General features: G+C 47.4%; 1 long non-coding RNA gene across 1 annotated transcript; it reads right to left on the bottom strand.

The window, feature by feature from the left end:
- Positions 1-27,296: 27,296 nt before the first annotated feature.
- LOC135055869 (uncharacterized) lies at positions 27,297-122,667 on the bottom strand. Its single transcript, XR_010243832.1, has 4 exons — positions 122,579-122,667; positions 121,865-122,030; positions 82,948-83,210; positions 27,297-28,251 (listed from the first exon to the last, which is right to left on the bottom strand). It is a non-coding gene; the product is annotated as an uncharacterized LOC135055869 (long non-coding RNA).
- Positions 122,668-144,179: the final 21,512 nt, after the last annotated feature.

Here is a 144,179-nt window from a genome sequence, read left to right as displayed (position 1 = left end):
GGAACTAAGGGCCATTTACAATGCCCTAAGTCAAGCAAGGCCTCTGCTTCAGGGTCAGCCGGTGTTGATCCAGTCGGACAACATCACGGCAGTCGCCCACGTAAACAGACAGGGCGGCACAAGAAGCAGGAGGGCAATGGCAGAAGTTGCAAGGATTCTTCGCTGGGCGGAAAATCATGTGATAGCACTGTCAGCAGTGTTCATTCCGGGAGTGGACAACTGGGAAGCAGACTTCCTCAGCAGACACGACCTCCAACCGGGGGAGTGGGGACTTCACCCAGAAGTCTTCCACATGATTGTGAACCGTTGGGAAAAACCAAAGGTGGACATGATGGCGTCCCGCCTCAACAAAAAACTAGACAGATATTGCGCCAGGTCAAGGGACCCTCAGGCAATAGCTGTGGACGCTCTGGTAACACCGTGGGTGTACCAGTCAGTGTATGTGTTCCCTCCTCTGCCTCTCATACCCAAAGTACTGAGAATCATAAGAAGGAGAGGAGTAAGGACTATACTCGTGGCTCCGGATTGGCCAAGAAGGACTTGGTACCCGGAACTTCAAAAGATGCTCACGGAGGACCCGTGGCCTCTACCTCTAAGAAAGGACCTGCTCCAGCAGGGACCCTGTCTGTTCCAAGACTTACCGCGGCTGCGTTTGACGGCATGGCGGTTGAACGCCGGATCCTGAAGGAAAAAGGCATTCCGGATGAAGTCATCCCTACCCTGATCAAAGCCAGGAAGGATGTAACCGTGCAACATTATCACCGTATTTGGCGTAAATATGTTGCGTGGTGTGAGGCCAGGAAGGCCCCTACAGAGGAATTTCAACTGGGTCGTTTCCTGCAAACAGGACTGTCTATGGGCCTAAAATTAGGGTCCATTAAGGTTCAAATTTCGGCCCTGTCGATTTTCTTCCAGAAAGAACTAGCTTCAGTTCCTGAAGTTCAGACGTTTGTCAAGGGGGTACTGCATATACAGCCTCCTTTTGTGCCTCCAGTGGCACCTTGGGATCTCAATGTAGTTTTGGGGTTCCTAAAATCACATTGGTTTGAACCACTCACCACTGTGGACTTAAAATATCTCACATGGAAAGTGGTAATGCTGTTAGCCCTGGCTTCAGCCAGGCGTGTCTCAGAATTGGCGGCTTTATCCTATAAAAGCCCTTACCTAATTTTTCATACGGACAGGGCAGAATTGAGGACTCGTCCTCAATTTCTCCCTAAGGTGATTTCAGCGTTTCACTTAAACCAGCCTATTGTGGTACCTGCGGCTACTAGGGACTTGGAGGACTCCAAGTTGCTGGACGTAGTCAGGGCCCTGAAAATATATATGTTTCCAGGACGGCTGGAGTCAGAAAATCTGACTTGCTGTTTATCCTGTATGCACCCAACAAGCTGGGTGCTCCTGCTTCTAAGCAGACTATTGCTCGTTGGATTTGTAGTACAATTCAGCTTGCACATTCTGTGGCAGGCCTGCCACAGCCAAAATCTGTAAAAGCCCATTCCACAAGGAAAGTGGGCTCATCTTGGGCGGCTGCCCGAGGGGTCTCGGCTTTACAACTTTGCCGAGCAGCTACTTGGTCAGGGGCAAACACGTTTGCTAAATTCTACAAATTTGATACCCTGGCTGAGGAGGACCTAGAGTTCTCTCATTCGGTGCTGCAGAGTCATCCGCACTCTCCCGCCCGTTTGGGAGCTTTGGTATAATCCCCATGGTCCTTTCGGAGTTCCCAGCATCCACTAGGACGTCAGAGAAAATAAGAATTTACTTACCGATAATTCTATTTCTCATAGTCCGTAGTGGATGCTGGGCGCCCATCCCAAGTGCGGATTGTCTGCAATACTTGTACATAGTTATTGTTACAAAAATCGGGTTATTATTGTTGTGAGCCATCTTTTCAGAGGCTCCTCTGTTATCATGCTGTTAACTGGGTTCAGATCACAAGTTGTACGGTGTGATTGGTGTGGCTGGTATGAGTCTTACCCGGGATTCAAAATCCTTCCTTATTGTGTACGCTCGTCCGGGCACAGTATCCTAACTGAGGCTTGGAGGAGGGTCATAGGGGGAGGAGCCAGTGCACACCAGGTAGTCCTAAAGCTTTTACTTTTGTGCCCAGTCTCCTGCGGAGCCGCTATTCCCCATGGTCCTTTCGGAGTTCCCAGCATCCACTACGGACTATGAGAAATAGAATTATCGGTAAGTAAATTCTTATTTCTCTGACGTCCTAGTGGATGCTGGGAACTCCGTAAGGACCATGGGGAATAGCGGCTCCGCAGGAGACTGGGCACAAAAAGTAAAAGCTTTAGACTAGCTGGTGTGCACTGGCTCCTCCCCCTATGACCCTCCTCCAAGCCTCAGTTAGATTTTTGTGCCCGAACGAGTAGGGTGCAAGCTAGGTGGCTCTCCTGAGCTGCTTAGAAGTAAAAGTTTAAATAGGTTTTTTATTTTCAGTGAGTCCTGCTGGCAACAGGCTCACTGCATCGTGGGACTAAGGGGAGAAGAAGCGAACTCACCTGACTGCAGAGTGGATTGGGCTTCTTGGCTACTGGACATTAGCTCCAGAGGGACGATCACAGGTTCAGCCTGGATGGGTCCCGGAGCCGCGCCGCCGGCCCCCTTACAGAGCCAGAAGAGCGAAGAGGTCCGGAGAAAGCGGCGGCAGAAGACGTTCCTGTCTTCAAATAAGGTAGCGCACAGCACTGCAGCTGTGCGCCATTGCTCTCAGCACACTTCACACTCTGGTCACTGAGGGTGCAGGGCGCTGGGGGGGAGCGCCCTGAGACGCAATAAAAACGATATAAAAACCTTATATGGCTAAAAAAAATGCATCAAATATAGCTCCTGGGCTATATGGATGCATTTATCCCCTGCCAGTTTCCTGAAAAAAGCGGGAGAAAAGGCCGCCGTGAAGGGGGCGGAGCCTTTCTTCTCAGCACACAAGCGCCATTTTCTTTCACAGCTCCGCTGGAAGGACGGCTCCCTGACTCTCCCCTGCAGTCCTGCACTACAGAAACAGGGTAAAAGCAATTGCCTGTGTTAGTGATGTCACCCCCTAGGGAGTCGACACCTGACTGGATGGTAGTAATTAAAGAATTACGTGACAATGTCAGCACTTTGCAAAAAACTGTTGACGACATGAGACAGCCGACAAATCAATTAGTGCCTGTTCAGGCGTCTCAGACACCGTCAGGGGCGCTAAAACGCCCGTTACCTCAGATGGTCGACACAGACCCTGACACGGATACTGAATCCAGTGTCGACGGTGACGAGACAAACGTAATGTCCAGTAGGGCCACACGTTACATGATCACGGCAATGAAGGAGGCATTGAACATTTCTGACACTACAAGTACCACAAAAAAGGGTATTATGTGGGGTGTGAAAAAACTACCAGTGGTTTTTCCTGAGTCAGATGAATTAAATGAGGTGTGTGATAAAGCGTGGGTTTCCCCCGATAAAAAACTGCTGATTTCTAATAAATTATTGGCACTATACCCTTTCCCGCCAGAGGTTAGGGCACGTTGGGAAACACCCCCTAGGGTAGATAAGGCGCTCACACGCTTATCAAAACAAGTGGCGTTACCGTCTCCTGATACGGCCGCTCTCAAGGAACCAGCTGATAGAAGGCTGGAAAATATCTTAAAAGGTATATACACACATACCGGTGTTATACTGCGACCAGCGATCGCCTCAGCCTGGATGTGCAGTGCTGGAGTGGCTTGGTCGGATTCCCTGACTGAAAATATTGATACCCTGGATAGGGACAGTATATTATTAACTATAGAGCATTTAAAGGATGCATTACTATATATGCGAGATGCACAGAGGGATATTTGCACCCTGGCATCTAGAGTAAGTGCGATGTCCATTTCTGCCAGAAGAACGTTATGGACGCGACAGTGGTCAGGTGATGCGGATTCCAAACGACATATGGAAGTATTGCCGTATAAAGGGGAGGAGTTATTTGGGGTCGGTCTATCGGACCTGGTGGCCACAGCAACGGCTGGAAAATCCACCTTTTTACCCCAGGTCACCTCTCAGCAGAAAAAGACACCGTCTTTTCAAACCCAGTCCTTTCGTCCCTATAAGGGCAAGAGGGAAAAAGGCCGCTCGTTCCTGCCCCGGGGCAGAGGAAGGGGAAAAAGACTGCACCATGCAGCCTCTTCCCAGGAGCAGAAGCCCTCCCCCGCTTCTGCCAAGTCCTCAGCATGACGCTGGGGCTCTGCAAGCAGACTCGGGCACGGTGGGGGGCCGTCTCAAGAATTTCAGCGCGCAGTGGGCTCACTCGCAAGTGGACCCCTGGATCCTGCAGGTAGTATCACAGGGGTACAAATTGGAATTCGAGACGTCTCCCCCTCGCCGGTTCCTGAAGTCTGCTCTACCAACGTCTCCGTCCGACAGGGAGGCAGTATTGGAAGCTATTCACAAGCTGTATTCCCAGCAGGTGATAATCAAGGTACCCCTCCTACAACAGGGAAAGGGGTATTATTCCACGCTGTTTGTGGTACCGAAGCCGGACGGCTCGGTGAGACCAATTTTAAATCTAAAATCTTTGAACACTTACATAAAAAGGTTCAAATTCAAGATGGAGTCACTCAGAGCAGTGATGGCGAACCTGGAAGAAGGGGACTATATGGTATCTCTAGACATCAAGGATGCTTATCTCCATGTCCCAATCTACCCTTCTCACCAAGGGTACCTCAGGTTTGTGATACAAAACTGTCATTATCAGTTTCAGACGCTGCCGTTTGGATTGTCCACGGCACCCCGGGTCTTTACCAAGGTAATGGCCGAAATGATGATTCTTCTTCGAAGAAAAGGCGTATTAATTATCCCTTACTTGGACGATCTCCTGATAAGGGCAAGGTCCAGGGAACAGTTAGAGGTCGGAGTAGCACTATCTCAGGTAGTGCTACGTCAGCACGGGTGGATTCTAAATATCCCAAAATCACAGCTGATTCCAACAACACGTCTACTGTTCCTAGGGATGATTCTGGACACAGTCCAGAAAAAGGTGTTTCTCCCGGAGGAGAAGGCCAGGGAGTTATCCGAGCTAGTCAAATGTATGTCGATTTCTGCTTGCTGATAAGTACACCTCTGCAATAACCCACAGACATCTCCATGCTATATTTTCAAATGTATGTCGATTTCTGCTTGCTGATAAGTACACCTCTGCAATAACCCACAGACATCTCCATGCTATATTTTCAAATGTATGTCGATTTCTGCTTGCTGATAAGTACACCTCTGCAATAACCCACAGACATCTCCATGCTATATTTTCAAATGTATGTCGATTTCTGCTTGCTGATCCCTGCAAACTATAACTTTGATCACTATTCACACCAATGTATATTTTAGCAGTGTATGTAACTGTATTTGTAGAATATTAGTACTTGCTTATAGCTGATATTATCTCTTGTATAGATGTGGGTCAGTGGAGTGGAGTTTATTAGCATACATGGCCTGGTGTTTACTTAACACAGGGTAATATAATTCCTTTGATTAGATGTCCAATTAGCTTCAGCTGAAGCCTTTGTAAATTAGAACTAGTATATGTTAGCATTCAGTTATGGGGCAGTTGTCTGCGGGGGCAGTTGTCAAAGTTTAGAAATATACAAAGTTAGGAAATTTTAAAAAGAACAGTTAAACCAACAGTTGAACAAACATTGAAAAACATTGCAAAGCAGGTAAATCTACCATTTGATTAACAATTTCCATAAGCATTTTCCTATCTATACTTTTCTCTTTATAAACACCATGCTCCACAGACTTTTTTTCCTCATAGCACTTCATGGTATCCTCTATAAAATGACATCGTCCTTCACTATTCCTGTTATTTATCGCTCTGTACACATTGCAGCCTCATTAATCCACTCCCCTCTTATTAACACTCATGAGCTTTTAACCTATCTATGTACACTAACTGTCACATCCTCTACCTGTCACCATAAGAAACTATCACACACCTCCCCTAACTATACCTATCTCTCTCTTCTTCTGCTTCTACTAGCTGGTGACATATCCCCAAATCCAGGTCCCATCCACATACCACGCTCACATTCAGCTGATTCACAACAGAATATAAAATCAACAAACCTTATCAACATCACTTGTCTCCCATCTACCTCCAAGTCACTAAAATGTGCTTTATGGAATGCACGCTCTGTTTGCAACAAATTAACAGCTATTCATGACCTTTTCATAGCAAACAAATTCAATATGCTGGCTATAACAGAAACCTGGCTCACACAATCAGACACTGCCTCCCCTGCAGCACTGTCACATGGTGGCCTCCACTTCACACACACCCCCAGGCCTGGTAACATCAAAGGAGGGGGTGTTGGAATATTACTATCCAAATGTTACACGCACATTGTTTTACCACCTGTTCCCTCACTCACATTTACATCCTTTGAAGTACACTCTATTAGGATTTTCACCCCTTTCTCTCTGCGTGTTGCAGCTATCTATCGCCCACCTGGGCAACCCAAAAAGTTTCTGGAAGATTTTTCTGCATGGCTCCCTCACTTTCTATCCTCTGACATCTCCACCATCATTATGGGTGATTTCAATCTCTCTATTGACAGTCCACAATCTCCCCATGCCTCTAAACTACTTTCTCTAACCTCCTCTCTTGGCCTCTCCCAATGGACTGACTCCCCTACTCATCAGGAGGGCCACTGCCTTGATCTTGTATTCACCAGACTATGCTCTGTTTCTGAACTCACTAACGCTCCTTTCCCTCTCTCAGATCACAACCTTATCACATGCATGCTCTCCTCCATTACTTCAAACTCCATGTCCCTAAAGTCTACAAGGACACCTCTTACCCGCAGAAATATTAACGCTATTAATTTTCAACAACTATCTACCTCTCTGCAACCACTGCTTTCACCAATTTCTACATTCACCTCTCCAGAGACTGCTGTGTCACACCTTAACCAAACTCTAGTAACAGAACTTGATGAAGTGGCTCCAGCTACCCATCACACTCCACGTAGACTTAGATGTCAACCGTGGCACTCTAAATACACTAGACACTTACAAAAACTCTCAAGAAAAGTTGAACGCCAGTGGCGTAAATCTCGTAGTTCAAGTGACTTTCTCACATATAAGACCACCTACCACTCTTATCTTACTGCTCTGGACACTGCCAAACAAACATATTTTCAATCTCTCATCTCTGCTCAAGCCTCTAACCCCAAGCGACTTTTTAATACATTTAAATCACTTCTTGTCCCTCCCTCACCTAACCCACCAGCCACTGTCAGTGCGCAAGATCTTGCTTCCTATTTCAAGGACAAGATTGACAAGATCCGAAATGAAATGGTATGCTCTTCCACAGCAAGTGACCTGCTCAATTCCCTGCCTGAACCCTCTAACACCTTCTCTTCCTTTGATCCTACAAATGAAGATGAAGTATCTGCACTCTTTTCATCTGCCTACTCTAATACCTCTCCCCTTGACTCTATACCCTCACAAATTAGTAAAGCTCTGTCTACTGTGCTCATCCCAACCTTAACGAAAATCTGTAATCTCTCCCTGTCTACTGGTATCTTTCCTTCTCTATACAAGCATGCAGTGATTACTCCCATTCTGAAAAAACAAAACTCTGACCCGAACTCTCTCTCTAACTACCGTCCCATCTCTCAGCTCCCATGCCCCTCCAAGCTACTGGAGAGACTTGCCTACACTCGCCTCACACACTTTCTTAACTCACACAGCCTACTGGACCCACTTCAGTCAGGATTTCGTGCCCAACACTCCACAGAGACAGCACTGACTAAGGTAGTGAATGATTTGTTCACTGCTAAATCTAAAGGACATTTCTCTCTCCTTATTCTCCTTGATCTCTCTGCTGCTTTTGACACTGTTGACCACTCTCTTCTCATACAAACACTACAATCCCTAGGTATTCAGGACACAGCCCTTTCTTGGTTCTCATCCTACCTATCTAATCGCTCCTTCAGTGTTCGTTTCTCTGATTCCACCTCTACTTCGCTACCTCTCTCAGTTGGAGTACCGCAAGGCTCAGTCCTAGGTCCTCTGCTTTTCTCTATCTATACCACATCTCTTGGCAAACTAATCAACTCTTTCGGATTTCAGTACCATCTGTATGCGGATGATACTCAAATCTACCTATCCTCCCCTGATTTGTCACCATCTGTATTGGGCCGTGTCACTGAATGCCTTTCTGCCATTTCATCTTGGATGACATCTCGCCACCTCAAACTTAATATTTCCAAAACAGAATTAATTATATTTCCACCGGCCAATAGTAGTTTCCAACCTGATATCTCTATCACTGTTGAGAACTCTGCAATCACCCCTACCCCACAAGCTCGCTGCCTAGGTGTCATTCTTGACTCTGAACTGTCCTTTGTTACCCACATTCAATCTGTCTCAAGATCATGTTACATACATCTAAGAAACATATCCAAAATACGCCCTTATCTTACACAAGACACAGCAAAAACTCTAATCCATGCTCTCATTATCTCCCGCATTGATTATTGTAATAGTCTCCTGACCGGTCTTCCCAAACATAGGCTCTCACCACTACAATCCATTTTGAATGCAGCTGCGAGGCTAATCTTCCTTGCCAGACGTTCATCGTCTGCAGATCCGCTCTGTCAGTCCCTCCATTGGTTACCGGTATTCTACCGTATTAAATATAAAATACTTTTACTCACATACAAGGCTATTAACCAAACTGCACCAACATACATCTCTTCACTCATCTCAAAATATCTCCCTACCCGACCTCTCCGCTCTGCACAAGATCTACGTCTCTCATCCACACGCATTACTTGTTCACACTCAAAATTACAGGACTTTATCCGGGCTTCACCCACTCTGTGGAATGCCCTCCCACGCACAGTAAGACTTGCCTCTAGTCTCCAAACCTTTAAATGTTCCCTGAAAACTCACCTCTTCAGACAAGCCTATCAAATTCCTGACCCACCCACATAACCTTCAGTGCTTCCCTATCTAATTACCTCCTCTGTAGAGTATTCATAACATCACATATCTTGTCTTTCTTTAGTCTCACACCCTCCTGACACTTGGATAACTTTGTGGGGTATCATCATACAACCCATTAAGAACCTAGCAATATGGTGGACCATTATGCAATAGGTAGCATCTATCCTTGTGTATCTATGCCTATTTCCCTATAGATTGTAAGCTTGCGAGCAGGGCCTTCCTACCTCTATGTCTGTCTGTTTTTACCCAGTTTTGTTCTATTACTGTTGTTCTAATTGTAAAGCGCAACGGAATATGCTGCGCTATATAAGAAACTGTTAATAATAATAATAATAATAATAATAATAACCTCCTAAAACCAGGACAAGTGTCAGTGCATCAGTGCACGAGAGTCCTGGGAAAAATGGTGGCTTCTTACGAAGCGATTCCATTCGGAAGATTCTATGCAAGAACTTTTCAGTGGGATCTGCTGGACAAATGGTCCGGATCGCATCTTCAGATGCATCAGCGGATAACCCTATCTCCAAGGACAAGGGTATCTCTCCTGTGGTGGTTACAGAAGGCTCATCTTCTAGAGGGCCGCAGATTCGGCATTCAGGATTGGATGCTGGTAACCACGGATGCCAGCCTGAGAGGCTGGGGAGCAGTCACACAGGGAAGAAATTTCCAGGGCTTGTGGTCAAGCATGGAAACGTCTCTTCACATAAATATCCTAGAGCTAAGGGCCATTTACAATGCCCTAAGTCAAGCAAGGCCTCTGCTTCAGGGTCAACCGAGACACGACCTCCACCTGGGGGAGTGGGGACTTCATCCAGAAGTCTTCCAAGTGATTGTAAACCGTTGGGAAAAACCAAAGGTGGACATGATGGCGTCCCGTCTCAACAAGAAACTGGACAGATATTGTGCCAGGTCAAGGGACCCTCAGGCAATAGCGGTGGACGCTCTGGTAACTCCGTGGGTGTTCCAGTCGGTATATATGTTCCCTCCTCTTCCTCTCATACCAAAAGTACTGAGAATCATAAGAAGGAGAGGAGTAAGAACGATACTCGTGGCTCCGGATTGGCCAAGAAGAACTTGGTACCCGGAACTGCAAGAGATGCTCACGGAGGACCCGTGGCCTCTACCTCTAAGGAAGGACCTGCTCCAGCAGGGACCTTGTCTGTTCCAAGACTTACCGCGGCTGCGTTTGACGACATGGCGGTTGAACGCCGGATCCTGAAGGAAAAAGGCATTCCAGATGAAGTCTTCCCTACCCTGATCAAGGCCAGGAAGGATGTAACTGCAAAACATTATCATCGCATTTGGCGATATGTTGCGTGGTGTGAGGCCAAGAAGGCCCCTACGGAGGAATTTCAACTGGGTCGTTTCCTACATTTCCTGCAAGCAGGATTGTCTATGGGCCTAAAATTAGGATCCATTAAGGTTCAAATTTCGGCCCTGTCGATCTTCTTCCAGAAAGAACTGGCTTCAGTGCCTGAAGTTCAGACGTTTGTCAAAGGGGTTCTGCATATACAGCCTCCTTTTGTGCCTCCAGTGGCACCTTGGGATCTCAATGTAGTTTTAGGGTTCCTAAAATCACATTGGTTTGAACCACTTGCCACAGTGGATTTGAAATATCTCACATGGAAAGTGGTAATGCTGTTGGCCCTGGCTTCAGCCAGGCGCGTATCAGAATTGGCGGCTTTATCCTATAAAAGCCCTTACCTGATATTTCATTCGGATAGGGCGGAATTGAGGACTCGTCCTCAATTTCTCCCTAAGGTGGTTTCAGCGTTTCACATGAATCAACCTATTGTGGTACCTGTGGCTACTAGGGACTTGGAGGACTCCAAGTTGCTGGACGTAGTCAGGGCCCTGAAAATATATGTTTCCAGGACGGCTGGAGTCAGAAAATCTGACTCGCTGTTTATACTGTATGCACCCAACAAGCTGGGTGCTCCTGCTTCTAAGCAGACGATTGCTCGTTGGATTTGTAGTACAATTCAACTTGCACATTCTGTGGCAGGCCTGCCACAGCCAAAATCTGTAAAAGCCCATTCCACAAGGAAGGTGGGCTCATCTTGGGCGGCTGCCCGAGGGGTCTCGGCTTTACAACTTTGCCGAGCAGCTACTTGGTCAGGGGCAAACACGTTTGCTAAATTCTACAAATTTGATACCCTGGCTGAGGAGGACCTGGAGTTCTCTCATTCGGTGCTGCAGAGTCATCCGCACTCTCCCGCCCGTTTGGGAGCTTTGGTATAATCCCCATGGTCCTTACGGAGTTCCCAGCATCCACTAGGACGTCAGAGAAAATAAGAATTTACTTACCGATAATTCTATTTCTCATAGTCCGTAGTGGATGCTGGGCGCCCATCCCAAGTGCGGATTGTCTGCAATACTTGTATATAGTTATTGTTACAAAAAAATCGGGTTGTTTATTGTTGGAAGCCATCTTTTCAGAGGCTCCTACGGTTATCATACTGTTAACTGGGTTCAGATCACGAGTTGTACGGTGTGATTGGTGTGGCTGGTATGAGTCTTACCCGGGATTCAAGATCCTTCCTTATTATGTACGCTCGTCCGGGCACAGTATCTTAACTGAGGCTTGGAGGAGGGTCATAGGGGGAGGAGCCAGTGCACACCAGCTAGTCTAAAGCTTTTACTTTTTGTGCCCAGTCTCCTGCGGAGCCGCTATTCCCCATGGTCCTTACGGAGTTCCCAGCATCCACTACGGACTATGAGAAATAGAATTATCGGTAAGTAAATTCTTATTTTTTCATTAGCCATGTCCCATGTGGCATTTTGCCACATCCATTTTTTTGGCACCCGCGCACACAGTACCTACTGTATAAGAAATTTTTTCTACTTGCACCACTGGCTGTAAAGTTTTCCTAAACATACCATATATACTCGAGTATAAGTCGACCCGAATATAAGCCGAGGCACCTAATTTTACCACAAAAACCTGGGAAAACTTATTGACTCGAGTATAAGCCTAGGGTGGGAAATGCAGTTCTAGCCGTACACAGCCCCCACAGTGCCAGATATGCCCTCACAGTACCAGATATGCCCTCACACTGCCAGATATGCCCCCTCAGTGCCAGATATGCCCTCATAGTGCCAGATATGCCCTCACTGCCAGATATGCCCCCACACTGCCAGATATGCCCCCTCAGTGCCAGATATGCCCCCTCATAGTGCCAGATATGCCCTCACACTGCCAGATATGCCCCCGCAGTGCCAGATATGCCCTCACACTGCCAGATATGCCCCTCAGTGCCAGATATGCCCCCTCAGTGCCAGATATGCCCCCTCAGTGCCAGATATGCCCCCTCAGTGCCAGATATGCCCTCAGTGCCAGATATGCCCCCTCAGTGCCAGATATGCCCCCTCATAGTGCCAGATATGCGCCCCCCCCAAGTGCCAAATGTGCTCCCCCAGTGCCAGTTACTTACCTTCCGCTGCTCCCGCACTGTCTTGTGAAGGAGGGACACGGAAGGCACAGCGCGCGCCTCTCCTGTGTCCCTCTGGCGGCCGCAGCGGGTCTATTAAATGAAGTGCCGGTTCATGAGCCAATCAGAGCTCACGAACGGGTACTTCCTTTAATAGACCCGCCGCTGCCGCCAGAGGTACACAGGAGAGGCGCGTGCTGTGCCTTCCGTGTCCCTCCTTCACACTGCACTGACTGCCGTCCGTGTCCCCACTCCTTCCCGTGTCCTGCACTCCACACACCTGCACTGACTCGAGTATAAGCCGAGGGGGCTTTTTCAGCCCAAAAAAAAGTGCTGAAGAAGTCGGCTTATACTCGAGTATATACGGTACTTCACCATTGTGCGCCCCCTTGTGGAAGAGTAAGAGAGATGCAGATACACACTCTAGCACTAAGAACACATTGTAAAAATAATTTAAATAAACCCTCACAATTAACATGGAGTATAATTGAAGTTCTTAGCACACATTTGCGCAAATATGCGGGTACATGTACTGCAGCCAGGTGACTTCATCACATGGGCTAGCTAATTAGCCCCGATAAGCCGCGGCATGTGCCGGCTTATCGGGGATTTTGTTTCATCTGCCTCCGGCAGGCGAAGCAGAATCCCCGGAAACAGCCCCGTTTTCGTCCGAAAACAGGGCTGTTTCACACGAAAACACACGTTTCACTGAACCTGTGTGTTTTCGGGAGAAGGTTTTTTTTTTTTTACAGGCGATCCATCTGGATAGTCTCTAAAAAAAAAATCGGTGAAACATCGGAAAAAAGTCCGAAAAACTGCCATTTTTCGTACCCGATGTATTACCGGGGATAATTGGATATCCCCCATAGTATTAGAAGCCTCAGCATGATAGCACCTCTTGATATCTTTAGTAATAGGATGTGCAGTCCAGGTCCCCCCCTTTTTCCCTTGTGGAAGAGCTAAGGAGAAGTGCATTATATTGTGAAGTGGTGCTAGACTTTTATATATAAACTGTGCAGAAGGCATTGGGTATGTGTGACCGGCGGGCAGGACACCGCCGGTCACAATACCGACGTCGGGATCCCGGCTATTGGCTGGAGAGGGGACGAGCATAACGAAGCCACTTGTGGGTTTGATGGCTCGCTGCACTTGCCACAGATTCTATTCCCACTCTATGGGTGTTGTGGACATCCACGAGTGGGAATAGTCCCTGTTGGTCAGCATGCCGACTAGAGATGAGCGGGTTCGGTTTCTCTGAATCCGAACCCGCACGAACTTCATGTTTTTTTTCACGGGTCCGAGCGACTCGGATCTTCCCGCCTTGCTCGGTTAACCCGAGCGCGCCCGAACGTCATCATGACGCTGTCGGATTCTCGCGAGACTCGGATTCTATATAAGGAGCCGCGCGTCGCCGCCATTTTCACACGTGCATTGAGATTGATAGGGAGAGGACGTGGCTGGCGTCCTCTCCATTTAGATTAGAAGAGAGAGAGAGAGAGAGATTGACCTGATTTACTGGAGCTTAGGAGTACTGTAGAAGTGTAGAGAGTGCAGAGTTTACTAGTGACTGACCACAGTGACCACCAGACAGTGCAGTTTTATTTAATATATCCGTTCTCTGCCTGAAAAAAACGATACACACAGTGACTCAGTCACATACCATATCTGTGTGCACTGCTCAGCCCAGTGTGCTGCATCATCTATGTATATATATCTGACTGTGCTCAGCTCACACAGCTTATAATTGTGGGGGAGACTGGGGAGCACTGCAGTGCCAGTTATAGGTTATAGCAGGAGCCAGGAGTACATATTATATTAAAATTAAACAGTGCACACTTTTGCTGCAGGAGTGCCACTGCCAGTGTGACTGACCAGTGACCTGACCACACTGACCACCAGTATAGTTAGTAGTATACTATATTGTGTGATTGCCTGAAAAAGTTAAACACTCGTCGTGTGACTTCACTTGTGTGGTGTTTTTTTTTTTATTCTATAAAAAACTCATTCTGCTGACAGACAGTGTCCAGCAGGTCCGTCATTATATAATATATATACCTGTCCGGCTGCAGTAGTGATATATATATATTTTTTATATCATTATTTATCATCCAGTCGCAGCAGACACAGTACGGTAGTTCACGGCTGTAGCTACCTCTGTGTCGGCACTCGGCAGTCCGTCCATAATTGTATACCACCTACCCGTGGTTTTTTTTTCTTTCTTCTTTATACATACATACTACTACATCTCTTTATCAACCAGTCTATATTAGCAGCAGACACAGTACAGTACGGTAGTTCACGGCTGTGGCTACCTCTGTGTCGGCACTCGGCAGTCCGTCCATAATTGTATACCACCTACCCGTGGTTTTTTTTTCTTTCTTCTTTATACATACTACATCTCATTATCATCCAGTCTATATTAGCAGCAGACACAGTACAGTACGGTAGTCCACGGCTGTAGCTACCTCTGTGTCGGCACTCGGCAGTCCATCCATAATTGTATACCACCTACCCGTGGTTTTTTTTTCTTTCTTCTTTATACATACTACATCTCATTATCATCCAGTCTATATTAGCAGCAGACACAGTACAGTACGGTAGTCCACGGCTGTAGCTACCTCTGTGTCGGCACTCGGCAGTCCATCCATAATTGTATACCACCTACCCGTGGTTTTTTTTTCTTTCTTCTTTATACATACTACATCTCATTATCATCCAGTCTATATTAGCAGCAGACACAGTACAGTACGGTAGTCCACGGCTGTAGCTACCTCTGTGTCGGCACTCGGCAGTCCATCCATAATTGTATACCACCTACCCGTGGTTTTTTTTTCTTTCTTCTTTATACATACTACATCTCATTATCATCCAGTCTATATTAGCAGCAGACACAGTACAGTACGGTAGTCCACGGCTGTAGCTACCTCTGTGTCGGCACTCGGCAGTCCATCCATAATTGTATACCACCTACCCGTGGTTTTTTTTTCTTTCTTCTTTATACATACTACATCTCATTATCATCCAGTCTATATTAGCAGCAGACACAGTACAGTACGGTAGTCCACGGCTGTAGCTACCTCTGTGTCGGCACTCGGCAGTCCATCCATAATTGTATACCACCTAACCGTGGTTTTTTTTTCTTTCTTCTTTATACATACTACATCTCATTATCATCCAGTCTATATTAGCAGCAGACACAGTACAGTACGGTAGTCCACGGCTGTAGCTACCTCTGTGTCGGCACTCGGCAGTCCATCCATAATTGTATACCACCTACCCGTGGTTTTTCTTTCTTCTTTATACATATTACATCTCATTATCATCCAGTCTATATTAGCAGCAGACACAGTACAGTACGGTAGTCCACGGCTGTAGCTACCTCTGTGTCGGCACTCGGCAGTCCATCCATAATTGTATACCACCTACCCGTGGTTTTTTTTTTCTTTCTTCTTTATACATACTACATCTCATTATCATCCAGTCTATATTAGCAGCAGACACAGTACAGTACGGTAGTCCACGGCTGTAGCTACCTCTGTGTCGGCACTCGGCAGTCCATCCATAATTGTATACTAGTATCCATCCATCTCCATTGTTTACCTGAGGTGCCTTTTAGTTGTGCCTATTAAAATATGGAGAACAAAAATGTTGAGGTTCCAAAATTAGGGAAAGATCAAGATCCACTTCCACCTCGTGCTGAAGCTGCTGCCACTAGTCATGGCCGAGACGATGAAATGCCAGCAACGTCGTCTGCCAAGGCCGATGCCCAATGTCATAGTACAGAGCATGTCAAATCCAAAACACCAAATATCAGTAAAAAAAGGACTCCAAAACCTAAAATAAAATTGTCGGAGGAGAAGCGTAAACTTGCCAATATGCCATTTACCACACGGAGTGGCAAGGAACGGCTGAGGCCCTGGCCTATGTTCATGGCTAGTGGTTCAGCTTCACATGAGGATGGAAGCACTCAGCCTCTCGCTAGAAAACTGAAAAGACTCAAGCTGGCAAAAGCACCGCAAAGAACTGTGCGTTCTTCGAAATCCCAAATCCACAAGGAGAGTCCAATTGTGTCGGTTGCGATGCCTGACCTTCCCAACACTGGACGTGAAGAGCATGCGCCTTCCACCATTTGCACGCCCCCTGCAAGTGCTGGAAGGAGCACCCGCAGTCCAGTTCCTGATAGTCAGATTGAAGATGTCAGTGTTGAAGTACACCAGGATGAGGAGGATATGGGTGTTGCTGGCGCTGGGGAGGAAATTGACCAGGAGGATTCTGATGGTGAGGTGGTTTGTTTAAGTCAGGCACCCGGGGAGACACCTGTTGTCCGTGGGAGGAATATGGCCGTTGACATGCCTGGTGAAAATACCAAAAAAATCAGCTCTTCGGTGTGGAGGTATTTCACCAGAAATGCGGACAACATTTGTCAAGCCGTGTGTTCCCTTTGTCAAGCTGTAATAAGTAGGGGTAAGGACGTTAACCACCTCGGAACATCCTCCCTTATACGTCACCTGCAGCGCATTCATAATAAGTCAGTGACAAGTTCAAAAACTTTGGGCGACAGCGGAAGCAGTCCACTGACCAGTAAATCCCTTCCTCTTGTAACCAAGCTCACGCAAACCACCCCACCAACTCCCTCAGTGTCAATTTCCTCCTTCCCCAGGAATGCCAATAGTCCTGCAGGCCATGTCACTGGCAATTCTGACGAGTCCTCTCCTGCCTGGGATTCCTCCGATGCATCCTTGCGTGTAACGCCTACTGCTGCTGGCGCTGCTGTTGTTGCTGCTGGGAGTCGATGGTCATCCCAGAGGGGAAGTCGTAAGCCCACTTGTACTACTTCCAGTAAGCAATTGACTGTCCAACAGTCCTTTGCGAGGAAGATGAAATATCACAGCAGTCATCCTGCTGCAAAGCGGATAACTGAGGCCTTGACAACTATGTTGGTGTTAGACGTGCGTCCGGTATCCGCCGTTAGTTCACAGGGAACTAGACAATTTATTGAGGCAGTGTGCCCCCGTTACCAAATACCATCTAGGTTCCACTTCTGTAGGCAGGCGATACCGAGAATGTACACGGACGTCAGAAAAAGACTCACCAGTGTCCTAAAAAATGCAGTTGTACCCAATGTCCACTTAACCACGGACATGTGGACAAGTGGAGCAGGGCAGGGTCAGGACTATATGACTGTGACAGCCCACTGGGTAGATGTATGGACTCCCGCCGCAAGAACAGCAGCGGCGGCACCAGTAGCAGCATCTCGCAAACGCCAACTCTTTCCTAGGCAGGCTACGCTTTGTATCACCGCTTTCCAGAATACGCACACAGCTAAAAACCTCTTACGGCAACTGAGGAAGATCATCGCAGAATGGCTTACCCCAATTGGACTCTCCTGTGGATTTGTGGCATCGGACAACGCCAGCAATATTGTGTGTGCATTAAATATGGGCAAATTCCAGCACGTCCCATGTTTTGCACATACCTTGAATTTGGTAATGCAGAATTTTTTAAAAAACGACAGGGGCGTGCAAGAGATGCTGTCGGTGGCCAGAAGAATTGCGGGACACTTTCGGCGTACAGGCACCACGTACAGAAGGCTGGAGCACCACCAAAAACTACTGAACCTGCCCTGCCATCATCTGAAGCAAGAAGTGGTAACGAGGTGGAATTCAACCCTCTATATGCTTCAGAGGTTGGAGGAGCAGCAAAAGGCCATTCAAGCCTATACAATTGAGCACGATATAGGAGGTGGAATGCACCTGTCTCAAGTGCAGTGGAGAATGATTTCAACGTTGTGCAAGGTTCTGATGCCCTTTGAACTTGCCACACGTGAAGTCAGTTCAGACACTGCCAGCCTGAGTCAGGTCATTCCCCTCATCAGGCTTTTGCAGAAGAAGCTGGAGACATTGAAGGAGGAGCTAACACGGAGCGATTCCGCTAGGCATGTGGGACTTGTGGATGGAGCCCTTAATTCGCTTAACAAGGATTCACGGGTGGTCAATCTGTTGAAATCAGAGCACTACATTTTGGCCACCGTGTTCGATCCTAGATTTAAAGCCTACCTTGGATCTCTCTTTCCGGCAGACACAAGTCTGCTGGGGTTGAAAGACCTGCTGGTGAGAAAATTGTCAAGTCAAGCGGAACGCGACCTGTCAACATCTCCTCCTTCACATTCTCCCGCAACTGGGGGTGCGAGGAAAAGGCTCAGAATTCCGAGCCCACCCGCTGGCGGTGATGCAGGGCAGTCTGGAGCGACTGCTGATGCTGACATCTGGTCCGGACTGAAGGACCTGACAACGATTACGGACATGTCGTCTACTGTCACTGCATATGATTCTCTCAACATTGAAAGAATGGTGGAGGATTATATGAGTGACCGCATCCAAGTAGGCACGTCACACAGTCCGTACTTATACTGGCAGGAAAAAGAGGCAATTTGGAGGCCCTTGCACAAACTGGCTTTATTCTACCTAAGTTGCCCTCCCACAAGTGTGTACTCCGAAAGAGTGTTTAGTGCCGCCGCTCACCTTGTCAGCAATCGGCGTACGAGGTTACATCCAGAAAATGTGGAGAAGATGATGTTCATTAAAATGAATTATAATCAATTCCTCCGCGGAGACATTGACCAGCAGCAATTGCCTCCACAAAGTACACAGGGAGCTGAGATGGTGGATTCCAGTGGGGACGAATTGATAATCTGTGAGGAGGGGGATGTACACGGTGATATATCGGAGGATGATGATGAGGTGGACATCTTGCCTCTGTAGAGCCAGTTTGTGCAAGGAGAGATTAATTGCTTCTTTTTTGGGGGGGGGGGTCCAAACCAACCCGTCATATCAGTCACAGTCGTGTGGCAGACCCTGTCACTGAAATGATGGGTTGGTTAAAGTGTGCATGTCCTGTTTATACAACATAAGGGTGGGTGGGAGGGCCCAAGGACAATTCCATCTTGCACCTCTTTTTTCTTTTATTTTTCTTTGCGTCATGTGCTGTTTGGGGAGGGTTTTTTGGAAGGGACATCCTGCGTGACACTGCAGTGCCACTCCTAGATGGGCCCGGTGTTTGTGTCGGCCACTAGGGTCGCTTATCTTGCTCACACAGTCAGCTACCTCATTGCGCCTCTTTTTTTCTTTGCGTCATGTGCTGTTTGGGGAGGGTTTTTTGGAAGGGACATCCTGCGTGACACTGCAGTGCCACTCCTAGATGGGCCCGGTGTTTGTGTCGGCCACTAGGGTCGCTTATCTTACTCACACAGTCAGCTACCTCATTGCGCCTCTTTTTTTCTTTGCGTCATGTGCTGTTTGGGGAGGGTTTTTTGGAAGGGACATCCTGCGTGACACTGCAGTGCCACTCCTAGATGGGCCCGGTGTTTGTGTCGGCCACTAGGGTCGCTTATCTTGCTCACACAGTCAGCTACCTCATTGCGCCTCTTTTTTTCTTTGCGTCATGTGCTGTTTGGGGAGGGTTTTTTGGAAGGGACATCCTGCGTGACACTGCAGTGCCACTCCTAGATGGGCCCGGTGTTTGTGTCGGCCACTAGGGTCGCTTATCTTACTCACACAGCGACCTCGGTGCAAATTTTAGGACTAAAAATAATATTGTGAGGTGTGAGGTATTCAGAATAGACTGAAAATGAGTGGAAATTATGGTTTTTGAGGTTAATAATACCTTGGGATCAAAATGACCCCCAAATTCTATGATTTAAGCTGTTTTTTAGGGTTTTTTGAAAAAAACACCCGAATCCAAAACACACCCGAATCCGACAAAAAAAATTCGGTGAGGTTTTGCCAAAACGCGGTCGAACCCAAAACACGGCCGCGGAACCGAACCCAAAACCAAAACACAAAAAATTTCCGGCGCTCATCTCTAATGCCGACCATCGGGATTTTCAGATGGCGGGATCCCGCTGGTCACATAAACGTAACCCGTGCAAAAGTACTTTTCTGTGTGTGTATATATATATATATATATATATATATAGAGAGAGAGAGATAGAGAGATATTTATTTAATAGATATAATACTCTTGGGTGTGCGTCGTGCTCTGATATATGCATGCCTTGGTGACAATTGAATGTGTTCAACGACCCAAGGCGTTTGTATATCAGCGTGACTGTACACCCAACCGTGGTACTGTTCAGAATAGGCGGTTTAATGTAACTTGTTTTTAATGAACAAACATGTAACTGGATAACAGTACATGTGAATAAAATAGTTGACATTTGTCTGTCAGAAATGTGTATGTCAGTGAGGCTGTGCTGCTGTACGCCATCTGCTGCAGTCAGTGAGGCAGGGAGTGCTGTAGTCAGGCAGGGATGTGCTGCAGTCAGTAAAGGTGTGTACACACAGTGAGATAAATCTGTAAGATTTTGACTATATAGTCAAAATCTTATGAAAAGTTAGTGCATATCTCAAGGTGTTAGGCAGCTTGCGATACAGATTCGATCCCGATGCACGCTCCCGTGGGGTCGGTATCATAAGGCTAGATAGGAATGTGCTGCTGTCAGAGATGTGTGGCAGTCAGTGAGGCAGGGATGTTGCTGTCAGTAATGTGCTGCTGTCAGTGAGGCAGAGATATGTTGCTGTCAGTTATATGCTGCTGTCAGTGAGGCAGAGATATGTTGCTGTCAGTTATATGCTGCTGCCAGTGAGGCAGAGATATGCTGCAGCCAGTGAGGCAGTGATGTGCTGCAATCAGCGAGGCAGGGATGTGCTGCTGTCATTGGAGCAGGGATGTGCTGCTGTCAGAGATGTGCTGCAGTCAGTGAGGCAGGGATATGCTGCAGTCAGTGAGGCAAGGATGTGCTGCTGCCAGTGAGGCAGTGATGTGCTGCTGTCATTGAGGCAGAGATATGCTGCAGTCAGTGAGGCAGGGATGTGCTGCTGTCATTGGGGCAGGGATGTGCTGCTGTCATTGGAGCAGGGATGTGCTGCTGTCAGAGATGTGCTGCAGTCAGTGAGGCAGGGATATGCTGCAGTCAGTGAGGCAAGGATGTGCTGCTGCCAGTGAGGCAGTGATGTGCTGCTGTCATTGAGGCAGAGATATGCTGCAGTCAGTGAGGCAGGGATGTGCTGCTGTCATTGGGGCAGGGATGTGCTGCTGTCATTGGAGCAGGGATGTGCTGCTGTCAGAGATGTGCTGCAGTCAGTGAGGCAGGGATATGCTGCAGTCAGTGAGGCAAGGATGTGCTGCTGCCAGTGAGGCAGTGATGTGCTGCTGTCATTGAGGCAGAGATATGCTGCAGTCAGTGAGGCAGGGATGTGCTGCTGTCATTGGGGCAGGGATGCGCTGCTGTCAGTGATGTGTTGCAGTCAGTGAGGCAGGGATGTGCTGCAGTCAGTGAGGCAGAGATTTGCTGCTGTCATTGGGGCAGGGATGTGCTGCTGCAGTCAGTGAGGCAGGAATATGTTGCAGTCCGTGAAGCAGGGATGTGCTGCTGTCAGTGAGGTGGTGATGTGCTGCTGTCAGTGAGGCTGCGATCTGCTGCTGTCAGCGAGACTGTGATGTGCTGTTGTCAGCGAGGCAGGTATATGATGCTATCAATGAGGCAGTGATGCGCTGATGTCAGTGAGAGATGCTGTTGTTTACAGTTGGGTTTGTTTACAGAAGGTCATGTGATAGTTGGAAATGTGTAGTTACGCGGGGAAGTGCAGTCGAAATAATGCACGGTTATGTGATCTAATGTGTCCAATCATGTTCCAGAGTTTTCTGTAATTATACCGTGTCATTTTATATGCAGTATATACACTCTGTGTAGCACATAATTGCCTCAGACCATTTCATTGCAGTCTATTGTGGCAAATCATACCACTTTCACATCAGAATTAGCGGATTGCACCCGAGACTTGTACATGGGTCCTTCCCGGGTGCGACCCGCTTGAGACCCCCTTCAGACTGATGGCACTACCCGGCATATTGCCGGGTTGGTAATGTGTGCAGAGGCGGTGCCTGGAGATCATATCATCTCCAAGCTCCACCTCTCCCTATAGAATGAACGGGTCCCTGGTCGTATCGACCGGCAACCCATTCACACTGCACTTCAGCCTGGGAATAGCCCTGCTTTATTCCCGGGTTGAAATACCGGGTCAGTCGCCCAGGGAAATTCTCACATACCCCTTTCACACAGTACCTTGACCTGCGTCGACTCGGCAGTACATTGTACCGGGTTATTTGTGCGATGTGAAAGGGCTATTAGTGTTACTGTGAAATATATAAAGTGTAATATGAAATGCTAACACAACAGTACTTGAAATAAACTTTTTAGACACTTTCTGAGCTGCTGATATGGAAAGATAATGAGATTTCCAACTTTGCATATTGCTGGGCCATTAACCAGACAGTTAATTAGAAATTTAATGGAAGATTAACCTCCTAGTGAGAGATAAAAACACAATCAAAGCTTGGATCTGTAATATAATACATGTGCTCCTCCCCATGTTTCACTGCTGGGATATTTCTCCCTAGCCCATTATTAATGTTAATTGATATTCAGACACCACCACAAACTCCCTCTCATTTTTATTCACAAAGAGTAAAACTTGGAATCTCTGCAATCTGGGTTGTGCTGCCGGAATGCTGCTATCGCCTGAAAAGTAAATATTTGAAAAGAAAAATATTTTGCTTATGTTAAATATGTTATAGGGTGTATTTTCCCATTAATACAACTGTATTAATATGTCCAAACAGCAATCCAAACAAATCTTTGCAAGCAAATAGACATTTTATTTCTTAACATTTATTTATGTAATGCCAGCGCTTTACAATTGGGGACAAATACAGTAGTAAAACAAGACACATAAAGATGAGCCTGCAACACACAAAAATATACCTTAGTTACACAGGCATGTCCAAACTGTGGCCCTCCAGCTGTTGTGAAACTACATATCCCAGCTTGCCCTGACACAGTTTTGCTGTCAGAGAATGCTAAAGCTGTGTCAGGGCATGCTGGGATGTGTAGTTTCTCAACAGCTGGAGGGCCGCAGTTTGGACATGCCTAGCTAAGTATATAAGGACCCCCCTCCCTCTTGCTCTTTCTTAGCACACTCCATGTCGCCGTGACATTGCTCCCTTGTCTCCTTTTCTCTTTTAAGCATTCTGGGGCTGATTTAGTGGTGACTGCAATTCACTCCGCAGCTGCAGCTTAAGCTGCTGTGCGAAAATATGCCAATGCTGCAGGAGGAGTCTTGTGGAAATAGATGCCTCCTGCAAGTAACTCTAATCGGTATACGTTCAAGATACCGGCTGTCGGGATCCCGGCAGCTAAAATCCCGACCCCAGAATCCTGACACCCGTCAGAACACAGATGTTGGAATCCAGAACAGGTCAGGATCCTGACATCCAGAATCCTGACAGCCGGAATCTCAAAGGTAAGTATAGACGTGAGGTTTAGGATTTGGCTGCAGGGGGGAGGGGCTTGGAGGTTAGGGTTAGGTCTAGGCACTAAGGGGGGAGGGTTAGGCTGCAGAAAGGGGGGTTAGGTTTATGCACTTAGGGGAGAGATTAGGGATAGCCTACGGAATGGGAGGGTTAAGGGTGGGGGAGAGTTTAAATACTTAAGTTAACTGTGTCGGGATCTTCACCATCGGGTTACCGGTGTCGGTATTGTGACCGCCGGCATCCCGTCAACTGTGATCGCATACCGATCCCCTCTAATCTGCGGCTGTAAATCGCTCACCGTTGCTGCCCCTGCCCCCAAGCAGCTGCGACTTAGGGCGCACTACAACCATTGATGCATCCACTGATCTGAAGAGGTGCACTGCTGATCCTTCCATGTGCAGATCAAAAACCATCAGAGATGTACACAAGCTATCAGGTTTTCGTACATCTCTGATTCAGACCCTCTGACTCCATCTGCTTTCAAAGTTTAACTCCAACCAAAAGTTACTAATATTTGAAGGACAAGTCTTTTATATCCGAATTCAACATCGGAACGTATTTTTTCAAATATATATCTGCATATTCCGATGTCCTTGATGTTAGTGAATCGATTCCCGATACGGTCGGGCGGCCTAGCGGCGGCCAATTATTATGGATCTTATGCAGATAATATATAGTGGCTAATCTAGGCGACTCATTCCACCAATAACTCATCCTTATTCAGCACATTATTGGCCTTATCGTCTTGTACTAAGAAGTGTAAATCATTTAAAAACTCCTTGGTTGGGTCATAATTCAATTTAACATATTTTTATCTGATAATTCTTCCTCATACTTATTTCTATCAAGGATAACTAAACCCCCTCCCCCTCCTTCCCCCACCCCTTATCTGCCTGCTTAATTACAATATTTTTATTTTCTATTACTTCTTTCAAAGCTAAATTTTTGGCAATAGAGAGGTGTTTTTTTTCTCTAGGTTTAGGTGCCTCACTCATCTTATCAATTTCTTTTTTCACCAATTGTGAGAACAAATATATGTGAACCATGGGATTCCACCGGGTAAAAAGCACTCCTTTTTTAAAACCAGATGACATACATGTTCTATCCATTTCCCAGTTCTTTAAAGGAGCCATAGCATACCTCCCAACATGACCCTCTCCAGGAGGCAGTGGCGTAACTACTGCCCCCGCAGCCCTCGCGGTGGCTTGGAGGCGCAGGGCTGCGGGGGGCGCCGCCACTGATTTAGCGCAGATTGACATGCGGACGAGCCGTCCGCATGTCAATCTGCTGTCTCCCTCCTTTCCTGGCTGCTGCTGTGAAGGAGGGACATGGAGGGCACAGCGCGCGCCTCTCCTGTGTCCCTCCTGCGTCTCCGGCGTGTGTATTAAATGAAGTGCCCGTTCGTGAGCTCTGATTGGCTCACGAACCGGCACTTCATTTAACAGACACGCCAGAGACGCAGGAGGGACACAGGAGAGGCGCGCGCTGTGCCCTCCGTGTCCCTCCTTCACAAAACAGAAGGGGAGCGCGGGGGAGCTGTACCTGGCACTGGGGGAGCATATTTGGCACTTGGTGGGGGCATATGTGGCACTGAGGGGTCATATGTGACACTGGGGGGTATATGTGTACCTGGCACTTGGGGGGGCATATTTGGCATTGGGGGCATGTGTGTACCTGGCACTGTGGGGGAATATCTGGCACTGGGGGCATATGTGGCACTGGGAACACAGCCCTAGCAACAAGCATTACCCCCTGGCAACGAGCATGACACCCAGGGCATGAAACCCCTGGCAACGAGCATGACACGCAGTGCATGAAACCCCTGGCAACGAACATGACACCCAGTGCATGAAACCCCTGGCAATGAGCATGACACCCTGAGCATGAAAACCCCTGGCACCATGCGTGCATGGAACCAAGAGCATGAAACCCCTGGCAACGAGCATGACACCCAGTGCATGAAACCCCTGGCAACAAGCATGACACCCTGAGCATGAAAACCCCAGGCACCGTGCATGGAACCAAGAGCATGAAACCCCTGGCAACGAGCAAGTAATTTAAAAGTAATTAGAAGCCTTACTGTAGGACTTAATGTGTAATGGGCATTGCGGTGTGTGGCATAATGTATCACGGACATTGCGGTGTGTGTCATAATGTGTCACAGGCATTACGGTGGTATAATGTCTCAGGGGTATTGCAGTGTGGCATAATGTATAACAGGCATTGCGGTGTGTGGCATAGGGTATAACGGGCATTGCGGTATGTGTCACAGGCATTACGGTGTGTGGTATACTATATCACGAGCATTGTGGTATGGGGTATAATGTCTCAGGGTCATTGCAGTGTGTGGCATAATGTATCACGGACATTGCGGTGTGTGTCATAATGTGTCAGGCATTACGGTGTGTGGTATACTATATCACGGGCATTGTGGTATGTGGTATAATGTCTCAGGGTCATTGCGGTGTGTGTCATAATGTGACACAGGCATTGTATGTGCTATAATGTATCAGGGGCATTGCAGTGTGTAGCATAATGTATAACAGGCATTGCGATTCCTGTCATAATGTGTCACAGGCATTACGGTGTGTGTGCATATTGTGTCATGTGCATTATTGTGTGTGGCATAATGTCTAAGGGCCATTGCAGTATGTGGCATAATGTATACTGGGCATTACTATAAGGAGGAAAAATTACAAATAATGTAAGGGGCATGAATCGGGATTATTTTTCATTCCTGCGGTGGCCAACGTCTGGGTGTGCAGGGTGCAAAACTGGGGTATAAGGTAGTCTTTTCCTGCAATACCACGCCCCTTTATGCGAAGCCACACCCATTTCAACAAAGCCATGCCCCCTTTTTGCGGTGCACGCGCAGGTTCATCCCTTTACTAGTGCCAATTATGGGGATGGGGGGGGCAGAGAATTTTTTGGCTTGGGGGAGAAAAATTTCTAGTTACGCCACTGCCAGGAGGGACACAATGCTCTGCTCCTGGACTTCTCTCTTAATGTATGATTGCCGGCACCTGTTTTGAACAGGGTAATGGCTAAGAAAGGTGTTTCACTACAGGTGATGGCAATCATAAATTTAGAGGGAAGTCCAGGAGCAGAGCATTCTGTCCCTCCTGGAGAGGGCCATGTTGGGAGGTATGCCATAGACTTATTATCACTTCTAATGAAATGTATTTTTAAAATTTCTGTGGCGTCTCACTAAAAACATTGGAGGATTCATTTTCTTTGTATGTATTAAGAACTTCATACCTATTGGTTTGTGATGAAGAGGAATACTGGGGCAGATGTATTAACCTGGAGAAGGCATAAGGAAGTGATAAACCAGTGATATGTGCAAGGTGAAAAAGGCACCAGCCAATCAGATCCTAACTATTAATTTACATATTGGAGCTGATTGGCTGGTGCCTTTATCACCTTGCACATATCACTGGTTTATCACTTCCTTATGCCTTCTCCATGTTAATACATCTACCCCACTGTTCTTTCCTAAACAGTCTCCTCCCCGCTTTATCTCTCTGGACTTTTTGTCATTTAAAACTTGACTTTTCACTTCTACTTCTAACCTCACCCAGATTATTCAGCCAGTTAGCTGACGGATTCCGCTTACCCCTTAAGGGGTTTTAGTCTTTAAAGGTACCTTCAGTTCTAATTTCTGTCTGGGCTTTAGGCCAATTCCTTACCTGCCCTTTTTCAGAATCTTCTTTCTCGCAGCAGCTGAATTGTTTTATTTTTAGTTCTAGAATTTCTTTTTCTACGTTAGACACTACCTCCTCCATATATTCAATAAATGTACTACTGCATTTGGTATTTTTAGATGTTTCTAATACTTTTTCTACCTTGCACATTTCTTTTTCTCTCTTTAAGCATTTTTTTTTTCAAAAACAATTAACCGCATTAGATCTAGAGAGCATTCGTCTAAAATCCTATTCCATTCTTTCTGAAATTTCTCATCAGAATTACCAAACGTGGGATTTTTTTTATTATCCTTAGTCCTCTTGGGACTCTGCTGCACTTTATATAATTTTCAAGTCCTTTAGTATCCCACCAGATTCTTGTTTCTTTAATAAAAAGACGTTCTGCCTTCACATAATTATCTTCAGTGGTTTATAATATACATAATCTGACCTTATCTCATTCTCTATCATCATTAAAAATTTTGAACAGTGCTGGGATCGCTTTGATCTTAAATCAGCAAACTTAGACATTGTGACAACTATAAAGCAGCAATAGAAAAATTGGATACACAATAAAATAAAAAAGAAAGTCTTTCTATGCGCTTCCATTAGTAACCATCCACAAGTCTCATAGCACTACAAGTCCCACATATATTTTATGGAGCAATCCAGTTCTCACATATGTTGAGTAATTACAGCTGGTCTCTTTGCAGTCTAGTCCTCGTTAGTCAGGTCGGCGTCTTCCCCTTATATATCCCGAATCCAATACGGGCGTATAAATCCTAAAACAAAACGAACAAGGAGGCATCCAGTAGTGCATTTTCCAAAACAACTTTTCTCCGGCAGTGTCCACAGGTTATCCACAGGATAACAATGGGGTATGATGGAGCGTCAGCGGATTGGCACCAATCGATCAAAGCTTTCTGGCCTCCCAGGATGCAACGGGCCCGTCCATATATCCCCGCCCACTGGCTCAGGCAAATCAGTTTTTTGTTTGGTGCGGCAGGAGCCGGTCCATGGTCAGAGGGCTGCTGTTTTTTAGCAGTCCTAAGCTTTCTTATTTTTATAGTCTTACTATTTTTTTTGAGTGATCTTTCTAAACAGCGTCTTATACGCATATTAGAAAGAGTCGCTCATACAACTCTCCACCGGGTCGCGACAACGCTTACCCACGAGTACAGTGCTGTTTCAGCGGGCGTCTGTGTCGGCTATACTATCAGGTCCATCAGATGTTACCAGGCTGTGGCCGGAGCACGGGGAGAAGGTAAGGCATCGGTTCCGCTTAGCTAGATGGAATACGGACACAACTGCACTGTTTGGGGGGATACTACCAAACAGTAGCTGACGCGCCGCCACCGCGGGTGCTCCAGCGCTAGGCCTTAGGGATCATAGGCTCCAGGAATAGCATGAGGCCACGATCCCTAGGGTTGATGTCAGCAGGGGGAGTCAGACGCTCTGCTGGTTGCCCCTCCCTCCGGTTCATGACCAGTTTCTGCCGAATCTCCCGCCATGAACTGTTTCCTAGCTTCTGTCTCAGACGCTACCACCACGAGGGGACCCAGTCGCAGCATAGGCGGCTGTGTGACCGGTGCGTCTGTGTTCATTGATTGCTACCACGAGGGCACTCGGTCGCAGCATAGGCGGCTGTGTGACCGGTGCGTCAGTGTTCACTGAGCGCTACCACGAGGGGATCCAGGCGCAGCATAGGCGGCTGTGTGACCGGAGCGTCTGTGTTCACTAGGTTCAGGTGGCGGCAGTGTACACTAGTAGCGTCTGGATCCACTCAGCGTTCGTTAACGTATGATCGATCTTGGAAGCGGGGTGAGTCTCTACTGAGTACGGGTAATACAGCACTAAATCTCTATCTACCTTTTGAGTACGAATAGTTAGATAAGTGCATATTGCATATGAGTCTGTATACCCAGGGGCGTAACTCCCAGAGGCAATGGAGACACCTGCCTCCGGGCTCCAAGCTCTGAAGGGTCACCTTCATGTACAGCAGCACCTGTGTGGTTCACAGCGGTATCCAAGTGTGACCACTGCTCTTCCAACGGAGCTCTGTGGCACACCTGCTGCAGAGTTAATTGTCTCTGTCCCAGGAGCTCTGCTAACACCTGCAATAGGGGACAGGACGGCTCCTGCCTGGTGCCGCTCAGCCTGTGCTGCAGCAAGTGACGGTGAACCTGCCTCTCCTGCTGAACAGTAAGATGGGACCCGCAGGTGAACACTGATTCTGCATGCTGCTGATGGCTGAATCACAGCATAGACCAGCTGAGAGTGCATGAGTTTATACGCATGCACACACTAAAACATGCACATACCATGTTTGTTTTCCTTTTTCTTTCTTTTTTTATTAAAGGGGGGGCGGGGCACCAAACTCCAACTTGTCTCCGGGCGACTGGGCTGAACTTACGCCCCTGTGTATACCATTACTGTGGTCTCTTTTGCATTGCGTCTGAATGTTAGATCTGTCTAAAACATGATTCAGTAAATGTGTTCTCCTACATATTTAAAATGTTATTTGTAGTTGATAATATACTCATATTGCTTATTATACTAATATATAAACATGTGACTGTCTGCTAGTATGATGCTGACTTTACTATATGTCTGTTAAGTTTGTCTTGCAGATCCTCAATGCTGATGCATGGGAGGGTCGGATGGATAGCATTTAAAAAAAATTAAAGTGATTACAGTCACAAAATTGTGTAGTATACTGTGGAAGTGCTGATTATTTATCATGTATAAGAGCGGCAAAGGTGAGGACACTCATGTTTATTTTACAAAGCTGTGTTATCCTCATGATCTGGTTCAGGATGGTTTGTGTGCATAATGTTTTTTTTCGCTTCAGCAAAAATACAAGCAGATTCAGGTACAAGTGTATCCACCTTGGGTTTTCTTTGCACAGACTTTATCCAATAAGCTGAATGGATAATTCCTCCAAAATCCTGTACCAGGTATAGTCTTTACATGCAGATCCACCTATGGTGTATCACTCCCAGCAGCAGCTTCTCAGAGCCGATGATAAGTAAAAGCTTCACATTCACAGGCTACACATTGTCGAATTCATCGGAAGATGAAAGTCCAATTTATTCTACTTCATCATACAAAAAAGAGGTAGGTTCAGCTCTGGAATATAGCTGAGTAATTAAAGCAATGAGGTAGCCTGTGTTAAAAACCAAGGCACCTGTGTTTAAACATCCTAAAACCTGAGTGTCCAGAGTCAGAGTATCTCGGGAAAAGAGTATGATTCCGCACCAGTCCAAGGGTTTAGACAATGCTGTATAGTACCAGCATTAACAGTATAGAGCAGTGATTTTCAACCTTTTTTTTACTTGCGGCACACCGAACAATATTTTAAAATTGCCAAGGCACACCATCAGTTTCCCACAGAAAAAAAACAAAAAACACACATTGGCCCTCACAGTAAAAACAATCACATTGCTCCCCACATAAATCATGTTGCTCCCGACATAAATCCTATTGATCCCCACATAAATCAATCACATTGTTCCCCACATAAATCCTATTGCTCCCCACATGAATTATTCACATTATTCCCCCAATAAATCCATAAATCCTTATTCTCCCCACATAAATCCTATTGTTCCCCCCAGGAGAAATAAAATAACAAATATTAGCCCCTACTGGACAGCTGTCCTCCTCCCTGTTCCTCAGTGGCGGGGGTTGTTCATAGCGGAGTTCTGCGAATACTGAGCAGCAGGTGGGCGGGCGGGCAAGTGTGGATGTAGGTGTGCAAGGAAAGCCTTGTATGCAGGCGGGAACTGGACGATGTGTATGCAGGCAGGTGGTCTGGCTGGGTGGTGAGACGCGGCGGCTGTGACCTATGATATCACACCACCGCGTCTTCAAGGCATACGTCGCAACTGGAGCACGACTGATCCACTAAGAAGAGCCCGGGCCAACAGTTCACTCTGAAGGTGCAGGATGCTGCTCTGGCTTCGCGGCACACCTTGCAAGTGGTCGCGGCACACTAGTGTGCCACGGCACACTGGTTGAAAAAGCCTGGTATAGAGGAATAGTTCCTATTGCTTGTCCCTGGTGGTGCACCCAGAGTCAGAGAAAAACTTGGAGAAAATTGGCTTGCAGAAGACTCTTGTGTGGGTGCACTAGTTTATTTGTTTATATGACTAAATATTAAAACTTAACATTTATTAACTGATCATTTTAAGAAAAAATCCACACTCTCATATTCCACCACGGTTAGTTAGTAAAGATATAATGATATCTATATATACTCCTACAAATAGTTCACCGTATATCTCTCTTGGGGTGAAGTATCAACTACAGTGAGGTTGAGTAAATATGAGCACCAAAGTTCCAGTAAATACAAAGGTGAAAATTAATAAGAAATTAATAAAAAAAATGTATAAAAAATGTGGAAATGTTCTGGTTAGTCTGTCCTAAGAGACTTGTAGGGGGATGTAGACACTGTGGTTCTACACCCAAATCCTATCCAATCAGCACAAGCAAGGCTTGTTTTAATGAGACCTCAATGGGTCATTGGACCAGATAAATATTAACAGGAGTATGGATCCTAAGAAAGATATGTGTGCATAGGGAGGTGCCCTCTATAATGCCTCGTGATTGTATGTAGTAGGTTTTATCAATTTGTCCCAAAATGACTAAAAAAGAGACAACAAGAAAAGAGAAAAGAAGTAAAGAAGAGAAGAGAAAAGTTTGAGAAAGAAATGTGGTCATCCTGCTGTTGGTGTATAGTCGAGATGGGTCACAAATTACAACACCAGGTATTCTCTGGTATTAAGTTAGAATTCCTGAGAAATGGAATGCTAATTATCTTCTTCCAGTTGGGGATGTGTAAAAAGAGGTGGCTCCTAAGGTAGTTATGCAAGTGATCTATCTTTGCTTTCCCTGTGTAGGGCAGTCATAGGGAAAGCCTTGGCTTCGGCTTAAATGGCAAGGGCAGTGGTTGCCTGGGCTGATGCTGCAATGATCCTGGAGAAGCAGCATTGGACATTATTTCCTTCAGGGCATCAGCCCCAATTATACCTGCTTGCAGAGCAGTTTTAGCTGGAACGTGGAAGCTGATTCAGAATCTAGGAAAGGTTTTTGAATCGTTGTCCTTTTCTGGAAATATTCTCTTTGGTAAAAAAGTGACAGATATTCTGGAGTCAGAATCAGACTCCAAAAGGTCAAGTTCCTTCCACATACAGTTTTAAACCTAAAGTTCTGCATTTCGGCCCCTTTTTTTGGTCTCTAGGAAGAGTGAAAGCAAAAAGCCAATACAACAGGTCTGGGAAGAATAGGAAGGCATTGGGTTGCCAGAAGTCTGGTTGGGATCTACAGCTACACTACACTAGATAGGCCCAATCTCATCTGAGTTGGGAAGCTAAGCAGTGTTGGGCCTGGTTAGTACTCGGATGGGAGACCATCTGGAAAATGCCAGGGGCTGTAGAAAAATAAACCATCAGTCGGATGGTGTGGGCCTCTGCCTGGGGACCCCAGGCTGGGGTGAGTGACTTCTTCAGGTCACACAGATCTGACACCGTATCTCTAGGTATGATTTCGCCTTTAGGACAGCCCATCTCGGGTAGAGACGAAGGACAAGGCTTTGCAAGAAGCAGTTTAGAAATTGCTTCAGTCAGGAATAGTCATTCCAGTTCCTCTTGCAAACAAGGACAACGTTTTTACTCCAACCTGGTTTAAATTCGGAGGCCAAATGGGTTATTTCGGCTTATGCTCAATCTTAAAATTCTGAACAAATGCATTTGGAATCGTCACGTTCTTTATGCTTGGCATAGAGCCAGGGGATTATATGCTATCCCTGGATATACAGGATGCTTACCTTCATGTACCTATACCACTGTCCATCAGTGTTATTTAAAGGTTTGCTATCCTCCAACAGCATTTTTAGTTCTAGGCCTTACCCTTTGGGTTAGCCACAGTCTCCGGAGCATTTACCAAGAATATGGGGGTGATAACATCTTATCTCCGCTAGCAGGGGTTAAGAATTTTCCCATACCTAGACGATCTTTTAATCCTGGCACACAGGGATTGCTCTTACGTCATCTGCAACAGACAATAACGTGTTTGCAGAGGCACAAGTGGCTCATTAATGGTCCAGAAGTGTCTCCAGTTCTGTCACACCGGATGATTCACTTGGGGGCTGTACTGGATCATGTCTGCAGAGAGAAATTTTTACCTCGCAACAAAATATCCAGGGTTTAGTCTATGATTCAAGACTTGTTACACAGTCAAACGGTATCCATTCACGCAGCAATTCGGGTGATGGGTTTGATGGTATCTACATCGACAGAGTGAAGTATCCACAATTCCACTCGCGGTCTCTGCAGCGTCTGATTCTTACCAAATAGAATCTACAGTCACACCACACTGAATATATCCAATCTCATTGGATCATGGAAGATAAGCAGTGTTGGCCTGGTTGGTACTTGGAGGAACCACCTGGGAATACAAGGTGCTGTAGGTATTAATGGATTGCATCACATAATGAAAATGGACTAGGGTACTTACGATAAAAGTAAGAAGGTCGTCAGCCTGGTGGCCACAGGCATCCCAGCTGGACAAAGGGAAATCCTGTCGATATCAGATTGGGAAATTTCTGACACCGAGGAGCAGTGTCAGGAAGGTTGTGTTCCCTAAGAAGAAATTTGTCTGCCGTTAAAGGTTGGAACCTCGGGCCATATACAGGACACCGGTGTAGGCACAGGATAGTCTTCGTTGAAAACCAGTCCAGTTCAGCGGACAATGCAACGATAGTAGCGTACCTTAACATCAGAGAGGAACTCGCAGCTGAAAAGCGATGAAGAAAGTAAAGCACATACTAAGATGGGCAGAACTTCATCATCCAACCTTGTCTGCTGTTTTCATTCCGGGAATCCTAAATGGGGAAGTGGACTATCTCAAGTTGACACACCATTCAGAGAAGTGAATGGGCTCTACACCCGGAGATTTTTCCGGATTCCAGTAAACTAGAGGTGCTTGCCAGACATATATCTCATGGAGTCTTGTCTGAACAACAAAGTGTTCACATACGGGTCAAGAACAAAGGCTCCCAGAGTGATCTTTGTGGATGCCTTATCAGTGAGATGAGACTTTCTTCTGGTTTATGTGTTTCTCCAATCACCCTATTACCCAGGGTGTTGAGAAAGTTAAACAAGAAAACCAGCAGAGAATGGCAACGGATGCTCCACTTCTGCTTCCCCAACGTCCAGACCTACTGACGATCTACTGTCCTTGACAGCGTGGCCTTTGAAACAATCATCCTGAGGGCAACAGGATAATTCAACAGGTGATTCAAACAGTGTTCAGAGCAAGGAAACCTTCCTTAGCTCGCCTTTATCACCAAATATGGCAAGCCTATGTTCAGGAGTGCAGTGAAAGCAGGTTGGACCCTAAATCTTTCAGAGTTCCGGGGTCTTAGCATTCTTTCGGGCACGAATGGATAAAGGTTTGAAGGTGGCTTCCTTGAAAAAGCAAAGGTTGGCATTGACTGTAAGGTTCCAAAAGTAAATGACCAACTTACAGGATGTGCGTACTTTTTTCCAGGGTATGCTGCGCATTCAGCCTCTGGTCATTCCTTCTACAATGCCTTGGAACTTGTGTTAGTCCTGAAAGCCCTTCTAGTTGCCCATTTAAACCATTTTATTAAAATGGATCATAAATGATTTTTCTACTGACTACGGTGTCAGCTAGAGGAATATCAGGTTTGGGGACATTGTCATGTTGTTCCCCATTTCTGATTATTTTATCCAGATAAACCAGTTCTCAGAACTAGATCTGGGTATCTTCCCAAGGTGTTGACTAAGTTCCACCTTAACAAAGAAATTGTTGTCCCGGCTTTCAGGTTCCGGGCCTTTCTGCGGGAGATGCATCGCTGGACGTGATCCATGCATTAGGGATCTACGTGGATTGTACCAGTGCCATCAGAAAAGCAGATTCTCTCTTCATTCTCTATGGATTTCACAAGAGAGGATGGCCGGCTGGTAAGCAGATGCTGGCAAAGATAGCTTCAGATGACGATTTCAGAAGCATATTCTCTAAGCTGATCTCCCTATTCTGGCTAATGTCTCTGTTCATTCTACTTATAAGGTAGGTCCTTTTTGGACAGCACAATGTGGTGCTTAAACAGAACAGGTATGTAAGGCAGCCATATGGTCTTCCGTTTACACATTCATTAGACATTATGCCTTTGATACCTTTGCCTCTCACAATGCTGAATTCGGGCGAAGGATTCTCCTGTGCATCAGGAGCGTCCCCACCACTGAACTGCTTTGGGAAATCCCATTGTTATTCTGTGGATAACCTGTGGACCCTGCTGGAGAAATATACTTTATGGTAAGAACTTTATTTCTCCTAAGTCCATAGGTTCCACAGGGATCCCACCCTGATGCACCTGATTTGAGGATCCTTTTACTCACTAACCTCTTCCTTCTTGTACGGAAGGGTGTGCATGTATGTTCTTCTCGCCTGATTAGGGCTCTACATGTTGCTCCTGCCTTCTGCTTTGGAATCCAACTGATTTGCCTAAGCCAGTGGGTGGGGATATATGGACGGACCCGTTGCATCCTGGGAGGCCAGAAAGCTTTGATCGATTGGTGCCAATCCGCTGACGCTCCATCATATCCCATTGTTATCCTGTGGAACCTGTGGACTTAGGAGAAATACCGTTATCAACGATAAGTTCTTACCATAACGTATATTTATTAATATTCTAAACACAAGGTCATGATTGCTTACCAAAGCTGGCGGTATCAAAAACCGCGAATGTAACAGCATATAAGGTTTTCATTTAGCATGTACAGCTTACGGCAGCAATAATTCCATGTCTGTCTCTTGCAACGCTAGGCCACTCCCTTATGTGTTTCGTCACTGGGACTTCATCTGCTGCACCCAGGGGGAGGCAAACACACAGTGGGCACAGCCAGTGAAGTGGTGCTGACAAGAGGGAGAGGTCCCCTCTGTCTTAAGTGCCCCAGGACCCCCAAAGGCTTAAACCGCCCCTGCTCCAGTACCTTTCGAGTTACAAAGCTCAATTAATTGCATACCCAAATATACATTAAGCGCATGAGTATTATGTAAAATATACAGTTACAACTAACTGAGGCTGGCTCATTGGGTATGGATCATTAGGTCGACAATCAATAGGTCACCCCCATATGCCGAGATGGAAAAGGTTGACTAAGTCATAAGGTTAACAGGATCATTTGGTCGAAAAAAGGTAGACACCTGAAAAGGTCGACAGATTCAAAATGTTGACACATGAAAATGTCAACATGAAAATATGGTCTACACAAAAAAAAAGGCCAACATAGCATTTTTAAGGTTTTTTGGTATTGTTTTTCTCATCAAAGCACATGGAGCCCCAATGGGTTTGTCCGCCATGCTTGAGGTTACTATTCCTAATTGTAGTCCATGTGAATGGTAATGTATGAAAAAGTTGAACAAATTAAAAAAAAACTTGTGTCGACCATATGTGCAAACCTTTTACATGTTGAGCTATTGACTATGTCGACATAATTAAGGTTGACCTATCATCTGGATACTGGATCATTTGCTAGGCTACATAGACTCTAGGGCTAAAGCAGTATCTTGCATAATGCCTCATGCACTCAGGGTCTGAATGAGGCCCATGGGCTGAGTAGCTTATAACTGAACCCATATATTTAACAAGTTATTTTTGTGCATTACGGAAGTCATGAAAAATCAATCATTACTATTTGTTTAATAGGCTACACATGCCAAAATTGAGCAATATACAAATGAACCATTCTTGTTGCAAAACTTGTAATATGTACAAGAATGTTAAGAATTCTGTTTTAGACAGTTGTTTAAATTCATTTCTTGCCAATTAATGTAACGTAATGTTAAGAATTTCAAAAATGAAACCCTCTATGTCATTTACAGGCATAAAAATATGTTAATTCAGCCAAGACGTTGGGCCTAATTCAGACCTAATAACAGCAACACATTTTTTCTCTAATGGGCAAAACCATGGGGGTCATTCCGAGTTGTTTGCTCGTTGCCGATTTTCGCTATACTGCGATTAGTCGCTTACTGCGCATGCGCAAAATTCGCATAGCGCATGCGCTTAGTTATTTTACACAAAAGTTAGGTATTTTACTCACGGCGTAACAAAGTTTTTTCATCGTTCTGCTGATCGGTGAGTGATTGACAGGAAGTGGGTGTTTCTGGGCGGAAACTGACCGTTTTCTGGGAGTGTGCGGAAAAACGCAGGCGTTTCAGGGAAAAACGCAGGAATGGCTGGAGAAACGGGGGAGTGTCTGGCCGAACGCTGGGTGTGTTTGTGACGTCAAACCAGGAACGAAACTGACTGAACTGATCGCAATGTAGGAGTAAGTCTCGAGCTACTCAGAAACTGCTAAGAATTTTCTAATCGCAATTCTGCTAATCTTTCGTTCGCAATTCTGCTATGCTAAGATTCACTCCCAGAGGGCGGCGGCTTAGCGTGTGCAATGCTGCTAAAAGCAGCTAGCGAGCGAACAACTCTGAATGAGGGCCATGTTGCACAGCAGGAGAGGCAGTTATAACATTTGCAGAGAGAGTTAGATTTGGGTGTGGTGTGTTCAAACTGAAATCTACATTGCAGTGTAAAAATAAAGCAGCCAGTATTTACTCTGCACATAAATAAACAATATAGGCTACCCAAATCTAACTCTCTCTGCACATGTTATATCTGCCCCACCTGCAGTGCACATGGTTTTGCCCCTTAGAGAAATAATTTGCTGCTGCGATCAGGTCTGAATTAGACCCATTGATCCAGTGGTTTCCAAACTTTTTTGAATCACGGCGCCCTAGAATATCAGAATTTTTTTTCACGGCACTCCTAGGCCAAAAATTTCTTATTGAGAAATTTAGAAAGAAATATTACATTAAGTAGATCGCGTTTACATGTCATCCTTAGGGTCAGTTGTGTGGTGAGGGACAAGATTTGCTTCTGTTTGTCCACGTATTTTATGACTGGCAGCCACCAGCACTGGTTTTACCTATTATATTGACCATGAATAATTTGAATAAGTCCTAGACCACCAACCCAGGGCACCCCTGCAAGTGTCCCGAGGCACCCCAGGGAGCCAGGGCACACAGTTTGGGAACCTCTGCATTGATCTATATTGTGAAGTGAAATACGTACCTTGGCCCTCATTCCGAGTTGTTCGCTCGCAAGCGGATTTTAGCAGATTTGCTCATGCTAAGCCGCCGCCTACTGGGAGTGAATCTTAGCATCTTAAAATTGCGAACGATGTATTCGCAATATTGCGATTACACACCTCGTAGCAGTTTCAGAGTAGCTCCAGACTTACTCGGCATCTGCGATCAGTTCAGTGCTTGGCGTCCCTGGTTTGACGTCACAAACACACCCAGCGTTCGGCCAGACACTCCTCCGTTTCTCCGGCCACTCCTGCGTTTTTTCCGGAAACGGTAGCGTTTTTTCCCACACGCCCATAAAACGGCCTGTTTCCGCCCAGTAACACCCATTTCCTGTCAATCACATTACGATCGCCAGAACGATGAAAAAGCCGTGAGTAAAATTCCTAACTGCATATCAAATTTACTTGGCGCAGTCGCAGTGCGGACATTGCGCATGCGCATTAAGCGGAAAATCGCTGCGATGCGAAGATTTTTACCGAGCGAACAACTCGGAATGAGGGCCCTTGTTTTCACCTGCTAGATGTGGCATCATGCAAGTAGTGAACATTGAACCTAGTATGAAGAGCAGGTCAGAATATTATTAAGGCAGTAAGAAATTATTAAGGCATATATTTTTTTTAAGTAAACTTGTTCTGTTTTGATTTACCTGTGAATCAAAATATGTAATTTTGTGTCCAGCTGCCTATTAAAAACCTGTTAATTAGAGATTAGGGGCCTAATTCAGAGTTGATCGAAGCAGCAAATTTGTTAGCAGTTGGGCAAAACCATGGGGGTCATTCCGAGTTGATCGCTAGCTGCTTTCGTTCGCTGCGCAGCGATCAGGCAAAAAAACGGCACTTATGCGTATGCGGCGCAATGTGCACTCGCGTCGTACTATTACAACGAACAATGTCCTTTCACATAAGGTCTAGCGAAGCTTTTCAGTCGCACTGCAGACCGCAGAGTGATTGACAGGAAGTGGGCGTTTCTGGGTGTCAACTGACCGTATTCAGGGAGTGTTCGAAAAAACGCAGGCGTGCCAGGAAAAACGCAGGCGTGGCTGGGCGAACGCAGGGCGTGTTCGTGACGTCAAAACAAGAACTGAACAGTCTGAAGTGATCGCAAGCGCTGAGTAGGTCTGAAGCTACTCTGAAACTGCACTAAATTATTGTGTAGCCGCTCTGCGATCCTTTCGTTCGCACTTCTGCTAAGCTAAAATACACTCCCAGTGGGAGGCAGCATAGCGTTTGCACGGCTGCTAAAAACTGCTAGCGAGCGAACAACTCGGAATAACCACCTATGTGCACTGCAGGTGTGGCAGATATAACGTGCAGAGAGAGTTAGATTTGGGTGTGGTGTGTTCAAACTGAAATCTAAATTGCAGTGTAAAAATAAAGCAGCCAGTATTTACCCTGCACAGAAACAAAATAACCCACCCAAATCTAACTCTCTCTGCACATGTTATATCTGCCACACCTGCAGTGCACATGGTTTTGCCCAACTGCTAACAAATTTGCTGCTGCGATCAACTCTGAATTACCCCCTAGGTTATACATTTTGAAACAGTAGAATTTTACTCATTATTAGAGATGAGCGGGTCCGGTGAGAACTGGACCCACCCAAACTTTGGGTTCCGAGTCCGGCTCTGGGTTTCCCGCCTTACTCGGATCCCAAATCGAGAAAAAACGCCATCATCCCGCTGTCGGATTCTCGCGGGCTTTGGATTCTATAAAGGTCCTCGGTGATCGGCGCCATTTGCACTCTATGGAGAGAGTACTGAACGGACGTGTCCATCCCAGTACTGTGCTGTCGGGCTGGTGTATCTAAAAGGGGTGCTCTGCCTGCTGTATCTGAAAGGTGTGCTCTGTCTGCTGTATCAGTCCAGGGGTGCTCTGTATGCTGTATCTAAACTGGGGTGCTCTGTCCATACATCCAGGGGGCTCTGCCTCAGTGTTAATTAAATGAACCCAGTATAACATACAGGAGCTGGTGTGTCCTATTATCAGTATCAGCCTTGGGGTGCTCTGTCTGCTCAGTGGCATCACAAGGGGGGTGCAGCCCCCACCCGGGTGTCACCCGCCCGACTCCTGACACTGTGTAGGAGCCGGCACTGCAGCCACGGCACTCCCCGGGGGGCAGCCCCATCTCCCGAACTCCCAGAGTGACAAAAAAAAATGGGGTTTGGGACTTATAGCCTCCCCCTTTTTCCCGGCGCCGCATCGGGTGTACTTATAGGAAGTGACGCCTCTGTGTCTGCTGTATCTGAAAGGGGTGCTCTGTCCATACATCCAGGGGGCTCTGCCCCAGTGCTAATTAAAGTAACTCAGTAACATCCAGGGGCTGGTGTGTCCTATTATCAGTTCAGGGGTGCTCTGTCTGCTGTATCTGAAAGGGGTGCTCTGTCCAAACATCCAGGGGACTCTGCACCAGTGTTAGTTAAATAAACTCTGTAACATCCAGGGGCTGGTGTGTCTTATTATCAGTTTTAGTCCAGGGGTGCTCTGTCTGCTGTATCTGAAAGGGGTGATCTGTCCAAACATCCAGGGGACTCTGCACCAGTGTTAGTTAAATAAACTCTGTAACATACAGGGGCTGGTGTGTCCTGTCAGTATCAGTCCAGGGGTGCTATATCTGCTGTATCTGAAAGGGGTGATCTGTCCGTCCATCCAGGGGCTCCAGCCTAGTGTAAAATTAAAATAATAAAAGCTAAAAACAAAAAGCGTAAAAATATAATTATAAAAATATATATATTTTGTTTGTGCTATACCCCAGTGTACTATACAATTGTATTTTATTTTCATGAGTACTGTGACACTGCCAGTCAGACCGCAGTATATTATTATTTTGTACTCATACACGTATTGTGACACTGTAGGTGTTACATTTTTTGTACAAATTGTAGTGTGTGCTGTACCCCACTTGGGTCGTGTTTGTTGATAGATATGGAGGATGAACAATTGAGAGGAGAGGCATAGACGGCTTAAGTCAGGGCATGTAAAATCAAAGGAAATTAAAATTCGGATTAGTAAAACTCAGATTAGTGCAATCATATAACCAATAAATATACGTTATGGTAAGAACTTACCGTTGATAACGGTATTTCTCCTATGTCCACAGGTTTCCACAGGATAACAATGGGATATGATGGAGCGACAGCGGATTGGCACCAAACGATCACAAGCTTTCAGTCCTCCCAGGATGCAACGGGCCCGTCCATATATCCCTGCCCACTGGCTCAGGCAAATCAGTTGGATTCCAAAGCATTTAGGCAGGAGCATTATGTAGAACCCTATTCAGGCGAGAAGAACACACATGCACACCCTTCCATGCAAGAGGGAAGAGTTTAGTGAGTATAAAGATCCTCAAATCAGGTGCGTCAGGGTGGGATCCCTGTGGAAACCTGTGGACATAGGAGAAATACCGTTATCAACGTTAAATTCTTACCATAACGTATATTTCTCCAGCAAGGTCCACAGGATAACAATGGGATTTCCCAAAGCAATTTTTAGTGGTGGGGACGCTCCTGATTAGACAGGAGAACCTTACGCCCGAATTCAGCGTCATGAGAGGCAAAAGTATCCAAGGCATAATGTCTAATGAATGTATTAATGGAAGACCATGTGGCTGCCTTACATATCTGTTCTGCTGAAGCACCATGTTGTGCTGCCAATGAAGGACCTACCTTACGCGTAGAGTGAGCAGAGACATTAGCCGGAACAGGGAAATCAGCTCGAGAATATGCTTCTGAAATCGTCATTCGAAGTCATCTTGCTAGCGTCTGTTTAGTAGCAGGCCATCCCCTCTTGTGAAATCCGTTGAGAATGAAGAGAGAATCTGTCTTTCTGATGGCACTGGTACGATCCACGTAGATTCTTAATGCACGGACTACGTCCAACGACGCTTCTCCCGCAGAAAGTCCCGATACCTGAAAAGCCGAGACTACAATTTCTTTGTTAAGGTAAAATTTAGATACCACCTTAGGAAGATAACCAGACCTAGTTCTGAGAACTGCTTTATCTGGATAAAAAAAATCAGAAAAGGAGATTTACATGACAGCGCTCCTATATCTGATACTCTTCTAGCTGATGCCATAGTCAGTAGAAAGAGAACTTTAGCTGTCAACCATTTAAGATCCACTTTATTAAGTGGTTCAGACGGAGCACCTTGAAGGGCTTTGAGAACCAGACTTAAATCCCAAGGTACTGCAGGAGGAACAAAAGGCGGTTGAATGCGCAGCATTCCCTGGAAAAAAGTACGTAAATCCTGCAAATTGGCAATTTTGTTATGAAACCATACAGTCAATGCTGATACTTGCACTCTCAAGGAAGCCACCTTCAAACCCTTATCCATTCCTAGGGAGGGGCCTTAGACTGCAAACCTATTGCTGCCAGTAATGTGAGGTGCTACCTACTGAGACTTGTAGTTCTACAGAAGAAAAGGGGGGGTGTTGTAGGTGCACTGTCTCTAGCATTACTGATATCATACAGCTTAGCATATAATAAATAGTGGAGTTTAGTTATGTATTGATCAATGCATGAAGCTGCAGCCCCGCGGCAAGGGACTCCACTCTGCTGCAGTACCTAACACTATAGGGGTTCAAACCTAGGGCACGGGACCCCCCAAAAAACCACAGCCAAGCAACCTTAGGGCATCGCAGGGAATTATTATGTGTAGTGAGAAGGATTAAGGGATAGGTGAGAAAAAAAGGGGTGTTATGGGGTGAATTAATATAAGTGAAAAAAGTGTGTAACATGTATAATAAACAAACGGTGAAAGTGCCAAATTAAATGTAATGCTGCGATGCCCTGTTGTCGCCCAGCCACGGCAGTCCAGGAGGCCCCGTACCCCAGGAGCCACCCCATTGCTGACCTATTGTTCAGAATAATTGGATTTACCTAGAATTGTGCCATATTCACAAGTGCAGTCATGCTAGGTACCCTAGTTAAAATAAATGAGGGTCAGGTGAGGGTGGGTGCAAGTCTAAGAATGAAGGTGTCTCACTCCTTCAGGTGTGTCTATACAAAACACTTTTAGTTTGCTAGGGAGGGGCCTTAGACTGCACACCTATAGCTGCCAGTAATGTGAGGTGCTACCTACTGAGATTTGTAGTTCTACAGAAGAAAAGGGGGGGTGTTGTAGGTGCACTGTCTCTAGCATTACTGATATCATACAGCTTAGCATATAATAAATAGTGGAGTTTAGTTATGTATTGATCAATGCATGAAGCTGCAGCCCCGCGGCAAGGGACTCCACTCTGCTGCAGTACCTAACACTATAGGGGTTCAAACCTAGGGCACGGGACCCCCCAAAAAACCACAGCCAAGCAACCCCAGGGCATCGCAGGGAATTATTATGTGTAGTGAGAAGGATTAAGGGATAGGTGAAAAAAAAAGCGGTGTTATGGGGTGAATTAATATAAGTGAAAAAAGTGTGTAACATGTATAATAAACAAACGGTGAAAGTGCCAAATGAAATGTAATGCTGCGATGCCCTACGCACAATTCTAGGTAAGTCCAATTATTCTGAACAATAGGTCAGCAATGGGGTGGCTCCTGGGATACGGGGACTCCTGGACTGCCGTGGCTGGGCGACAACAGGGCATCGCAGCATTACATTTAATTTGGCACTTTCACCGTTTGTTTATTATACATGTTACACACTTTTTTCACTTATATTAATTCACCCCATAACACCCCTTTTTTTCTCACCTATCCCTTAATCCTTCTCACTACACATAATAATTCCCTGCGATGCCCTGGGGTTGCTTGGCTGTGGTTTTTTGGGGGGTCCCGTGCCCTAGGTTTGAACCCCTATAGTGTTAGGTACTGCAGCAGAGTGGAGTCCCTTGCCGCAGGGCTGCAGCTTCATGCATTGATCAATACATAACTAAACTCCACTATTTATTATATGCTAAGCTGTATGATATCAGTAATGCTAGAGACAGTGCACCTACAACACCCCCCCTTTTCTTCTGTAGAACTACAAGTCTCAGTAGGTAGCACCTCACATTACTGGCAGCTATAGGTGTGCAGTCTAAGGCCCCTCCCTAGCAAACTAAAAGTGTTTTGTATAGACACATCTGAAGGAGTGAGACACCTTCATTCTTAGACTTGCACCCACCCGCACCTGACCCTCATTTATTTTAACTAGGGTACCTAGCATGACTGCACTTGTGAATATGGCACAATTCTAGGTAAGTCCAATTATTCTGAACAATACGTCAGCAATGGGGTGGCTCCTGGGATACGGGGCCTCCTGGACTGCCGTGGCTGGGCGACAACAGGGCATTGCAGCATTACATTTAATTTGGCACTTTCACCGTTTGTTTATTATACATGTTACACAATTTTTTCACTTATATTAATTCACCCCATAACACCCCTTTTTTTCTCACCTATCCCTTAATCCTTCTCACTACACATAATAATTCCCTGCGATGCTCTGGGGTTGCTTGGCTGTGGTTTTTTGGGGGGTTCCGTGCCCTAGGTTTGAACCCCTATAGTGTTAGGTACTGCAGCAGAGTGGAGTCCCTTGCCGTGGGGCTGCAGCTTCATGCGTTGATCAATACATAACTAAACTCCACTATTTATTATATGCTAAGCTGTATGATATCAGTAATGCTAGAGACAGTGCACCTACAACACCCCCCCTTATCCATTCCTGCCTGAAGGAAATCCAAGATCCTGGATACTCTGAAAGATTTTGGGTCCATACTTCTTTCACTGCACCAATGAATATAAGCTTGCCATATTCGGTGATAAATGCGAGCTGAGGAGGGTTTCCTTGCTCTGAGCATAGTTTGAATTACCTGTTGTGAGACTCCTCGACTTCAGGATAGAGATTTCAACAGCCACGCCGTCAAAGACAGTCGATCCAGATGCCTGTGATAACAAGGACCTGCATCAGTAGATCTGGACGTTAAGGGACCAGAATCGGAGCATCCATCGACATCCTCTGCAGATCTATGTACCAATGCCTTCTGGGCCAAGCCGGAGCTATTAGCATCACAGCACCCTTTGCTTGGTTTATTTTCCTCACCACCCTGGGTAACAGGTTAATCCAAGGAAACAGATAAGCCAGATAAAAGTCCCATTTCACCGACAAGGCATCCACAAAGATCGCTCCGGGATCCCTTGTTCTTGACCCGAATGCGGGCACTTTGTTGTTCAAACGGGATGCCATGAGATCTATCTCTGGCAACCCCCATTTGTCTACTAGAGTCTAAAAAACCTCCGGGTGTAGAGCCCATTCGCTTGCTTGAATGGTGTGTCGACTGAGAAAGTCCGCTACCCAGTTTAGGACTCCCGGAACAAACACTGCGGACAAGGCTGGAAGATGGAGTTCTGCCAACCTTAGTATGTGACTTACCTCCTTCATTGCTTTTTGGCTGCGAGTTCCTTCCTGATGGTTGAGGTACGCTACTGCCGTTGCACTGTCCGTGCGGATCTGGACTGGTTTTCCTTGCAGAGTGTCCTTTGCCTGAATCAGTGCCATGTATATGGCCCGAAGTTCCAACAGGTTTATTGGCAGGCAACCTTCTTCTGTGGTGCACTGTCCCTGGAACCATAATCTTCCGGACACTACTCCCCAGCCCTGAAAACTGGCATCCGTTGTCAGGATCTCCCAATCTGATATCCAAAAGGGTCTGACCTTGTCTAGATGGGATGTCTGCACCCACCAGGTTAATGACCTTTTTACCTTTACTGGAAGTACCATAGTCTGTTTCTTTATTGTCTGATGTACTCCATTCCATCTGGCCAGAATCAGACGCTGCAGAGGTCTTAAGTGGAATTGTGCATACTCCACCATGTCGAATGTTGACACCATCAAACCCATCACTCGCATTGCTGCGTGAATTGATATTGTTTGACTGTGTAACAACTCCTGAGTCATTAACTGCACCTTGGATATCTTGTTCCAAGGTAAAAATATTTTCTGCAGACTTTAATCCAATACAGCCCCCAAGTGATCCTCCGTTTTGACGGAATCAGAGATGACTTTGCCCAATTTATGAGCCATCCGTGCTTCTGTAGACAAGTTATTGTCTGTTGGAGATGGCCCAAGAGAAATTCCTGGGATTGTGCCAGGATTAAAAGGTTGTCGAGGTATAGAAAAATTCTTATCCCCTGCTTGCGGAGATAAGCTGCCATAACCACCATAATCTTGGTAAATACTCTGGGGGCTGTGGCTAACCCAAAGGGTAAGGCCTGGAACTGAAAATGTTGCTGGAGGATGGCGAACCTAAAGTAACACTGATGAGACAAAGCTATAGGAACATGCAGGTGAGCATCCTGTATATCCAGAGATACCATGTAATCCCCTGGTTCCATGCCAAAACTACGGAGCGTAACGTCTCCATGTGAAACCGAGGTACCCAAATGTATTTGTTCAGCATTTTGATATTGAGAATTGGCCGGAATGACCCATTTGGCTTCTGAACCAAAAACAGGTTGGAGTTAAACCCCTGTCCCCATTGTGCAGGGGGAACTGGAATGATTACTCCTGACTGAAGCAATTTCTGAACTGCTTCTTGCAAAGCCCTGGCCTTCGTCTCTATCCGCGATGGGCTGGTGCAGAAGAACCTTCGAGGAGGATGCTTCTTGAAGGGAAAAACATTACCCAGAGATACCGCTTCTTGCACCCAAGCATCTGTTGTCGACTGCTGCCATATGTGTGCAAACTGAAGAAGTCGGCCCCCTACCCTGGAGTCCCCCCGGTGGAGCCCTGCACCATCAGGCTGATGGCTTATATTCTGGTTTGGAAGCTGGCCCTCTGGTGCCCATTGCTTCTTTGCCTTACCAAACTTATTGTATTGGGGCTGCTTAGAACCACTTTTTCCTTTTGTTTTTCCTTGCGACCGAAATGGCCGAAAAACCGAACCCTTAGGTCTGGGGTTATAACTGGCAGGAAACCTGACCTTCTTGGATTCTGCTTCTGACTCCAGAATATCTGTCAATTCCTTACCAAACAGAATATTCCCAACAAAAGGCAAAGATTCCAGAACCTTCTTAGATTCTGAATCATCTTTCCATGTACGTAGCCAAATTGCTCTGCGAGCAGCTACCATTAAGGCTGACGCTTTGGAAGCAATAGTACCCATATCTATTGCCGCTTCTTCTAAGAATACCGCAGCCTGCTTCATGTGAGCTATATGGGATTCCTGCTCCCTAGTAGGTGCTGAAAGCCCGTCTTCCAGTACCTCAGCCCATTCAGCTACCGTCTTTGCCATTCAAGCTGAAGCCATAGCTGGCCTTATGACTGTCCCTGACAGAGAAAATATGGTTTTCAAAAACCCATCCACTCTTCTGTCTGTGACATCATTTAATGATGTTGACGGTAAAGGCAATATAGATTTTCGCACTAATCGAATGACATGCATATCTACCTTAGGAGGCACTTCTCTTTTTAAACAGTCCCCAGTTTGAAAAGGGTAATAGGAATCCCAATTTTTTTGAATTCTATATTTGTTATTGGGTGTAGCCCAAGCTTCCTCCGTGATTTCCGTCAGCTGATCTGACCCTGGAAACTCGACCCTAACTGTTTTGGGACGTTTAAACACAGGTGCCTTAGTTTTTAACACTGGCTCTGCTGAATCCTCTAAGGATAGAATAGCCTTCATTGCTCCAATTAATTCAGCTATATCCTTTGAGCTGATACCTTCTACCTGTTCTTCATATGCTGAAGCAGAGTATATAGAGCTGTCATCATCTGATGTATCATCCTGTGTAGCCTGTGAATTAGATGATATATTTACACTCGGTTTATCACCTTGTTTCCTTGGAGAAGCTGTTGGGGATATACCGTAAGAAGGGAGCTGCATGTATGGGTTAATAGTGTACCCTACTCCTGGTATTGAAGCTGTAGGGATTACCCGTTCAGCTATACTGGACAAGGTCTGTGCAAACATAGCCCAAGGTGGATCTACCTGCCTTTGAACAGGGATCTGCCGAGCAATCTGCTGAAACGCAAAGCAATTTGTACATAACCCATCATGTGCCAGATCCTGAAAGGGTAATCCCACTTTGCAGAACAAACATGTTATGAGTGTTGGTGTTACTGTTAATGTAACCTCGTCACTTTTGCAGCTCTTAGACATGATAATCAGCTTTTCACAGTGTACTACACAATTTGTGACTGTATTCACTTTACTATATTAAAGTGGTATCAATCTGACCCCATCCCATGCACCAGCATTGAGGCTCAGAAGAAACCACTGACAAACATATATAAAGTCAGCAATCACACTAACAGTCAGTCACATGTTATATATTAGTCATATGAGCATATTATCAACTTTAAACACATTTCAAAGTATGTAAGAGTACATTTTACTGAATTCTGTTTTATACAGATCTTTGACGTATTCAGACGCATTGCGAAGAAAACCACAGTAATGTACACAGACTCATATGCAATAGACACTAAACTTAACTATTTATACTGACAAAAAGTAGATAGAAATTTAGTGCTGTATAACCCGTACTCAGTAGAGTGGGATACAGGGAGACTCACCCCACTTCCAAGATTGATCAATACGTTAGCAAATGCTGAGTGGATCCAGAAGGCACTAGTGTACACTGCCGCTCCAGGAACTTTTAGTGAACGCAGACGCACCGGTCATACAGACGCCTGTACTGCGATGGGGTCTCCTCGTGGTAGCACTTAGTGTACACAGACGCAGCGGCTATGCTGCGACCGAGACCCCTCATGGTAGCATCTAAGACGGAAGTGAGGCAATCAGTTCATGACGGGAGACCGACGGAAACTGGTCATGAACTGGGGGGAGGGGCAACCAGGAAAGTGTCTGACTCCCCACCGCTGACATCAACCCTAGGGATCGCAGCCTCATACTAATCCTAGTGCCTTATTATCCCTAAGGCCTAGCGCTGGAGCACCCGTGGTGGCGGCGCACCAGCTACTGTTTGGTAGTCTCCTCCCAATACAGTGCGGCTGTGTCCGTTATTCCCCTTCTAAGTGGAACCGATGCCTTACCCTCTCCCCGTGCTCTGGCCACAGCCTGGTAACGTCCGCTGGACCTGCTAGTTATATACTCGGCCCAGACGCCCGTCGAGACAGCACTTATACAGTGGGTAAGCATTGTTGCGACCCGGTGGAAAGTTGTTGGAGCGACTCTTTCCAATATGCGTGTAAGACGCTGTTAGAAAACATAGTAAGACTATAAAAATAAAATAAGAAAGCTTAGGGCTGCCGAAACCAGCAGCCCTGTGACCATGGTCCAGCTCCTGCCGCACCAAACAAAAAACTGATTTGCCTGAGCCAGTGGGCGGGGATATATGGACGGGCCCGTTGCATCCTGGGAGGACTGAAAGCTTGTGATTGTTTGGTGCCAATCCGCTGTCTCTCCATCATATCCCATTGTTATCCTGTGGATAGCCTGTGGACCCTGCCGGAGAAAAAATGATGTCTATGCAATAAAGATAGTCACCAATTTTTTAATTTTTAAAATCAAACAAATTAAATGAAATTACTAATCAGTCCTTCCTTCCACTACATACATACTCAACCTCCCCTGAGTCCCTGATCTAGTTATTGATAAAGATCTGTGTCAGACCATTTTTTGCTGGTTTTGGTATCATAATTTTTTATTTTTTTTTAACTGAAACAGCTAAAATAACATGATTTGGCCTTTTTTTGTTCCTAGAGTATTATTAACCCCAATAACATTAATTTCCAGGCATATCCAGACAATTTTGACCACAGTACAAACAATGAAAAATACATATTGAGGTTAATAATACTGTAGGAACAAAAACGGGCCCAAATTCTGTGATTTTAGCTGCTTTTATGATTATTTTTTTCTAAAAAAGAAATACAGACCCAAAACCCGCAAGGGCGGTTTTGGCAAAGCCAATACAGATCCAAAACCAAAAACCAAAACACAATATTTGGCCCGGCGCACATCTCTACTTGTTATACTTTTAATGAAGTTGTAGCAAAATGCGTCATGCTTTTGAGACTGATACTGGAAGGTCCTCGATTTTGGATATTAAGTGGGACTGTATAGTTAGTTCCTACATGTCCATGAGTTGTGCCACAAGAGGTGCGGATTCATACAGGAGGAGATTGCTAATAAAAAAGATAAGACAGTAAAGGAGGTGTACTATTGCTAAGTTCCTTTACAGCAGAAACTGTCACAGGAAATATACTAATCACCAGAACAAATCTGAATCTTTATGCTGCACAGTTCAAAGGATCATTCACCTGTTACCTTATTTGTGAACTTACGAGATACAGTTGTTCCTAATTAATTGGTCTCTGAATTGGTTTCTGCAATACTGCTTCTAACCGTGGTGCGATCATTATGTGAATGCCATCAGTGCCATACTCCACGAAGAGGACCTTTTTTTGGTTATTGCTTTAAATTAAGCTAATGTTCAGTTTAATTGATCAGACATATAGCCCCAATGATTACTCATGATGGGTGTTCAGGCTTCCATGGTCAGTAAATCTGCATCGTAAGACGCAGACACTGGCCACGGACCCGACACAAAACAGGGACAAGACACCATTTACAATTTGCTCAGCTCACCCCCTACCTGCCCCCAAACACCCTGTTAATCCGGCTGTGGTTTAGGGGGCACTGCGTCTGGCAATGCAGAATCCGTTTTGCACATGCTCGGTTTTCCCACCATCATAGCTGTACGAAAACTATTGGGTTTGCATATAACTATGAATCAGGCCCATAGAGAATTGTTCACTATTTTTGTAATTGGGTAGTATATTATGATGAACTTCAAGGGGTGGAGACTGGACAGTGGTGCAAATGGCAAATGATAAGGCCACATTTTTACCCTCCTTACATGCATTTTACTCGATCTAGACATAGATATGTGCTAAGTCGGGTACAGATGGCAAATTTCTGCATACAGGCTGGATATCTTTCTGTGAAATAGGGCATTTCAGAGAGGGAGCCGAGTAGTGACAATGGGATTGCATGTAACCACTAGAGATGTGCGGCGGGCACTTTTTGTGTTTTGATTTTGGTTCTGGTTCTATCCTCGTGTTTTGGATCTGGATTGGTTTAGCCAAAACCACCCTATCGAGTTTTGGTTTTGGATCTGGATGATTTTTGAAAAAAACATAAAAACAGCTAAAAACACAGAATTTGGGGGTCATTTTGATCCTACGGTATTATTACCCTCAATAACCTTAATTTCCAGTCTATTCTGAATACCTCACGATATTGTTTTTAAGCCTAAAAGTTGCACAGAGGTAGCTGTATGACTAAGCTAAGCGACACAAGTGTGCGGCACAAACACCTGGCCCATCTAGGAGTGGCACTGCAGTTGCAGACAGGATGGCACTTTAAAAAACTAGGCCCCAAATAGCACATGATGCAAAGAAGTAAAAGAGGTGCAATGAGGTAGCTGTATGACTAAGCTAAGCGACACAAGTGTGTGGCACAAACAACATGGGACGTGCTGGAATTTGCCCAGATGTAATACACGCACAATATCCCCTAAACCACACACAGACACGGCAAAACCTGTAAAATTAATTTGGATAATAATAACCCTTTTATTTGGAGCTATTATAATAATATGCAGCACAGGCGAGCGTACCCCTACACCACACAGGGCAAACCCTGTAAAAATGATTCGGATAATAATATAAGTAACGTATATAACCCTTTTATTAATTTATTAGTATTAATTCGTCCCCACAGGAATCCACCATCACAGGTCCCTGTGTACTTTCTGGAGGCAATTGCTGGTAAAGGTCTTCCCGAGGAATTTATAATTAATTTTGATGAACATCATCTTCTCCACATTTTGTAAAAGTAACCTCCTACGCCGATTGCTGACAAGGCTACCAGCTGCAGTAAACACTCTTTCGGAGTACACACTGGAGGGGGGGGGGGGGGGGGGGGGTAGCAACTTAGGTAAAATAAAGGCAGTTTGTGCAAGGGCATCTAAATTGTCTTTTTCCTGCCGGTATATGTACAGACTGTCTGACATGCCTACCTGGGTGCTGTCACTCATATAATGCTCCACCATTCTTTCACTGGTGACAGAATAATATGCAGTGACAGTAGACATGTCAGTAAACGTTGGCAGGTCCTTCAGTCCGGACCAGATGTCAGCACTCGCGCCTGACTGCCCTGCATCACCGCCAGCGGGTGGGCTAGGAAATCTTATCCTTTTCCTCACCGCCCCAGTTGCGGGAGAAAATGAATGAGGAGCTGTTGACGGGTCACGTTCCGCTTGAGTTGACAATTTTCTCACCAGCAGGTCTTTGAACCTCTGCATAACAATTTATTCTGTCAATAAATACAATTTCATAAAAAAAACTGATATCACATCTCGTGCCAGGACAAAAATCAATGTAAAAAGGTACAGAATATGATAAACACCTTCTCCGCTCCTTTTAATCATACTGTTTGGTGTCTGTTCCTAATAATTGCCCCTCATATGTCCAGAAGTCTTTGTTAGTAATATAGTACACAACCTATACATGGGAGAGGTGGAGGAGACCCATGTATGGGGGGTGGGGGGCGGCTTTGGCACGAGCCTGGTCCTCTATCGCCGATATATTGATGATTTGTTTATTATTTGGGACGGGGTATTCAATCAGCACAAATTTTTGTAGATCACCTTAATCACAACCCTTATAATTTACAGTTTACTTGTTCATTTCACCCCTCCCAAACTAACTTTCTGGACTTGACCTTAACAATTAAAGATAATAATATTATCACTACGAATTATATTAAAGAGGTGGGCACGAATGCGAATCTGCATTATAAAAGTGCCCACTATCCACCTTAAAAACAAAACATTCCGAAAGGACAACTAATTTGCCTAAAAAGGAACTGTTTGGAAATAAAAGATTTTGAAAAACAAGCTGAAGTAATGTTAGATTCTTTCGAACAACGGGGTTATCAAAAAACCATTTTGCAATTTGCACTCAGAGAAGTATCAGAGATAGATAGGAAAGAACTACTAATTCAAAGAGATAAATCACTCCAACAAACAGAAAAACAAGTAGCTTTCATATCCACATATAATAGTTACTGCCCTAAAATTAAACTAATTTTTCAAAAAGAATTACAATATTTTGAAACAAGACCACTTACTAATAGATAACATACCACCCGAAGCTCTTTTCATTTTTAAAATGAATACAACCTTAAAAAATTTGTTAGCGCCTAGTTTTAAAAAAAATGAAGGCACAGCAACACAAAACATGGGTAATCTCAAAAGGATTTTATAAATGCGGAGGAAGGAAGTGTCTAACATGCAACTATGTACATAAAAACAAGTTTAAACCAGGCAGTGATCAGAAAATCTCTTTTGAAATCAGAAACTTCATTAACTGTAACAGTGTTTTTGTGCTATACATACTCACCTGTGGATGTAATCTGAATTATGTTGGTAGAACAACTAGAAAACTAAGAGTCAGTTTTTGGAGCACCGGAGGAACATTCTCAATCGTGTATTGACACATAGTATGTCAAGACACTTTCATGAGTGTCATAACGGTGACCCAAGAAGCCTTAAATTATTAGAAGTAGAACACATCCCAGTGATGAGCAGAGGAGGTGATCGATTCAAGAACCTCTGCAAACAAGAAATATATTGGATGCACAAAATAGGATCTATCAATCTATCTATCCCGAAGGCCTTAATGAGGCGATAGAATTAAATACAATAATTTGATGTCCACCCTCTTCCAGTTCTTAAAATTCTTCCATTTTTTTCTTCCCCCTCTCCCCCCTCACTCTTTAGGCTCTATATACCTGGTTATTGTATTTCTATTCAATTCAGTTAAATTACATTGTATCTATGGTGTGTAAACATATGCTCTTAAATATGTCCCTATAACACTTGTATTGTGTTAACATATACTTTTTGCTATTGTCTCTATAACACGTCATCTTAATATAATGTCTTCATAGACAACTTTATAAATATATATGTATTAATCTATTTTTTCTATTACCATGGTAATTGTTAGACGTAAGACCTATGATTGGTCATTTGAAACCATATGACCTTGTTTATTATTGGTGTGCAGAATGTGTACAATGTAGCGTCACATGACTGGAGAAATCCTAATCATGTGACGCTCTTTGGCTGCATCTAGATTTTTTCTTTGCTGTAAGGAGCCACTACACGAGCTGCTCACGTGACTGGCGCCTGGTCACGCGGCTCAGTCATGTGATCGGTGCCACGTCATATGACGTCATCGGTGCCGTGTCACGTGATGCAGTCACATGGTGGATGCTAGATGCACCCACGAAAGTCACAACAGGATAACATCGGTCACATGACTCCACGTCATGTGACCGTGACCGGAGAATGAATGGGGACAGCCTGATAGCTTAGAATTTCCCATCAGGTGACCTCAACAGCCAATTAGGTTACTATGAATCAAGTTGACTGGATACTATAATATAAACAATACTTGTGATTGGCACAAACTTAACCTTTACACTTTTAGGTGAAAAAAAGTTTTTTGTTTAGTTTTGTAAATACTAATATATTTCTTGTGATTACATATTAAGTAAACATATAGGTCTGCCTCCATACTCTTTTTGACTTGTTTTTAGTATTATAAGGATTAATTGGATTGGCTATTGATCGCAGGTGCCAGCACTTTAACCCCTTAAGTACAGACTTAGGTATCCTTTGAAAAAGATGCATTTTGGGGCACAGCGAAACGCGTCAGAACCCTTCATTATCACCATCCAAGCTCCATGGACCGCGAATTTGGGTGTATGAACCAGCCCCGGATTTATAACCATCATTGTTCCATTTAAAACACATACCAAAGAGGACAACAGCGGCATTCACCGTATCTAATGAGGATAAAGATTCCAAGCAAGGCCTCAATCTAATGGAAACATCTCCACCTTTAATAAACGGTGACTGGTAAATATATATCGATCCTGCCGAACTGTGTTGTGTACTATGGTGGTCATTCCGAGTTGTTCGCTCGCAAGCTGCTTTTAGCAGCTTTGCACACGCTAAGCCGCCGCCTACTGGGAGTGAATCTTAGCTTATCAAAATTGCGAATGAAAGATTAGCAAAATAGCGAATAGACACCTCTTAGCAGTTTCTGAGTAGCTCCACACTTACTCGGCATCTGCGATCAGTTCAGTGCTTGTCGTTCCTGGTTTGACGTCACAAACACACCCAGCGTTCGCCCAGACACTCCTCCGTTTCTCCAGCCACTCACGCGTTTTTCCCAGAAACGGTAGCGTTTTTTCACTCACACCCATAAAACGGCCAGTTTCCGCCCAGAAACACCCACTTCCTGTCAATCACATTACGATCACCAGAACGAAGAAAAAACCTCGTAATGCCGTGAGTAAAATACCTAATGTCACAACTGAGGGCCTGAGCTGACGGAAGGCAGCCTCAGTTGTAGGGGCTGAGGTGTACCGGAACCTGGGAGGTTGTATCAGACCCCTGGACATGTAAGTAACATGAAGAGAAACCGCCCGAAGGCGTGACCACGACAACTTGAGTAAAAGTCAATGATATTTATTTATGACAAACTCCATGCATCACAGTAGCAGTAAAAGAAACATAAAAATCAGCAGAGAAATAATAATACAGTTCCTGGGTACTACAGGGTGGCAGGGGCCACAGAGCTCTGGTGGTATGAGACAGTTCTTATTATCTGCAAGTTGGAAAGTCCTTACCAGGCTCAACTGTAGCAATGAGGAAAGCCCAGGGTCGTACCAGCTGGTGTTCCAGGGAAAGCTGGACTGCTGTAGATAAAATGCTGCTGTGGGTACTGGTTAGAACCAGACAGGTGTTGGCACGGAGTGGATACTGGCTGGAACCAGTTAAATAATAAATAAAGCTTGAGAGCGATGCAATATAGATGAAATGTAGAATTTGAGAGCGGAGAAATAATAATACCGGTGGAGAGTGGTAAACTGCAGAAAGGACACCGGCCCTTTAAGAGAAGCTGTACACTGCTGGAAGCTGAGCTGGAAGCAGGTGATGTTGTAGCTGGAAACAGGTGAGTCCAGAATGGATCGGAGAGTCAGGCTACACCGCAGATGGAATGCTGGTGCGGGTCTCTATAGCAGAAGTCTGGAGACAGGAGCTGGAACCTGGAAGACATTCACAGAAGAGAGACAAACTGGAAATAGGTTTGACAACCAAAGCACTGACGCCTTCCTTGCTCAGGCACAACCTATTTATACCTGCAGCAAGGAAGGCATTGGCTAGGCAATTATGCAAATTAATAATACTGACAACGGATTGGTAGGAAAGATCAGCTGACAGAATCCAAGATGGCTGCGCCCATGCAGACACTTGGAGGGAAGTTTGGATTGTAATCCATGTGGTCTGGAAAACAGTAATGGCGGCGCCGGCCACCGGAGACAGGAGACGCCAGGCTGACAGATGCACATCCAACCACGCGGACACAGCGGAGGCCGCGGCTGACGTAATCGCCACTCTGAATGCAGAAGCTCAGGGACGGCGGCGGAGGCCGCGGGAGACGCCATGCCAGATGTATAAGGCGTTACTGTGACTGCGTCCAGAGAGACAGGCGAGGATGCGGGAATGTGCACATCAGGATGACAGATGGGATCCGGTCCTGGAGCGCTGAGCCAGCCTTAGGAGGCATCTGATAGGTAAGAAATGGCGTCCAGATACCCGGATCGTGACAGCACCCCAACCCCCTTTAGGAGTGGCCCCAGGACACTTCTTTGGCTTTTGAGGAAACTTGGAATGGAATCTCCGGACCAAGGCAGGAGCATGGACATCAGAAGCATTGGTCCATGAACGTTCCTCAGGGCCATAACCCTTCCAGTCAATAAGATACTGAAGTTGACCGTAACGGTGACGTGAGTCCAGGATCTTGGCCACTTCATACTCAACGCCTCGTTGAGTTTGGACTTTCGGAGTTGGAGGAAGTGAGGAATGAAACCGATTCAAGATTAGCGGTTTCAACAGGGAAACATGGAATGTCCTGGGTATTTTTAAGAAAGGAGGTAACTGGAGTCTGTAAGCAACAGGATTGATGACTTGATCAATTTTAAAAGGACCGATGAAGCGAGGTGCAAACTTCATACTGGGAACTCTCAACCTCAAATTCTTCGTGGATAACCATACCCGATCACCCACCTTGAGAGCAGGAACTGCTCGACGCTTCTTATCCGCAAACTTCTTGTACCTGAACGATGCCTTGAGCAGAGCTGATCGTACGCTCTTCCAGATATTGGCAAACTGATGCAAGGTGATATCCACTGCGGGAACAGAAGTTGCTGGAAGCGGTTGGAACTCAGGGACTTTAGGGTGGAATCCAAAGTTGGTGAAGAATGGTGTTGAAGAAGATGAAGAATGATACTGGTTGTTATGACAGAACTCGGCCCAGGGAAGTAATTGAACCCAGTCATCTTGAGAGGAGGACACATAGATGCGGAGGAAGGACTCCAAGTCCTGATTCACCCTCTCAGTTTGACCATTGGTCTGAGGATGGTAAGCCGTGGAAAACTTTAGCTTGACTTGGAGGACTTGACATAAACTTCGCCAGAATTTGGCTGTGAATTGAACTCCTCGATCTGAGATAATTTCTTCTGGAAGACCGTGGAGTCGGAAGATCTCTTGTATAAATACTTGAGCCAACTTGGAAGCTGACGGAAGACCGGTGAGAGGAATGAAGTGTGCCATCTTGGTGAACCGGTCAACTACCACCCAGATGGTATTGAACTTGTTGCACATGGGCAAATCTGTAATAAAATCCATCGACAAATGGGTCCATGGTCGACGGGGAACAGATAGTGGAACCAGTTGCCCCGCAGGCGACTGGCGGGATACTTTATGTTGGGCACACTTTGGGCAAGATGCAATAAACTCCAAAACGTCCTTTTTCAGAGTTGGCCACCAATAGGACCTAGAGATAAACTCCAGGGTTTTTTGGATACCTGTATGTCCGGCAAAGCGGGAAGCATGGGCCCAATGCATGAGCTTCTTCCTTAGTGTCGGCTTCACAAAACTTTTCCCTGATGGGGGCGTAGAGTCCATCCCTACCGTGGAGAATGCCAACGGATTTATAATAGGATGCTTGTCTGAAGACTCTGACTCATTTTCTTGCTCCCATGAGCGGGAAAGGGCATCGGCCTTGCGATTCTGAGAGCCCGGACAGAACTGGAGTTTAAAGTCGAATCTGGAAAAGAAAAGTGCCCATCTGGCCTGACGAGGGTTGAGACATTGTGCGCCTTTTAGATATAGAAGGTTCGTGTGGTCTGTAAGTATAGTAATTGAATGGGAAGCTCCTTCCAACAGATATCTCCACTCCTCTAGAGCGAGCTTGATGGCTAGCAACTCCTGGTCGCCAATGGCATAGTTGCGCTCCGCTGGGGAGAACTTCCGGGAGAAGAAACTGCAAGGATGTAAATGGCCATCTTTAGCCCTCTGGGATAACACCGCTCCTACTCCAACGGAGGAGGCATCCACCTCTAAGATGAAAGGAGAGTCGATGTCAGGCTGTTTCAGGACAGGCGCAGAGATGAACCTCTGTTTCAAAAGATGAAAAGCTTGCATGGCTTCTTCAGACCACTTGGACGGGTTAGCACCCTTCTTGGTGAAAGCAGTAATAGGCGCCACAATGGTGGAAAAGTCTCGTATAAACTTTCGGTAATAATTGGCGAACCCTAAGAACCTCTGGACCCCTTTGAGGGTTAAGGGTACCGGCCAATTCTGGATTGCTTGTAGTTTCTCAGGATCCATCTCTAGTCCGGAACCGGACACAATGTACCCTAGAAACGGAATGGACTTGACTTCAAAGACGCATTTCTCTAATTTGCAGTAGAGATGATTGACACGGAGACGGGACAGAACCTCCTTTACCCAAAAACGATGTTCCTCTAAATTGTTGGCAAAAATGAGGATATCATCTAGATAGACCACGACATGACGGTATAGAATGTCTCTGAAGATCTCATTGACGAAATGCTGGAAGACAGCTGGAGCATTGCTCAATCCGAAGGGCATGACGAGGTACTCATAATGTCCGTCACGGGTGTTAAATGCGGTCTTCCACTCGTCACCCTCACGGATCCGGATGAGATTGTATGCACCTCTCAAGTCCAGCTTTGTAAAGATGGTAGCTCCGCTAACTCTGTCAAAGAGCTCAGTAATCAGGGGTAAAGGATAGCGGTTCTTGATGGTAATGTCGTTCAAACCTCTGTAGTCGATGCACGGCCGCAGACCACCATCTTTCTTTTTTACAAAGAAGAAGCCTGCGCCGGCTGGAGAAGAAGAAGGTCGAATGAACCCCTTTGCTAGGTTCTCTTTAATGTATTCCTCCATAGAATGCGTCTCAGGCAGAGACAACGGATAAGTTCGGCCTCGAGGTGGAACCTTCCCTGGAACGAGATCAATCGGGCAGTCCCATTCTCTATGAGGAGGAAGGATATCAGCAGAAGCTTTACTGAACACATCCGTGAAATCTTGATATGGAGGAGGTGGAACATCAGACGACCTGGGGGAGGAAGAACAGACAGGCAACACTTTAAACAAACATGTCTCAGCACAGGAGGGACCCCATGCCAGGATTTGCGTAGTCGTCCAATCAATTGTAGGATTGTGAAGACGGAGCCATGGAAGGCCCAGGACCACAGGATGTGTGGCTCTTGGAATCACTAAAAGTGAAATAAGTTCGGAATGAAGAACTCCCACTCTCAGACGAACTGGTAGAGTCCTTAGAGCAATAACTGTATCAAAAATTTTACTGCCATCCACGGCAGTTAAGGAAAAGGAGGAAGGAAGTCTCTCGGTGGGTAGGGACCACCGTTTAACATAGGCTTCGGTAATAAAGTTCCCAGCTGCTCCGGAATCCAGGAGGGCAATGACGTTCTGATAACGTTGAGCAACTTGAAGCGAGACTGGGAGATTACAATCTTGAGGAGATGGAGAGGAGATCATTACTCCTAGCCGGCCCTCTCCTTGGCGAGCTAGGATTTGGAGTTTCCCGGACGTTTGGGACAGGCATTAATAGTGTGAGACGGAGCTGCACAATACAGACAGAGAGACTCAGAGAGACGTCTTCGGCGCTCAGCAGGAGTTAAACGGGAACGGCCAATTTGCATGGGTTCATCTTTAGTTGGTGACAGTTGGTGAGGAGGAGGAGCAGAAGATTTTGGAGCAGATGATCTTCCATGCTCAGTTGCTCTCTCTCTGAAACGTAAGTCAACTTTCGTACAAAGTGAGATTAGCTCATCTAACTTGGAGGGTAAGTCTCTGGTAGCTAACTCATCTTTAATACGCTCGGATAAACCATGCCAGAATGCAGCATACAGGGCCTCGTCGTTCCATGCCAGTTCAGATGCCAGGATCTGGAACTGTATAAGATATTGTCCTACAGTACGTGATCCCTGGCGTAAACGGAGAATCTCAGACGAAGCTGAAGTTACCCGGCCTGGCTCGTCGAAGATGCGCCTGAATGTTGACACAAATGCAGTGTAAGAAGATAGCAGGGTGTCGGACCTCTCCCATAACGGTGATGCCCAGTCAAGGGCTGAGCCACTGAGAAGAGAGATGATGTAGGCAATTTTTGTACGGTCACTGGGAAAATTGCCAGGTTGTAGCTCAAACTGAATCTCACACTGGTTGAGAAATCCCCTGCAGAATCTTGGAGATCCGTCAAATTTTGCTGGCGTTGGAAGATGAAGACGTGGAGCAGAAACGGGTAAGGTGGGTGGGGTTATAGTTGGAGTCACTGTGGTTGACGCCCCAGATGCGCCTGATCCACGGAGAGTTGTCTGAATCCCATCCAGCCGAGTAGAGAGATCCTGGAGACAGCGGATGATGTGGCCCTGTGCAGCCTCCTGATGTTCAAGTCGGGCTGCCAGTTCTTGCATCGGCCTGGCCGCTTGATCCTGGTCTCCGGCTGGATTCATTAGGTCAGTGCTTACTGTCACAACTGAGGGCCTGAGCTGACGGAAGGCAGCCTCAGTTGTAGGGGCTGAGGTGTACCGGAACCTGGGAGGTTGTATCAGACCCCTGGACATGTAAGTAACATGAAGAGAAACCGCCCGAAGGCGTGACCACGACAACTTGAGTAAAAGTCAATGATATTTATTTATGACAAACTCCATGCATCACAGTAGCAGTAAAAGAAACATAAAAATCAGCAGAGAAATAATAATACAGTTCCTGGGTACTACAGGGTGGCAGGGGCCACAGAGCTCTGGTGGTATGAGACAGTTCTTATTATCTGCAAGTTGGAAAGTCCTTACCAGGCTCAACTGTAGCAATGAGGAAAGCCCAGGGTCGTACCAGCTGGTGTTCCAGGGAAAGCTGGACTGCTGTAGATAAAATGCTGCTGTGGGTACTGGTTAGAACCAGACAGGTGTTGGCACGGAGTGGATACTGGCTGGAACCAGTTAAATAATAAATAAAGCTTGAGAGCGATGCAATATAGATGAAATGTAGAATTTGAGAGCGGAGAAATAATAATACCGGTGGAGAGTGGTAAACTGCAGAAAGGACACCGGCCCTTTAAGAGAAGCTGTACACTGCTGGAAGCTGAGCTGGAAGCAGGTGATGTTGTAGCTGGAAACAGGTGAGTCCAGAATGGATCGGAGAGTCAGGCTACACCGCAGATGGAATGCTGGTGCGGGTCTCTATAGCAGAAGTCTGGAGACAGGAGCTGGAACCTGGAAGACATTCACAGAAGAGAGACAAACTGGAACTAGGTTTGACAACCAAAGCACTGACGCCTTCCTTGCTCAGGCACAACCTATTTATACCTGCAGCAAGGAAGGCATTGGCTAGGCAATTATGCAAATTAATAATACTGACAACGGATTGGTAGGAAAGATCAGCTGACAGAATCCAAGATGGCTGCGCCCATGCAGACACTTGGAGGGAAGTTTGGATTGTAATCCATGTGGTCTGGAAAACAGTAATGGCGGCGCCGGCCACCGGAGACAGGAGACGCCAGGCTGACAGATGCACATCCAACCACGCGGACACAGCGGAGGCCGCGGCTGACGTAATCGCCACTCTGAATGCAGAAGCTCAGGGACGGCGGCGGAGGCCGCGGGAGACGCCATGCCAGATGTATAAGGCGTTACTGTGACTGCGTCCAGAGAGACAGGCGAGGATGCGGGAATGTGCACATCAGGATGACAGATGGGATCCGGTCCTGGAGCGCTGAGCCAGCCTTAGGAGGCATCTGATAGGTAAGAAATGGCGTCCAGATACCCGGATCGTGACAGCTAACTGCATAGCAAATTTACTTGGCGCAGTCGCACTGCGGACATTGCGCATGCGCATTAGCGACTAATCGCTCCGTTGCGAGAAAAAAATACAGAGCGAACAACTCGGAATGACCCCCAATATTACTAACAAAGACTTGTGGACATACGAGGGGTAGTTATTAGGAACAGACACCAAACAGTCTGATTAAAAGGAGCAGAGAAGGTGTTTATCATATTCTGTACCTTTTTACATTGTTATTTGTCGTGGCACGAGATGTGATATCAGGTTTTTTTTAATGAAATTGTATTTATTGACAGAATCCAACCATTTCCATTTGCAGCGCTGCTATTTTCTTTGTATTTTTATCTATTCCAGGAGTGACGTAACTGTTTTTTTTGTAGCAGCTGCTTGTTGCAGCAACTACATATCAACCGCCTGTTTCACCCTGGTAGGAGGTTTTTTTGCACTTTGAACCTCTGCAGACTTGTTTTCTAAAGAGGGGACACAAGGTCCAAAAGACACTGCACTGGTAATTAGATAATTGAGATGTATCAATAGAAACCAACCATTTGAGGAAAAATTTTATTAAAGTAAGGGCCACAAAAAAGTCCTTGTGAGAGTCAATGAGGGTTGGAGGTGCGCCACTAAGCTAGGTTATAGTATTTTTTAGGGGAGATTGTTAGTGTAAGTCACTAGTGGACCTACCACTAAAAGAGGCTTAGTGTGTGGCGCACTCTTTTGAAATGATTATTCTGTATTCAAATATTTCACATTTTTATTTCCATATTTAAAAAATTGGCATCTCGAACAGGCATTCTATCTTATCTGATGGCCTGAGAGTTGCAAAAAGAAGTTTTTTTATTTTATATATAAAAAAATATAATTGTGAAATTCATATATTTTGCCTATGGAATTAGGTCATCATAGTGATGCCAATTGCCAATAGATTCATTATTTAGGCAAAGAAAGAAAGATGTGACTAGATGAGCAATATGAGATATTAATAAAATTAATCAGTGCTAATCTAGCTACTGTTGAGCTCTCTTGAGAGACTGTGTCATAGAAGTGATTTGTGTAACATCACTAACTAACGCACCCTTCAATGGAGGGAAAAATAAATGTATATCCCTATCCAAATAACCCGTAGCATATTCCCAAGAAAAATATTACTTATACATATACCAAGGAGTAAAAAGGAAGACACATCCAAATAACCCGTAATAGTATCCCAGGGATGATAATGTTTATATTTATACCAGGGAATGAAAAAGGAAACAAAAAGGAAGAAGATGGAAAGAGCACTATGAATTACATAAAGGTTTTGTAACATATATGCACTCTTTACATCAGTCTACTGTTCAAGACTGCAGTAATAGTGTTAATGTAATTTAATACAGTTTTGCATCCACCATTCTGCAACAGTGTATAGCTAACAGAGCAACCCGTACTAGAGACCAGATAATAAATACACTGTCTCAAGTATACGTGTCAGGAGGAAAAACAAAAAGGGCTTATTGCTGACTGATATAGAGAGTAAACAATCAAAAGTTATTCTGGTGCCAGTAATTTCATAGCACAAGTGAAATATAAACATTCATGTTGTATCCTGTTCTAATGATTTATTGTTAATCCTTTTTCTTCAGAAAAAAAAAGGGGGGGGGGGGTTGCACTATTGTTCAGATTCATACAAATACTGTAGGCAATATCTCCATGGTAGAAGAGATTAAACAGGGATATTACTAAGTAAGGTCTTTCTCTGGGTCATAATTGAGGCTAATTGTCGGCACATGGATTAATTAATTTCTGTTCTGAGTGGTGACATAATTCATTTTGTATAGGCACTATCAATTAGAAGTAGTGGACTTACAGTAATTACGCTCTTAAGAGATAAATATATTCGCTAGACAAGCTATAACTTGATGTCATTTGCTTAATATTTCCAGGTAAATCTATAAGCATTCATTTAAGATAAGTGCATTTATAACATTTCATTACCAAGGTACAGACACCAAAGATGAAAAAAGAGTCCCAGGTGTGTGGAAACAGATTCCCTTTCTGCTTTTGTCCCATGTGCCCTTTCGGGCAGTGAATGGGAACAATGAGAGCAGGGAAGAGCCGTCCACCTGGGGCTGAAGGGAAAGAGCAGTGCGGGCTGCTTCTACTGTCCACGCTTAGTATCCCCCTCCCCTGTTACCTAGGAGCATTGCAGGGGGGCCCAAGATACCATGCAATGGATGAGAGGGCAGCCCTGAATACCTGATCAGCGTCCGCCCGGTGTATGGTAAGCGCCCGTGTCACGTTCACCAAAAGGTGAAATCCTCAGTATTCTGGAGCCGCTGCAGGTGAAGTCTCTCCACTTAGGAGCCTCAGCGGAAGATGGGCGCCGGGTCGGGTGATTCCTGCATAACTGTATTGATTGCGTGTCGGTGTCCCGCTATTCAGTAAATGCTGCAAGAGCCGGACGTCAGATCGGGAACTTCCCGTACCCGGTGTGTCATGTGCACCCGTGTATGGTATTCACCAAAGGGTAAAGTCCCCAGTATCCTAGTGCCGCCACAGGTGAAGTCTCTCTACTTTGGAGCCTCAGCGGGGAAGGGGACGCCGGGTCGGGTGATTCCCGTACCACCGTATCGAGTGTGCGTCCGTGTCCCGCTATTCAGTGGATGACGTACATTTCACAGAAAAGCTTGTTCACATCCGTCACTTGTGTCTGCCAGAAAGAGAGATAGTAGGCTTTAAACCTAGGATCGAGCACGGTGGCCAAAATGTAGTGCTCTGATTTCAACAGATTGACCACCCTTGAATCCTGGCAAAGCGAATGAAGGGTTCCATCCACAAGTCCCACATACTTTGCGGAATTGCTCCGTCTTAGCTCCTCCTTCAATTTCTCCAGCTGCTTCTGCAAAAGCCTGATATGGGTAATGACCTGACTCAAGCTGGCAGTGTCTGAACTGACTTCACGTGTGGCATGTTCGAAGGGTTGGAGAACCTTGCACAAGACGGAAATCATTCTCCACTGCGCTTGAGTCAGATGCATTCCCCTTCCTTTGCCTATATCGTAGGTGGATGTATAGGCTTGAATGGCCTTTTGCTGCTCCTCCATCCTCTGAAGCATATAGAGTGTTGAATTCCACCTCGTTACCACCTCTTGCTTCAGGTGATGGCAGGGCAGGTTCAGGAGTGTTTGATGGTGCTCTAGTCTTCGGCACGTGGTGGCTGAATGCCGAAAGTGGCCCGCAATTTTTCAGGCCACCGACAGCATCTCCTGCACTTCCCTGTCATTTTTCAAAAAATTCTGCACCACCAAATTAATTGTATGTTCAAAACATGGAACGTGCTGGAATTTACCCTGATGTAATGCACGCACAATATTGGTGGCGTTGTCCGATATCACAAATCCCCAGGAGAGTCTAATTGGGGTAAGCCATTGTGCGATGATGTCCCTCAGTTTCCGTAATAGGTTGTCAGCGGTGTGCCTCTTACAGAAAGCGGTGATACATAGCGTAGCCTGTCTAGGATCGAGTTGGCGTTTGCGAGATGCTGCTACTGGTGCCGCTGCTGTTGTTGCTGCAGGAGGCAATACATCTACCCAGTGGGCTGTCACAGTCATATTGTCCTTAGTCTGCCCTGTTCCACATGTCTGTGGTTAAGTGGACAGTGGGTACAACTGCATTTTTTAGGACTCTGAGGACACTTTCTGATGTCTCTGTCCATTCTCGGTATCGCCTGCCTAGTGAAGTGGAACCTAGATGGGATTTGGTACCGGGGGCACACTACCTCAAACAATTCTCTAAGTCCCACTGAACTAATGGCGGATTCCGGACGCACGTCTAACACCAACATAGCTGTCAAAGCCTCAGTTATCCACTTTGCAAAAGGATGACTGCTGTCATATTTCATCTTCCTAACAAAGGACTTTTGGACAGTCAATTGCTTCGTTGAAGTAGTACAAGTGGTCTTCCGACTTCCCCTCTGGGATGACGATCGACTCCCAGCAGCAACAACAGCAGCGGCAGCAACAGCAGGCATACCACTCAAGGATCCTCCAGAGGAATCCCGGTTAGGGGAGGACTCCCCAGTCTTGCCAGTGACATGGCCTGCAGGTCTACTGATGTTCCTGACTGAGGAGGAAGTTGACGTTTAGGGAGTTGGTGGTGTGGCTTGCAGGAGCTTGGGTACAAGAGGAAGAAGGGATTTAGGTGTCAGTGGACTGCTTACGCTCTTACCCAAAGTTTCACAACTTGACACTGACTTCTGATGAATGCGCTGCAGGTGACGTATAAGGGATGATGTTCCTAGGTGGTTAATGTCCTTACCCCTACTTATTACAGATTGACAGAGGCAACACACGGCTTGACACCTGTTGTCCGGATTTGTGGAGAAATAATTCCACACCGAAGAGGTGGCTTTTTTGGTATTTTGCCCAGGCATCACAATGGGCTTCTTCATCCCACAGACAACAGGTGTCTCCCCCGGTGCCTGATTTAAATAAACCACATCACCATCAGAATCCTCATCATCAACTTCCTCCTCAGCGCCAGCAACACCCATATCCTCATCCTAGTGTACTTCAAAAGTGACATCTTCAATTTCAATATAAGAAACTGGACTGTGGGTTCTCCTTCCAGCATTTGCAGATGGCGTGCAAATGGTGGAAGGAGCCACCTCTTCCCATCAAGTGTTGGGAAGGTCAGGCTTCGCAACCGCCGACACACTTGGACTCTCCTTGAGGATTTGTGATACCATCTTAGAACGCACAGTTCTTTGCTGTGCTTTTACCAGCTTAACTCTTATAATTTTTCTAGCGTGAGGATGAGGGCTTACATCGTCATGTGAAGCTGAACCACTAGTCATGAACATAGGCCAGGACCTTAGCCGTTCCTTGCCACTCCCTGTCGTAAATGGCATATTGGCAAGTTTACGTTTCTCCTCAGACCATTTAAATTAATTTTTTTGGGTCTTTTTACTGAACTTTGGCTTTTTGGATTTTACATGCCCTCTACTATCACATTGGGCATCGGCCTTGGCAGACGACGTTGATGGCATTACATCATCTATGTCATGACTAGTGGCAGCAGCTTCAGCACTAGGAGGAAGTGGTTCTTAATCTGTCCCTATTTTATCCTCCAAACTTTTGTTATATAACAATATGCGGTACAGGAGAGTGTATCTCTACACCACACAAGGCAAACCCTGTGAAAATTATTTGGATTCAATATTAATAACCCCTTTATTTGGAGTAAATAATATACAGCACAGGACAGCACCACTGAACATATATGGCAGCACCACTGGACTGGATTTATACGGCAGTACCACTGGAATTATACGGCAGGATCACTGGATTTATACGCCAGTAGCACTGGAATTATACGGCAGTACCACTGGACTTATACGGTAGTACCCCTGGACATATATGGCAGTATCACTGGACTGGATTTATACGCCAGTACCACTGGAATTATACGGTAGGATCATTGGACTTATACGCCAGTACCAGTGGAATTATATGGCAGGATAACTGGAATTATACGGCAGTATCACTGAACTTATAAGGCAGTACCACTGGACATATATGGCAGTATCACTGGACTGGACTTATACACCAGTACCACTGGAATTATACGGCAGAATCACTGGATTTATACGCCAGTACCACTGGAATTATACGGCAGGATCACTGGATTTATACGCCATTACAACTGGAATTATACGGCAGGATCACTGGAATTATACGGCAGTACCACTAGACTTATACGTCAGTACCACTGGACATATACGGCAGTATCACTGGACTGGATTTATACGCCAGTACCACTGGAATTATACAGTAGTACCACTGGACATATATGGCAGTATCACTGGACTGGATTTATACGCCAGTACCACTGGAATTATATGTCAGGATCACTGGTCATATAGGCCAGTACCAGTGGAATTATACGGCAGGGTCACTGGAATTATACGGCAGTATCACTGGACCTATACGGCAGTACTACTGGACTGGATTTATACGCCAGAACCACTGGAATTATACGGCAGGATCACTGGATTTATACGCCAGTACCACTGGAATTATACGGCAGGATCACTGGATTTATACGCCAGTACCACTGGAATTATACGGCAGGATCACTGGAATTATACGGCAGTACCACTAGACTTATACTTCAGTACCATTGGACATATACGGCAGTATCAGTGGACTGGATTTATACGCCAGTACCACTGGAATTATACGGCAGGATCACTGGAATTATACGGCAGGATCACTGGAATTATACGCCAGGATCACTGGATTTATAGGGCAGTACCACTGGAATTATACGGCAGGATCACTGGAATTATACGACAGTACCACTGGACATATATGGCAGTATCACTGGACTGGATTTATACGCCAGTACCACTGGAATTATATGGCAGGATCACTGGATTTATACGGCAGTACCGCTGGACATATACGGCAGTATCAATGAACATATACGGCAGTATCACTGGACATATACGGCAGTATCACTGGACATATACAGCAGCACAGGGACACCACCACTGGACTGATGCAGGACAACACAGCACCACTGCAATGGACTGGCCTTATACAGCAGCACTGGACATATGGCAGCAGAGGACACCACCATTGTGACTGGACTGATGCAGCACAAGACACTACCACTGTACTGATGCAGGACAACACAGCACCACTGCAATGGACTGGACTTATACAGCAACACTGGACATATGGTAGTAGAGGACACCACCACTGTGACTGGACTGATGCAGCACAAGACAGCACCACTGAACTGATGCAGGACACTGACGACACGTCCTCTCTCTATACTCTCCAATGCCGGAGTGAAAATGGCGGCGACGCGTGGCTCCTTATATGGAATACAAACCCCACGAGAATCCGACAGCGGGATGATGACGTTTTGCCTCGTTCTGGTTTCCGAGTCAGGTGGGAAAACCCAAGCCTGACTCGGATCCAGGCTCGGAGGGTGACGTTTGGGCGGATTTGGTTCTCAGGGAACTGAACCTGCTCATCTCTTGTAACCACCCTGACTTGTGTGAGTGTCGTGCCTATGGGGAAGGGAAGTCTGCTTCTGATGTCTCTCTTCCAGCATATACTAATGACCATTGGCGGATTTAGGAGTGAGGGCGACCCTAGGCACAACAGTAACAGCTGCCTCCTGCCTGCCTAATTTTATTATTTTTATTGATTGGTTATAAGCCCTCATTTGATGATAGCAAATTTAATAAAATAATAAAAAAAGCACTATGAATTTTTATTTATTTTCTATTATGTATACATATTTACCATGTGTGGCAACTTGCAGGAGCAGTATGTGCGTGTCCTACACCTTTATACTCCATTCAAGATGACATATGGGCCCTCATTCCGAGTTGTTCGCTCGCTAGCCGCTTTTCGCAGCAGTGCACACGCTAAACCGCCGCCCTCTGGGAGTGAATCTTAGCTTAGCAGAATTGCGAACGAAAGATTCGCAAAATTGCGAATAGAAATTTCTTTGCAGTTTCTGAGTAGCTCGACACTTACTCTGCCACTGCGATCAGTTCAGTCAGTTTCGTTCCTGGTTTGATGTTACAAACACACCCAGCGTTCGCACAGACACTCCCGCGTTTCTCCAGCCACTCCCGCGTTTTTCCCAGAAACGGTAGCGTTTTTTCACACACACCCATAAAACGGCCAGTTTCCGCCCAGAAACACCCACTTCCTGTCAATCACACTCCGATCACCAGAACAAAGAAAAATCCTCGTAATGCCGTGAGTAAAATACCAAACGTCTTAGCAAATTTACTTGACGCAGCCGCAGTGCGAACATTGCGCATGCGCAGTTAGCGGAAAATCGCACCGATGCGAAGGAAAATAACGAGCGAATAACTCGGAATGAGGGCCATGGTACAGTAGAGTGGAAATAATTTTTTATTTAGCTTCTGCTAATGATGACAGCTGCAGCGGCCAGGGAAAACCACAAACCCTCACATTAGCTTCATCAGATCCTGAATAAGCATGCGGTAGTAAATCTGGCTACCATGGCTGCCCACAATCGCAGTCACTTTGAATGAATCATCCTCATAAATGATTACCTCCCAACATTTTAAACATCTAAATCAAAACACAGACATGTCTCCAAATGGGTTTGTGGCACAGTCAGTAGGGGTGTGTTTATGTCTTCCGAAGTGACCAAACTCAATATAGTTGAAAGATATGCGTGACGATTGATAACGATTTAGAACTTCAATGAGTCGGTGGAATTATAAAATATAGATTACAGGGGTAATTTGGTGTTTACAAAATATTCACTGGCAAATTGTACAGTTAAAGTCATACAGCCAAGTGCCTCAGATGACTAAATGGGTATGAAGAATACTGTGTAAAACAGTGCTGGGAAAAAGAAATGATGGGGCTTTGTTCTGCAGTACTATGGTGTGGTATATTTTAGAGATGAGCGGGTTCGGTTTCTCTGAATCCGAACCCGCCCGAACTTCATGGTTTTTTTCACGGGTCCGAGCAGACTCGGATCCTCCCGCCTTGCTCGGTTAACCCGAGCGCGCCCGAACGTCATCATGACGCTGTCGGATTCTCGCGAGACTCGGATTCTATATAAGGAGCCGCGCGTCGCCGCCATTTTCACACGTGCATTGAGATTGATAGGGAGAGGACGTGGCTGGCGTCCTCTCCATTTAGATTAGAAGAGAGAGAGAGAGATTGACCTGATTTACTGGAGCTTAGGAGTACTGTAGAAGTGTAGAGAGTGCAGAGTTTACTAGTGACTGACCACAGTGACCACCAGACAGTGCAGTTTTATTTAATATATCCGTTCTCTGCCTGAAAAAAACGATACACACAGTGACTCAGTCACATACCATATCTGTGTGCACTGCTCAGCCCAGTGTGCTGCATCATCTATGTATATATATCTGACTGTGCTCAGCTCACACAGCTTATAATTGTGGGGGAGACTGGGGAGCACTGCAGTGCCAGTTATAGGTTATAGCAGGAGCCAGGAGTACATATTATATTAAAATTAAACAGTGCACACTTTTGCTGCAGGAGTGCCACTGCCAGTGTGACTGACCAGTGACCTGACCACACTGACCACCAGTATAGTTAGTAGTATACTATATTGTGATTGCCTGAAAAAGTTAAACACTCGTCGTGTGACTTCACTTGTGTGGTGTTTTTTTTTTTATTCTATAAAAAACTCATTCTGCTGACAGTGTCCAGCAGGTCCGTCATTATATAATATATACCTGTCCGGCTGCAGTAGTGATATATATATATTTTTTATATCATTATTTATCATCCAGTCGCAGCAGACACAGTACGGTAGTTCACGGCTGTAGCTACCTCTGTGTCGGCACTCGGCAGTCCATCCATAATTGTATACCACCTACCCGTGTTTTTTTTTTCTTTCTTCTTTATACATACATACTACTACATCTCTTTATCAACCAGTCTATATTAGCAGCAGACACAGTACAGTACGGTAGTTCACGGCTGTAGCTACCTCTGTGTCGGCACTCGGCAGTCCGTCCATAATTGTATACCACCTACCCGAGGTTTTTTTTTCTTTCTTCTTTATACATACATACTACTACATCTCTTTATCAACCAGTCTATATTAGCAGCAGACACAGTACAGTACGGTAGTCCACGGCTGTAGCTACCTCTGTGTCGGCACTCGGCAGTCCGTCCATAATTGTATACCACCTACCCGTGGTTTTTTTTTCTTTCTTCTTTATACATACATACTACTACATCTCTTTATCAACCAGTTTATATTAGCAGCAGACACAGTACAGTACGGTAGTTCACGGCTGTAGCTACCTCTGTGTCGGCACTCGGCAGTCCGTCCATAATTGTATACCACCTACCCGTGGTTTTTTTTTCTTTCTTCTTTATACATTCATACTACTACATCTCTTTATCAACCAGTCTATATTAGCAGCAGACACAGTACAGTACGGTAGTTCACGGCTGTAGCTACCTCTGTGTCGGCACTCGGCAGTCCGTCCATAATTGTATACCACCTACCCGAGGTTTTTTTTTCTTTCTTCTTTATACATACATACTACTACATCTCTTTATCAACCAGTCTATATTAGCAGCAGACACAGTACAGTACGGTAGTCCACGGCTGTAGCTACCTCTGTGTCGGCACTCGGCAGTCCGTCCATAATTGTATACCACCTACCCGTGGTTTTTTTTCTTTCTTCTTTATACATACATACTACTACATCTCTTTATCAACCAGTCTATATTAGCAGCAGACACAGTACAGTACGGTAGTTCACGGCTGTAGCTACCTCTGTGTCGGCACTCGGCAGTCCGTCCATAATTGTATACCACCTACCCGTGGTTTTTTTTTCTTTCTTCTTTATACATACATACTACTACATCTCTTTATCAACCAGTCTATATTAGCAGCAGACACAGTACAGTACGGTAGTCCACGGCTGTAGCTACCTCTGTGTCGGCACTCGGCAGTCCGTCCATAATTGTATACCACCTACCCGTGGTTTTTTTTTCTTTCTTCTTTATACATACATACTACTACATCTCTTTATCAACCAGTCTATATTAGCAGCAGACACAGTACAGTACGGTAGTCCACGGCTGTAGCTACCTCTGTGTCGGCACTCGGCAGTCCGTCCATAATTGTATACCACCTACCCGTGTTTTTTTTTTCTTTCTTCTTTATACATACATACTACTACATCTCTTTATCAACCAGTCTATATTTGCAGCAGACACAGTACAGTACGGTAGTCCACGGCTGTAGCTACCTCTGTGTCGGCACTCGGCAGTCCGTCCATAATTGTATACCACCTACCCGTGGTTTTTTTTTCTTTCTTCTTTATACATACATACTACTACATCTCTTTATCAACCAGTCTATATTAGCAGCAGACACAGTACAGTACGGTAGTTCACGGCTGTAGCTACCTCTGTGTCGGCACTCGGCAGTCCGTCCATAATTGTATACCACCTACCCGTGGTTTTTTTTTCTTTCTTCTTTATACATACATACTACTACATCTCTTTATCAACCAGTCTATATTAGCAGCAGACACAGTACAGTACGGTAGTCCACGGCTGTAGCTACCTCTGTGTCGGCACTCGGCAGTCCGTCCATAATTGTATACCACCTACCCGTGGTTTTTTTTTCTTTCTTCTTTATACATACATACTACTACATCTCTTTATCAACCAGTCTATATTAGCAGCAGACACAGTACAGTACGGTAGTTCACGGCTGTAGCTACCTCTGTGTCGGCACTCGGCAGTCCGTCCATAATTGTATACCACCTACCCGTGGTTTTTTTTTCTTTCTTCTTTATACATACATACATACTACTACATCTCTTTATCAACCAGTCTATATTAGCAGCAGACACAGTACAGTACGGTAGTCCACGGCTGTAGCTACCTCTGTGTCGGCACTCGGCAGTCCGTCCATAATTGTATACTAGTATCCATCCATCTCCATTGTTTACCTGAGGTGCCTTTTAGTTGTGCCTATTAAAATATGGAGAACAAAAATGTTGAGGTTCCAAAATTAGGGAAAGATCAAGATCCACTTCCACCTCGTGCTGAAGCTGCTGCCACTAGTCATGGCCGAGACGATGAAATGCCAGCAACGTCGTCTGCCAAGGCCGATGCCCAATGTCATAGTACAGAGCATGTCAAATCCAAAACACCAAATATCAGTAAAAAAAGGACTCCAAAACCTAAAATAAAATTGTCGGAGGAGAAGCGTAAACTTGCCAATATGCCATTTACCACACGGAGTGGCAAGGAACGGCTGAGGCCCTGGCCTATGTTCATGGCTAGTGGTTCAGCTTCACATGAGGATGGAGGCACTCAGCCTCTCGCTAGAAAAATGAAAAGACTCAAGCTGGCAAAAGCAGTAGCACCGCAAAGAACTGTGCGTTCTTCGAAATCCCAAATCCACAAGGAGAGTCCAATTGTGTCGGTTGCGATGCCTGACCTTCCCAATACTGGACGTGAAGAGCATGCGCCTTCCACCATTTGCACGCCCCCTGCAAGTGCTGGAAGGAGCACCCGCAGTCCAGTTCCTGATAGTCAGATTGAAGATGTCAGTGTTGAAGTACACCAGGATGAGGAGGATATGGGTGTTGCTGGCGCTGGAGAGGAAATTGACCAGGAGGATTCTGATGGTGAGGTGGTTTGTTTAAGTCAGGCACCCGGGGAGACACCTGTTGTCCGTGGGAGGAATATGGCCGTTGACATGCCTGGTGAAAATACCAAAAAAATCAGCTCTTCGGTGTGGAACTATTTCAACAGAAATGCGGACAACAGGTGTCAAGCCGTGTGTTCCCTTTGTCAAGCTGTAATAAGTAGGGGTAAGGACGTTAACCACCTCGGAACATCCTCCCTTATACGTCACCTGCAGCGCATTCATAATAAGTCAGTGACAAGTTCAAAAACTTTGGGTGACAGCGGAAGCAGTCCACTGACCAGTAAATCCCTTCCTCTTGTAACCAAGCTCACGCAAACCACCCCACCAACTCCCTCAGTGTCAATTTCCTCCTTCCCCAGGAATGCCAATAGTCCTGCAGGCCATGTCACTGGCAATTCTGATGATTCCTCTCCTGCCTGGGATTCCTCCGATGCATCCTTGCGTGTAACGCCTACTGCTGCTGGCGCTGCTGTTGTTGCTGCTGGGAGTCAATGGTCATCCCAGAGGGGAAGTCGTAAGACCACTTTTACTACTTCCACCAAGCAATTGACTGTCCAACAGTCCTTTGCGAGGAAGATGAAATATCACAGCAGTCATCCTACTGCAAAGCGGATAACTGAGGCCTTGGCATCCTGGGTGGTGAGAAACGTGGTTCCGGTATCCATCATTACTGCAGAGCCAACTAGAGACTTGTTGGAGGTACTGTGTCCCCGGTACCAAATACCATCTAGGTTCCATTTCTCTAGGCAGGCGATACCGAAAATGTACACAGACCTCAGAAAAAGAGTCACCAGTGTCCTAAAAAATGCAGCTGTACCCAATGTCCACTTAACCACGGACATGTGGACAAGTGGAGCAGGGCAGGGTCAGGACTATATGACTGTGACAGCCCACTGGGTAGATGTATGGACTCCCGCCGCAAGAACAGCAGCGGCGGCACCAGTAGCAGCATCTCGCAAACGCCAACTCTTTCCTAGGCAGGCTACGCTTTGTATCACCGGTTTCCAGAATACGCACACAGCTGAAAACCTCTTACGGCAACTGAGGAAGATCATCGCGGAATGGCTTACCCCAATTGGACTCTCCTGTGGATTTGTGGCATCGGACAACGCCAGCAATATTGTGTGTGCATTAAATATGGGCAAATTCCAGCACGTCCCATGTTTTGCACATACCTTGAATTTGGTGGTGCAGAATTATTTAAAAAACGACAGGGGCGTGCAAGAGATGCTGTCGGTGGCCAGAAGAATTGCGGGACACTTTCGGCGTACAGGCACCACGTACAGAAGACTGGAGCACCACCAAAAACTACTGAACCTGCCCTGCCATCATCTGAAGCAAGAAGTGGTAACGAGGTGGAATTCAACCCTCTATATGCTTCAGAGGTTGGAGGAGCAGCAAAAGGCCATTCAAGCCTATACAATTGAGCACGATATAGGAGGTGGAATGCACCTGTCTCAAGCGCAGTGGATAATGATTTCAACGTTGTGCAAGGTTCTGCTGCCCTTTGAACTTGCCACACGTGAAGTCAGTTCAGACACTGCCAGCCTGAGTCAGGTCATTCCCCTCATCAGGCTTTTGCAGAAGAAGCTGGAGACATTGAAGGAGGAGCTAACACGGAGCGATTCCGCTAGGCATGTGGGACTTGTGGATGGAGCCCTTAATTCGCTTAACAAGGATTCACGGGTGGTCAATCTGTTGAAATCAGAGCATTACATTTTGGCCACCATGCTCGATCCTAGATTTAAAGCCTACCTTGGATCTCTCTTTCCGGCAGACACAAGTCTGCTGGGGTTGAAAGACCTGCTGGTGAGAAAATTGTCAAGTCAAGCGGAACGCGACCTGTCAACATCTCCTCCTTCACATTCTCCCGCAACTGGGGGTGCGAGGAAAAGGCTCAGAATTCCGAGCCCACCCGCTGGCGGTGATGCAGGGCAGTCTGGAGCGACTGCTGATGCTGACATCTGGTCCGGACTGAAGGACCTGACAACGATTACGGACATGTCGTCTACTGTCACTGCATATGATTCTCTCCCCATTGAAAGAATGGTGGAGGATTATATGAGTGACCGCATCCAAGTAGGCACGTCACACAGTCCATACTTATACTGGCAGGAAAAAGAGGCAATTTGGAGGCCCTTGCACAAACTGGCTTTATTCTACCTAAGTTGCCCTCCCACAAGTGTGTACTCCGAAAGAGTGTTTAGTGCCGCCGCTCACCTTGTCAGCAATCGGCGTACGAGGTTACATCCAGAAAATGTGGAGAAGATGATGTTCATTAAAATGAATTATAATCAATTCCTCCGCGGAGACATTGACCAGCAGCAATTGCCTCCACAAAGTACACAGGGAGCTGAGATGGTGGATTCCAGTGGGGACGAATTGATAATCTGTGAGGAGGGGGATGTACATGGTGATATATCGGAGGATGATGATGAGGTGGACATCTTGCCTCTGTAGAGCCAGTTTGTGCAAGGAGAGATTAATTGCTTCTTTTTTGGGGGGGGGTCCAAACCAACCCGTCATATCAGTCACAGTCGTGTGGCAGACCCTGTCACTGAAATGATGGGTTGGTTAAAGTGTGCATGTCCTGTTTATACACTCACACAGCTACCTCATTGCGCCTCTTTTTTTCTTTGCGTCATGTGCTGTTTGGGGAGTGTTTTTTGGAAGGGCCATCCTGCGTGACACTGCAGTGCCACTCCTAGATGGGCCCGGTGTTTGTGTCGGCCACTAGGGTCGCTTATCTTACTCACACAGTCAGCTACCTCATTGCGCCTCTTTTTTTCTTTGCGTCATGTGCTGTTTGGGGAGGGTTTTTTGGAAGGGCCATCCTGCGTGACACTGCAGTGCCACTCCTAGATGGGCCCGGTGTTTGTGTCGGCCACTAGGGTCGCTTATCTTACTCACACAGTCAGCTACCTCATTGCGCCTCTTTTTTTCTTTGCGTCATGTGCTGTTTGGGGAGGGTTTTTTGGAAGGGCCATCCTGCGTGACACTGCAGTGCCACTCCTAGATGGGCCCGGTGTTTGTGTCGGCCACTAGGGTCGCTAATCTTACTCACACAGCTACCTCATTGCGCCTCTTTTTTTCTTTGCGTCATGTGCTGTTTGGGGAGGGTTTTTTGGAAGGGACATCCTGCGTGACACTGCAGTGCCACTCCTAAATGGGCCCGGTGTTTGTGTCGGCCACTACGGTCGCTAATCTTACTCACACAGCTACCTCATTGCGCCTCTTTTTTTCTTTGCGTCATGTGCTGTTTGGGGAGGGTTTTTTGGAAGGGACATCCTGCGTGACACTGCAGTGCCACTCCTAAATGGGCCCGGTGTTTGTGTCGGCCACTACGGTCGCTAATCTTACTCACACAGCTACCTCATTGCGCCTCTTTTTTTCTTGGCGTCATGTGCTGTTTGGGGACGGTTTTTTGGAAGGGACATCCTACGTGACACTGCAGTGCCACTCCTAGATGGGCCCGGTGTTTGTGTCGGCCACTAGGGTCGCTAATCTTACTCACACAGCTACCTCATTGCGCCTCTTTTTTTCTTTGCGTCATGTGCTGTTTGGGGAGGTTTTTTTGGAAGGGACATCCTGCGTGACACTGCAGTGCCACTCCTAAATGGGCCCGGTGTTTGTGTCGGCCACTACGGTCGCTAATCTTACTCACACAGCTACCTCATTGCGCCTCTTTTTTTCTTTGCGTCATGTGCTGTTTGGGGAGGGTTTTTTGGAAGGGACATCCTACGTGACACTGCAGTGCCACTCCTAGATGGGCCCGGTGTTTGTGTCGGCCACTAGGGTCGCTAATCTTACTCACACAGCTACCTCATTGCGCCTCTTTTTTTCTTTGCGTCATGTGCTGTTTGGGGAGGGTTTTTTGGAAGGGACATCCTGCGTGACACTGCAGTGCCACTCCTAAATGGGCCCGGTGTTTGTGTCGGCCACTAGGGTCGCTAATCTTACTCACACAGCTACCGCATTGCGCCTCTTTTTTTCTTTGCGTCATGTGCTGTTTGGGGAGGGTTTTTTGGAAGGGACATCCTGCGTGACACTGCAGTGCCACTCCTAGATGGGCCAGGTGTTTGTGTCGGCCACTAGGGTCGCTTAGCTTAGTCATCCAGCGACCTCGGTGCAAATTTTAGGACTAAAAATAATATTGTGAGGTGTGAGGTATTCAGAATAGACTGAAAATGAGTGGAAATTATGGTTTTTGAGGTTAATAATAATATGGGATCAAAATGACCCCCAAATTCTATGATTTAAGCTGTTTTTTAGGGTTTTTTGAAAAAAACACCCGAATCCAAAACACACCCGAATCCGACAAAAAAAATTCGGTGAGGTTTTGCCAAAACGCGGTCGAACCCAAAACACGGCCGCGGAACCGAACCCAAAACCAAAACACAAAACCCGAAAAATTTCAGGCGCTCATCACTAGTATATTTACTACACATAGGGGGTAGGTACTGCAGCTAGAAAATTTTCTCAGTTCAGTAGTGGGGGACTGAGGTATCTGTGCTGCAAACAGGGGTGTAGCAAGGGTGGCTCCGGTGGAGCGCAAGCTCCGGGTGCCAAAAAAGTTAGAGGGCGCGTGACGCGTCACCACCTTCCCTTTGCACGGTGCACTGTGTGCTGCTGTATAGACAGCTGCAGAGCAGGAGCAGAGAGGGCACAGAAAATACAGTAGATAGGGGACAGGGCAGGCCAGAGGCAATACAGCAGAACGCACTGACAGGCGGCACATGCCGGAGCTCTGCCCATCCTCTTTATATGTCTCACTGTCTGCTTGTAGCTGTGCAGCAGGGCTACTTCTGTCCTGCAGCACCTGGAGTGCCTTTGTTGCCCAGCTGATACAGCACCTCTCTCAGTCCCAGCTGCTGCATCATCTCTCTTTTTCTGGAAGCTGCAGCACATGTCTATTTCAGATGCTGCAGCACCTCTTTCTGCCCAGGCTTCTGCAGCACCACTCTCTGTCCCATGTATAAGCAGATATACTGTGTTGTAATGTGTATAAGGGGCTCTACTGTGTGGTGCAACGTGTATAGGGGGCTCTACTGTGTGGTGTATTGTGAACAAGGGGCTGTACTATGTAGCATAACGTATATAAGGGGTACTACTGTATGATGTAAGGTGAATAATGGACACTACTGTGCTGTTTAATGTGAATTGATACTATTCTGTGGCCACCCCATCACCATGTAGCCACACTCCTATATTTTTGATGCACCCTAAGTTCCACAAGGTCTAGAACTGGCCCTATCACCAATTTAGGATTTTTAAATATGTTTTCTTTTCAAATATAACATGCCACCACATGTTGGCTAGGCTCTTAATTCAGTACAGTGGAGGGGGGCACTAAAACATACCCTTGCTCTGGGCACCATGGCACCTAGCTACACCTCTGGCTGCAAAGGTGACAGTCTCTGTTGAGAAGCAAGGGTCTCTGTGTTACATAGGGAGTGGTTGGTGGTGCAATGATTTGTCTGTGTAAAGAAGATATTTTGATGGGGGTTTCTGTGGACTGAAGGAATTATTTGGTCTGGGAGGGATGTGAGCTAGGGGTTATGCCTACATGGGGGTTTGGTGTGAAAAGTTGTGATAACAGTGCACACCACTGATTTTCAATTACACAGAAACAGAACTTGGTCAAAGATACATACAGGTCCATCTTCAGTACTGTGACTTTTCTAGATTTTAGATCTAAGGGGTCATTCAGATCTGATTGTAAATGTGCTAAATTTAGCACATCTACATTCAGTTACTCAGACATGTGGGGAACACCCAGCACAGGGCTAGTCCGCCCCTTCCCCCCTCCCTTCCCCGCACGAGTGCAAAAGCATTGCACGGTGGCGATGCTTCTGTACCCACTGAGTAGATCACAGGCTTCGCTGGCAGGCGGCTAGCCGCCATGTCCCAGGTCACAGCGGCTGAGCGTGACATAAAGCAGCCACCACGGCTCGCCCCCGCAACGGTCAGGACATGCCTGTGTTGCCCGAACCATGCCCCACCAACAGTGTTCTAACGCCGTTAGCATGCCCCCTCCCACCCCGCGACCGCCTCTTCCTCTCAATCAGGCAGAGGCAGTCGCAGCCCTGGGATGCTTTCGCATCTCACTGGGCTTCATGGGGTGCGCACGCACAGTGCACCTGCTGTGCGTGCGTACTTCCCAAAGGGCTTCAGACTGTGATCGCTGCCGCTGCAGCGATCCAGTCTGTATGACCCCCAGGTCCGCCATCATGGGGGTGCTGGGGGCACAGCTGTCCCGGGCCCGGCCTCTCTGAAGAGAGAGGAGGGCCCGGGATGCTCATGCAGCTGCCTGCCCGCCCGATGCCGTCCCCGCTGTTCTGCTGTCATCCCCGCTGTTCTGCTGCTGTCCTTCATCCTCCTACAGCTCTATACTGGAAAAGTCTCTCACAAAATGGTCGCCGCCACAGAGTAGACAGTTATTCAAGATACTAGAGGAGCCCTCTAGTATCTTTATTAACTGTCTCCTTTGAGGCGGCGGCCATTTTGAGAGGGACATTTTCAATGCAGAGCTGAAGGAGGACGAAGGACAGCAGTAGAACAGCGGGGACAGAGGCGGGCAGGCTGCAGCATGAGCATCTTGGGCCCTCCAGACAGCAGCACATGTATGTATGCATGTGTATATAATAAATATATATAAAAAAAGAAAAATGAGGTGAGATCTCAAGGTGTCTGATGGTGAATTTAAAAATTTCAACTAAAATAAATAAATAAACATTCCTACCTTAAATACACAGCCTTAAGACTTGAGGGGGTGGCTTCGTGTCTGCATAGAATTATTATTATTTTTTGGAATATATATTTATTTTTATTTCACTTTTTTTCTTCCTATTTTGTCAGTCCCGGGCCCCACAATTTCTGATGGCAGCCCTGATGACCCCCTAAGTCTTACCAGTATACGTGTGTTTTTTTATTATTTTACTGTATCGGTCTCCACCAGACCTGCTGACAGACTTTTCCATGGGTCTATCACCCTTTCTGTTAAAAAGTTTCTCCTTATTCTAACTTTTAAGCTTCTTCCTTCTAATTGTGGCCTCTTGTTTTAGAAATCATCTTGTTTTTACAAAGTCACAATGGTGTGTGACCACACTCCTGGAGGGCGTGCCTAAAGCTTCTGAAGGTTCACCATAAAGCAATGGCGGGAGCTGGGAGAGAGAAGGGAGACAGAAACAGGAGAAAGACATAGAAGGCGGACGTGAGTGACATTGTTTTTCTTATTCTTACCGAGTGAGGTTTGGAATCCTGGACCATAGTGGATGGGGGGGCATTATGTGACGACATGTAGTTAGTTATATAAGCTTATATGTACTGTATGTGAGAATATGATAAAGAGTTGTTTGCAATATGAGCTTAAATAAAGCTTTTTAAAAAACACACACAAAAATAGCATAGTCACCCATATGCACAGCTAGAGAGGTGTTTCAGTTGGCAACAGTAAGATATACAGAACCAACAGGAAGCAGTTAGTTTCCCGGCTGTTGGGATCCCGGTGGTCAGGATACTGACGCCAAAATCCAAACAGACAAGGGAAACCCTGTGGTGGTCGGAATCCTGACCAAGGCCCGGAATCCCCACTCGGGGGGTGGTCCACGCCACCCCTTGAGGGGGAATAAATTAGTGTGGTGAGCTAGAAGTGCTCGTCCGCAACGGCTGATCCCGACGGCTGCGCTTGGCACTGGCATCCCACCTGTCAGGATTCCAGCGTGTTCATAAATTGTACTTGATGGTGAAAATCATAAATCAGTCTGTATAGCACAATTTAGCAATAAGTAATGTGCATGTATTGAGGCAATATGCAAATAAACAGTTCAAACAACCTTTTTGTTGTACTCATAAACAAATCTGTCTTCAAGGAATATTCATCCAATCAGTCAAAAATGAGACTCACTCTTTCTCAATATAATCCCAGTTCCTTCAATCTCGGTATCAACTCCACTGGGTCTACTTTTCTCCACCTTTGTTTATCGAACTCTCAGAGCGAATTTCTTGACGCTGAGAAAGCAGCTCCAGTGGATCTTCCTTCTCTTACAGAAACTCCCAAGCTTATCCACAGCCTGCTCAGTGCTCCGCTGTCATCTGTTCCTGTCTGTTGCATTCTCTGACCATTGGACCAGCTCCTGTCCTGTGTCTCTTGAAGATCTCTCTGCAACACTGGAGAAGAAGAGAACCGGAGGTGGTCAAGAAAAATTGGGCAATCAGACACCCAATAGTAATTAACGCTTAACATCTCTGGGTTTAGCTGCATAAAGCAGCTAAAACTGTCTAAACTTTAGACTCTAAAGACCTTGACTGGGCATCTAAAGTCCTGGTTTGGGCACCCAAACTATGGACTTTTCACACATGCTGCGAGAAAAAAATGTGGCTGATGTGGCTAATGAGCATCTGATCGGTGCAAAGATTGAATTTCTCTAATATATGCCCATTCGTATAGACGCCCAGCAGGGGGTGTATAGAACATTTGAATCGCCCCCCTTAGTGTACGACGGTAAGTAAAAAAAACAAAATCACACACATTCTATGTCCAAGTGACAGTGAAAGTAGCAAATAGCCAATCAAAAGTGTTTCCCTAGCGCCAGTTGCCATCAGCATTATCATCCATTATTTACCCCTGATCAACTAGGTATAATACAGCTTTCACTGGCCTATACACAGCATTTTCAGGGTCTGCAAGTGTTCCAGAAACAAACATAACTGTACTGTCCTTTCTGTACTTGACCTTAAAACACCAGTGCCCTATCCATCCACATGCAGACAAACCTATGCGTGGGCGCATATTTTCCGCACACTCAGCGCAATTTTACACAGTATATGCTACATCAACTAACAGAATTTATTTAGTATATGATCTGCAAGTATGAGAATAAAATCTTCAAAAGACAACTTAAAAGATATGTTACAAAGGTTGCAAGCCGACACAATAGTAACATAGAATTTGACGGCAGATAAGAACCACTTGGCCCATCTAGTCTGCCCCTTTTTTATCCTTTAGGTAATCTCAACTCTTTTTGAACCTTAATTCTTTGTAAGGATATTCATATGCCTAAAGCATGTTTAAATTGCTCTACAGTCTTAGCCTCTACCACCTCTGATGGGAGGCTATTCCACTTGTCCACTACCCTTTATGTGAAGTAAGTTTTCCTTAAATTTCCCCTGAACCTGCACTCCCTCCAGTTTTAGTGTATGTCCTCGAGTTCTAATACTCCTCTTCCTTTGAAGAATGTTTCCCTCCTGGACTTTGTTAAAACCCTTGGTATGGGGGGCGTGGCTTGTCTGGAGAAGAGGGCAGACGTGCCTTTGCTGCTCTCCTCTCTCCAGCGTTCTTTATTGGAATAATCCGGGGTGTCCACCCCCTGGATTACCTTTCCGGGGGCTCCGTGTCCTTCCCTGTAGGTCCCCTCGGCCCTGTGGTGTTGGCTGCGGAGCCGGGGAGCGGTTTTAACCACTCCTGCAGGTTACGGCCTTCACACGCAGGCAGACGCCGGGGACTCGCGTACTCCCGGCGCCCGCGTCTTGAGCTCCACGGCGGGAGCGCGGCGCCGGGGAGCGGCGCGGACCCCGCATACTAACACCGGAGCACTCGGGAGCTTCCCCCGGCCCTCCGGAGCGGACACCCCTCGGGGCAGAAGATCAGAGGGACGCCGGACAGCGGGGGACGGAGGCGGAACAGACAGCCAGTGAGACGCGGCGGCCATCTTTAATCCATCAGGTAGTGCTGGCACTGAGGTAGCAGGGTGATTTTGCTGCTGTGGGGGTCTCTGGACTGGGGCTTCTTCAGGTTGGTGGCCCTCTGGCATTGTTCCCTCCCTGCTCTTGACCTGGAGCTCCTGGGGCAGGATCTGTGCATTTGTTTTTTGAGTTGGGAGACGGCCTTACACTTGGCACTACTCTTTTCTACTGCACCTGCCCCATCTAGTGGCCTCTGGATGTAATAGCCCACATTTCTCTCTCAGTGTGCGGGATATATAATACATATTGCTCTGCAGACTTCATCTGACCGCAGATTTCCCGGCTCCCGCCGAGACGATCGGCCACGATGTCCACATGGATGAATAATATTATGTTCTGATCGCTCTGAGAAGGCTCCGCCTGCGCCCGAATGCTCTTATGACATGATATGACAGCTCGACAATTCTGTGGATCCTTCCGAGATTGACGCTCCAGACGCCTCTTGCCTCCGGTTCTTCTACCTTTGTCACTCAACGTTGCTATGCCTCCCAAGAAATATAAGGCTGCTAAAACTGTTTCCCAGGTGGCGTTCTTTAAACCTTCTCCCCAGGCCGCTAAAGCAAAGGACGCACGGGGTGGCACCTCTAAACCTGCTGCTCTTGTGTCCTCACCGCTTCGAGATGCGCCCGTCCCGGTCACTGCACCCACCAGCGTCATTGCCGATAGCGAAGCGCTTACGGTGGGAGCTATGAAGCAGCTCTTAATGCAATTTAAGGATGAAGTCGCGGCAGAATTTAGAGCAACTATGAAGGAATGCCAGCGATCAATTGACGAGATTGGAGGCCGCACCGACCACCTCGAAACGAAAATGGGTGAAGTGGTGTCGTCTCACAACGACCTAATCTCCTCACACGAACTGCTCCAAACTGAGGTCACGGCGCTTAGAGACAAACTCTCGGATATGGAAGACAGATCGACGCGTAACAACTTAAAGCTACGAGGTGTTCCGGAAAATGTCGCTAATAGCGCTTTAAACGATTTTGCAGTTGACCTCTTTAGCAAACTCCTTCCTTCTAACCAGCCCGCGGACTTCTTAATTGATCGCATCCATAGGCTTCCAAAGGCCAGGAATGCCCCCGATGGTGTCCCCCGGGATGTCCTTATGAGGTTACACTATTACCATGTGAAGGAGGCAATCTTGAAAGCTGCCAGACCCTCGGATGCTGCGTCAGAGGCTTTGGGCTCACTTCAAATTTTCGGAGACTTGTCCCCAGCTACTTTGGCGAAACGGCGCTCTCTTTACCCCATCACATCAGTGCTACGGAAAGAGAACATTCTATACAGATGGGGATTTCCTACGAAGTTGCTCATCTCTCGAGAAGGGTCCACAGTTGTTATAACGAATGTTGAGGAGGGTAAAAAGATCCTAGCATCATAGAACTCTGCAAGTTCTCCTACACACACCTCTCCCGAACGGGGCCTCCAGCGGGACTGGGCCTCATCGGCTACAGAATTTTGAGTATTGTTTGATATGTTTCACTTGCCTTGTTTTCATGTTTCTTAATTAGTTTGTCATGTCGTATATTCCTACGTTGCATCAACTCCTTGGCGTTTATCTGAGGAGGTTGCTTATGTTTCTAGAATGTTTTTCAGTGTGGCCTCCTCACCGGTATTTCATTGGTTACTGTCTGTCTCTGCTGCCCCGACTGCCACCCACAATTCCTTGTTGGCTGGGAATTGTACTCAAGTTTCATTTACCCCCGGTGGCAGTCGGGGGCCCAGAGATGGGGTGTCGAGAGCCTACATTTAGTTTAACTTAGGTTCGGGTGCGGGCGGCTTGCCACTACCCCCCACTGTTTAACTTGGAGTCGCCATGGTTAGGCGTCCAAATGTACCCCCGAGTGAGGTTAATGTTCTGGTTTTTTTTTCTTCTGTTTTTTCTTTCTGTATTCCTCTTCTCTTTTGCCTTTTCTTTCCTCTTTCCTCTCTTTTTTGTCCGGGTGTGTTACACATATTTTTTACTTGCCAGTTGGTTGTGGTTAGAAACGCATTCCCCAACAGTTTTACGTTATGGTTAACATTGTCTCTATAAATGCAAAAGGGCTTAATTCCCCACACAAGAGGAGATTAGCGCTAAATTATTTTCATAAATTTAAAGCTCAAATTATAGCAGTCCAAGAGACTCATTTTATTAAATCTGCCCCTCCACGGTTTACTAATGGGAGATACCCCCATTGCTATTTGGCTAACGGGCCGGCTAAGAAGGCGGGAGTGGCAATCTTGATATCTCAGCACTGCCCGTTCTCCCTCGCTTCGCAATATTGCGACCCTGAGGGGAGAATCCTTATTCTAGTAGGTACTCTTGAAAACAAAGAGGCGCCTAACACCAAGCAACTAGCATTTTGCAGGAAACTCTGCGCTAAGGTGCAACAATTGGCTAAGGGTGCTTTACTTTTAATGGGGGATTTTAATATGACTTTAGACCCTCTCGTCGATAATTCTGGCAAGCGACCCTCACTCTCCAGTCAGCTCCATAGGAATGCAAAGGGCTTTAGCCAGCTACTGGCGGAATATGATCTTTTAGACCTCTGGCGCATTAAGCATCCAATGGATAGAGATTACACATTTTATTCCTCGGTGCACGCATCCTACTCTAGAATAGATTTAGCATTGGCGGATAAGTGGACCCTACAGTCCATCCGTAAAATCACCATCTTTCCCATGTCCTGGTCGGATCACTCCCCACTATTCATCGAATGGGATATAAATAATAGAAAGGTTACCCCGGCCCCCTGGCGCTTGGGTAAACTCAGTCTTCTTCGGCCGGAGACCACGCAGGCGATCCAATCCACCTTAGATTATTATCTTTCTGAGAACTCTCCCCAGGAGACGTCTATCTTCACATTGTGGTGCGCCCTCAAAGCAGTGGCACGAGGGACGGCAATTCAAACAGCGGCTAAACTTAAATGGGCATATCGTAAAAAATTTGAACAAGCTGAGCTTACAGTCGCCTCCCTGGAGAGTTCTCACAAGGCACATCCGCACGATAAAGCCCTACTTAAGTCTTTGAAAGAAGCAAGGGAGGCGGTGAATGTCTTCTATCTAGCGGAGGTGCAACGCAACCTACATAGACTGAATCAAAAATGTTATGTTTATGGTAATAGGGCTGGTGGACTGCTGGCGAGGCAGCTGAGGGGTAGGAAGGCTAAAGGAAAAATTAACATTGTCCATTCGGATAGGGGTAACAGAGTGTATGATCCAGACGGAATTGCAGATGTCTTTGCATCCTATTACTCCAAACTATACAACCTGAAGGGGGACTCTTCTACCTTTCAACCTACAGGCGTAGATGTTCAGAATTTCCTGAGCGACTTTCCTCTCCCCTCGCTGTCGCCGGAGTCTTGTAGCTCTCTAAGTGCGCCTTGGACTTTAGCTGAAGTCGAAAAGGCCATTGACTCCCTCCCAGCAGATAAGGCCCCGGGTCCCGACAGTTATCCTGCCGGTTTCTATAAATCCTTTAGGGAGAGTAAAGCCCCGGTGCTCTTGTCGGTGTTCAATGAAGCCTCAGAGGCAGGCCACTTCCCTAAAGAGATGCTGGAAGCTCAAATCATTACCATCCCCAAACCGGGAAAAAACCCCACCTCCGTCCAAAATTTTAGACCGATCACGTTACTAAATACGGATTTTAAAATTTATGCCAAATTAATAGCCAACCGTATCAGCCCTCTGCTCCCCTCTCTTATCAACCCCGATCAAGTGGGTTTCGTACTGAACAGACAGGCCCCGGATAATACCCGCAGGGTGATTAATGTGATTGAGCACGCAGCAGGTAGAACAGAACCCCTCCTAGTCTTGTCTCTCGACACCGAAAAGGCTTTCGATAGATTGAATTGGGATTTTATGAGATTAACTCTGGACAAATTTGGCTTCTCTGGAAGGATCTTGGACTCTATCTTGGCTCTTTAGTCCTCCCCGAGTGCACGGGTCTTTGTTAACGGATGCCTTTCCTCACCCTTTAATATCTCTAATGGCACGCGTCAAGGATGCCCGCTATCCCCTCTTATTTTTGCGCTGGCAATAGAACCCTTGGCTGCTTGCATTAGATCTCGGGATGCGATTAGTGGTCCTGTTATAGGGGGCATTTCTCACAAAATTAGTTTGTTTGCGGATGATATTCTGCTATGTCTAATTGACCCCGAAGCTTCCTTGCCAGTTTTGCACGAGGTCCTTCAAAGCTATTCAGAGGTTTCTTTTTATAAGTTAAACACAAATAAAACTGAAGCCCTCCCACTCCATATACCTCCGACTGTGGTCTCTAGGTTGAAGGATAGGTATAAATATGCCTGGAAGTCCTGCTCCCTGAGATACCTGGGGATAAACTTAACCAGAGAAGACAACTTGATTGAGTGTAACTATGCCCCGTTATTAAAAGCGTTTGTTGAGCTGACTGGGGAGTGGATGCTGCAGGAGGTGTCTTGGTTAGGTAGGATTGCTGCTGCTAAGAGGGTTTTATTGCCGAAATTAATGTACCTGTTTCGCGCCATTCCAAGGCCCCTTCCCAGACTCCTCTATAATAAATTTAACCAGGTCTTGACCAGATATGTGTGGGGAGGATCTAGACCGAAAATTGCTAAGAAGACTCTTGTACGGCCTAAACTGTCTGGGGGGGTAGCTTTCCCAGATATAGAAAAGTACCATGCGGCATGTCTGATAAGTGTTACGATCCTGATGCTCAGGACAGGGGAGATCTTATGTAGTGAGTCCTGAGCACCAAGACGGAATGCTGGGATTGGGAAATGGGAAGGAAATAGCCCCTAGCACCCTACCTCCGTTGTCTTACCCGTGTTATCAATTCACGCCTGAACGACTATGGTTTCTTGGGCCCATGGCAGCCGCGTTTGAAGGGCAGATTAGGTCTGCCCAACTCCGATGCCCCCTCAGGTCTTAAAGAGAGACAAGGCGTGAACTGAGACAGGGTAATAACAAGGGGACCTCTAACTGAAACAACTACGCTAGGGGCTATAAACTACCTAAAAACTAAACGTATGTGCGGCACCGCCGAGTTCCGGGGAGGACAGTGAAAGCGGAAACCTCCGCAAATGCACCAATTCACAGTTAAGTAAACACTAAGCGGCATAGGCCGCAACACGCGGCAGAAGCCGCTACTCACGAAACCGGGCGAGAACCCCAGATGACAAACAGGTTCGCAAGGACTAGAAGGATTCCCAGGACCGGCTTCGGACCTCCAAAGTACCAAAGGGCAGGGAGCAAGATCCACCAAACACGGCTGACAGGAACAGAGTTCTGCAAGGCAGGAACAGCATACAAGAAGCTATCACCGGCGGGGCTGCAGTGTGCTGGCTCACATAAAAAGGCCCTGCTGGCCAATAGCAGGAGGGCCAGCAGGACCAGCCCCCAGACCCTAATTACTAGTTGCCGTGCAGCTGCCCTGCTGCACGAGCAACCTAATTAACTATTCTTAGCAACGGGGAACGCGGTCCACCTGTGGCGTCCCCGTTGCTATGCACCCGGCGGCCCTGCACGCACGGCGTCCTGCGTTGCCAGGGACCCGGCGGCTATCGTGCGCACGGCGTCCTGGCGTTGCTAGGCGCCGTGCGGGGGACAGGGAAGGAAAGAGGCGCGGTGGCCGTGACCGCTGCTCAGTCAGGGCACGGCCGAAGACCGCCGCGCCTAACAGTACCCCCCACTTGAGGAGGGGTTAAAGAACCCCTAGAGCCAGGTTTCTGAGGAAACTCCTGAAAGAAAATCCTCTTCAGCTTGGGAGCATGTAAATCTTTATCCAACACCCAAGATCTTTCTTCAGGGCCATAACCTTTCCAGTGGACCAAAAAATAGAGCCGACCCCGAGAAAGCTTAGAATCTAAAACCTTCTCCACCAAGAACTCTTGTTGCCCCTGAACATCCACCGGAGATCTACCCTGGGAAGTCCTCCGAGGAAATCTCCTGGAAGAAAAATACTGTTTCAAAAGAGAACAGTGAAAAGTATTGCCAATTTTGAGAGATCTCGGCAAGCGTAGCCGAAAAGCAACTGGGTTGACCTTCTTAATGATAAGGAATGGTCCAATAAATTTGGGTCCCAATCTAGCCGAAGGTTGTCGGAGCTTGATGTTGCGAGTTGACAACCATACCTTATCTCCCACCTTAAAAGTGCAAGGACGTCGGTGTCACACATCGCAGGCAGCGGCGGCCGCGCTTGTCCCTGCGTGTGACTTGGATTACCTGGCGCCTCTCTCCCCCGGCGGTCTCCGGGTTCCGGCGTCGGGTCGGTGTGTCTCCTCGGCGGCTTCCCGGAGCGAGGGTGCCGCCATCGTGAGTGTGGTCATGGAGGCGGAGCAGGACTGACGTCACCTGTCCGCTTCGCCAATCAGGAAAGGGCGGGAGATTCAAAGCCAGACGCCGGGCAGAGATCCGGCGCCTGAGTATCATCGATTCTGCCGTCAGAAGCTGTGATCTCCAGAGCTCCCACGTTCCTGCGGTCTCCGTGCCTGCATCTCCGTGTCTGCATCCCCGAGCCTGCATCCCCGTGCCTCCAAGCAATTCCGTGCCTCCAAGCACCTCTGTGCCTCCAAGCACTTCCGTGCCTCCAAGCACCTCCGTGCCTCCAAGCACTTCCGTGTCTCCAAGCACCTCAGTGCTTCCAAGCGCCCACGCGCCCCCCACGTACCTTCGTGCCTCCAATACCTGTGCCTCCAGCACCTCAGTGCCTCCAGCACCTCAGTGCCTCCAGCACCTCTGTGCCTCAGCACTCAGCATCGCTGTTCCTCCGGCACCTCCGTGCCTCCAGCACCTCTGTGCCTCAGCATTCAGCATCTTTTCAAGTCTTGTCTTTCAGGAGACCTTCAAGTATTCCTCCGTGCCTCCCGCCTGCCGTCTTAATCCTGCATGAGGAAGACCTACATCCGGCCATCTCTACTGCGACCCAGTAGCGGTTCCTCTTCCCGGTCACCGGAAGAAGCCCCGAGTTCACAACACTCCCAAACCAGGTCAGTGAGAGTATACTCAGGCCACATGGACCCGGGGAATCGGAACACGGACTCAAGTGCCATCCAGAACCTGGCTTCCCGAGTACAAAGTCAGGAAGCGGCACAAGGTCAGGTGATGCAGTACCTCCAGCAGTTGTCCGGGCGTCTGGATCAGATTCAGGCGTCTCTAGCCTCTGTAATTCCGGCACCAGTTCCAGTAGCTGCACCAGTTGCCGTTTCCAGCAATGTCCAACCATCGGACGGTGCCACTCCGCGCCTTCAGCTGCCTACTCCGTCCCGTTACAATGGGAATCCTAAAAATTGTTGTGGTTTCTTAAACCAATGCGAGGTACATTTCGAGCTACTTGCACACAACCTTCCTACAGACCGGTCCAAGGTAGCATATATTATTTCTCTGCTGGAAGGGTCTGCCTTGGATTGGGTGTCTCCATTATGGGAACGATCTGATCCCGTGGTTTCCAACTACACCAACTTCATCACGTCCTTTCGAAGAATCTTCGACGAACCCGGCAGGATGACCACTGCTTCTTCCGACTTGCTCTGTGTTCGTCAGGGCTCCCGTTCCGTGGGTCAGTACATGGTTTATTTCCAGACCATTGCCTTTGAATTACGCTGGAATAATGATGCCCTGAGAGCTGCCTTCTGGAACGGTCTCTCCGACCGACTGAAAGATGAGCTGGTTACAAGGGATCTGCCGGATCCTTTAGAAGAGTTGATTTCCCTTTGCGTCAAGGTGGATCTTCGGATGCAGGAGCGTGGAAGAGAACGTAGCCGTTCAGATCGTTCCAGGTTCCGGAATCCTACTCCTAGACCAGTGCCTATGCCTAGCTCGGACGAGCCCATGCAAATTAACCGATAAAGACTGTCTCCGGAAGAACGACAGCGTCGTCGTGTGGGTAAACTTTGCCTTTACTGTGGAGCCGCAGATCACTTTCTTAAGTTTTGTAAATCCCGTCCGGGAAACGGGCAGGCCTAGCTTGTTCCGGAGGAGTCAAGCTGGGGGTTACGACAAAATCTTCTCCAATTTTGGACTGTTTGCTTCCTGTAACTCTAGTCACCGATTCAACCTCCAAGTCTTGTGAAGCCCTGTTGGATTCCGGGGCTGCGGGAAACTTCGTTTCTTCCTCCTGTGTCCAAAGCATGGGTTTAAAGTTACGGCCTATCAAGCGGCCAATTTCGTTGACGGCTATCAACGGGACTAGAATTTCCAAGGGTCTCATAATGTGGTGCACGGAGCCAGTTAAGCTGCAGGTCGGGGCTCTACATCAAGAAAGTCTGGAACTCTTGGTGATCCCAGAAATGCACCATGATCTGGTCCTTGGAATGCCTTGGCTAAAAATTCATAATCCCCACATTGACTGGAAGTCTTCACAAATTCTGTCCTGGAGTTCCTTTTGTCACGCTAATTGTCTCACTTCTGTTTGTCCGCTCCGTGTCTCTTCCAAGACGGATGAAGAGCATATTCCGGAGGCGTATCAAGGGTACAAGGATGTGTTTTCGGAACAAGCAGCTGATCTGTTACCACCTCATAGGCCTTGGGACTGCCCTATTGACCTTGTCCCAGGGAAGACGCCACCTCGTGGTCGCACATATCCCCTGTCACTTCCCGAGACTCAAGCTATGTCGGAATATATCAAGTCCAATCTGCTCAAGGGATTTATTCGCCCCTCTTCCTCCCCTGCTGGAGCGGGCTTCTTTTTCGTGAAGAAGAAGGACGGGGGGTTGAGACCATGTATCGACTACCGCGGCTTAAACGATATCACTATCAAGAATAAATACCCCTTGCCACTAATCACAGAGTTATTTGATAGGGTTCGTGGTGCCCGCGTTTTCTCCAAACTCGACTTGAGGGGAGCTTATAATCTTATACGCATCCGAGAAGGGGATGAATGGAAGACTTCCTTCAATACCCGAGATGGGCATAATCATCTCTATGCTAAGCTTTCCAAATGTACCTTTGAAGTAACATCAATTCCGTTCCTCGGTTATATCATCTCGGGGACGGAGCTTCGCATGGATCCGGAAAAGCTTTCTGCCATTCGTGACTGGACTCAGCCTCTCTCTTTGAAAGCAATACAAAGGTTCCTGGGCTTTGCGAATTACTACAGGAAATTCATTAGAGGTTTCTCCACCATTGTCGCGCCCATTACTGCCCTGACAAGAAAGGGCTCTAATCCGAGTTTGTGGCCTCCCGAAGCCATTGAGGCATTTTCCCACTTGAAGTTAGCTTTCATGGCCGCTCCAGTTCTCCAACAACCAAATTTCGATGAACCTTTCTTCCTAGAGGTTGACGCATCTTCAGTTGGGGTTGGGGCCGTTCTCTCTCAGTACTCCTCTGATAAGAAATTACATCCGTGTGGCTTCCACTCTCGTAAATTCTCTCCGGCCGAACGAAATTACACTATTGGAGACCAGGAACTTTTGGCAATTAAATCCGCCTTGGAAGAGTGGAGATACCTCTTGGAAGGGGCTAAACATGTGTTTACCATTTACACGGATCACACAAATTTGCTGTACATCAAATCCGCACAATGCTTGAATCCTCGCCAAGCGAGATGGGTACTTTTCTTTACTCGATTTTCTTTTGTTATCAAGTACCGGGCCGGGACTCTCAATATTAAAGCAGATGCGCTGTCCCGTTCACAAGTTTCCACAGACGAGGATGAATCTTTTGAGCGGAGTTTAATTCTAAATCCAGTTTCTGTCTCCGCGGCTTTAACTACTCCAGCCCCTCCTCCTGGAAGAATGTCCGTACCAGCTAGATTCCGGCCAGGAATACTACAGTGGGTCCATAACTCCAAGTTTTCCGGTCATCCCAGTGCCCAGAAGATGTACAAGTTTCTGCAAAGGTCTTACTGGTGGAACACCATGAGGAAGGATGTACAGGATTACGTTAATTCTTGTCCACAGTGTACACAACATAAATCTCCTCGTCTGCCTCCTGCTGGGTTACTTCGTCCTTTGCCTATTCCTGTGAGACCCTGGACTCATATTTCCATGGACTTCATCACTGACTTGCCCTGTTCCAAGGGTTGCAACACCGTCTGGGTAATCGTTGACCGTTTTTCGAAGATGGCACACTTCGTGCCTTTGACTGGTCTACCGACAGCTCCGAAACTAGCTCTACTGTTCATCCGAGAACATTTTCGGTTGCATGGGTTGCCACAAGAAATAGTCTCTGACCGTGGGGTACAGTTCACCGCAACATTTTGGAAAGCCCTCTCTTCGACTCTACAGATTAAACTTAAGTTTTCATCCGCTTATCATCCCCAAACGAATGGTCAAACGGAACGAGTCAATCAAGATCTAGAGACTTTCCTTCGTCTGTATCTCTCCCCTTCACAGGACAACTGGGTGGAGTTGTTGCCTTGGGCGGAGTTTGCCCACAACCATTCGTTTCATTCTTCCACTGGGGAATCTCCATTCTTCGTCAACTACGGGTTCCATCCACGTGTTCCAGAATTACCAAGCCTTCCGATAGAAGAGGTTCCAGCTGTAACGTCCACTCTACGACACTTCGGACAAATTTGGAGTAAGATTCATGCTAATCTTAAGAAGGTTTCAGTCCGGTACAAGTTCTTCGCAGATAAGAAATGGCGAGCGCTCCTCAATACAAGGTTGGTGACAGGGTATGGCTGTCCACACGTAATCTCCGGTTGAAGGTGCCCACCATGAAGTTTGCTCCAAGATTCATCGGTCCTTACCCTGTGCTACAAGTCTTAAATCCTGTGGTCTGTAAGCTGGGTTTGCCTTCCCACCTTCGAATACCGAACGCCTTTCATGTTTCTCTCCTCCGTCCCCTCATTCTGAATCGGTTCCACTCAGCATCCCCTAGGCCAACTTCTGTAGTGACTGAAGCTGGAACGGAGTTTGAAATCAAAGCTATTCTTGACTCTCGTTATCTTCATAAAAAACTACAGTACTTGGTAGAGTGGAAAGGTTATGGTTCTGAGGAGAGAAGTTGGATCAATGCTACTGAAGTAACGGCTCCCCGACTGGTTCGGATCTTCCACTCCAGACATCCAACTAAGCCCGGAAAGTGTCCAGGGGCCACTCCTGGAGGAGGGGGTACTGTCACACATCGCAGGCAGCGGCGGCCGCGCTTGTCCCTGCGTGTGACTTGGATTACCTGGCGCCTCTCTCCCCCGGCGGTCTCCGGGTTCCGGCGTCGAGTCGGTGTCTCCTTGGCGGCTTCACGTAGCGAGGGCGCCGCCATCGTGAGTGTGGTCATGGAGGCGGAGCAGGACTGACGTCACCTGTCCGCTCCGCCAATCAGGCAAGGGCGGGAGATTCAAAGCCAGACGCCGGGCAGAGATCCGGCGCCTGAGTATCATCGATTCTGCCGTCAGAAGCTGTGATCTCCAGAGCTCCCACGTTCCTGCGGTCTCCGTGTCTGCATCTCCGTGTCTGCATCCCCGAGCCTGCATCCCCGTGCCTCCAAGCACTTCCGTGCCTCCAAGCATCTCCGTGCCTCCAAGCACCTCCGTGCCTCCAAGCACCTCCGTGCCTCCAAGCATCTCCGTGCCTCCAAGCATCTCCGTGCCTCCAAGCACCTCCATGCCTCCAAGCACTTCCGTGTCTCCAAGCACCTCCGTGCCTCCAAGCACCTCCGTGCTTCCAAGCGCCCACGCGCCCCCCACATACCTTCGTGCCTCCAATACCTGTGCCTCCAGCACCTCTGTGCCTCAGCACTCAGCATCGCTGTTCCTCCGGCACCTCCGTGCCTCCAGCACCTCAGTGCCTCCAGTACCTCTGTGCCTCAGCATTCAGCATCTTTTCAAGTCTTGTCTTTCAGGAGACCTTCAAGTATTCCTCTGTGCCTCCCGCCTGCCATCTTAATCCTGCATGAGGAAGACCTACATCCGGCCATCTCTACTGCGACCCAGTAGCGGTTCCTCTTCCCGGTCACCGGAAGAAGCCCCGAGTTCACAACACTCCCAAACCAGGTCAGTGAGAGTCGGAGCCTATCAGAAAATTTCTTTTCTCGGAAGGCAGCTTTTCTCAAGGCAAAGTGCACCTTTCTCCAAATTGTTCTGAGATGGGAGGTTAAGGTCAACGAGGAGACTGGAGAATGAGGAAAAAAAGAGTTGGCTCTAGGATGAAAGTCAAAGACTGAAAAAAATGGGGACTCCTTGGTGGAAGAATGACAAGAGTTATTATAAGCAAATTCGGCTAACGGAAGAAATTCAGACCAATCATTCTGGAGTTTGGACGAATACAACCGTAAATACTGTTTTAATGACTGGTTAACTCGTTCGGTTTGTCCGTTAGATTGTGGATGGTACCCAGATGTTAAAGAGAGTTTCATATTTAATGAGGCACAAAAACGTTTCCAGAAACGAGCAATGAATTGCGGACCCCGATCAGAGACAATATCCCTGGGCAACCCATGGAGCCTGAACACATGACGGAGAAACAAGACTGCCAACCCTTGAGCAGAGGGTAATCGGGGAAGAGCAATGAAATGAGCCATCTTACTAAAACGATCTACTATCACCCAAATGATTCGAAATCCGGCTGAAAGAGGAAGGTCCACCACGAAATCCATGGATATATGTGACCATGGCCTGAGAGGAACGATTAAAGGTACGAGTTGCCCGATCGGCAATGAATGAGGAACCTTATGCCGTGCACAAACCTGACAGGAATGGACAAATTCCCTTACATCTTTAGAAAGACTAGGCCACCACACCGAGCGAGAGACTAACTCCAAGGTCTTAGTGATACCTGGATGACCAGAGACTTTGTTGTCATGAAACTCAGCTAAAACAGTGCCTCTCAGAAATTCAGGGACAAAGAGACGATCAGCAGGAGTCGGTTTAGGAGCCTGCTGTTGAAGCTGGACTAACTGAGTAAATAAATCCTGTGTGAGGCCTGCCCGGATGACAGATGATGGAACTATGGGGGTAGTAGCAGGATGGTTATTGTGAACCGGAAGAAAACAACGTGACAGGGCATCAGCTTTAGTATTTTTGGAACCGGGCCTGAAGGTGATAATAAACCTGAAACGAGTAAAAAACAATGCCCAACGTGCCTGCCGAGCATTAAGCCGTTTAGCTGACTCAATATACTGCAGGTTCTTATGGTCAGTAAACACTGTAATAGTATGCCTAGCTCCCTCCAGCCAATGCCTCCACTCCTCGAAAGCCCATTTAACTGCCAGCAATTCTCGATTACCAACGTTATAGTTGGATTCTGCGGAGGAGAATTTCCTGGACATGAAGGCACAAGGGTGTAATTCCTGAGACTCCGGATCTTCCTGAGATAGGATAGCCCCCACTCCAACCTCTGAGGCATCTACCTCGACTATAAAGGGGAGCTCCGGGTTAGGGTGCCTGAGAACAGGAGCCGAGACAAAGGCCTGCTTTAAGGCCCGAAAGGCAGACTCGGCTGCAGGCGACCAATTGGAAGGGTCCGCTCCTTTTTTAGTCAATGCTACTATAGGAGCGACCAAATCAGAAAAGGTATGAATGAACCGCCTATAATAGTTTGCAAACCCTAAAAAGCGCTGAATTGCTTTTAAATTTGTGGGTTGCGCCCAATTAAGGATGACCTGGAGTTTTTTCGGTTCCATGAAAAATCCCTGGGGAGAAATAATATACCCCAAGAAGGACACTTCCGTGATGTGAAAATCACATTTCTCTAGTTTTGCGTATAAATGATTCTCCCGTAGTTTTTGAAGAACCAGACGCACATGGGTAATATGTTGTTCCATAGACTCAGAATAAATCAAAATGTCGTCTAAATAAACGACAACGAACTTTCCAAGAAAGTCACGAAGAACATCATTGATGAGGTCTTGAAATACCGCAGGAGCATTTGACAGCCCAAAGGGCATCACCAGGTATTCATAATGACCCGACTGTGTGCTGAAAGCCGTCTTTCACTCATCCCCAGATCTTATTCGGATGAGATTGTAAGCTCCTCTAAGATCGATTTTTGAGAAGATAACGGCAGAGCGTAACTGATCAAAAAGTACTGAAATCAAAGGCAAAGGGTAGGTGTTTTTAACAGAAATTTTATTCAGAGCCCGAAAATCAATACATGGTCTGAGCGACCCATCTTTTTTCTCAACAAAAAAGAATCCTGCACTCAAAGGAGATTTCGAAGGCCTAATGAAGCCTTTTTTCAGGCTTTCCTGGATATGATTATCCATAGCCGTGGTTTCTGGCCCGGAGAGGGCATATAATCTCCCCTTAGGTAAAGTGGCCCCGGGAACTAAATCTATAGCGCAGTCATAGGACCGATGGGGAGGCAGAACGTCCGCATTACCTTTGGAGAACACATCAGCAAAATCCTGATATTCCAGAGGAATAAGTTCTGGGGTAACTGCCGCAACCCGGACAGGATGGGAAATACACTCCTTAACACAAAAAGGACCCCATTGGGAAATCTCCCCAGACCGCCAATCTATGGTGGGATTATGAAAGGCAAGCCAGGGGTGACCCAAAACTACTGGAACTGCCGGACAATGTGTAAGGTAAAATTCTATTTCTTCTGAATGTAGGGCCCCCACTGTCAGCAATACTGGAGGTGTGCGGTGAGTAATAACCCCATTGGAAAGCGGACCCCCATCCAAGCCGTGCATGGTGATACGTCTATCTAAGGGTATCAGTGGAACGCCTAAAGCCTTAGCCCAAGCTAAATCCATAAAATTTCCTGCAGCTCCACTGTCGACGAAGGCCGAGACCAACGAACTGAGGCTGCCAAAGGAAATCTTTACCGGAACTAATAGAGAATTATGAGAGGAGATTAACTGCAGACCCAAGTGAACCCCCTCACAATTCACTTGGTCAGAGCGTTTCCCGGCTTGTTCGGGCAGTTACGTGCGATATGTCCCTTACCACCACAATACAAACAAAGACCAGAACTTAACCTTCTGGTTCTTTCCTCTGGGGACAGCCGGGAGAGACCCATTTGCATGGGCTCCTCGACGTCCTCAGGAAAAGTATATACACATGGATTAGGCCTAAAAGTTGTTCCTCTTTCAGCCCTCCGCTCTCGGAGACGACGATCAATTTTAATAGCGAGCTCCATGAGTTTGTCTAGAGTCTCAGGAGCGGGGTACTGAAGGAGACTGTCTTTAATCACTTCCGACAGACCGAGGCGAAACTGACTGCGCAGGGCCGGGTCATTCCAGCCACAGTCGTTCGACCAACGGCGAAATTCGGTACAATACACCTCTGCTGGATTTTTGCCTTGCTTAAGGGCACGCAGGTGACTCTCAGCTGATGCTTCTCTATCTGGGTCGTCATATAAGAGGCCTAAGGATTTAAAAAAGGCGTCTACTGATAACAAAGCAGCATCATCCGCTCTTAGCCCAAACGCCCAGGTCTGTGGATCACCCTGAAGTAGAGACATCACAATCCCGACCCGCTGAGACTCAGTACCAGAGGAACGGGGCCTTAAACGAAAATAAAGCTTACAAGCTTCCTTAAAATTAAAAAAATCCTTTCGGTTACCCGAAAAACGGTCAGGTAAATGCATCTTTGGTTCTGGAACCATACTCGGGGAGGCTCGCAAAAGATCTTCCTGCGATCTCACCCGAAGAGTAAGGTCCTGAACCATCTGAGTTAATTCCTGTATTTGGTTAACCAAAAGCTGACTGGGGTTTGGCCCTAAACCTGCCGGATTCATGAGGCCGAATTTCTAGGCCCACCAATACAACGGAAAAAATTAAACCCCCTTTTTTTTTATGTGGGCCGGTGATAATGTTACGATCCTGATGCTCAGGACAGGGGAGATCTTATGTAGTGAGTCCTGAGCACCAAGACGGAATGCTGGGATTGGGAAATGGGAAGGAAATAGCCCCTAGCACCCTACCTCCGTTGTCTTACCCGTGTTATCAATTCACGCCTGAACGACTATGGTTTCTTGGGCCCATGGCAGCCGCGTTTGAAGGGCGGATTAGGTCTGCCCAACTCCGATGCCCCCTCAGGTCTTAAAGAGAGACAAGGCGTGAACTGAGACGGTAATAACAAGGGGACCTCTAACTGAAACAACTACGCTAGGGGCTATAAACTACCTAAAAACTAAGCGTATGTGCGGCACGCCGCCAAAAGAAAAGAACTACAAAGAAACCACTGTCCACTCCCCTACACGGCATCGCCGAGTTCCGGGGAGGACAGTGAAAGCGGAAACCTCCGCAAATGCACCAATTCACAGTTAAGTAAACACTAAGCGGCATAGGCCGCAACACGCGGCAGAAGCCGCTACTCACGAAACCGGGCGAGAACCCCAGATGACAAACAGGTTCGCAAGGACTAGAAGGATTCCCAGGACCGGCTTCGGACCTCCAAAGTACCAAAGGGCAGGGAGCAAGATCCACCAAACACGGCTGACAGGAACAGAGTTCTGCAAGGCAGGAACAGCATACAAGAAGCTATCACCGGCGGGGCTGCAGTGTGCTGGCTCACATAAAAAGGCCCTGCTGGCAAATAACAGGAGGGCCAGCAGGACCAGCCCCCAGACCCTAATTACTAGTTGCCGTGTGTCACAATCCTGACTGTAGGTTTTATATTTGGTGACTTACCCCTGCCATCTGTCCTGGATCCTGTGTCTTTTCACTCACGGAGTTAAACAGCTTGTCAGTTTTCCTGAGTTCTCTGCCTGAGAGGTAATAGTTAATTAGCTCCACCTGTGGTGATCTCCTGTGTGAGGCTGAATTCAGTAATCTAAAAGCAAGCATCCTGTGTTTAGCAGAAGTCCAGGCTTCAGTGTTCTCTTGGCCTGCTAGGCCTCATTCTACATCACAGCCTTGGCTAGAGTAGTCACATGACAGTGACATCACCTAATCCTGCCCACCAATCATCAAGGACCAGGAAGTATAAATCAGGAGGCTGAGTTGGAATCTGGGCCAGTTCCTTGTGTCACATACAGCCTTGTGTGGGTCTTAAGCTGAGCTCCCTAAAGGTAACCTTTGTACCTAAGTTCCTGTGGAAACTCTGCTCCCTTGTTACCGTTTGGTTTACTTGTGTGTTGCCATTTGATTTCACCATTTCCCTGAGTCTCAATGTAAAGGTACAGCTGCAATGTTTCGTCTTAAAGGCACAGTACTGAATTCCGTGTTCTCCCCTGAAAACCACAGCTGTCGTGTTTCAGTTTTACTGCTGTTGTAGTTGGGATCTCCAGGGCTCAGTACCTCGTGCCTCAGCATCTCCGTGCCTCAGCACCTCCGTGCTTCCAGCATCTCTGTGCCTCGGTACCTCCGTGCCTCAGTACCTCCGTGCTTCCAGCATCTCTGTGCCTCGGTACCTCCGTGCCTCAGTACCTCCGTGCCTCAGCACCTCCGTGCTTCCAGCAACTCTGTGCCTCGGTACCTCCGTATCTCCGTGCCTCAGTGCCTCAGCACCTCCGTGCTTCCAGCACCTCCGTGCATCAGTACCTCCGTGCCTCCGTGCCTCGGTACCTCCGTGCCTCAGTACCTCCGTGCCTCAGCACCTCCGTGCTTCCAGCATCTCTGTGCCTCGGTACCTCCGTGCCACAGTATCTCCGTGCCTCAGCACCTCCGTGCTTCCAGCACCTCCGTGCATCAGTACCTCCGTGCCTCGGTACCTCCGTGCCTCAGTACCTCCGTGCCTCAGTACCTCCGTGCCTCAGTACCTCCGTGCTTCCAGCACCTCCGTGCCACAGTACCTCCGTGCCACAGTACCTCCGTGCTTCCAGCACCTCCGTGCCACAGTACCTCCGTGCCACAGCACCTCCGTGCCACAGCACCTCCGTGCCTCAGTACCTCCGTGCCTCAGCATCTCCGTGCTTCCAGCACCTCCGTGCCTCAGCACCTCTACGCACCTCAGTGCCTCCACGCACCTCAGTGCCTCCACGTACCTCAGTGCCTCCACGTACCTCAGTGCCTCCACGTACCTCAGTGCCTCCACGTACCTCAGTGCCTCCAAGCACCTCAGTGTCTCCAAGCACCTCAGTGTCTCCAAGCACCTCAGTGTCTCCAAGCACCTCAGTGTCCCCAAGCACCTCAGTGTCCGCAAGCACCTGTGTCCGCAAGCACCTCAGTGTCCGCAAGCACCTCAGTGTCTCCAAGCACCCCGTGCCCTTTAGCACAATTATACCTGGTATTCTTCACTGATTCATCGGTGCCTTTCCAGTTCTGTCTTTCAGGAGACCTTCAGCATGCCTCCTGTCTGCCGACCTAATCCTGCATGAGGAGAACCTAGATTCGGCCATCTCTGCTGCGGTTCCTCTTCCCAGTCACCGGAAGAAACCCAGAGTCCACAACAGTCCCAAACCAGGTCAGTGGTAGTATTCATATAATCCTCCAGTCGCCCGCACAGACTTCACTAACACCGGGTTCACAAAACCTTAGTCATGACAGTAGGAACTGGCCACATGGACCCGGCCGAAAGTGTTTGTCTGACGCATGACCTCCTAAGCAATATTGCAGGACGCTTGGAAGGTCTGGAGTCGACTCAGCATCGATTGGCACAGTGTCTGCAGCGGAATTCGTCCTCCAGAGATTCTATGACCCTCTGCTCTAAGACTCCTGACCAACTGCAGATTTTCTACCAGATGTTACTACAGTTACAAGAACTTTTGCCTAGTATTCTCTCTGTGATGCCTGATCTCCTCAGGAATACTACCAACGTTGTTGATCCTGTTTTGTCCCATCCAGTTAATAGAGTCTCTTCCTCTGCGCAAGGGAAAGTTTTTCATCAGAGCTATCCACGGCCCAAGCTCTCTGAAGCTGAACGTCAGCGGCGTAAGGAGCTACATCTCTGTCTTTACTGTGGAAATTCTGGTCATTTTGTTAAAGACTGCATTCTTCGCAAGCCAGGTAATAGTGACAAATCTCAGTATCATAGTGCTCATGTCTACAAGTCATCCACAGTATCCGATTCTTCTGCTGCTGACGGGGGTATCAAGAAGGCTACTCTTCTGAGAGAGACTCAAATTTATGACTGGGGTCCGGTGGTTAAAAGACCTTATCCCAAGTTGGGTGTCCAGAGAAGAATGTTCAAGCCATTTACAGTCACAGAGGAGTCCGTGTCCACAGACCCAGGAGGGGCGTCTTCAGAGCGTCCAGCCCCAGGAGGGGCGTCTTCAGAGCGTCCAGCCCCAGGAGGGGCGTCTTCAGAGCGTCCAGCCCCAGGAGGGGCGTCTTCAGAGCGTCCAGCCCCAGGAGGGGCGTCTTCAGAGCGTCCAGCCCCAGGAGGGGCGTCTTCAGAGCGTCCAGCCCCAGAGAGTCTACAGAGTGCTGCCCAGCCAGAGATTCTACAGAGTGCTGCCCAGCCAGAGATTCTACAGAGTGCTGCCCAGCCAGAGATTCTACAGAGTGCTGCCCAGCCAGAGATTCTACAGAGTGCTGCCCAGCCAGAGATTCTACAGAGTGCTGCCCAGCCAGAGATTCTACAGAGTGCTGCCCAGCCAGAGATTCTACAGAGTGCTGCCCAGCTCCGTGAAGAGGGGGCTCTTGCCTCAGCCCAGCCCCGTGAAGAGGGGGCTCTTGCCTCAGCCCAGCCCCGTGAAGAGGGGGCTCTTGCCTCAGCCCAGCCCCGTGAAGAGGGGGCTCTTGCCTCAGCCCAGCCCCGTGAAGAGGGGGCTCTTGCCTCAGCCCAGCCCCGTGAAGTGGGGGCTCTTGCCTCAGCCCAGCCCTGTGAAGAAAGGGCTCAGCCCGTCCCGGTTCCAGCCGGTCCAGCAATACTCCAGGCCCTGCCTGGTCAGTCCGTCCCGGTTCCAGCCGGTCCAGCAATACTCCAGGCCCAGCCTGGTCAGTCCGTCCCGGTTCCAGCCGGTCCAGCAATACTCCAGGCTCCGCCTGGTCAGTCCGTCCCGGTTCCAGCCGGTCCATCAATACTCCAGGCTCCGCCTGGTCAGTCCGTCCCGGTTCCAGCCGGTCCAGCAATACTCCAGGCCCAGCTTGGCCAGTCCGTTCCGGTTCCAGCCGGTCCAGCAATACTCCAGGACCAGCCTGGTCCGTCTCCTTTGGCTCCAGCCAATTCAAGTATCCTTGGATCCAATCCAGTCCTACTCGTCCAGCCAAAGCTTTCTTCAGTTTCATCCTCTAAGCTTTCGTCTGATGGTTTTCCACCTATCTACTTTGATGGAGATTTATTGCAATATGCCGCTCTGGTTGAACAATTTCTCTCTCGGATGGAGTCTGATCCTTCAGGTGCAGTAACTCTTTCCAACGTTACTCGATATCTGTTCCTGGCATTCAGAGGAAGAGCTTTGGAGTGGGCCAACATGCTCTTTGAGAGTAATGATCCTGTGTTCCATGACTTACAGACTTTCAGTAACGCTGTAGTTAAAGAATTTAGTCCTAAACCTTTGGAATCTGCATCAACGAAGGTCCTAAATTCTTCTGTATGAATTTCTCAAGTTCCTCTAAGATTCAAGATGGGTGTCCGGAGTCCACCCTTGAAGAGGGGGATACTGTCACAATCCTGACTGTAGGTTTTATATTTGGTGACTTACCCCTGCCATCTGTCCTGGATCCTGTGTCTTTTCACTCACGGAGTTAAACAGCTTGTCAGTTTTCCTGAGTTCTCTGCCTGAGAGGTAATAGTTAATTAGCTCCACCTGTGGTGATCTCCTGTGTGAGGCTGAATTCAGTAATCTAAAAGCAAGCATCCTGTGTTTAGCAGAAGTCCAGGCTTCAGTGTTCTCTTGGCCTGCTAGGCCTCATTCTACATCACAGCCTTGGCTAGAGTAGTCACATGACAGTGACATCACCTAATCCTGCCCACCAATCATCAAGGACCAGGAAGTATAAATCAGGAGGCTGAGTTGGAATCTGGGCCAGTTCCTTGTGTCACATACAGCCTTGTGTGGGTCTTAAGCTGAGCTCCCTAAAGGTAACCTTTGTACCTAAGTTCCTGTGGAAACTCTGCTCCCTTGTTACCGTTTGGTTTACTTGTGTGTTGCCATTTGATTTCACCATTTCCCTGAGTCTCAATGTAAAGGTACAGCTGCAATGTTTCGTCTTAAAGGCACAGTACTGAATTCCGTGTTCTCCCCTGAAAACCACAGCTGTCGTGTTTCAGTTTTACTGCTGTTGTAGTTGGGATCTCCAGGGCTCAGTACCTCGTGCCTCAGCATCTCCGTGCCTCAGCACCTCCGTGCTTCCAGCATCTCTGTGCCTCGGTACCTCCGTGCCTCAGTACCTCCGTGCCTCAGCACCTCCGTGCTTCCAGCATCTCTGTGCCTTGGTACCTCCGTGCCTCAGTACCTCCGTGCCTCCGTGCCTCAGCACCTCCGTGCTTCCAGCAACTCTGTGCCTCTGTACCTCCGTGCCTCAGTATCTCCGTGCCTCAGTGCCTCAGCACCTCCGTGCTTCCAGCACCTCCGTGCATCAGTACCTCCGTGCCTCGGTACCTCCGTGCCTCGGTACCTCCGTGCCTCAGCACCTCCGTGCTTCCAGCATCTCTGTGCCTCGGTACCTCCGTGCCTCAGTATCTCCGTGCCTCAGCACCTCCGTGCTTCCAGCACCTCCGTGCATCAGTACCTCCGTGCCTCGGTACCTCCGTGCCTCAGTACCTCCGTGCCTCAGTACCTCCGTGCCTCAGTACCTCCGTGCTTCCAGCACCTCCGTGCCACAGTACCTCCGTGCCTCAGTACCTCCGTGCTTCCAGCACCTCCGTGCCACAGTACCTCCGTGCCACAGCACCTCCGTGCCTCAGTACCTCCGTGCCTCAGCATCTCCGTGCTTCCAGCACCTCCGTGCCTCAGCACCTCTACGCACCTCAGTGCCTCCACGCACCTCAGTGCCTCCACGTACCTCAGTGCCTCCACGTACCTCAGTGTCTCCAAGCACCTCAGTGTCTCCAAGCACCTCAGTGTCTCCAAGCACCTCAGTGTCTCCAAGCACCTCAGTGTCCCCAAGCACCTCAGTGTCCCCAAGCACCTCAGTGTCCGCAAGCACCTCAGTGTCCGCAAGCACCTCAGTGTCTCCAAGCACCCCGTGCCCTTTAGCACAATTATACCTGGTATTCTTCACTGATTCATCGGTGCCTTTCCAGTTCTGTCTTTCAGGAGACCTTCAGCATGCCTCCTGTCTGCCGACCTAATCCTGCATGAGGAGAACCTAGATTCGGCCATCTCTGCTGCGGTTCCTCTTCCCAGTCACCGGAAGAAACCCAGAGTCCACAACAGTCCCAAACCAGGTCAGTGGTAGTATTCATATAATCCTCCAGTCGCCCGCACAGACTTCACTAACACCGGGTTCACAAAACCTTAGTCATGACACCGTGCAGCTGCCCTGCTGCACGAGCAACCTAATTAATTATTCTTAGCAACGGGGAACGCGGTCCACCTGTGGCGTCCCCGTTGCTATGCACCCGGCGGCCCTGCACGCACGGCGTCCTGCGTTGCCAGGGACCCGGCGGCTATCGTGCGCACGGCGTCCTGGCGTTGCTAGGCGCCGTGCGGGGGACAGGGAAGGAGAGAGGCGCGGCGGCCGTGACCGCTGCTCAGTCAGGGCACGGCCGAAGACCGCCGCGCCTAACAATAAGTCAGTCTAGGGACTGGTTTGACACCACGAGTCTGAAGCCTTGGGTTATTCTGGAAGCCTCCTGCATGGATGCTGTTTCTCTCCCTGATATGTTTTGGTTGCCACCGTCCTGCAAGTCTATTAAAACGACCATAGATTCCTGGCATAAATTAGTACTCTCTTCAGAAGAGCTTCATTTACCCGCCCCCTGCCTGTCGTTAACTGCTCTTATGTCATTGATACCCAATGTTTCCCTAGTGGAGTGGACTCGGAAGGGGCTCACTACCGTGGGCGATTTATATGAAGGGGACATCTTGATGTTCTTCTCTCAATTACAAGAGAGATTTGGGATTCGGGCTCAGGATTTCTTTAAATACCTGCAGGTGAGAAGTTGGCTGCACTCATGTACTCCCTCACATCTCCACAAACTGTCTCTTCCGACTTACATTGTGAGCCGACTGGAGACACCCGCGCATAAATATGGGATTACGTGGTGGTATCAATTTCAACTGACAAACGGCCCCCAGATAAAATTGAAAGCGCCGACTTTATGGGAAAGAGATTTGAATAGGTCCTTTACTGAGGCAGAGTGGGATGGTATATTTGGGTCCTGTTTTAAAGTCTCTAAATGTGTTAACCACTCAGAAATGTTTTACAAGCTTATATAGAGGGCCTACTTCACCCCTGCCAAGCAGCACAGAATCTGGCCTTCCCAATCTAAATTATGTTGGAGGAAATGTGGCTCCACGGGGGATATCTTTCATGTCTTCTGGGCATGTCCTCGTATACAACCACTTTGGAGAGAAGTTTTAAATATGGCCGGCATGGTGTTAGGGCTTAGCATCCCCATGGACCCAGCTCTGGCGCTATTTCACTTGTATGTAGATCGCCTCTCCGCAGGTGACCGTTATGTCTTGGGGCATATTCTGATAGCCGCTAAAGCTGCTATAGCACAGTTATGGAAATCTGAGAGTGTTCCCACCTTGGAGCTCATCCAAAATAAGATCCACAAACATTTCATATTTGAAACCGCGGAGGCTAAATACTCCTCCTTGGCTAACTCTATCCACATGAAATGGTTGGGTTGGTCTGATTATAGAAGTAGAGAAGGTAGGCTAACAGTATATAGCTCTCCAAGTGACACGTCCGTTCTCGACCTCTCCTAGAATTATCTCTACGTGAATGCCGTGCTACTAGATATGTCCTCTTCATCTCTCCTTTTGGTGCTTTCTCCTTTTCTTGTGTCTGTATGTTCAATGTAACCAATTGTATACCCCTTAGACTGTGCGTTGTTTAAGTTTGCTTATTGTAACCATTCCGGACTCATTAGCGCTTGCACAGCTGTTGGTATGCTGGCGGTCGGGATCCCGGCCGCCGGCCACTCATGCTACACCCGTTATAATATGCAGTGCACAGCTGAAGCTTAGTGAAACTAGGGCCTAATTCAGGGGCTAATTCAGACCTGATCGCTAGGCTGCGTTTTCGTACAGCTGGCGATCAGGTCTAAACTGCGCATGCGTTTGCACTGCAATGCAGAGGCGCATCGCACGGGTACAAAGCGGATCGCCGCTCAGCGATGGGTTTGTGTGAAGGATCTGTTCGCATGGGCGTTCGCAAGGAGATTGACAGGAAGAAGGCATCTGTGGGTGTCAACTGACCGTTTTCTGGGAGTGTTTGGAAAAACGCAGGCGTGTCCAAGCGTTTGCACTGAGGGTTCCTGACGTCAATTCCGGTCCCGGACTGACTGAAGTGTTCGCAGCGGCTGAGTAAGTCCTGGGCTACTCAGAGACTGCACAAAATCTGTTTGTACAGCTCTGCTACACATGCGTTCGCACACTTGAAAAGAGAAAATACACTGCCCTTTGGGCGGCGACTATGCTGCGAACGCAGGGCTACAAAAAAACCCTAGCAAGCGAACAGGTCTGAATTAGCCCCTCAGACCTGATCGCAGCAGCAAATTTGTTAGCTAATAGGACATACAGTACCATGGGGGTTATTCCAAGTTGATCGCAGCAGGAATTTTGTTAGCAATTGGGCAAAACCATGTGCACTGCAGGGGAGGCAGATATAACATGAGCAGAGAGAGTTAGATTTGAGTGAGTTATATTGTTTCTGTGCAGGGTAAATACTGGCTGCTTTATATTTACACTGCAAATTAGATTGCAGATTGAACACACCACACCCAAATCTAACACTCTCTGCACATGTTATATCTGTTCCCCCTGCAGTGCACATGGTTTTGCCCAACTGCTACAAAATTTCCTGCTGCGATCAACTTGGAATTACCCCCCATGTGCAATGCAAGGGTGGGGGGCAGATATAACATGTGCAGAGAGAGTTAGATTTGGGTGGGGTGTGTTCAAACTGAAATCTAAATTGCAGTGTAAAAATAAAGTAGCCAGTATTTACCCTGCACAGAAACAATATAACCCACCCAAATCTAACTCTCTCTGCACATGTTATATCTATCCCCCCCGCGGTGCACATGGTTTTGTCCATTAGCTAACAAATTTCCTGCCGTGATCAAGTCTGAATTAGGCCCCTTGTATAAAGTACTGGCTGCAGGGACAGAATATCCTGCTACCAGAACTGTAGGTGTACGCAGAGACATTTATATTAAATATTATAAGCTCACTTTAATGCTGATACTCTAAATTAGTGATCTCCAACCTGTAGCTCGCGAGCTACCGGTAGCTCGCCGTAGTATTTTCGGTAGCTCACATAGCGCACGGGCTTGGGCAGTCACTGGCACTCCTCCTCCCTTCATTTTTAATATGGTGCCGGCCGTCAGCCAATCAGAGCTTGTGGGCCGGCAGTGGCGGCACCTGATTGGCTGCCGGACCGCGAGTTTTGATTGGCTCACTTACCGGCACCATATTTTAAATGCCCGCCGGAGACTCTGTCACCCTCACGACAGCCGCTCTCTGGACTTCACAGGAGAGGCGCGCACTGCGCTGCGCTCTCCTCCCCTTCCGTCCCTCATAAAGGAATAGCAGCACCGGCGGCAGTAGAAGAAGCCAGCAAGGTTTAGCACTGTGTGGGGCACTGTATCAGACACTGCGGGGGTGCATTTTATCTGGCACTGCAGGTGGAATTTTAAATGGCACTGCGGGGGGAATTGTATCTGGCACTGTTGGGGGCATTGTATCTGGCACTGCTGGGGGGCATTATTTGTGTATCTGGCACTGCTGAGGGGCATTATTTGTGTATCTGGCACTGCTGTGAGGCATTATTTGAATATCTGGCACTGCTGAGGGGCATTATTTGTTATCTGGCGCTACACGGGGGGGGGGCATTACTTGTAGTTGTAAGGCCACACCCACTTTTGTGAGGCCACACCCACTTTCGCAGGAATGCGAACGTATTGGGGGGAGGGGGTAGTTCCTTCAGAGGTTTTATTTTCCGAAAGTAGCTCACACCCCAATTAAGTTTGGAGACCACTGGTCTAAATGTATATACGTAAATGGGACACATTGGCAACTCCAGAATTAAATTAGGCATATGCACCAGCAGTGACCACTTGGGCCTGGAGCTGTGTGCCACCACAGGGGGTGTGATCAGCACCACATAGCAGTTCTCCATGTGTGAGCAAGGGGATGTAGTAGCATATTACATAGTAGCTACATAGTACATACATAGTAGCATACCTGTACACACTACATCTCCAGACTGGATCAATACTACACTACATCTTCTCACCATATCCTGGTGCTTACTCCCCACACTACATCTCTGCACTATATCACTACTACACTATTTCCCACATTACATCTCTGTACAGAGAAACAGGTGGAGACGGGGGCAAAGATACAGATGGAGATGGGGTGGAAGTACAGGTGGTGAAGGGGGCAGAGGTAGAGGTGGGGAGAGGGCAGAGACTCAGGTGGCGAGGGGGCAGAGACACAAGTGAGGATGGAGTCAGATGCATAGATGGTAAAATAAATAGTGGCACAGGTGTGAAGGGGCAGAGACACAGGTGGGGAGTGTTCAAGGACACAGGTGCAGTGGGGGCAGTGGCATGAATCATAATCAGCCGCAGCTAATCCAAATTCAGTGATTGTTGAAGTTCCAAGGCCATTTAGCAGAAAACAACCTGATGGCCCATCCTCCCCACCACCCAACCCAGTGCTGCTCTGAGTGGCACCCAGGAAGAGAGCACCGGTCGGGAAGAATAGCAGTAGAGAACAAGGTGAGGAGCAGAAGTGAGGTCAGGGGGTGCAGCATGTGCACAGAAAGACTATAGAGCAAGAAAAGTGGCTGCGCTGTGTGTCAGCAGCTATATAAAATAGAGAGCACAACGTATAAAATGTAAAGAATTTATTCTCTTAATCAATATAGTTATAAAACATGTAGGTTAATAATACACCTATATCTGTTTCAGGTGATATAAAGGTTCAGCCGTGTGATAAAAATGGCTATTCAATATATTAAATCCTAATTGTGCTGACACACAGCGCAGCCACTTTTCTTGCTCTATAGTCTTCCAATCCATCTCACATAGTGGTGTGGCAAGCGCAGTGTCTCAGGAGCCTGTTGTACCTTAATTTGTTGGTTTTATTTAAATGATTGATTTGTTTGAGGCGCTGAACAAGTAGTTTCTTTTGTTGTTATGTGCACAGAAAGAGCTGTGTCCCCTGTGTTAACTCACCAGCTGAAAATGTCCTGTATGGGAATAGGCAGTATGCTACATTATTGTGGATCTCCTGTCAGCCAAGCAATAAACCATTGTCCCGGGTATACTATTATTGACAATGTAAAGAAAAATTCTAATGAGTATGTGGGCATACGCCCCTGCGCTTGTGCATGCCTATAGTGGCTGGTCCTGGCAGAGGGACCAGTCACAGCATCAGAGCATGTCAATCTCTCTAGGCACTGCAGGTGCCATCCTTGGTGAAATTCTATATGCTAGTTATGCTGCACTGTGCTTCCCCACAGCTGAAAGAAGAGATAGGTGTAGGAGTGAGGGTGACTGGATGAAGGGACAGGTGAGGATGCCTGGATGATGGGACAGGTGTAGAGGTGAGGGTGCCTGGTTGAAGCGACAGGTGAGGATGCCTGGATGAAGTGACAGGTGAGGATGCCTGGATGAAGGGACAGGTGTAGGGGTGTGGGTACCTGGATGAAGGGACAGGTGGTATTTCGGGCGGCTGGGAGGTGAGTGAACTGGGCTGTTGGTGTCAACACTGGATGCACTGAAGTGTATCCTGTGGGCCTATTTTCAATGGGCGGCCTAGAGCTGCAGATCCATCCACCCCATTGTTAATCCGGCCCTGTAGTGGGACTTACCTACAGTATCTCTTTAGACTTTATCTAGGCCATGCACCAGCACTTTTCATCCTCTTGCATCATACCTGCAATGCTGTTAGCACACAGCCCCACCTTTAGGGGTCTATTTACTAAGCCTTAGATAGTGATAAAGTGGACGGAGATAAAGTACCAGCCATGTCACAGACTGGGTTTAAAAAATTACAGTTAGAAGCCGATTGGCTGATACTTTATCTCTGTCCACTTTATCTCCATCCAAGACTTAGTAAATAGACCCCTTAGTGCAGTATAAAGATGAGAAATGAGTGTAAACCTCATTTCTCTTACGTCCTAGAGGATGCTGGGGTCCACATTAGTACCATGGGGTATAGACGGGTCCAGTAGGAGCCATTGGCACTTTAAGAGTTTAAGAGTGTGGGCTGGTTCCTCCCTCTATGCCCCTCCTACCAGACTCAGTTTAGAAAATATGCCCGGAGGAGCCGGTCACAGCTAGGGGAGCTCTCCTGACTTTTCCTAGTAAAATGTTGTTTTAGAGGTTTTTGTTTTACAGGGAGGCTGCAGGCAACAGCCTCCCTGCAGCGAAGGACTGAGGGGGGAGCAGTGTCCGCTCCTGCGGGGACTGAGCGACTGTCTCCGCTGACTGGACACTGAGTTCCAGAGGGGTCTGATCGTTCTCCGCCACAGGGGACCGCTCGCCCCAGCAGCATGCTGCAACCCCCTTGCAGAGCTGAAGAATCGGTGGCGAGTGAGACACCGACCCCCCTAGCAAGCGGGGGGTCGGTGTGAAGATGGCGGCAACAGGGTAGGAGCGCAGTATTAACTGCTCTCCGGGGATGGCTCAGTGGTACATGGTGCGGCGCTGTGAGGGGTGCCCTGAACCAGCGCTACACCCTACACTGGTCCAGAAGCCTGTCGGAGTCCCAGGATCTCAGCCAGCACTAAATCCTCAGGCCAGTATAAGCAGAAGAAGCTCGTGAAGACAGCGCCATTTTGGGGGCGGAGCTGCTCCTCAGAGCGGACCCAGCAGCGTTTCAGCGCCATTTTCCTGCCTGCACAGCGCTGACCAGGAAAGAAGGTCCCTCCACAGCAACTCCAGCTATCTGTAAATGGTACCAGCGGGTTGTAGAAGGGGGGGGGGGCTGCAATACGACTGTGTATCCTATTAAGGTGCACAGTCAGCGCTGACAAGGGGTGTGGGTTGGCTCCAATCTCTGTGTCTCTCTTGCCATTCTTGGGGGGGAAACTCTGTCTGCCCTCACGTGTGTGTGTGTGTGTGTGTGTGTGTGGAGTGTTTGATGGTTTCCTTTAGCTATGTACAGGGACACTGTGTCATATGTTGCGGAGGATATGTCCTCACAGGATGATCCCATTCCATGTAATCAGGATAGCACTGGTTTAGCACAGATTCCAACAAGGGAGCCTGAATGGTTCTCCTCTATCAAATCTTGGATTACTCAGATTTCTGACAGGGTTGCGAGTAATGAGTCTGCAACCCAGGTATTACAGAACTCCATGGCAGTATGACCCGATTCTGGTACCTCAGGACGCCCCGCTATATACCCCCAAAAACGTGCGCTTGTTAACATCACGCAAGATGACACGGATACCGATTCTGATACCACAGACGGTAATGGGGATGTGTTGCGGGGTCTGCTTCTCTTGCAAAGGGGGTGCAATTAATGATAGAGGCTATCAGGGATGTGTTAAATATAACTGAAAATAAGAAAGCCTCGCTAACCTTCTTTGCGTCAAAGGAATTGAATGCTATATTTGAGAAAGCATGGGAAAACCCGGAGAAAAAATTCCAGATCCCAAAAAGGGTTCAGGTGGCGTTTCCTTTCCCTGAGGATAGAAAAAAATGGGAAAACCTGCCTATTGTTGACGCATCTGTGTCCAGACTCTCAAAAAAGGTGGTTTTACCTGTTCCACGATCTACCGCCTTAAAGAAGCCGGCTGACAGAAAAATTGATAATACACTTAAATCAATGTACACTGCTTCAGGTGCCATATTACGTCCCACTATTGCTAGTGCATGGATTGCAAGGGCTATAGTAAAGTGGTCGGCTACCTTACTAGAGGATTTGGATACGATGGATAGAGGGGATGTTGAATTGTTTTTGCGTAACATTCACGATTCAGCAGGTTTTTTGGTAGAATCCATGAAAGACCTGGGTTCCATGGCTGCGGGGATCTCTTCCATGTCTGTTTCAGCTCGTCTGGGACTGTGGCTGCGCCAGTGGTCTGCCGACGCGGAATCCCTACCCTACACAGGACAGGCTCTCTTTGGGGAAGCTTTGGATGCGTGGATATCCACGGCTACAGCGGGTAAGTCTCCGTTTCTTCCCTCAGCTGCTCCTGCTCTGAAGAAATACTTCTCTTCATCAGCATCTCAGTCCTTTCAGCCTAACAAGCCTAGAAATGCCAAACCGTCCAATACCTTCTTTAGGGGAGGTCGAGTTAAATCCAAGAAAGCTGCTATGCAGGTTCCCAGGAACAAAAGCCGGCTTCAGGTACACCAATGTCCTCCGCATGATGGTGGACCGCGCGGCCTGGAGGTGGGGCCGGTGGGGTCGAGACTCACGTCTGAGTATTGTCCGGCCTGGATCCCTGGGTGATAGATATTGTGTCCCAGGGATACAGACCGGAATTTCAAAATCTCCCTCCTCACCGATTTTTCAAATCAGGCTTGCCAGTTCTACTGGCAGACAGAACTGTACTACAGGAAGCTGTCCAGAAGTTAGTGGAGGCACAGGTCATTGTACCAGTTCCCCCTCATTTACAAACCACAGGTTACTATTCGAACCTTTTCGTGGTACCGAATCCGGATGGTTCGGTCATGCCCATTCTGAACCTAAAATCATTGAACCCCTTTCTAAAGGAGTTCAAGTTCAAGATGGAGTCTCTCAGGGCGGTGATATCAGATCTGGAAGAGTGGGAATTCATGGTATCCCTGGATATCAAGGATGCATACCTCCACGTTTCGCATTATTGGACTGTCAATTCCAGTTCCAGGCCCTGCCATTTGGCCTCTCAACAGCACCGAGGGTGTTCACCAAGGTGATGGCAGAGATGATGGTTCTCCTCCGCAAACAAGGGGTGAACATCATTCCATATCTGGATAATCTGCTGATAAAGGCTTCGTCCAAGGAGAAGCTGTTGCAGTCCATTGTTCTCACAACGCACCTACTCAGAGTCCACGGTTGGACTCTGAATCTCCCAAAGTCACATTTGGAACTGACCCAGAGGTTGTCTCTTCTGGGTTGATCCTCGACACAGAAGTGCAGAGGGTGTTTCTTCGGCAGGAAAAGGCGTTGGTGATACAAACAATGGTCCGGGATGTCCTGAAGCCAGCCCGGGTGTCAGTTCATCACTGCATTCGCCCTTTTGGGAAAGATGGTGGCCTCTTACGAGGCTTTCCAGTGCGGGAGGTTCCATGTTCGAGCCTTCCAACTGGATCTCCTGGACAAGTGGTCAGGATCCAGGGTCGGATCCAGAAAAGAATTACAGGGGGGGCACCATAAGTGGTTGTGCTATCAAGGAGGTGTGGAGTTAGAAGTGGAGTGGGTGTGGCCAAGTTTCAGTGGGTGTGACCAATTGTGTGAGGGGGTGTGGTCAAGTGCTCAATGTGAGTATTGAGTGTGTCTATGGTCGAAATGCACTGCTGGAGGGGGTACAGGTCCACAGTTAGTTCTTATACCTTATGGGGGTCATTCCGACCCGTTCGCACGCTGCTGTTTTTTTGCAGCCATGCAAACGGGTCGGAACTGCGCATACGCGGCGGACGCAATGCGCAGGCACATTATTGCCCAGCGACGGCCGTTGCTGGGCAACAACAAGAACACCGAAGAAATCGATCGCAGCGGCGATCGCATGAAGATTGACAGCAGGAAGGTCACCCCCACTCCCCCCCCCCCCCCAGCAAAAGACCGCTCACAGCAGCACCATTCTCTCTCCCCAGGTCACCCCCACTCCCCCACCCCACCCCCCGAGGGGGAGATACAGGTAGGGTGAGGGGTAGATACAGGGAGGGTGAGGGTGCTTAGTGAGAGTCACAGGTAGAGTGAGGGTAAGGGTACTGAGGGTGAGATACAGGGAGGGTGAGGGTGCTGAGGGGGAGTTACAAGGAGGGTGAGGGAAAGGGCATTGAGGGGGAAATATGAAGAGGGTAAGGGCGCTGAGGATAGTTACAGATAATACAGAGAGGGTAAGTGCTCTGAGGGGGAGTTACAGGGAGGGTGAGGGTAAAGGCGCTGAAGGGGAGATACAGCGAGGGTGAGGGTAAGGGCGCTGAGGAGGAGTTACAGGATGAGGACAGGGACACTGAGGGGGAGATACAGGGAGGGTGAGGGGGCTGAGGTGGAGATACAGGGACAAAACATTTGTTTCAGGAAAGAAAAATATACAGTATATATATTATACACATGATGTTACTGTACATACTATTCTCAAAAAACCATACTTTCCTATTCAAAATAATCTAAATAATGAAGCATTTCCTGACAATATCGCACGCCCATCCCTCCCTCCCAGCATCACATTTACTATAATACTACAAGTGCGTGGACTGTAATATAATGCTGCAAGTGCCTGTAATATAATGCTACAATGCATGGGATATAATATAATTCTACAAGTGCATGGACTATAATAAAGTGCATTGTAGCATTATATTACAGGCACTTGTAGCATTATATTACAGTCCACGCACTTGTAGTATTATATTATAGTCAAGGCACTGATTATTTTGTAGCAAATACCTTACAGCAGGTTTGCCCCACTGGCTGGTACCTGAGGACTGGAAGGAGCCGACAGCGCACGGCGGGTACAGGTCCTAAGGGCACAGGAGAAGACAGCTGCAGCGGATGGCGTGATGTCTTCACATTAAGTGCGGGCGCCAGGTTCCCTTTGGTTATTAGGCAGGGGAGGATCGGCGCCGGCGGCTAAGAGTGAGAGTGTGAGTAGTACACTTTCACTACACAGCGTACACAGTGTGGTGTCAGTGGGGAGCACAGCACCACGCCGGAGATCGGTAGTAGAGATCCCCAGCGGCGGCGGGCTGCATCTGTGAAGTTCCTCCTTCTGCTCGGCTCCTCTGCACTGACTACATGTCACATTTCTCCAGGGAGCCAATCAGGAAGAGGAACACACGTGTGATCAGAGCAGCAGCAGCAGGTGACAGGGGAGCAGGGGGACATGTCGGGTGCCGGGGGGCAGGTGCGCACAGCGGCAGGGGACATGTCGGGTGCCGGGGGTGGGTGCGCACAGCGGCACGGACAATACAAAAAAAATCAATTAAAAATGACAGGGGAGGGGGGGCACGTGCCTTGGTGCCCCCCCCACTCCCCTAAATCCGCCACTGTCAGGATCTCATCTCCACATGCACCAGAGGATTCGTATGTCGCCAAAGGCCAGGATTTCACTCCTCTGGTGACTCCAATTGCCTCACCTTGGAGGACCGCAGGTTCGGGATTCAGGACTGGGTCCTTCTAACCACGGATGCGAGCCTTCGGGGCTGGGGCGCAGTCACTCAGGGGAAAACATTCCAAGGAAGGTGGTCATGTCTGGAAGCCGGGCTGCCCATCAACACCCTGGAACTAAGAGCCGTCTACAACGGTCTTCTTCAGGCGGCCCATCTTCTAAGAAATCGGGCCATTCAAGTGCAGTCAGACAATGTAACGACAGTGGCCTACATAAACCGATAGGGCGGAATGAAGAGCAGAGCTGCAATGTCAGAGGTGGCAAGAATCATCCTCTTGGCAGAAAGACGCACGTTGGCGCTCTCAGCAATCTTCATTCCAGGAGTAGACAACTGGGAAGCAGACTTCCTCAGCAGACAAGATCTCCATCCAGGGGAATGGGGTCTCCATCCGGAGGTGTTCAAGGAAATTACAGACCTTTGGGGGTTACCCCAAATAGACATGAAGGCCTCTCGTCTCAACAAGAAGCTTCGACACTATTGTTCCAGGTCGAGGGACCCACAAGCAGTCTCGGTGGGTGTTCCGATCGGTGTATGTGTTTCCACCTCTTCCACTCATTCCAAGAGTACTAAAGCTCGTAAGGAGATCAAGGGTTCAGGCGATCCTCATTGCTCCGGACTGGCCAAGGCGGGCTTGGTACGCAGACCTTCTGAATCTCTTGCAGGAAGGGCCGAAGCCTCTTCCTCTTTGGGAGGATCTGCTGCTGCAGGGACCGTTCGCCTATCAAGACTTACCGCGGCTACGTTTGACGGCATGGAGGTTGAATGCCTGATACTAGCTCGGAAGGGCATTCCGTAGAAGGTCATTCCTACCCTGATACAGACTAGGAAAGGGGTAACGTCTAAACATTACCATCGTATTTGGAAGAAATGTGTTTCTTGGTGTGAATCCAAGAAGTTTCCTACGGTGGAGTATTAAACTCGGACGGTTTCTCCTCTTCCTGCAAGCAGGTGTGGATATGGGCCTGAGGTTGGGATCTGTGAAGGTCCAGATTTCGGCCCTCTCCATCTTCTTCCAGAAACAACTGGCTGCCCTCCCTGAGGTTCAGACCTTTCTGAAGGGAGTTCTGCATATCCAACCTCCCTTTGTACCGCCTACAGCGCCTTGGGACCTTAACGTGGTGTTGCAGTTCCTCCAGTCGGATTGGTTTGAGCCTCTACAGGAGGTAGAGGTCAAATGTCTTCCATGGAAGGTGGTCACTTTGTTGGCTTTAGCTTCTGCTAGACGTGTGTCCGAGCTGGAGGCTTTATGCTGTAAAAGCCCTTACTTGATCTTCCACGAAGATAGAGCTGAGCTCCGGACATGCCAGCAGTTTCTTCTGAAGGTTGTGTCGGCATTTCATATCTACCAACTTATTGTGGTGCCAATGGCTACTGACTCCTCAATTACATCAAAGTCCTTGGAAGTTGTAAGGGCTCTGAAGATATATGTGAAGAGAACTTCTCGTCACAGAAAGTCGGACTCTCTGTTTGTCCTATATGATCCCAAGAAGATTGGGTGTCCTGCTTCTAAGCAGACTATTTCTCGCTGGATTCGGTTCACTATCCAGCACGCTTATTCTACGGCAGGACTGCCGTGTCCAAAATCTGTTAAGGCCCACTCTACTCATAAGGTGGGGTCTTCCTGGGCGGCTGCCCGGGGTGTCTCGGCATTGCAACTTTTCTGAGCTGCAACTTGGTCTGGGTCGAACACGTTTGCAAAGTTTTACAAGTTCGATACTTTGGCCTCTGATGATCTGAAGTTTAAATAAGCTATCTCCATCATCTCCCCTAATTTCAAATTGTTAGAATACAGATTTCTCCCACTGATATCTGAGATTCAGTTATTAGCCCCCACATTGCATTAATAGTCCCAACAATATATAGGTAGCTACCACTTAACAATTCTCGCCATTTTCAGTATTGCCCTTAGTTCAGTGGTTCCCAAACTGCACCCTGGGGTGCCGCAAGGCTCTTGCAGGGGTGCCTCGGATTGGTGGTCCACGACCAATTCAAATTATTTATGGTCAGAGTGAAAAGCATAACCAGTGCTAGTGGCTGCCAATCATAAAACATGTGGACAATCAGAAGCACAACTGTTCACCACCACATAACTGATCCCAAGATGACAAGAAGGCACAATTTACTTAATTTAATATTTTTCTACATTTATCAATACAAAACTTTTATCCTAGGGATGCTGTGGAAAAAAAATGCTGATACTCTGGGGTGCTGTGATTCAAGAAAGTTTGGGAGCCACTTCAGGTGCATTGCACTTGAGTTCTATGCTAGATTTCATTTAGATTTTATTTAGCACAATGATGCAAAGTAGCTTTGACAACATGTTATAAAAGCTTTGTTATAAGCAAAATCAAATTATTACAAGGTTTTGGCTACAGTTTTAACATGTTATCAACATCTTTGTGTATGAGCCTTAAGGGTTCAACAAAAACAGTGAGTACTAGTTGAAACAAGAAGCAAGCTATGTGGATTAAATAAAATGACTAAGTAGTGAAGCCTAAATAATTATATTAAAGGCAATTAACTTGTTTGGAAATTATTTGAGAGAGAAATGTGTATACATGTCTTTATTGCCCAATGCCCTGTGTTGTACAAGACTGTTTAATAAATCCCTGGTGGTGGAGGACAAATAAACGTGATAAAACTGTTTTTCTAAGGAGTTCATTTATTTAAAGCATACGTGCTAATATTCTAAGCTGACCCAAAAGCACATCTTGATCCACCTAATGGTGCAAGAATATCTTATAGGTACTGTGTGTGCGCGCCAAAAAAAGGGTGTGGCCAAATGCCACATGGGGCATGGCCAATGGAAATTGGGGTGTGATACACATATGGGGGGGCCAGATACACATGACCCCAATAGTGCCAGATACACATTGCCCCACAAGGGTGGTCTTCAGGTTGCCGACTGTCGGGATCCCGGCGCACAGTATACTGGCACCAGAATCCCGACAGCCGGCATACCGACACATTTTCTCCCTCGTGGGGGTCCACGACCCCCCTGGAGGGAAAATAAATAGCATAGCGCGCCACCGTGCACGCAGTGTGGCGAGCACAGCGAGCCCGCAAGGGGCTCATTTGCGCTCGCCACGCTGTCAGTATGCCAGCGGTTGGGCTCCCGGCGCCGGTATGCTGGTCACCGGGAGCTCGGCCGCCGGCATACCATACTACACCCGCCCCACAATGCTAGATATACATTGCCCCAGGGTGCCAGATACACAAATGCCCCCTCAGTGCCAGATACACAAATGCCCCCTCAGTGCCAGATACACAAATGCCCCCACAGTGCCAGATATACAAATGCCCCCACAGTGCCAGATATACATTGCCCCAGAGTGCCACCCCCCCTTGCTCACCGCTGTCTCTGTTTGTGCTGTGTGAGGGGAGGAGAGCGCAGCGCCTCTCCTGCCCCTCAATGCTCGTGAAGTCCGGTCTCCGCAGCTCCGGTGGAGGGTATCTCAAATGAGGCACCGGTTCGTTAGCCAATCAGAGCTCGCGGACCGGCACCCAATCAGGAGCTGCTGCTGCCCGCCTTATTGAGAGTCATCCCCGCCGAAGTCGCCAGAGATCGGATATCAGAAAACTGAGGGTCAGGAGAGGCACTGCGCTCTCCTCCCCTCACACAGCAGCCAGCAGGATGCAGGTATGGTGGACGGCCCGGCAGTACGGCGTACCGGCTGGGAATTTCTTACCGGTACGCCGTACCACCCCGTACCACCATACTTGCAGCACTGGATCCACCCAAGCCACACGCGTTTTAGGCGGAATGAGGTGTTGCACTCCATTTCTACCTGTCCACATCTGACTCATACAGCAGTGATGTACGGTGAGGTCAGAGGCTGGGGAGGCACAAATGGTGGTGGGTCTCAGTGCCGGGAGCCTGTCTCACCCCCTACACAATGTCTTATGTCTCTGCACTACATCCATACAAACATCGGGAAAATATACATACAGTAATAGCCAGGTCACAGCCATCACCCTGGTGTTGTGAGTAAACTGGTGGATACTAACTTCTGGGTGAGGTTACCCCCATTGCACCTTCACCTGCAGATCACCGCTGGCCATGCAAAGGAGGTTACACAGGGCAATACAGTTACCAGTGATACAGTGAGCAGCACCTGGGGAGGGAGAGCAGGAGCATATATGTACACTACGTCTCACTATTGTAGCCACACACACACAGAGTCCTGTCCCCGCACTCACTACAGATGCCATACACACACACACCTGTACCCACACTCACTACAGTGACCACACACACATACCAGTCCTCGCACTCACTACAGATGCCACACACGCCTGTCCCCACACTCACTACAGATGCCCCACACACACACATAGAGTCCTGTCCCCACACTCACTACAGATGCCACACACACACACAACACACACACACACACACACACCTGTTCCCACACTCACTACAGAAGACACACACACACACACACACACACACACACACACACACACACACACACACACACACACACACACACACACACAGTCCTGTCCCTGCACTGACTACAGATGCCACACACACACAGTCCTATCCCCACACTCACTACAGATGACACACACACACACACACACACACACACACACACACACACACACACACACACACACACACACGTAGAGTCCTGCCCCCACACTGGCTGCTACTCACCCCAGTCACTGTGCACGGGTGGCTGCTGCTGGCACTTCAGGTCCTCGTTTCCCTCCACCCCTGCTACACTGCTCAGCTCCGAGTCCGATCTTCCTGCACCTCCTGAATTGATCACATGACCAATCCGAGCCGTCCATCAGAGCTCAAGCACGCCCCCACTGTGAGCCATGCCTCCCATTTCCCTGTTCTATGCAGCCTTATTGGCGGCTGTGTAGCCCAGCCTCGCTGTACAGGCAGTGTCCGACAGTGTGAGAGGTGAGGCTGAGCTGCTGCTGCCTCATCTCTATCTCTCCCTGCAACTGAAGGATTCCTGAAAGTCTGGTAAGTTTTATCTATAAAAATGATTGCATTAATACAAAGAAGATGCTTATAAGTTATAAATATCTTCTTTGTTTTATTCCAATCATTGTTATAGTGAGTATGATAGGGAGCATGACAGGTGAGGCTCTGCCTACCCTGACTGCACGTCCCCGTCATACAGTGTAGCGATTGTGATATGCAGTTTTTACTTTTCTGCATAAAATAATGATTTGGTTCTAATACTGTAATTTCCCCCCCCACTATTTATAAAAGAATGAAAACACATGTATTTAGTACCTTAATCTGGTCAATATTTCTCACTGCAAAATGGTATTGTTGTCCTCAAAGTATCATTTGTAGAATCTTCATGTATTTAAAAACTATTGTAAGGAACCCAAAATCTGATTAGCTACGTAAATTAGTATTTACCAGCCTTGCTTCTATAATTTACAAAGGATGAGGAAAATCTCCACAGTAATTGGTAAATATTTTTCTAGTAGATCAGATTCAAGTTACACCAAAGCATCCATGCATTGTAAGGCTGGGTACACACGTGCCAATGTTACATAAGATGTGACATCGTGCAAGATCCCCCCTCCCACATGGATCTCTGTACAGAGGTCACACGGATATTGTTGGAAATAATGTGTACAGGTGTTGATTGGTTTATTAATAGATAGGTACAGCCGTACTCACTGTTATATGTTCACTGGTAATGGAGTGTAGCTTCAGAGGAGTAGGGTTTCATACAGCTCACTGGCCCAATGGCATATTTATAATAGGTGCAATGTTTGTGAGGTCCAGGGGGGCCCATACTGCACACCTTGCTCCGATTTATTCAATACTTACCCTCCGGAGTTGCACGTTGGGAGTGGTAGCGCTTCAGAAATCACCAGGAAAATGGCGTGGCGGCCATTCTCTGGTAATATGTCCGCGACGCCATTTGGTGTTTCGCACATGCACAGTAAGGATATCACTGTGAAAATGGCCGCCACACCATTTTCCCAGAGACCTGCGCATAAGCACTAGGCATTGAGACAACGCTAAAGTCGCCTCATGACCCTAGCGCCTAGAGTCTACAACTGCCAGTTAGAGAGGAGGGAGCCCAGACGTAGTCTGCACACGGATCTCCTCCTCTCTAGATGTGCACTGTACCAGCCGGTAAGTATATACTGCAAACAGGAAGCAGTGCAGGGATGCTGGATCATGTTGTGCTTTACAGGTAATCGTAGGTCTCTCTAAAGCAGGCATTCCCAACCGCGATCCTCAAGGCACACCAACAGTGCAGGTTTCAGTGATATCCAGGCTTCAGCACAGATGGTTAAATCAAAATACCTGAGCTACTAATTAAGTCACCTGTGTTCAAGCCTGGATATCACTAAAACCAGGACTGTTAGTGTGCCTTGAGGACCGCGATTGGGAAACACTGCTCTAAATCTAAGTAGGAGACTTCTGTTTCCCACAGAGTCACACTACACAGTAAAGACAAGATGGCTCTTGCACATGCTTTAGCGGCTATCTTGGGATAGGGCAGAAATACTCAGGCGCGCACGCAGGGGGGGGTTTCGAGTACCTAGAAACCCCCCCCCCCCAAGCCGCAATATATCGAACAGCTGTTTGACAACTATTATTTTTCTCTAACGTCCTAAGTGGATGCTGGGGACTCCGTAAGGACCATGGGGGATAGCGGCTCCGCAGGAGACTGGGCACAAAGTAAAAAGCTTTAGGACTACCTGGTGTGCACTGGCTCCTCCCCCTATGACCCTCCTCCAAGCCTCAGTTAAGATTTTGTGCCCGAACGAGAAGGGTGCAATCTAGGTGGCTCTCCTGAGCTGCTTAGAGAAAAAGTTTAAAGTAGGTTTTTTACTTTCAGTGAGACCTGCTGGCAACAGGCTCACTGCATCGAGGGACTAAGGATTGGGCTTCTTAGGCTACTGGACATTAGCTCCAGAGGGACGATCACAGGCCCAGCCATGGATGGGTCCCGGAGCCGCGCCGCCGTCCCCCTTACAGAGCCAGAAGACTGAAGAGTCCGGAAAATCGGCGGCAGAAGACGTCCTGTCTTCATTAAGGTAGCGCACAGCACCGCAGCTGTGCGCCATTGCTCTCAGCACACTTCACACTCCGGTCACTGAGGGTGCAGGGCGCTGGGGGGGGGGCGCCCTGAGACGCAATAGAAATACCTTTTTTTGGCTAAAAATACATCACATATAGCTCCTGGGCTATATGGATGTATTTAACCCCTGCCTAAATAAAAAAGCGGGAGAAAGGCCGCCGAAAAGGGGGCGGAGCCTATCTCCTCATCACACTGGCGCCATTTTTTCCTCACAGCTCCGTTGGAGGAAGGCTCCCTGACTCTCCCCTGCAGTCCTGCACTACAGAAACAGGGTAAAAAGAGAGGGGGGGCATAAAATTGGCATATAAAGATATACAGCAGCTATATTAGGGAAAAACACTTATATAAGGTTATCCCTGTATATATATAGCGCTCTGGTGTGTGCTGGCAAACTCTCCCTCTGTCTCCCCAAAGGGCTAGTGGGGTCCTGTCCTCTATCAGAGCATTCCCTGTGTGTGTGCGGTGTGTCGGTACGTTGTGTCGACATGTATGAGGAGGAAAATGGTGTGGAGGCGGAGCAATTGCCTGTGTTAGTGATGTCACCCTCTAGGGAGTCGACACCTGACTGGATGATCTTATGGAAAGAATTACGTGATAGTGTCAGCACTTTACAAAAGTCTGTTGACGACATGAGACAGCCGGATAATCAGTTAATACAGGCGTCTCAAACACCGTCAGGGGCTCTAAAGCGCCCGTTACATCAGGTCGATACAGACACAGACACGGACACTGACTCCAGTGTCGACGGTGAAGAAACAAACGTATTTTCCAGTAGGGCTACACGTTACATGATCACGGCAATGAAGGAGGTTTTGAACATTTCTGATACTACAAGTACCACAAAAAAGGGTATTATGGCCCTCATTCCGAGTTGTTCGCTCGGTATTTTTCATCGCATCGCAATGAAAATCCGCTTAGTACGCATGCGCAATATTCGCACTGCGACTGCGCCAAGTAATTTAACAATGAAGATAGTATTTTTACTCACGGCTTTTTCGTCGCTCCGGCGATCGTAATGTGATTGACAGGAAATGGGTGTTACTGGGCGGAAACACGGCGTTTTATGGGCGTGTGGTTGAAAACGCTACCGTTTCCGGAAAAAACGCAGGAGTGGCTGGAGAAACGGAGGAGTGTCTGGGCGAACGCTGGGTGTGTTTGTGACGTCAAACCAGGAACGACAAGCACTGAACTGATCGCACAGGCAGAGTAAGGTTGAAGTTACTCAGAAACTGCTCAGTAGTTTGTAATCGCAATATTGCGATTACATCGGTCGCAATTTTAAGAAGCTAAGATACACTCCCAGTAGGCGTAGGCTTAGCGTGTGTAACTCTGCTAAATTCGCCTTGCGACCGATCAACTCGGAATGAGGGCCTATGTGGGGTGTGAAAAAACTACCCGTAGTTTTTCCTGAATCAGATGAATTAAATGAGGTGTGTGATGAAGCGTGGGTTTCCCCCGATAAAAAACTGCTAATTTCTAAAAAATTATTGGCATTATACCCTTTCCCACCAGAGGTTAGGGCGCGCTGGGAAACACCCCCTAGGGTGGATAAGGCGCTCACACGCTTATCAAAACAAGTGGCGTTACCGTCTCCTGATACGGCCGCCCTCAAGGAACCAGCTGATAGGAAGCTGGAAAATGTCCTAAAAAGTATATACACACATACTGGTATTATACTGCGACCAGCAATCGCCTCAGCCTGGATGTGCAGTGCTGGGGTGGCTTGGTCGGATTCCCTGACTGAAAATATTGATACCCTGGACAGGGACAATATATTATTGACTATAGAGCGTTTAAAAGATGCGTTTCTATATATGCGAGATGCACAGAGGGATATTTGCACTCTGGCATCAAGAGTAAGTGCGATGTCCATTTCTGCCAGAAGAGGATTATGGACGCGACAGTGGTCAGGGGATGCGGATTCCAAACGGCATATGGAAGTATTGCCGTATAAAGGGGAGGAGTTATTTGGGGTCGGTCTATCGGACTTGGTGACCACGGCAACGGCCGGGAAATCCACCTTTCTACCCCAAGTCACCTCGCAGCAGAAAAAGATACCGTCTTTTCAGGCTCAGTCCTTTCGTCCCCATAAGGGCAAGCGGGCAAAAGGCCACTCATATCTGCCCCGGGGCAGAGGAAGGGGAAAAAGACTGCAGCAGACAACCTCTTCCCACGAACAGAAGCCCTCCCCCGCTTCTGCCAAGTCCTCAGCATGACGCTGGGGCCTTACAAGCGGACTCAGGCACGGTGGGGGCCCGTCTCAAGATTTTCAGCGCGCAGTGGGCTCACTCGCAAGTGGACCCCTGGATCCTGCAGGTAGTATCTCAGGGGTACAAATTGGAATTCGAGACGTCTCCCCCTTGCCGGTTCCTGAAGTCTGCTTTACCAACGTCTCCCCCCGACAGGGAGGCGATATTGGAAGCCATTCACAAGCTGTATTCCCAGCAGGTGATAATCAAGGTACCCCTCCTACAACAGGGAAAGGGGTATTATTCCACGCTGTTTGTGGTACCGAAGCCGGACGGCTCGGTGAGACCCATTTTAAATCTGAAATCCTTGAACACTTACATAAGAAGGTTCAAGTTCAAGATGGAGTCACTCAGAGCAGTGATAGCGAACCTGGAAGAAGGGGACTATATGGTGTCTCTGGACATCAAGGATGCTTACCTCCATGTCCCAATTTGCCCTTCTCACAAAGGGTACCTCAGGTTTGTGGTACAGAACTGTCATTATCAGTTTCAGACGCTGCCGTTTGGATTGTCCACGGCACCCCGGGTCTTTACCAAGGTAATGGCCGAAATGATGATTCTTCTTCGAAGAAAAGGCGTCTTAATTATCCCTTACTTGGACGATCTCCTGATAAGGGCAAGGTCCAGAGAACAGTTAGAGGTCGGAGTAGCACTATCTCAAATAGTACTACGACAGCACGGTTGATTTCTAAATATTCCAAAATCGCAGCTGATTCTGACGACACGTCTGCTGTTCCTAGGGATGATTCTGGACACAGTACAGAAAAAGGTGTTTCTCCCGGAGGAGAAAGCCAGGGAGTTATCCGACCTAGTCAGGAACCTCCTAAGACCAGGCCAGGTGTCAGTGCATCAATGCACAAAGGTCCCTGGAAAGATGGTGGCTTCTTACGAAGCGATTCCATTCGGCAGATTCCACGCAAGAACTTTTCAGTGGGATCTGCTGGACAAATGGTCCGGATCGCATCTTCAAATGCATCAGCGGATAACCCTGTCTCCAAGGACAAGGGTGTCTCTCCTGTGGTGGTTACAGAGTGCTCATCTCCTAGAGGGCCGCAGATTCGGCATTCAGGATTGGGTCCTGGTGACCACGGATGCCAGCCTGAGAGGCTGGGGAGCAGTCACACAGGGAAGAAATTTCCAGGGCTTGTGGTCAAGCATGGAAACGTCACTTCACATAAATATCCTGGAACTAAGGGCCATTTACAATGCCCTAAGTCAGGCAAGACCTCTGCTTCAGGGTCAGTCGGTGTTGATCCAGTCGGACAACATCACGGCAGTCGCCCACGTAAACAGACAGGGCGGCACAAGAAGCAGGAGGGCAATGACGGAAGTTGCAAGGATTCTTCGCTGGGCGGAAAATCATGTGATAGCACTGTCAGCAGTGTTCATTCCGGGAGTGGACAACTGGGAAGCAGACTTCCTCAGCAGACACGATCTCCACCCGGGGGAGTGGGGACTTCACCCAGAAGTCTTCCACATGATTGTGAACCGTTGGGAAAAACCAAAGGTGGACATGATGGCGTCCCGCCTCAACAAAAAACTGGACAGATATTGCGCCAGGTCAAGGGACCCTCAGGCAATAGCTGTGGACGCTCTGGTAACACCGTGGGTGTACCGATCAGTGTATGTGTTCCCTCCTCTGCCTCTCATACCCAAGGTATTGAGAATCATAAGAAGGAGAGGAGTAAAGACTATACTCGTGGCTCCGGATTGGCCAAGAAGGACTTGGTACCCGGAACTTCAAGAGATGCTCACGGAAGACCCGTGGCCTCTACCTCTAAGAAAGGACCTGCTCCAGCAGGGACCATGTCTGTTTCAAGACTTACCGCGGCTGCGTTTGACGGCATGGCGGTTGAACGCCGGATCCTGAAGGAAAAAGGCATCCTGGATGAAGTCATCCCTACCCTGATCAAAGCCAGGAAGGATGTAACTGTGCAACATTATCACCGTATTTGGCGTAAATATGTTGCGTGGTGTGAGGCCAGGAAGGCCCCTACAGAGGAATTTCAACTGGGTCGTTTCCTGCATTTCCTGCAAACAGGACTGTCTATGGGCCTAAAATTAGGGTCCATTAAGGTTCAAATTTCGGCCCTGTCAATATTCTTCCAAAAAGAACTAGCTTCAGTTCCTGAAGTTCAGACGTTTGTCAAGGGGGTACTGCATATACAGCCTCCTTTTGTGCCTCCAGTGGCACCTTGGGATCTCAATGTAGTTTTGGGATTCCTAAAATCACATTGGTTTGAACCACTCACCACTGTGGACTTAAAATATCTCACATGGAAAGTGGTAATGATGTTAGCCCTGGCTTCAGCCAGGCGTGTATCAGATTTGGCGGCTTTATCCTATAAAAGCCCTTACCTAATTTTTCATACGGATAGGGCAGAATCGAGGACTCGGCCTCAATTTCTTCCTAAGGTGGTTTCAGCATTTCACTTAAACCAGCCTATTGTGGTGCCTGCGGCTACTAGGGACTTGGAGGATTCCAAGTTGCTAGACGTAGTCAGGGCCCTGAAAATATATGTTTCCAGGACGGCTGGAGTCAGAAAATCTGACTCGCTGTTTATCCTGTATGCACCCAACAAGCTGGGTGCTCCTGCTTCTAAGCAGACGATTGCTCGTTGGATTTGTAGTACAATTCAGCTTGCACATTCTGTGGCAGGCCTGCCACAGCCAAAATCTGTAAAAGCCCATTCCACACGGAAAGTGGGCTCATCTTGGGCGGCTGCCCGAGGGGTCTCGGCTTTACAACTTTGCCGAGCAGCTACTTGGTCAGGGGCCTGGACCAGTGGGTCTTACAAATAGTGTCTCACGGGTACAAGCTGGAGTTTCAAGACATTCCCCCATGCCGATTTTTCAAATCGGCCTTACCAGCTTCTGTCCCAAACAGGGAAGTGGTATCAGCAGCAATACAAAAATTGTGTCAGGATCACGTGATTGTCCTGGTTCCCTTGTCACAACAAGGAGAAGGGTTTTATTCAAGCCTTTTCGTAGTTCCGAAGCCGAATGGCTCGGTCAGACCGATTCTAAATCTGAAAACACTGAATCTCTACCTGCAAAGGTTCAAATTCAAGATGGAATCTCTGAGGGCAGTGATTTCCAGTCTGGAGGAAAAAGACTTCATGGTGTCAGTGGACATAGAAGATGCCTACTTACATGTTCCTATCTATCCTCCACATGAAGCTTATCTGAGATTCGCAGTGCAGGATTGTCATTACAAATTTCAGACGTTGCCATTCGGGCTATCCACGGCTCCGAGGGTGTTTACCAAGGTGATAGCGGAGATGATGGTCCTCCTTCGACAGCAAGGAGTCAATATAATTCCTTACCTGGACGATCTCCTGATAAAAGCAAGGTCCAGGGAAAGGTTGGTGCAGAGCATTGCACTCTCCCTGACAGTACTTCAAGAGCACGGTTGGATCATACATTTTCCAAAGTCACAGTTGGAACAGATGACAAGATTATTGTTTCTGGGGATGATACTGGACACAGAAGTACAGAGGGTATTTCTTCAAGTGGAAAAGGCTTTGGAAATCCAGAGAATGGTCAAACAAATTCTGAAACCAACAAAAGTGTCGATTCATCAATGCAGTCAGTTGTTGGGGAAATGTTAGCGGCCTACGAGGCCCTACAGTTTGGCCGATTCCATGCCAGAATACTCCAGTTGGACCTGTTGGACAAGTGGTCCGGATCCCATCTACATATGCATCAGAGGATAATCCTGTCATCCAAAGCCAGAATTTCGCTCCTGTGGTGGCTACACAGTTCTCACCTCATAGAGGGATGCAGGTACGGGATTCAGGACTGGGTCTTAGTAACCACGGATGCAAGTCTCCGAGGCTGGGGAGCAGTCACACAGGGGGAAAGCTTTCAAGGAAGATGGTCAAGTCAAGAAACCCGTCTTCACATAAACGTTCTGGAGTTGAGAGCCATTTACAACGGCCTTCTACAAGCGGTGCATCTTCTTCAAGATCAACCGATTCAGATCCAGTCAGACAATGTAACAGCAGTGGCGTACATAAACCGTCAAGGTGGAACGAAAAGCAGAGCGGCAATGGCAGAGGTGACAAAGATCCTCCTCTGGGCAGAAAAACATTCAAGAGCTCTGTCTGCAATTTTTATTCCGGGAGTGGACATCTGGGAAGCGGACTTCCTCTCCACCCAGGAGAATGGGGCCTCCACCAAGAAGTCTTCGCAAAAGTGACAGGTCATTGGGGTGTTCCTCAAGTAGACATGATGGCATCTCGTCTCAGCAAGAAGCTTCAGAGATATTGTTCCAGGTCGAGAGACCCACAAGCAATAGCGGTGGATGCACTAGTGACCCAGTGGATATTTCGGCCGGTGTACGTGTTCCCTCCACTTTCACTAATTACAAAAGTTTTCAAGATCATAAGAAGAACAAGGGTTCAAGCGATCCTCATTGTCCCAGACTGGCCAAGGAGGGCTTGGTATCCGGATCTTCAGGAGTTACTCATAGAAGATCCTCGGCCTCTTCCTCTTTGAGAGGACCTGCTACGGCAGGGGGCGGGCGTGTATCAAGACTTACCGCGGCTACGTTTGACAGCATGGCTGTTGAGCGCCGGATCCTAGCCAGAAAGGGTATTCCCAAAGAAGTCATTCCCACTCTTATTCAGGCCAGGAAAGGAGTAACGTCTAGACATTACCACCGTATTTGGAGAAAATGGGTGTGGTATGGTATGCCGACGGTCGGGCTCCCGGCGACCAGCATACCGGTGCCGGGAGCCCGACCGCCGGCTTACCGACAGTGTGGCGAGCGCAAATGAGCCCCTTGCGGGCACGGTGGCGCACTACGCGCGCCATGCTATTTTATTCTCCCTCTAGGGGGTCGTGGACCCCCACGAGGGAGAATAAGTGTTGGTATGCCGGCTGTCGGTATGCCGGCTGTCGGGATTCCGGCGCCGGTATACTGTGTGCCGGGATCCCGACAGCCGGCATACTGAAGACCACCCGGAGAAAATATGTGTCTTTGTGTGAAACCAAGAAGGCTCCAACGGAAGAATTTCAATTAGGACGTTTTCTCCATTTTCTTCAGGCGGGTGTGGATGCTGGCTTAAGATTGGGTTCAATCAAGGTCCAAATTTCGGCTTTGTCCGTTTTCTTTCAGAAACAATTAGCATCCCTTCCGGAAGTTCAGATGTTCGTGAAAAGGGTTCTGCACATCCAACCTCCTTTTGTGCCTCCTACGGAACCGTGGGATCTTAACATGGTGTTGCAGTTCCTTCAATCAGATTGGTTTGAACCTCTCCAGGAGGTGGAGTTAAAGTTTCTCACTTGGAAAGTGGCCATGCTGTTGACCTTGGCATCCGCAAGGCGTGTGTCTGAGTTAGGGGCCTTGTCTTACAAGAGCCCTTACTTGATCTTCCATGAAGATAGAACTCGTCAGCAATTTCTTCCAAAGGTGGTTTCTTCTTTCCATGTAAACCAGCCTATTGTGGTGCCAGTGGCTACTGACACCTTCGCTGCTTCAAAGTCTCTGGATGTGGTCAGAGCTTTGAGAATTTATGTCGCAAGACCGGCTCGGATACGGAAAACAGAGGCACTGTTTGTCCTGTATGTTACCAACAAGATTGGGTGTCCTGCTTCTAAGCAGACGATTGCGCGCTGGATCAGAAGGACGATTCAGCACGCTCATTCCATGGCAGGATTGCCGATACCGAATTCGGTGAATGCCCATTCTACAAAAAAAGGTGGACTCATCCTGGGCGGCTGCCCGGGGGATCTCGGCATTACAGCTTTGCCAAGCAGCTACTTGGTCAGGGACAAACACGTTTGCTAAGTTTTACAAGTTTGACACCTTGGCCGCTGATGACCTAAAGTTTGGTCAATCAGTTCTGCAGGGTCATCCGCACTCTCCCGCCCGTACTGGAGCTTTGGTATAACCCCATGGTACTAAAGTGGACCCCAGCATCCTCTAGGACGTATGAGAAAACAGGATTTTTATACCTACCGGTAAATCCTTTTCTCCTAGTCCGTAGAGGATGCTGGGCACCCAACCCTGTGCGTACTTTACCTGCAGTAGTTAATTTGTTATAGTTTTACACAGGTGTTGTGTTCAATTGTTTCAGCACGTTGCTGCAATGGTCATGCTCGTTGGCATGTGTTATGTTGTATGCCATGTTGTGCGGCATGGTTGAAGTGTGAGCTGGTGTGAATCTCGCCATTAACTTAAAAGTAAATCCTTTTCTCGAATTGTCCGTCTCCCTGGGCACAGTTCCTATACTGAGGTCTGGAGGAGGGGCATAGAGGGAGGAGCCAGTTCACACTCTGAAAAAGTCTTAAAGTGCCCATGGCTCCTGCGGAACCGTCTATACCCCATGGTACTAAAGTGGACCCCAGCATCCTCTACATACTAGGAGAAAAGGATTTACGGGTAGATATAAAAATCCTGTTTTTTTTTATACATCACGGCAGTCACAGCAGTATCTCCCTCTGCATCGCGGCCGCACACTGAGAGACTGGCAGCTGCATGTAGGGGGAGCTGCAGCTCCTCTCAGGCTGAGATGCGCAGTGTGATTGTGTTCCCACTCCCTGCCAGCAGCCAGCCCATGGGACTGAAGTGTGGACCCCTGCGCTGCAGCCAGAAGGGACCAGGATGCGGTATGCTGGGACTAGTGTGGAGAGATACAATGTGACTGATGCGGTGACTATGAGTGCGGGAACCGAGGGGGGGGGGGGACTCGGGGAGGGGGGGGGGGGGGGCGGCTCAGCTCTGCATATTAAATGATATGGTCATCGGCCACTAGCTGCGGTCAGCATGAGTGCGGGGGAAGGGGGGGAGGGAGGGGAGAGGGAGGGAGGAAGGAATGGTGTGCGCCGGCTCTGCATATTACATGATGCGGTCAGCGGCGGCTAGCATGAGTGCGGGAACAGGGGGGGGGAGCGGTCCGCCGGCTCTGCATAAATAAATGATGCGGGCGCCATGCTGAATTCCTTATTTCAGCTGTGTCTCCGTTTAAAAAAAAAAAAAAAAAAAAAAGCTGCAATCGCAGCTACCGCTGCAGGGATCTATTGAAGGCAAAGCTCTCTGTCTAGTGACCTGTGGATACTGGGAGCTGCTGCGCATGCATAGCACAGCAACTCCGTATGTCCTCACAATTCCAGTGGCTGTGCCGTGGCTCTCCTCTGCAACCCCGGGTACATATGTGTGCGGTACAATGGCCCTCATTCCAAGTTGTTCGCTCGCTAGCTGCTTTTAGCAGCATTGCACACGCTAAGCCGCTGCCCTCTGGGAGTGTATCTTAGCTTAGCAGAATTGCGAACGAAAGATTTGCAAAATTGCGAATAGAAATTTCTTAGCAGTTTCTGAGTAGCTCGACACTTACTCTGCCACTGCGATCAGTTCAGTCAGTTTCGTTCCTGGTTTGACGTCACAAACACACCCAGCGTTCGCCCAGGCACTCCCCCGTTTCTCCAGCCACTGCCGCGTTTTTCCCAGAAACTGCAGCGTTTTTTCACACACACACACCCATAAAACGGCCAGTTTCCGCCCAGAAACACCCACTTCCTGTCAATCACACTCCGATCACCAGAACGAAGAAAAATCCTCGTAATGCCGTGAGTAAAATACCTAACTGTTGAGTAAAATAACTAAGCGCATGCGCTCTGCGAACATTGCGCATGCGCAGTAAGCGACTAATCGCAATATAGAGAAAATCGGCAACGAGCGAACAACTCGGAATGAGGGCCTATGTACAGTATATGTTTGTTTAATGAAATGTGCAGTATCTGTGTGGTCAGTGGTGTGTTATGTATGTGTGTGGAGTGTATGTGCAGTCTGTATCTATGTATCTTGTCATACAAACACACACATATATAAATATATATATATATATATATATATATATAGATGAGGAGGTCAGCGGCACTCAGCAGACGGGATAAACAAGTGATAAATCTTTATTGACGTCCTACGCCGTTTCGGGGACTAACCCCCGTCTTCAGGGACAGATCATACACAAGTGATAACATACAAGGAAACATATTTATACCCTCCCAAACAAGCACTCATTAATGGAATCATACTCACCTGTCCAGGCGTCAGCGGCTACAGCGTGACCAACTGTGCGGCATCCAGGTCGCGGAGTGGTGACGTCAGCCTGCTTAGTCGAGCGGGGAGTCTATCGCGGGAATGAAAGTCCCGTTGCCAGGCAACCCCAAGCTCAAGACGTCATTGAAGACGCTTCCCTCTGCTAATCCTAGCCACTCACAGGGCTCTGACTGTCGGCGGACGCACTGGGCAGGGATTACGTCACCATTACAACTCGTTGCTGGGCAACACCTAAACAGAAATAAACTTGATAAAATATACAGTGTGACAATGCTAGATTCCTTTGTCGTATAAACAACCCTTTATGAAGTCTAAGAACACTGTACGCTGTTTACTTAAGAAGTACCGTAATGGTACGCTAGTTGCGTAACGATCGCTCAGCCGTAGGCGAGACGCTCAAGCGTCACGTTCGCTCACGGCCCAGTGATCACAGGACACGTTATTGGCTATGACTAGAGTAATGATTCGCTATGGCGTAGCGGACGCTCTAAACCACGAGGAGATCACCAGCGGCGCAGACGCTCACAACGCTATACCTTTATGTCTAAACCTTATACCAATGAAATACACAGAATACCTTAATGTGAATACAGGGTGTAAGTGCAACCTTGTGTAACCTGACTAACTACAAAGCTGCTTGAGCGTCACCGACGCTCAAGTGAACACTTAACACTATAGGAAATACACAGATACTGGTTTAGGGTCCAAAGCCTATTAACTGTATTATATCTAGTATACTTGTAAAAAGGGGATAACAGTACAAATGATACACTACAATATAACAAAGACTTCCTAACCAAAATACAATACTATCTAATACAATACAATACTAGTCTAGGGGAGATACGAGAGAGAGAGAAGGGAAAGAGAGAGAGAGACGGAGAGAGATGAGAGAAATTGGCTCACAGAAAGACAATGATTACGGAGAGAAACTTACGCACAAGGGTAAACGATCGCATGCGCCTGGACATCCAGCACCCGATTTTCAGCAATGAGAACCGTTGAAGAGTGAGAGCTGGATGTGGTCGGCCTGCCTATTTATGCCCCACACACAATGCAATCTCATAGTCCCTACAATCCCATTGTCCATTGGATGAAGGAATTCGACCCTGTATCACAACAAAAGGTCATAGGTTGATTCATACAGGTGGGCTGTGACGATTTCCAACAGCTCAGGTGGGTGGGAAACTAGGTTTCCCGCCGCATACCTGAGTATGTGTAAATAATAGAAATGGACATAAACTTCTTATGTCCATAACTATTCGCACGAGCGATTAATACGCTCCAAACCAACACCGGAATATTGCTAATTAAATACTCTTCCGATGGGTACCAAACACTGCTGTATGATTCCTGTTAGACCCTTCGTACAATACAAAGAGGGATTACTTTAAACAGGGACCTTCTATATTAACCAAACTTTCAGAAACTATCAAAGGGATCATGATCTATAAACTACATTAATTGTGAAAATATGTAACGAATGAGTCGCACGCTACGACTACATAAACTCTACCGTAAATACGCATACCGCGCCTGCGAGTGCACGCTATTGCGGGTATGCGCCTTCACGGGAGAGCGTACGCATGCGCAGCACGGACCAGTGTGCGGTGCAAATATGGCAACGTGCATGGGGATATTTTTCTGACTTTGACAGTCCACCCTTTGGCAGTCAATAATAACTGCCACCTTCTAAAACATTTAAAAAGGAGAAAAATATATGTCAGGGGTTAATTCATTTCCATGGTTGGGTGAGGGAGGAGAGAGGAGTAGGTGTGAAGAGGGTATGACCTAGTGTGATAGCAGAAGCATGTGTGTATGAGTCCATGTTTGGAGGGTCATGTATCATCGTGCCGTACGTGTTGTAAATCAAGCTTCGAGGTATTGCGAAGTATACATTTGAATTCCTTCTTATCCTGTGGTACAGGTCTGTGGATGGGCTGTCAAACTTTACCGAGCTCTTTTCGGATTTTGAACAAAATGGGGAGCACATTTTAGTTGATGATACATGAATGGGGGAGGTATGTGGTTGCTGATATCTGTGCCTGTATTCCCTATCGTCTATGTGTGTCATTACCTGAGGGTTGTAGAGATGAAGATAAAGAACACTTATGGAAAATGCAATGATATTCTATGTCAGGGAAATGTACATCTGTCGTCGAAGTTGTGTTCGGTATCTGTTGAGAGTCGTCTTCTTTGCGCTGTATTGCTCCTTGGGCATGAGCAAATAGCTTTGTCAGAGCCATCGGATTTACAAAAAAATGTTGGGCTAGCGTGAGTTTAAATGTACTAGGGAAACTGGGGATCCATGGCAAAGTTCATCAAGTGTCCATTTCTCAAGTGGTCAAAACTTCATCTTTGGTGCTTGTCTGTTGTCTGTATAGCGTCTCGTCAACTTCCTCGTCCAAGGGGATCTTTGTATCTTGGAGAAAAGCAGAAAAACAGGTGAAAGAAACGGACCGTATAATCGCATTTTCATCACATTCGGGTTTCTATCATTGGGTCATAAATCAAATCCAGGTTAATTACAGTTTCCTCACTCCTCAAACTCATCACTCTTGTACTTTGTTTGCACCTCATTAAAACCTGCCCGCATCTAAATATCAATCCAATCGATATAACGACACCCAAGATACATAGTAGAAACTTTCCAACATCCATTATGACTCCTTGAGCCCAGTCTCCTAAACCGGAGAACCAATTTCGCGGGTTCAACCATGACACCCAACCAGTCAGCTCATTACCTACAGCAGCAAGGGTGAGATTGTGTTTTCGACGAAATTCCCACTTCAATTGGAGAATATCATCCATCTTTTGGTCTATGACCTCTACCGGATCCTCGGTGCTATTCGTGATATACGTGCAACACTTTATGCCATACTGTGTTGCCAATGTAACACAATATCCGCCTGTTACTGCTGTAAGATAATTAAGAACCATCCTATGCTGAACTAGTTCTGTTTTATAAGCTTGAAGTTCTCTTCCAGTGTATCTGAACGTGTCATCATACATTTCAGTGATATTATCTAACAAATTGGCGAGTGCGGAAATGTATCTATAATTCATCACTCCTCGAGCGGTGCGAGTGAAATCTAACGCTACCAGAACCTGAATCCCGGTGGATTCATGGATAAGATCAGAGGCCGGATGCTCTAACCTTTCTGACAGTTGTCTTTTAACTCGGTGCTCGTAATGAGTGTGAGTATAAGGAGCTTGGGCACCACGGTGTATGTCTTTCATTTTGTCATGTGTAACAGTCATCACTTCAGGCAATACTTTTCCAATATAACACAATCCTTCAGAGTTTGGGGCAAGCCACTTGTACGCCTTTCTCCCGCATATGAAATATGCGTCATCGGGGAGAACATATGGGACGGAGAAGGACATGACCATGTTACAAACCTTCCAGGTGAAATCTCCTGACCCTAATTCTTCCATCTGCTTAATGCACGTATCAGTTTGTACGATATGTGCACAGTATCCTGGTGATACCTCTCCAACTCTAGTAATCCTATTTCCTAAGGTATATCGATACCGGAAAGATTTTCCTCTACTGGCTATGTGGCGTACAAGCTCTGTATCTGTAGGCATTCTATCTGCTCTGTGTGAAAAGGTCATGGTAAGGTTGCTCCATGACACTTCCCAATTTCCCGGCTTACGGGGGTTGGAGATATTAAAACATAAGAGGGACCTATCCACATGGTATTGGTGGAGCTTCAAACTAGGAGGGCTGGAGATGTTAAATCTCCGGTCCACCGGTCTCCCACCACTTAGCTCAAGTACCTCCCCTAACGTTAAAGGAAATGGTACTAGCCCTGATTTGCTATGACCCTGAGGTACTTGAGAGCATACCCAACAATCTGTTTGGTTTAACACATTACCCACTAAAGAGTGATAGTCACTCAATGGATGCCGGTCCATATGGATATTAAAACTGGATTGGCATTTCTTTATGCATCCATCTTCAACCAGATTATCACAGAGCCTACAGATACAATTTTCTTCAGCTAACAATCCATCACAATTTCTTCTATCGGATCGTTTTCTGATACTCGCCTTTGCTTGTTGGTTTGGTTGATCTTGGAAAACTACGCCTCCATCATCATAATCGGAACCCATTCCAGATCCTCTCTCGACCTCTATGGTACTCTCGCCGGAACAGACTGCTCTGGTCAACATCACGGTTAACATCAAAATCCGGATCACAGTCTCTTGGGGCAAGTCCATCTTTGAGGAGGAAATAGAGAAGAATGAGAAGGGGGAAAAAGAAATTTCAAGGAAGAGGGGATGGGAAGTGGAGAAAACAATAAAAGGGAGAGGGGAGTCGACAACTGCTTTCGGTCTTCAAGGCTCAGGTGCCGCCTCAGTCCTCCTGGAACAGACACTCCAGTGATACAACCTCTACCGTCTGTTCCTTATCACGGGACTTCTCTGGATCAGCAACCTTTTTGCAGTGGGATGAATGGACCCAAGTCTCTCTCTCAGCCACCTTCAATGCTGTGGTGCTAGTCAATAAGACCTGGTATGGTCCTTCCCATCTATCAATAAGACAACCTGAGCGTAGAAAATTTCGTATCATTACATAATCCCCAGGTTCAATGTCATGACAATTACTATCTGGTAAATCAGGAATCACCAACTTCAGATTATCATTTTGATTCCTCAACTGCTTACTCATGTTAATCAAGTACTTTACAGTTACTTCATTGTTACATTTCAAATCATCCTGAGGGTTAATCATGACATGCGGTTGTCGACCAAACAAGATTTCAAAAGGAGACAGATTAAGAGGGGACCTGGGAGTGGTTCTGATGCTATACAAAACAATGGGTAAAGCTTCTGGCCACGTCAATCCTGTCTCTGCCATTACTTTACTCAATTTATTTTTAATAGTGCTGTTCACTCTTTCGACCTTCGCGCTCGCCTGTGGACGGTACGGAGTGTGCAGCTTGCTATCAATTCCCATCAACTTACACATTCCTTGAAAGACATCACCTGTAAAATGGGTACCCCTATCACTTTCAATGATTCTAGGGATACCATATCTACATACAAATTCCTGCACAATTTTCTTAGCTGTAAACATAGCGGTATTTGTAGCTGCTGGGAAAGCTTCGACCCAATTCGAGAAAACATCTATACAAACAAGTACATATTTCAAATTTCGACATGGGGGTAATTGAATGAAGTCGATTTGTATTACCTGGAAAGGGCCGCCGGCAGGTGGGATATGGGATGGTTCTGTAGGTATTGCCTTTCCAATATTCTTTCTCAGACAGGTAAGGCATGACATTGCTCTTTTACTCGCATGAGAGGAGAATCCTGGGGCGCACCAGTATGCTCTTACCAATTTGCACATCCCCTCCTTGCCTAGATGAGTCAGCCCATGAGCTGCTTCAGCCAGACATGGAAGGTATGCCCTGGGGGCCACTGGTTTACCATGTCCATCCGTCCAGAGCCCTGAGGACTCCTGGCCATATCCCTTTGCCTTCCAGACTGCTCTTTCCTGTGTGGAACACAAATTCTGCATCTCACACAACTTTTGTGTGTTGATGGTATTAAATACCATCAGTTGTGTGGTGTCTGTATGGGGGTAGCAGCTGCAAGCTTTGCGGCTTCGTCTGCTCGGCTGTTACCAAGGGATACTGGGTCTTGGCTATATGTATGTGCTTTACATTTGATAACAGCCACTCTGTCGGGTTCCTGTATCGCTGTTAGAAGCCTTTTTATATATGCTGCATGCGCTATCGGTGTACCAGCTGCCGTCATGAAATTTCTGAGGCGCCATAGGGCTCCGAAATCATGTACTACCCCGAAGGCGTATCTAGAGTCGGTGTAGATATTGGCTGACTTACCCTTAGCCAATTCACATGCTCTGGTTAGGGCGACCAGTTCAGCAACCTGGGCTGAGTGAGGTGGGCCTAGCGGTTCCGCTTCTATGGTGTCTTGGTCATCTACGACTGCGTATCCAGTACACAAGTCTCCCGAGTCTGACTGTCTATGACAACTACCGTCCGTGTAGAACGTGAGTTCTGCATCTTCCAGTGGATTGTCACTGATGTCAGGCCTTGCGGTGAAATTTTGGGTCAAATATTCCATACAATCATGTGTATCTTCCTTTGCATTAAATCCTCCTTCCCCATCACTCTCACCTTCCACCCTTTGTGCCTGACCAGGCACACCTGGGAGAAAAGTTGCAGGATTTAATGCGCTGCATCTCCTTATGGTGATGTTTACTGGGGCCATTAATGCCAATTCCCATCTTGTAAACCTTGCAGATGAGACGTGTCTGGTTTGGGCAGAATTCAATAAGGCAGATACCGCATGTGGTGTATGGATTGTGAGGTTGTGGCCTAGCACGACATCTTCGCTTTTTGTCACTAGCAATGCTATCGCCGCAACGCTACGCAAGCATGTGGGGAGGGATCGCGCTACTGTGTCTAGCTGGGCGCTGTAGTATGCGACTGGCCTGCTGGCGTCACCGTGTTTTTGGGTTAGTACACCTGCTGCGCACCCAGCACTTTCTGTTCCGTATAGTTCAAAGGGTTTCCCATAGTCTGGCATACCTAGTGCTGGTGCCTGCGTTAGGCACTGTTTGAGTCTCTCAAATGCTGTTTCGGATTCGTCTGTATGCGAAATCCGATCAGGTTTGTTTGAAGAGACCATTTCCTGCAAAGGTAACGCCAATATGGAAAACCCTGGGATCCAATTACGGCAATACCCACACATTCCTAAAAACGTCCTGATCTGTTGCTGGGTTTGTGGCAGTGTCATGTCTCTAATGGCTTGGATTCTATCAGCGGTCAGGTGTCTCAGTCCTTGTGTTAGACAGTGTCCCAAATATTTTACCTTAGTTTGGCATAATTGTAACTTGTCTTTGGAAACCTTGTGACCTGTGTCTGAAAGATGAAACAGGAGCTGTTTCGTATCCTTCAGAGATGTTTCCAGTGAATCTGAACACAGTAATAAATCGTCCACATACTGTATCAATACTGATCCACTGTCTGGTTGGAAAGACTGTAAACAATCATGCAAAGCCTGAGAAAATATACTTGGACTATCTATGAAACCTTGGGGTAACCGAGTCCACGTGTATTGGACTCCTCTGTATGTGAATGCAAACAAATATTGGCTGTCAGGGTGCAGAGGTACCGAAAAGAAAGCGGAGCAGAGGTCAATAACAGTGAAAAATTTGGCAGTGGGAGGAATTTGCATTAGGATGACAGCTGGATTAGGCACTACGGGGAACTGACTTTCAACTATTTTGTTAATCCCCCTTAGATCCTGCACTAGCCTGTAACCCCTCCCCCCACTCTTTTTAACAGGGAAGATGGGACTATTTGCTGTGCTGGACGTTCTTACTAGAATGCCCTGTTGTAGCAAGCGCTCTATTACGGGAAAAACTCCTAACTCCACCTCTGGCTTCAGAGGATACTGTGGGATTTTTGGAGCTATCCTACCATCTTTTACTTGTACAATTACTGGAGCTACGTTTGCCATTAATCCAGTGTCCTGTCCATCTTTTGTCCAAAGTGACTCTGGTATCTGAGATATCATCTCTTCTACTTGGGATGGATTCCTATTTGTCATAATGGAATGTGACATTAATTTTGATGGGGAGTCTAACATGTCTCGTACCTCCTGAGCGTGATTCTCAGGAATGTCCAAGAATACACCTTCAGGAGTACAATAAATGACGCAACCCATTTTACATAGTAAGTCTCTACCCAGGAGATTAGTTGGTGCCGATGCAGCCAGCAAAAAGGAATGCTTTGTATGCAAAGGCCCTATTGTAATCTCGGCTGGTTTGCTAACAGGGTAGTGCTGGACTACTCCTGTTACTCCCATGGCTGGAATTGTCCTACCAGTGGTTCTCATGCCCACTGTCGAATTTATCACTGACTTGGCCGCCCCTGTGTCTACAAGAAAGTTTAAAGTTTTACCAGCTACATTGATTGCAATCTCTGGTTCACTTCCAAGACTGGCAATCAACTTAACTGGCTGCAGATTACAGGTATGGCCACACCCCTAGTGGGTATGCTGACCTCCCTGAATCCCGCTGGCAGCGACTACTTGTGAGGGGGTTAGCTGGGAACTACCAGAGGCATGCCAATCTCTGTTCGGGGGATATCTTTTTGTTTCCCCTGTATGTGGCTCGAAACTCCGCCTCTGTGGACCCTGCTCCCAATGTCGTGTGTCGTGTCGTTGTCTAGGGGGTTGAAAAGATCTTTGTACACTCTTTGTTCTACATTCTCGTGCATAGTGTCCCGGTCTGTTACAAGAAAAACATGTTATTACACTTGCCTTACCCACAGGATTCGGTGGTACATACGCAGGCTGCCTTGTGGTCAGCGCCTGTATACTTACGGACATCAACTTATCACTTTGCGACTCCCTGTGCCTAGTGATGTTTCTGTCGTGATCAATAGCAGCCTCTCTCAATGTGGACACTGACAGACCTCGCCAACATGGTTGTGTGGTCTGTACCCTAGCTTTTAATGTTTCTTTCAAACCATCCATCAGTACAGATACTGCTACTTCTCGATGGTTTGGGTTGGTCTTAATGTCTTCTATACCAGTGTACTTTGCCATTTCTAATAGTGCCCGGTGAAAATATTCTGTTGCCGTTTCGGACTCCTTTTGCTTAATGGAAAATATTTTATTCCATTTAACAACGGCTGGGAAATACTCCTTTAGCTGTAAATTTATCCTTTTTACATTATCCTTGTTGTACACGTCTGTAAGCGGTACATCTTTATCCAAGGCGCAGTCAACTAAGAATTGAGTTGCGTCGACATTGGAAGGTAAACAAGCTCTTAGCAGTATCTGCCAATCCTTGTTGTTGGGTTCTACAGTGTTACCTAGATCCCT

Source organism: Pseudophryne corroboree, chromosome 3, assembly GCF_028390025.1.
Source record: "Pseudophryne corroboree isolate aPseCor3 chromosome 3, aPseCor3.hap2, whole genome shotgun sequence".
Taxonomy (NCBI): Eukaryota; Metazoa; Chordata; class Amphibia; order Anura; family Myobatrachidae; genus Pseudophryne; species Pseudophryne corroboree.
Note: the sequence above shows the minus strand (reverse complement) of the source record. Positions and strands in the feature narration are given on the sequence as shown.